At 33.4% G+C, this 144,179-nt stretch overlaps 1 protein-coding gene across 3 annotated transcripts; it reads left to right on the top strand.

The window, feature by feature from the left end:
• The first annotated feature begins 74,135 nt into the window (after nt 1-74,135).
• Nucleotides 74,136-131,582, top strand: LOC118203333 (solute carrier family 35 member H1). Of its 3 annotated transcripts, XM_085815568.1 has the most exons (11): nt 74,606-74,744; nt 75,003-75,140; nt 84,354-84,504; nt 93,962-94,025; nt 94,468-94,540; nt 103,424-103,592; nt 107,752-107,835; nt 108,188-108,363; nt 121,918-122,047; nt 125,624-125,706; nt 128,187-131,582. In XM_085815568.1, the coding sequence occupies exons 2-11, from the start codon at nt 75,138-75,140 to the stop codon at nt 128,220-128,222; spliced, it is 969 nt and encodes a 322-aa protein (XP_085671694.1). In that variant the 5' UTR covers nt 74,606-74,744; nt 75,003-75,137; the 3' UTR covers nt 128,223-131,582. The 3 variants fall into 3 exon arrangements, with proteins under 3 accessions (XP_085671692.1, XP_085671693.1, XP_085671694.1); XM_085815566.1 differs by lacking the exon at nt 75,003-75,140 and having other exon boundaries at nt 74,136-74,744; XM_085815567.1 differs by lacking the exons at nt 75,003-75,140; nt 125,624-125,706 and having other exon boundaries at nt 74,138-74,744.
• Nucleotides 131,583-144,179: the final 12,597 nt, after the last annotated feature.

Genomic DNA, 144,179 nt, shown 5'->3' with positions numbered 1-144,179 from the left:
GGCTCACTAGGACTATCCCTCCAAAGCATTCGTTGCCAATTTGTATCTTCTGGGTGGACACGAATTTGTCTGAACATCTTCTCTACATCGGCACATACTGCAATTTTGTGAGTTCTAAACCGTAGAAGAATTGGAAACAGCTCTTGCTGAACTCTTGGCCCAACCATCAAAATATCATTCAATGAAAGACCCGATGTCGTTTTAGCTGAAGCATCGAAAACAACTCTCAGTTTAGTCGTAGTACTTGATTCCTTTATTACGGCATGATGAGGCATGTAATACGTAGAGTCAATAAGAATCTCTCCCTCAGGCACTCCCTCCATATGTCTCAGCTCAAGGTATTCCCTCATGAAATCTTTATACTGTTCATATATCTGAGGCCTTTTTAGAAGTGAATTTTCTAAATATTGGAATCTACGCATAGCTAATTGTCTGGAATCTCTAAGCTGAGAAGGCGGAAAGTGAAACGGTAATTTCACAGTATATACCCCACTTTCCTCTCTCGTATATGTAGATTTGAAATAATCTTCACATGCTCTCTCCGATTTAGTAAGCATGTCAAACGTAGGTACAGCATCCAATTTCCAAAAGTCAGACAGCACCTGATCAGTTTCCACTTGTATATTATTAACATAGATAGTAGGATTAATTTCTGTTGAATTATTCACACTACCTGAAATAATCCATCCTAGTTCAGAACGAGAAGCTACCTGTTTACCTTCTTCGCTTTTAATTATTTCTCCCTTTAAAAGAGGTAAGGCAATATCTACGCCTAAAAGTATATCAACAGGCCCACTTTTGTAAAACGTTGGATCTGCTAACATTAAATCATTATATTCCTCAACGTACTTCTTATCCAATGTAAAATGCGGCAAAGTTCCAATAATTCTATTGATGATAAATATTGGTGTTTTAAATGACACTTTCGCCGGAAAATGCGGAACGAAGTTTATTTCCGTAATCCCATTAGTTTTCGTATCCAAAGACCCTAAACATGAAATAAAAACTTTGGCATTTCTTCTTGCTAACCCTAGCCTTTGTACACAATCTTCAGAAATCAGGCTTGCTTGACTGCCAGGGTCAAGGAGGGCTCTACACAATTGGTATTCACCCGATGAATCTAACACTTTAATAACAGCCGTACATAATAAAACTTCACTCTGAAAATTAAAGTCTGAAACACAAGATTTAATTACTGGACTAGAACTTGCGATATTCTTCCCTGACCCAGCCGATTGAGCGCGAGGTTCTGGCCCAGGGAAAAATGGCTTAGCCGTCACTGATAATTCATTCGAACTGTTCGTAACTCCTTTACGTGCCTTTGGTTCATTTTGAACTCTTTCGAAATGCAGTAGTGTGTGATGATTTTTAAAGCACTTTTTACATTTATGGGTACTTCTACACTCGAAAGCTTTATGGTTTGAAACCAAACAATTAAAACAAACATTATTTCTCTTGACAAAATTAACGCGTTCCTGAACATTCAGATTTAAAAACTTATTACATTTAAAAACTGAATGACCGGCTTTACAATACGTACACTGCGCGCGAATCTCTGAAGCCAATGAAGTTAATTTGTCTTTTGTAACTTGTTTTTTAACACCTTGCGTTTTACCTGCTTCCAAGGTTCTGGCATGAGATTTCAAGAACTCTAGAAGATTATTAAGTGTTGGTATTTCCTCACTCTTTAATGTTCTTTCCCACCATCCTCTCGTCGAAGAATCCAATTTAAACTGTACTATTAACATTAAAATAGTATCCGCGAATTGCTCCACTTTGAATCCTAGATTTTCAAACGAACATACACACTCTCTTACAGTGTCTACTAACGCTAATATCTGATTAGGAATTTCAGATTGTAAATTTGATAAATACAAGATTTTCTTTAATAACGATGAAAGTAATTCTCTCTTATGTGAAAATCTTTGACACAATAAATGCCACGCTATTTCGAAATTCCTGTCACAAATAGTTAAAGCTTGAACAATCCGCAAAGCATCTCCTTTTAAAGAACCCTTTAAATATTGTAGCTTTTGTGCACCTGATAAACGGTCATTATCCACTATCGCCGTTTTAAATAAATCAAAAAATGATAACCATTCTTCAGTACTACCACTAAATACAGGAAGAGTTAGCTTAAGTAAGCGTATACTCGCTATTTCACAAGATTTAGTTTCCACACTAATGTCTTTAACATTCTTAACTCTGGTTAGCATTAAAATTAACTCATCACCCGTATCTTGTATGACCTGTTGTTCCATAAATACATCAATATCCTTTTCTTCACACACTACAAATATGTTACTAAAAATATCCGAAAGTTCAGTCATTAAGTCATTTAATCTAGATTTAAAAAGTTCTAACTGATCAACATCAGCAGAATCGTAAGTCACGGTAATTTTCTCTTTCAGTTTACTTAACTTAGCTTTAGCTACACGCTTTTTAGTCTTAAGCGTTGTAAAATCCATTATCTAATAAGAAAGATAAAAAAAACACACTGACTCACCAAATTTTCTGCGACTCCGTAGCCGACGGACCATAAAACATGTACGTTCCGTTGTTTAAAAATAGTGGACTGTAAATTAACTTGATGTTACTTCAGTATAGAACTCAAAAAACCTCAGACTCCTAACGTTGACCGAAACTTCTTTATTGACTTTCAAATAGTAAGTTAGGCGAAGAGGAACGGCGCAGACCACACAAACTCCGACTTCAGTGGCGGCTTACCAACACAAACTCAGAAGAACCTCCGCTTAGTTGAAACTCCAGTAATTCACAGCAACCTCGAAGCTCTAACCACGAGCTTTAAAAACCTAACAAATTTGCGTCTGCGCCGCTCCTCGGTACAAAGAAAGAAATACAATTTGCATAACATCGAACATACACAGTGATCTGTATTAACATGAAATAACACCACAGAATTGCACAAACTCGACATTAAACATAGCACTGGCATTAAACACTGCACAGCTATTCATAATGCAATATAAACAGGCTACCGCCTTTGGCTGCTTTGCGCACATGAGGCCACCGACAGGCGCTTCGTTAACAGAAAAGCACCAAATCATCTTGATTGTAACATTCGAATATTGTCTTTTAAGTAGAATGTAGCTAGAACCGCCCAAATTAGTAATAAAACATTTATTACATTAAAGTTACCTTGCTTGAATACAAGAAAATACTGAATGCTGCTTGAAATTTTGCAGGTAGAAGGGAAAACGTGACATTTTTTAAATATTCACATGATAAATAATAAAAGAATCGATAGATATTATCAGTGGTGATATAGAGAAACATTTTATAGAATATATGATGAATACACATTTAGACTAACATGAGAACATTTTATATCTTCTGTATATTTCAGAAGAGGAAAAAATATGTAACGCTGTTTATTCTATAAAAAATATCCAGTGTTTTTAATTAGAAGGATATGAACACATGTCATGAATTAAATGCATTTTTGTTTAAATCAATCAGATTTTTTTTTTTTGGTTTTGTTTAAATAAAAAAAACAATATTCCTAATAACTTCATCTAATAGTTTTTAACGAGCTTAGTTTGTTAACCAATAACAAACAGATTAAATTACAAAGATAAATATCTTCCATTTTCCCCAATGACAACAGACTCGAAAGAACGTGAAACAATCCAAAATCGTACTTCCATACTTATAGCCTTTACAGACTAATAAAACGTACCCTGTACATCTACAAAGAATTTTCTCCTTCCAATGGAAGATCCAGAAATTTCTGGATCTTCCATTGATCGATGATTTTTCATATTTCCTACTCCGATAAAATGTCTAATCGCTCCACACATCAGTAGGTTAAGTAATTTAAAAGTTAACATACAACCCCTAATTTCGTTAGTTGTTTAACAAATGGTAAATTTCCACCTATTTAACAGTGGCGCGGTGACTTTAGCCGTATTTTGGAGCTTTTTGGCAAATTTTTATTCTTCGCCTCAACTTGGCACAGGAATTTTTTTTTTTTTTTCGCTTTCTACGGTATATTCCGTTTTTTAGCCCAAAGGAGTCTTAGCTCCTCCTTAGGTATTAGTCTCGAAAAACGACATTTTGCGTAGGTTCACTTTAAATGGCGTATCACTTTTTAAATTGTTGCCACCAAACATTATCACCCTGTATTTTATTTAAATAAATTAAATAGGGAAGAATCCTCACGAATGTATGTATGTTTCTTGCATTGGGAAAAAAAGACAGTACCTAGAGCCATTCGGTTTTGAATAACATAATCCTCCACCCGAAACATGATCACCTGGAAGCACGAATTTTAAATTCAAATTTGTTTATTTATGTTTTTTACAATTTGTAAAACTTTAAATCAATAAAATTTAGTAACGATTTAGTAAACGACTAAGTTTCGAATACAATCGTCGGAAGATGATTTTGGGTCTTACTATAAATAAATATGTTAACGAGAAAAATTTTACGACAAAAAGATTAAAATATACTTCATCATTTTTCATGCACATTTCATAAACCTAGTAAGGCAACGTAAACTGATCCATAACTGATGCGTTAACTAGTTAACGTAATGTAAACTATTCCTGACATATGTTGCTCAGAATACACGGAAAATAATTCATTCTTGTTTCAGAAACTGCATGCTCATATGGTAACAGTTTGTTGAAAATCTGATAGTTTCCATTCCTTATTGTATTTCAGTATTGCTGATCACTTATAGGGAAGAAATGTTTTGTGGATACTGTATGCACTTTCACTTTTCCTGTACATTTGGTACTATTCTAATAATTAAAGATACAAACTAGCCTCCGAAAAAATCTTAACTATAAGGGAATTCATTCTAATTGTTACATAAACTGATACCAAGGACACAAATTATCGTAAAGTTGTTAGAAGAATGCAGTGTTGTAGTCATTATATACACTGCTGGCCACCCAATTTGCAACACCAAGAAGGACAAGAGATACCACAACAAAATTTATTTAGTAGATAACATGTTGACCAAGTATCAAATGATTAAATTTATAGACTTCTGTGAAATGTGGTTCATTCCAGAATCAGTAGTCAGAGTAGCCGCCCATTGTTGGAGATCACCGCTGCCACACACCTCGGCATTGATTCAAAGAGACTTTGGATGTGTTCTTGGGGAACAGCAGACCAAGCAGCTTCCACACGTTGCCAAAGTTAATCTGGTGTGGCCGCTTGGGATGTAATCTGGGTCAATCGTTAAGCAACCATGGACCACATGTTTTCTATCGGCGAAAGATTCGGAGAGCGAGCCGGCCAGGGAAGCAATTCAATCGTGCCACGTGTGGTCGCGCATTATCCTGTTGAAATATGGCTGTGGGCAATCCCTGAAGGTAAGGAAGGACAACTGGCTCCAACAACTCGGAGATGTAGCGCTGTCTATTTAAAGTACCGCCAATGCATACTAGAGGAGTGCGAGAGTGATATCCAATACCGCCCCATACCATAAATACCCGGTGCAGGACCAGTGTGGCGATGCATAACGCAGCTATTCAACATCCTCTCTCCACGGTGTCTCCAGACTCGAATCCGACCATGGTGGTGTTGCAGACAGAAGCGTGACTCGTCAGTAAAGACAATTTCATTCCATTCTGCCGTCCAAATCCTTCTTTCATCGCACCATTGGCCGCGGAGAAGTCAATGGTTCTGCATCAAGGGTAGACTGAGCAATGCGCGTCTTACGGACAGACCACTCTGCTGTAAACGGCGTCGAAGGGTACGCGCATACACTGGATGATGCGTTACAGACTGAACGTGCTGTGCTATGGTTCGTGATGTGACCGAGAGATCCGTCACTGCCATGCGCACAATGTTCCTCTCATCACGTGAAGTGGTGCACTAAAGTGGATGCGATTGAACACGTCGGTCTGTCGTACCCTCCTGCAACCAACGGTCACATATCCGCATTACAGTTGTTTGGTTTCGTCCAATACGACTGCCGATTTCCCTAAAAGATAATCCACACAGAGGAAGGATAGTGGCCGACAGAGGAAGGCCACTATCCTTCCTCTGTCGAACTCGGATACTTGATCAAACGATGATCGCTGTTTACTACGAGGCATAATTGATCTTTATTTTTTTTAACCACAAGAAAAACAAAATTACCGAACTTGCAATCGTCGAAAGCTCCAAGCCTTAAATAGCGCTAGGCGCGCCGTGATGTGAAATTCTAATCATTTGCATATCTCACCTCCGCTAATGCATGTTGTAGATTTCATGTTATTTGCATGCTTCCTTGAGGGTGTTGCATTTATGGTGGCCAGCAGTGTATAACGAGAACAAAGTGAGTTCACCTTAAAAATTTATTCACGAATTCCACTTTGTTTATTTCTTGAAATGTTTTGCTGTAATTATCAATGGAATTCATTGCGTTTATATCTTTTTTTTTTTTTTTTTTTTTTTTTTTTTTTTCATTTGAGAGCATTCCTGTTGAATATCTGTATGTAAATTCATTTACCTGATTTTAAAATACATGTAAATCTTATATATTTATTAAAGTACATACAGCTGTATTTTTATGAGTATGAAAAATGGGGCATACCAAAACTGAGTGGTTGCAAGCAAACTATATCTTCCTCATCTTTTTAAGAGCTAAAATTCAGCTTGTTAAATGAGAAAAAGTGCTTCGTAGTTTGTAAAAAAAATCTTATTTTTTTTATTATATATATAATAATCGTGGTAACTTAAATGTCTTATATGTTGTAAGAATTGTATGGCTGTGGTTTATAATTAAATAATGCCAGTTTTGATGTCTCGTCCTTTAGAGTGGGTCACATTAAAATGTACTAAAAGGTTTAAACTAGGTGCTTTACTGTATCATTATATGGGATTCGTATCAGTATTGCCTATTACATGTGATTTCAAGCATGATTTTAAACGCTAAATATGATATTCATCATGCACAAAATGAATTAAATGTCAGATATGTTCAAAGAGTTGCAACAGTTCAATGTTAAATGAAGTATTTTCAATATGAAATGCTTATTTTTTAGTTAAAAATACTAGGATTTTGATGTAATAACTATTACAAAAGTTTAAAATGAAAAGTCGTAGTAATATTCATAAATTTGCATAACTAGTTTCGAAGGCATATAAAACCTTCTTTAGCTGCAGAAGTGCAAATGACAAAAGGCGTTATCTGTTATTGAAGATTGAAAGCAACTATGAAATAATTTCCTTAAAAGCTGAGGATTTCTTAAAAGCTGGTATGAATTAGCATTGACATCAACTAGGCCTGAAAGGTATTTTTTAACGAGAAATGCCTCCAGAAAATCTAAATAGTCAATGGAATTTTTTTTTATAATTTTGGTTGCAGAAAAATTGAACATCTTATTTTCTGACTAACAGTATTGAGCAATAGCAATTTATGTTTTTTTTTTTTTTTTTTTTCCTAACATATGCCGCATGCTCCTTGAAGCGAAATTTTAAGGCTGTCTCAGTTTGACTAGTAAAAATTAAACCGCATTGGCCAGGAATAGCAAGGAATCCTATATATACCCCAGAGGTTCATATACAAAATAGAGTCTTTAAGTAAGAAACTGCGAGTACTAAGTATATAAATTCAAAGTTTAATTATTGACAGAAGAGAAAACAACCCTAAATTGAATTTCTTTAAAATACATCAATTTTGATTGCTAGTTCTTTCTAATGTGTTGAGGTGAGAATATTTTAACCGCTTTGTCATTAAAGTTAGGTGAAAAGCCTGTCAATAGCAAGTGCTTTGAAGTAATTTAGTTCTTGATCAAGAGCCAATTTGGAGAAGCAAATGAAGTGCTCGGAAGAAGAAGATACGAGATAAAGCTAACTTCTGTTTAACCGAATGACATGATTTGAAGTGTGACGGAAAGCAAACAGATGAAGGTTTACGGTAAACAGTAGTACTGAAATTGGATATGTTGCATGTGGCTAAGATGTCGAGGAACGGAAAGGAATTGGATGTCTGAAGTTCAAAAGTAAACTGATAAGCAGGATCAATTGAACTCGTTACTGAAAGAACTTTATTCAAATCTTCTGCATTACCTACCGTAAAACAGGGTAAAGATATCGTCAACATAGCGAAACCACACGGGGAAGCTTAAAATTCCAAACAATTTGGATTCATAATAATGCATATAGATATCAGCAAGGACAGGACTAAGAGAGCTTCCCTTGGCTGATCCTTTAAGCTGGCCCTTGGCTGATCCTTGGCTGATTCCTGGTTGTAATACTTATTTTAAAACACAAAGTAGATTTACTTCAGGCAGAGTTGAAGTGCTGAATTACTGAGAGTAGTACTAAAGAAAGTTCTATGTTTAAACCTTCAAAACTAGTCATGAAACTATGCATATTACTCTTATTCTTGTTGCTTTAACTCCTCCAATAATCATTATTCGGCTTGCTATTTTAACTAAAATTTGATGTAATACAGTTACATTTAATTGTTCTGGAATTCTGAGTAGATGGTAAAGATGCAAGTGATGTTTTCACATGGCAAAAATCACGTGTTAGCACATATTTAGCGACTAAAGGTAAATAAAGTGAAAGAAAATGAAGATATTCTTGGTAAAGTGTTTCAAAGAGCGCTAAAAGAATTTGTGTTAGTAATATAAATTTGTCCTTCTGCTGGATAAAAACGTGTACCATTAGTACATTCGCTTAAATGTCAGCAGTATACAAAAGTAAGAAGTGCAAATTTTTTGTGCAAAATGGGTGGAATGCACGAGCATTGGTTTAAATGGACTTTATGTTATGAAACGTCATCATTCCTAAATTGAAAGATTTAATTAAAAGTTCGTATTTCGTAGAATAAAGAAATTAATGTGAGTCTACATTTATTTTGTGAAAGCGGAATTAGAAAAGTTAAATGAATATACTTTAAAAGCGAGAAAAAAAGTTCAATGTAAGCAAACGTGTGTAAACAAGAAGTGAAGAGTTAAAAATTGTTTATATATATAATCGCAAACTCAGTATTTTCTATACAAATAGTATTACATCAGGTTTTAAAGTTGTTTGTAAACATGTGTAGCTCAGCCCCAAGTCCACGAGATAAACCAATACTGGCTAGTGGATTCAGTGAGTTACACGTGTATAAATAAGGATGCAGTTATTCTAGCTTAGAGATAGTATCTAATTACAGTTAAGTGGAGTGAGTAGTATATTGCAAGTAAACTTAGTAGCTAATAATTGCTGTGCGTGGTTTTATTGGACAAAATATGATGAAATGGTTATGATATAATGATGATAAAATGATTATGACAAAATTTTGCACAGCGTTTTACAATTATCCAACCTAACTTCAGACAAACTTCTAGCTACTTATGTTATGAAGTATGAGATACTATAGGTGGCGCTGACGCGCCAAAAGAGTCAGTTAATTCTTGTAACTCAACGTGTTAAGACGTGCATCTTGAAGCGTCGAAAGGGCTAAAATCCCGTAGACCCACTCTTGAATATGTATCTATATAGCGTTGTGAATTGCGTATTATCATAGTAAAAGAGTTGTGTGCTAAATTGGCTTAATCCTTGGAATAAAGTACCGACTACATATAGTAACCACCCCTCTGAATTCTTGGAGCTAAGCCATAACCTCTCAGCTCATTTCTTCTTCGTAAGGCTCAAACATTTTCAACATTCCTATGCATATTCGATATTTTGAACTCTTATTAGGTGCCTGTCAATGGGGAAAAAATTTCATAATTCTCATTCTCATTACTTTTCAGACAGATAGCGGTTTTTCCTTCAGCAAATGTAGAAAGAAATGTAGCAAATGTATAAAATATAAAAAGCGCACATGTAGTATTAAGTTAGTGGAAGGAGCACTGGAGAACTCTTCAATTCCTTACTTATGATACGGCAGAATTAATGAAAAAGCTTAAGACTAAAAATGCTTGCTTTAAGAAATTTTATTAAATGATTTTATTAATCATTTAATTAAATGATTTTATTAAATGATTTATTATGTCTGTTTCGTTTATGAATAAATAATGAAAAGAATGACTATAATTATATACACTAACCCCGATTTTACACGATCATTTTTAATAAAACTGTAAGTAATTGATCCTTTCCAACCAACAAGCTCTATTGTCAGTTTTGCTTGATTTAAACATATTGACTAGTAACATTTCGGTTTCATTATAAAGCTGTCTCAGTTGTTTGAGTTTAAATTTTAAAAACAAATGGTTACGTATCATTTTTCAAGGCTATATATTATTTAGTTTTCAATTTAAGATTTTTTAAAATCATCTTATTTATTCAGTTGAAAACTGCAAAAAAAAAAAAAAACATCTAGTTTTCAATTTCCTATTTCACTTCTTTTTTCTTAAAGACAATGAATGAATTTGAGCTTTCTTCGGTTACGCAGTAGTTCATGCTTTCATCATTTCTGTTGTTAAAATGTACATAAATTATTGAAATGCATATGAATAAATATAAAACTGGGCATATTTCTCAAAATTCTGAAATATTATTTTAATAAAAGTATATAATTGATGAAAACGTAAAACCTCTATGGCCAGTATTTCTATAACTGACTACCAGATAAATACTGCTATAGCTTATATTAAGCATTGCTAATTTTAAAAATACAAAAAAAAGGGAAAAAAATATTATTTGCTTTTCCACAATATTTTTTTACAAAATTCATTTCAGATTATTCGAAGAGTATATTTGAATTTTATATTCCAAATCAGTGGCGGCTCGCGGCTAAAATTAGTTGGGGTGCTGTTAGTGGGCGTTTTGTTTTAAAATTGTGTAAAAGGAAACAAACATGTGTAAAAAGAAAAATTATTTTGAAACATCATGAAATCTTACAAGAAAAAAAAAATTAAACATTTCTTAATTACTTTAACCAAAATTGTTACAGTTCAATCTTTGTCTATTCATTTAAAAATGAAATCCATTCTTCTTTTTTTAATTTGACCGAAAAGATCAATAATTTTCTCCTTGATTTCTGGATGACAACTGAAGAAATTTTTCTTTATTGAAAGCAATGCAAGCGCATTTAGTCTTTCTGAGCTTCTTAGAAAAGTTTTCATTCTTTTCAATGCTGAAAAGCAGCGTTCTGCCTCTGATGTAATCATGGGAATTCTCAAGAGAATTTTTATCAGTTTCGTAATTTCACTAAGAACATTACCTGGATTATTTTCGAAGATAAATTTCAGTAGCTCAATTAATTTGCAGTATTCACACCTACAATAGAATACTTTTAGTTCAGTTTCAAGCTTTTCTTTGTCAATCATTTTATATGCTTCAGTGGTCAGTACTATTTCTTCTGTAGAATGTTCATTCCTAAAACTAAGCATTTCTTGTTAAACAAATTAGCAGCTGCCAAGTGTTTAGTGGAAGAACATCTGTGCATTATATCAATACATAGTATAAAATCACATATTTCCTTAGCTTCTGCCATGTGTCTTTGAAAAATTCTCACAGTACTTTGAGTTTCTTAATTCTAAAATAGCAGTTTCGAAATTTGTTATATATTCGTTAACTTTAAGCACACTAATTTCTCTGCATTGCATTTAGTTGTATATTATTTCAACATGAGGCATCTGATAAAAGATCTCTAACCAAAACTTGAAATTATCATCATTTAAATATTTTAAAACTCCTGTTGCTTTTGCAATAGTTTGATCTGCATTTGATGTTGATTGAATTTCAGTAACGCAATTTTTTAAAAGTTGCAAAAATACCACACGCGCGGAGTAAAAAGAAATCACTTTTCCAACAACATACCAGAATTTCGGCACTGCAAGGGCGACAGTACTCTTCTCTATACCCTGCTCGTGTGCTGCTTTCTGTGCGCGCATGCGCAGAACGGCCAAACACCACGTCGCTGGCAAAGACTTTAGTACATTTTTCACAATTTCACAAAGTGGGGAATGGCTGCTGACATTAAGCTTAAGGATTATGTATTGTAAAAGTATAAAGAAAGAATTAAAGACTAAAGGCCACATTATATTAAATATTAAAAATAATAGTAAGTGGAAGTAGGGGGTGCTGCAGTTCCACAGTGCTTATTACGAGCCGCCACTGTTCCAAATAGTCTTTCTTAGTTTCATTCTTGCAGATTTCTGTAATGCGTTCATTTAAAAATATCATTGTATGCAGCATGTGATACATACGGTTCGTAAATTGTTAGGTATGAGATTCTCTCAATAATCGCATTAATAATCTAGGAATTAATGACAGTCAGCACCCATCTTTCATCTGTGATATGTTAAAATTTGCTTTGCATTGAGCTTTCCATTTTTAGCTATTGTGTATTTAAGAAGACTGTACACCTGATACTATCTGTCACGTTTTAGAATGCTCGTATTTGATCACCTGAGTAAAATCACATTGTAAGAAACACTTACCTTTACTGAAGTTCTAAAATCAATGAAATCGTTCAACAAGAGTAACAGAAACTTCGTGGATACTCCTGTGAAAATAAATGACTGCAATTTGTACAAGTTTTATTCTATAAATAAAATTATTTAGAGCAAAAATCACTAAAAAGTGCATATGAAAAAATAGTTGGGATAGCTTCGATGCAATGTAAACGTTTTATGATAATTACCTTTTAAAACAGATAATAATTGTTTTCATTGTCTATAATGAACATATTACACATAATAGCACATTTAATTTTCGACAGAAGTTTGATTTATTCCCCCCAGAGTAGATATGAGCCATTTTTTAAATCACTCTTCACAGGAGATGAAATATGCATTCATAAAGAAAAAAAGCTGTTCGAAATAGGAATTAACTTTTCTCATATTATCTGTTACTTTCCAGCTGAAATTGAATTTAAGATATGTTAATTCATAACATGTAAGTCTGTTTTCCATTTTTATTTTATCTCAATAAATAATGCCTTATTTTGGATAAAAAGTCCTCTATATTTAAAGTACTATACAAATATTCAAGACGGTTTGATACTCTTATAAACACTGTAATTAATCTTAGTAACACGTTAATTAAATCATAAAACACTTTAATGTATGAAATTAGTGTTTAGCATTACACCTTAATATACTGAAATAACTAAAAACACATTTAAAGTGTAGACAATCTCAAAACCAAGCGTCTACGATTACAAATCTCTTTTGCGGAGGAAGCTAACAGTGATGGAGATTATCATTATGCATAACAGATTTAAAAATATGTTAAATTGGTTTATTAATCCCATTATGTGAATAAAATTACTATTTAGTTTTAAATAGTTTTAAACCTATGTCCCTGCTAGCTACGAGTGAATTAAGATGAAAATACTTAATTTAAACTTGTGTTGTTCGTAGATTTTCTCCAAAGAATTGTATTTCGTATAAGTCACCCGAAAGCCTAATTTTCGAGGAATGTTTCTTTCAACGTGCTAGTGCTTTCAATGTACTAGTAGATACTGATACCACTCGCACCTATTCGAAATCGATTCATGATAGAGCCGCGATCAAGTGGCTAGAGTCCCATGCGGCATGCCAGCCATTGGCAAATTAAAACCTTTCAAATTTTTTATTAAGTCTATGTGTCTAAGTCTTTGAATTACAAGTTATTTTAATGTCAGGTATAGTCTCTGACACCTTTACACAAACACATTGTCGCAAAAGGAGTTAAAACATGAGTATCTCGTTTTGATGTGTTTGGGTATTCTTCTGGCAAACTTATCTACAATTCTTTCTTGAAATTTTCGTTTTATGCCGCTAGAATCAGCTGTAAAATCATTTATTTTCTTTCTCGAAATTAGCTGCGCTCATTTCTGTAATTATATAAGGTATATCTCCCACCTTCTTAGCATGCCTTCGCGGTGTAATGGTCAGCACGCTCGGCGTGTATTCCAGAGCTCCGAGTCTCGACGAGAGCAATGTTAATTTTTCACGTCTCCCGTATCAAAAGTACCTAATGACCCTACAAATTTAGCTGTCGTAGTGAAAGGATTTCAGATCCAAGATACATCTGTATTAATAGTGACCAAGGTACAAAGTACTTTTAACTACACAAAATGTATTATGCTTATTAGAAAGTATTAGTGAAAATTTTATGTCTATATATCAATTGAAAAAAAAAACAAAAATAGATTTTTAAAAAATCCAAAGAAAATTAAGTCTTTTAAAGATATTGAAGTGATACTGAAACATTCTTTACTTCTAATCACAGAACAGAAACATTAGCAGAAAGGCATTCTGCGCGTATTTCGTTAGTAACGTTAGGTTATTCGTTCATAACATCTGGTAACGTGATATATTTCTAAATTTATTACGCATGCGACTTGAGTCACTTTGTTCTGTGATTTCTTTTAATTTAGATGTGTTTTAAATTATATTGAATGCATAAAAGAAGATAGCGTTTCATTGTTTTCTAACTTCAGTTTCATAATTTTTCATGCAATATTCTTTGTGAACACATTTTGGTAATATCTGGTTTAGATAACTGCTTTGAGAGGTCGAAGATATGTCCAAGATCCTAAAATCAAGGATTCTACACTTATGAGAATGCATATGTATTCCTTATGGTAAAACAATAGCTCTTCTCAAATAAGAAAATATTACTTACCGTCCCTTAAGATAAAAAAGAAATAAAATAAAATTTATGGGTACTAATCCCGAGACAAATTTCTGCAAAACAGAAGCTTTTTGCGCCATATTTCTCTCGTACTACAAACGCTTATAAAGTCACACAGATCGGAACATAGTAAAGCAAACTTTTTTTTTTTTTTTTTTTTTTTTTTTTTTCGATGGTGGGCACTTGCCTATAACGGTATTGGCCACCACTAAGGCCAGAAGTGGTGGCCTTTTATTGCGAAAGGCACCTAATAGGCGTCCACCGTTACCTCTATTGAAGGGGCAGACAATTTTACGTCCAAATGCCTTCTCCAGGTTTCGAACCCGGGTCCTTTGTTATCGCAATAAGGTTCCCCTAACCACTATACCGTTATGCCGTCTGTGCGGCTGTTAAAGCAATCGCATTCATGATAGATCCAAACTTATAAAAATTGATTGCATAATAATACATGAAACAAATTTTAACAATACGAGGTATAAGTTAACTGTGGAAAATTTCACAGTAATATGAAAAACTACAAAGCAAATATTTACTTTTATTTATAACAACATGTTTATTTACAACAGTATGCTTTCCAATAAGTACTAGTCTTTCCATCGGAGACGAAAAGGGTCGAAAATACGAGGGAGACCCAATCCGCCTAGTCCAACTGGACCAAATGATTTTAAAAGGGTCAACTTCCTCCCAGACGAAAAGGGTGCCGCATATTCAGCTTGAGCCCTAGCTAGCAATTATAATAAAGTTACTAATTTAAAACGAGTTCTCCTGGTCTACTCATGTTGACCTAGCAAGTATCTTAAATTAATTTTCTTTTTTAAAATGCGTTCTTTTTCCAAACATCTAACGCATATAATTTTACCAAACATATGAAGCTCGGGGGAAAATATTAAACGTTATTAACAACAAGCTTTCCTTTCTCCCATATGTGCATCCGAAAATATATTGTTATACCAAATATTTCAGAGACATTGTGTCACGCTTCGCTACGTATTAGATATGAGGATTCAGTCACGTTTCCATGCTGATCGTTTTCATGGAACAAAAAATCATGTGCACGTTTCGAGGCAATTGTTAAAGCTTAGCAACGATTTTCTTTCGCTACCTTGGTGATTGAAAAGTTTACTGTTCGTGCAGCTCTATTGGCAATCATCCATATGAAAGGAAACAAAGTTCTCTCATATTTGTAAAAGTAGATCTTAGAACTGCTAGAGATAATGAACCCTTTTGGCCAGAGTTCATATGTCATCCTTCTGATTCTTTTCACGGTAATAATTTTCAGCTTTCAAGAAATATGTGGCAACGACTGTTTTAACAATGATTCATGTTCTTTTAAAGGAATTAATGGATTTGGGATTTAAATAATCTAAAAATAACTGTAGATGATCATTTTTGAGTAAAAGTTATTAATCATGCATTAGTGTATTTTCTAAATTTTTGCAGCTTAGTTTGTTTTTTGTTGTTTTCGAGGGGGTGGGGACTTCTTGCTCTTCACGGGGAGATATTAGCTCTGATGCAGTTTAGAGGTATAGTATGGAGAAATTTTAATTTATTATAAAACATGTAAGAAGAATAAAAGTATGAATGTGTTATGGTAAATTTTTGCTCGAAAAATTTTATAATTTTTTTCCTAAAGTAGGAATTTTATTAATGATCTATTTTGCAATGTTTCAAGCGTTTTAATTTCTTCTTTTTCAAAGCTGAAATAATTTTTGTGTAATCAGTTTTATTAAGTGATATGAATACTTTTCGAGTTTCTCATGTGAATAAATTACACTTTCTAACAAAGTAAGTACTTCCGCTTTTAGGTGAATGGAATTTTTAATAAGAGAATATCGTATCGAAAATATAAGAAAGTATCACTTTTCATTCTACTGTCATTTTGAATTCTACGCAAAAAGTGTCATAAAAAAGTAAGCATATTTTTTAAGCTAGCTGATTAGGAATTCTTAAAAAATTATGCATTGATTTTTTTATCCTATCTGGGCGCTAGAGGTTCTCTAAAATCTGTATCTGCCATAAGTTTTCTTATCTAGAACCAACAATAATACCTTCCTTCAGTTTTTGAGTTGAGTTGAGAATTTCGAAGTATCTAAGTAAGATTAAGAAGAGTTTTCTCATTCCGCATTTACGTACTCATGTCCTACTTATTCCAAATAAATAATAATAACTCTACGAAATGTATAAATATTCATAATACGTAGCTACGTATGATTTTAACAATCTAGTTTTTCTTTTGTGAAGTTTATAAACGCGAAATATCGGAAAATGTTCGATCTCTGTATTTGTATCTATATCAACTTTCATTAAAACTGAAATTGATATATAGCTTCTGTTTTTTAAATCCCTTTGGCAGTCAGATTTAAATGAAAAATATTACTCTTCATGGAAGATTTGAAACTTCAGAATATCATGGACGAAAAGGGAAAAAATGTAGAAAATTGCTAAAAATTTTACATATAATTCATATAGACAAAAAAGCAAAGCAGTTCGATAACAGCCTTAACAGAGACTTAACGGAGTCATGGAAGCAGGACCATGAACCTTATAAAAAGTCTTGTCCATGGGTAGGACTCTAATATTGCAAGACGGTTCTGTCCTTGTCTTTGCTCTCATAGTACCTTTCTCCCTTAGAGGTAACCCTGGCTACCATTGATCTAGGGCTGAGTGGATATCAGATCAGTTAGATAGGAAACTGTAAAAATATGAGTATGAATAAAAGAACAAAGTAATTTCTGTTTTATAAGCACCTTTAAAATTCAAAATTTCGAACATCTTTGAGTTCAGAGGCGATTTAATATGTATTATTGTTCTTAGGGGCAGTGAGGACATGTTGAGCGGTAAGTGGGCAAAAAGAACGTTTTGATTGCATAATAGTTTCAAAACAAACATGATTATGCAATCATTGTAAACATTCATTTTTGCAAAAATCATATACTAAATCATGTCCATATCTGTTGATCCAAATGTTTGTAAGGTTCTTTTTTAATCCCAAAGAAACACAAAAATACAAGTTACAAGCTGTCAGTCTAAACTTCTAAAAACGTGGCCTGACAATTCTAATGTTGCAATGATATACAGAGAGTGAAAGTAGCTGGTCAGATTAATTATTAATACTTTTAAGAAGTCTTTAACCATTAGCGGTTCCTTCATGAAATGCATGATCAGCTTTCGTCAATAACTGGATGGCGTAAAAGTGCAACAAATATCTGAAAATTCTCACTGCGGAGGCACTCATGTTCAAAGAACATCTCATGTAACCCTTTTAAAAGACTAGGAGGCATTTACGAGATTCGAAAGATCAATTAAGCTGAAAAATCTTCTAAAAGGGGGCTATAATAATGAAGTGTTAGGAAATGACATTCTATAATTTTAGAAAGCTGTGATATACGAGGGCCATCCAGGAAGTAGATTACGTTTCCGTCTGTGTCCGCTAGGGGCGGGGCTAGCGCGGCCATCTTGGGGTCAGAGCGTTGCGCAGCTCAGTCTGCATCTAGCCGTGCTAGTGAGAGGTTCGTGCTGTGCTCCGTTCAGATACTGTGACGGTTTGAAATGTCTGCGTTAATTGAAAATCCCGCGAGCTGCGAGGTGCGCTCAGTAATAAGGTTTCTGACTGCAAAAAACTGTAAACCGATAGAAATCTATCGGCAGCTTCGTGAAGTGTATGGGGACAACATTATCACTGAAGGTGGAGTGCGTCAGTGGGTCATAAGATTTCAAAATGGCCGAACCAATGTTCACGACGAAGATCGAAGTGGGAGACCCAGCATAGTGACCGCCGAACTTCTCGAAAAAGTCGTTGCTAAAGTCCGTGAAAATCGAAATTTCACAATAACGGAACTTTCTTTGAGTTTTCCACAAATTTCGCGAAGTTTGTTGCACGAAATCATCAGCGAAAAGCTTGGTTACCACAAGTTTTGTGCAAGATGGATTCCAAAAATCTTGACAGAGGACCACAAAAATCAGCGAATGGCTGCAGCGTTGAACTTTTTGGACGCTTACCATAAGGATGGTGACTCTTTACTCGATCGCATCGTTACTGGTGACGAAACATGGGTGAAACATGTGAACTGTGAAACGAAATTGCAATCAATGCAGTGGGGGCACACAACTTCTCCCCAAAAACCCAAGAAATGCATGCAAACAATGTCGGCAAGGAAGATGATGGCGACTGTTTTTTGGGACAGAAAAGGTGTAATTTTGGTGGACTTCCTGGAAAGAGGCACTACAATAAACTCTCAAAGGTATTGCCAAACTCTCCAAAAACTCAGAAGAGCAATTCAAAACAAGCGCAGAGGAATGTTGAGCTCTAAGATCTTGTTGATTCACGACAACGCCCGGCCCCACACGGCAAATGTCACTCGTAAAGTTCTTGAATCTTTTAAGTGGGAGTTGTTTCCTCATCCGCCGTACAGTCCCGACCTGGCACCGAGCGACTTCCACCTATTCCCAGCAATGAAGAAGTGGCTGGCTATGCAGCGTTTTGATGACGACGCACAGCTGCAAGAAGAGGTAACGAAGTGGTTGAAGGCGCAGGCGGCCGAATTTTTCGACGAAGGAATTTCCAAGCTCGTACATCGCTACGATAAATGCCTTAATTTGTATGGTGACTATGTAGAAAAGTAGTATTTGAGTGTGGCTTTCATCTGTATATAATAAAATTTGTTTCCTATACTTTGTTTATTTTTTTATTCCAAAACGTAATCTACTTTCTGGATAGCCCTCGTATATTTTAGTTTCATTGGCCAACATTTTACCATTCCCATATCAAAATACAGTTGATTAAAATGATTGAAAAGCCTGCTTCATTACTTTTAGGGATGTTCTTTTATTTTTCAATTTTTATGCCGTGTTAATATTTTTTATCCATTTCACTGAAGTTTTCCACATTACTAATTGACAAGCAGGGAAATCTTTTGCAACTTTCTTTGTCTTCAATTCTGAGTGTTTCGTTTAATTACTGAGTGTAAGGATAAGCTAAAAAATTACAAATAGGCTAGAAAATTATAACCTGAAGGCTTTCTTGCGAATGCTTTAATTTGCATAACTGTCTGAATGAGTATACGCGACAGGAATCAAAGAGAAGAGAGAAAAGTGTTTACGTTAAGCTTAACTATTAGCAAAAGTTACTTATTATTATTTAAAAAATTAAAATAAGGATTTAAATTATTAAAAAACTCATTTTATTACTTTTACATTTCAATTTGTTAAGTAGTAACAGATTAAGAGAAACTGAAGTCCAGATTAAAAATCTGCCGCTTTCTCGAATGCTGACATTCTGAAAACCCGCTTTACAGGATGGCGAGCGGGGATAAATAAAATGTCTAATGTTTCTCAAGGGGCTTTATTTGCCAAAAGTTGCTTCTAGATTCTTTTGTTAATTCGCTAATTTTTCCAGTACATAATTTTATATAATAAGCCATACACTTCTTCTAATAGCGATGCACCCTTCTGTGTATGATGCACAAGGACTCGTGGTAGCATGAAACAATTATTTTTAGTCATTTAGTCATTTAGCAAGGTAATTTTTTTAATTTAGCTTGCAGGGAAAAATCGCTGTCTTTTGGATATGTTGCATAAAAAAACCCTTTCTTAGCTGAGAATTTAATTACATTGTTTGTGAAAATTGCAGCGCCATGAAGGAATTATGCAAATTCAACCAAACTTACAGAAAATGTAAAGTGAAGCAAGACATGCAAATGATTAGAATTACAGTTAGCGATTGTGTTTGCGTGGAATGAGAAGCGACCGCTTATTCCATGTATGGAAAGAACTGTAAAGTTGCGTTGAAATCTATTTATCATCCTCCGTCTGCGGTGAATGTTTAATTAGTGGTCAAAATGCCTCGACAACAGCTGAGGGTTCCATACTAACAGATTAACGGAGTTCGAACGAGGCCGCATTGTCGATATTCGAGAGGGTGGACTATGTGGGGAGTGCCCTGTGGCAACAAGTTGTTTTCTCCGATGAATCTCGCTACAGTCTGGAGTATAGTGATGAAGAGTATCCAGCGTCGTACCACACAAACACTTGACATCATGGTGTGGGGAGCTATTGGGCATAATTGTCGATCCCATCTAGTGTAGATTGCGGGCAACTTGAACAGTGATCACCACATAAGGGAAGTTGTGGAGCCAGAGGTCCTCTCTGTTCTTCGACGCATTCCGGGCGCTGTATTTCAGTAGGATAATGCCCGTGCACATGTTTCGCAGATTGCACAAGCCTTCCTTAAGGCACAGTGGGTTTTACTTCTTCCATGGCCTGATTATTTCCTGAACATGTCACCCATTGAGCATGTCTGGGATTTCATGAGTTGGCGACTCACTCGCACAGTTGGTGGGGCACAAACTAACACTGAACTTTGGCGTCAACTCGAAGCCATATGGAATTCATTTACTAAAATGGCAATAAGAACCTGCATGATTCAATGCCACGACGTGTACTGGTTATCATCGCTCAGCGTGGCGGGCACACAAAGTACTGATTTTCGACGTTCGTTTTGCTTGTTTGTCTTATAAATTTGATCGTTTATATGCACCACTATCAGTAATATGTGGAATACATTTCATTCATTTCCGACAATTCCTTCATGGTGTTACATGTTTCACAAGCATTAGTGTATGAATCGCTTATTATGCGGGAAAAAATTATTTTACGAAAATTATTTTACGAAAATTATTTTTGCTCAAAAAACTGCAACAAAATGTTTCTGATTCTCGAAAAGGAGGTATCACACATCAACTCCTTTGAATGCATATAGTTTTTCTCTAAAATCGTCCTCAATCTGAGATTAGGTTTTGCTTAATTGTTAACTTAAAATGCTTCTTTTTATATACCATTAAAAATAACTTATTTATTAGTTTTTTATATCGTATTTGAGTGCATCTTCATAAGGGTAGTCCATTGTTTATCTATTCTATTTTTTTCAGAAACTTTTGTGGAATTAATTCTGCAGCGGTCCCTATTTCTCTGGCTTCACCAACAGAAAAGCAGTAAAGTTACTGAACACTGATAGTTCGATTTGGTCTGGATTTCAGGTGAACCGGCTGACTTTATGGGCGTTTCCCCGTGTGTAGCATGGATACGAATCAGTTCCTCTTTGAAAGTCCCCCACAAAAACATCCTTTATCTTAGACAGATAATCTATTGCTATAATCAAATGAACCAAACCAAAAAAATTAATTTCTATCTGAAATTTTTATCTTACTTCGTCTATAGAATTGAATAAAAATTTGATGACGAATTTTATATCTTGTGCTTAGTCTTAATAAACCTCTTGCCAACTTAGTTTCTTATGAATACAGTTATTTATGAATTATACTGGAATGAAAATTACTGTAAAGTAAGAAAATAATTGAAATTTTTACATCAGCATACTGTCTGCTTTCCTTCGTGTAATACATAAACTGTAATTTAAAACTTGCAGTCAGATGTTATTGTTTCCTACACGTAACTTTGTGTCTCAGTAAAACAAAAATTAATTGTCGCTTCAGTTGCAAGAATTAGTTGCCGCAAGCATCGTGCGCAAACTATCTAACAAAAAGAAAAATTCACTAGTCATCCTCCTACAGTTTACCGTTGAGTGGTTTGTTTTAAATGTAGTATAATCATATCATGCTACAATTGTGGTTAATGCCGCAGTTACACGAACATGAGGATGCCGACTTCGTTTTTTAAATCCACCCTGTTTTCTGAAGGATGTGCGTGAGTACATTAACACACAATTACCTCGTCGTTGAATTGGCGAGTTTCCGAATATGACGTACTTCTTTTGCCATGCCCCCCCCCACTCACCGTATTTAACACCTTGTGACTTTTACTTGTGGAACTATGTAAAATATGTTGTGTTCTTATCCTCTTTTGCCACTTAATTTAGCAGAATTATTACGAGAAAGAATCATACGTGTTGTCAATACCGCTAATAGTACCATGCTGAAGAGACTGGTACGAAATGGACTATTTCATATATAGTTTCATATATAGAAAAACCTGTAAAAAAACTTGAAATGTTTCTTTATTTAGTGCTATGTTCGTTTTTTTTTTTTTTTATTTTATTTATTTATTTGTCTTAGTTTTTACTTCTGAAATCTCGGAAGGAATTATGAATAACCCGGTATTTAGCTCAAAATTATTTCAAATGTTATAATAAGAATCTTGAATATGTATTTCAGATTATGATATTTCTCTCTATCTTCAGTATGGAATTAGACATCTCTCGTATCTCATTATTGCTAAGATCATCGAACTGATTTCATTTATATTTTTTCCCTAAAACTGAAAACCTATTCCAGTGCTTTTCTAAGAATTTTTTTAAACATATTCAGATTTTAGTGGAATGTTTGTAATATCGTATGTTTCGATGCTAAAAATATAAGATTATATACTACTTTTTAGTTTATACAGTAGTCTGACACACATGTCTAGATTTATATCAGAATATTTTTAAATAATAATTTTTAATAAATTTTAACAAGCTATAGTTTTAAATAGTTTTAAATTACAGTTTATGTAACATCCATTTTCTCACAAAATTGAGCACTCTAAACTTTTCAATGGTTTGAAATTACTTAGAGTATTCTCTGTTTTTTTTTTTTTTTTTTTTTTTTTTTTTTTTTTTTTTTTTTTATCACTTAGAAATGGAAACTACCATAAAGCATGAGTGATTATATCTGGTTTATTTTCTAATACTTTTATCACTGGTAAATCCGATGTAAAATACTTGATGCATAATAAATTGAGAGTCAATGTGACGCTGTCTATCGCGTTTTCTTGCCTTGTGTAATCAATACATTGTGGAGCCCAAAGAGTTTAAATATTCTGATATAAATTTTAAAAAAAAAAATTTCATAACATCCATTTTCTCACAAAATTGAGCACTCTAAACTTTTCAATGGTTTGAAATTACTTAGAGTATTCTCTGTTTTTTTTTTTTTTTTTTTCCCCTAAGTCTTTTTTTTCTTCTGTTTCTTATTTGGCGTTGATTGACGCGATTGAATTTAGCGTATATTATATTAAATCGAAATCGGACTAACAAGGTCAGTAAATTAAATAAAGTTATTAAATTCATTCTGCAATATAAATAAAACTATGCGTATATCGTAATTTATATATTTTTGAATGCCTAAATTAGACATAATTTATGCTCAGAAAATAAGAAAAAAGAAGAATTTTGATTTTAAAAAGAAATATACTATATTAAATCCGTCTTTAAGTAGCGTGTAAATGATTATTCTGTATTATAAGTAGCGTGTAAATGATAATTCATCGGACTCAGCCCAAAATATATATGGTGTTAGAAAGGGATTTTTAATAATTGCTCAGATGCTATAAATATTTAACAAAATTATGAAATATAGTATAAACTATATTTGAAATGTATGTAATTGGAAAAAATAATATAAAGATAAAAAATTGTGATCGATTTAAAATTATTCAGGAGTACATACATTTTCAGAAATATTTCATTTCAGTACACTGTTATGTAACGCACTGTTATACCGCAAAAGGTAGATTACGTATCTTCTACTGAAAGATTAATAGCATCAATTAGAAATGGAAACTTCCATAAAGCATGAGTGATTAATCCCATACTAAAGAGCTTGATGTAACATGAAATTAAATGTAAGAACACTAAATTACAGATGCTTCTAAAGAAAATAAAACATTAAACAGGAGTATAAACTTTAATCTAAATAATTTTATTAGTAGTTTTTTTCTCTGCCAAAGCGTACATAAAAATGTACATTATTTCCATTTTTTAACCAACTAACCTCTTGCGTGGCCTGCCGTCTAAAATATTTATAAAAAAGAAAAATATGTATGGTGCTTTAAATGAATCTAGCTAATGAAATTTCGACGGCCCAGCTAGTAATTGATGATAACTGAAATGAATATACGTTTATTCTTAAATCGCTTAGCATTTGAATTAATAAAAGAATAAATTTGAAAGAAAAATTTATCATGCTTTTCTGAGAGACAACACACTGCCGCGAGGAAGATAAAAATATTTTAATTCGCGCTATAGCAACATATTTTTTAAATCACTGAGTCTGTTGATTAAATTTGAGAAACGATGCTTTTTGCCGAATCACAATACTCTTCTTTTGTGCCTCTAAGTTCTCTAATTAAATTTAATGCATAAATATCTTATGCTTTTCAGAAAGACAACAAAAAGACTTTTAAATTGCAGAGTTTTTAATCAAACTTTCACCAAACACGTACAAAATACAAAATAAATCAAAACAAATTGGAAACCCAAAATTCGGTCTTCAATGTTCAAATGTTCAGCTTCAAATGTACGGTTCAAATCTTCGGCTTAATTTGGCTTCATATTATTTCTTCATAACATATCCTCACGGAATATACTTTTATCATATACATTTGAACAGAATGATATGACGAATTAATTTCTTTACTTTTGGTATTATTTGAGACCTACGTACTTCACTAGATCCAGTTGAACTTGCGTTATTCCCTTTAACTCAGGAGTTCCATATTTATGATGTCACAATTGGTCACAAGTGCTCCTTTACATGTTCATTTGGGCATTTTCCTGTTTTTATTGAATCATACAATTGTAGAGTTTATTGTTTTATTCATTACATTGTGAAGGTAATCATTACTTCTGTATCTTTTACATAAATTCCTTTTGCTACATATGTTGGTTTTATACATTTCCATTTTTCTTGTTTTCTGGAACTCACGTGCATTTGTTGTTGGTCACAGTAAGCGTAAAACAGTTTGTAGTTATCACTTACAGATTTTGAGCAGTATAGTTCTTTGAGGAAACATTTTTTGTGTCTTGCTGTTTGTCTTGCATTACTCTGCCTGGCACACTTCTAGTTCGTAATGGTTCAGTTTTCCCATATTTATTTTGAGCTTCGACAGGACGTGTCACAGTGATGTTATTAGGCGCCTGACAGTGTTGGAAGGCGGGTTTTTTCTTTTTCTTTTTTTTCCAAATAGAATTTTTTGTGAGAGGACATTTAAAAAAGCAAGCAACTTAAACCAAAAAGAAGAAAAGTAACATGATTGCAAATCACAGAGATTAGGCTACTTAAATTAATTATGGTGAAGTACACGATGGCTATCTGATTTAATACGAATATCTCCATTAAAAAAAGTTTTTAAGAGAAATTTAAGCTGCATATAAACGAAAGGGTTTGGTTTATTTAATTACGGCAAAGTACACTAGGGCTATCTGCCTAAGGGGAGGGATGCTTTCGTGGAGGACTTTCTAAGGGAAACTGGCTCGTATACATGTTACACATGGAGAAAACCACGAAAACGCCCATGCAGCCAGCCCGTTCGCGAGATTCGAATCTCGGACCGAACTACCAGTGTTCAGCGACTTCCCTCGGCCGACCAGTGTTCAGCGAAACCCCTCGGCCGCTGGTGGGCTATAAAGGAAAGGGACCAAAATGGAACTTTAGCCATCCTGCTTGGCAAGAGTCAAACTCTGGAAGTCCAGTGCTCCGTATCTTTAACCACTTGGTTACTGATAAGCCTTCCTTTTACAGTAAAGATGAGCAAGGTGATGCATGCTGTCAATTCATTGATAAACAGATGTTTCAAATTTGCCCGAAAGTTTGCATGTTTTATCTCTAGCCCGAGTGACTTTGGCTGGAAAAAAATTCCATACTTCTGAATTTCTAAGCTTAACTAGAAGCAACCGACTATCTGAATTTAAAGTATGATTTTAGATGCGTTTATTGGCTGAATGTTAATTGTCTAAAAACAGATTTAAGTATCATAAATCCAAAATTGAGCCAAGATGGTTGCTATAATAGGTAAGTAGCCTCTAATGAATTGAATAAGCGAACTCATAAAACTCGCTGCAGTATGAATTGTAGCGGACTGAGAATGGGAGAATTGAAAAGTAGAGAATAAATCCAACATTAAAGTTGAATATATATTTTGAGACTTGGCGATATAATTAAAAAAATTAAATAATGAATGAATAATATCAAATGAAAATTAAATGAAGATGGATGTTTTATTTCACATTATAATACGAACTTCGCGCAACAATGAGCACTGAGGCTAACAAAATAAATCAGCTCATGAAATTAATCAAAAAATTCCTTGTGCATAATGCTTTAAGTAGAAACATTGTTAAACATTAATAAACGTATAAACGTTGTTCAGTTGAATGCGTCCACGTCACAAATATTTTTTTCTCTTCTCCTTTTCGAATATAAGACTTTTCAAGGATTAAATTTGCATCAGTTCTGTTTAACTTTAAATTACTGTGTGTTGATTGATAAAGTATATATATATTTCATTTGTTATTTCTTCATTCATTATTTTATAGTTTTGTTGCAAGACTCGATACCCTTGGCGACTTTATATACTTAATGTAATTAGCAGCTAATTCTTTTACTACTGGGTATTTCTAAATGAGCAGACTCATATTTTTTCCCACAAATTGAGAGTTCAAGGCTGGATTCGTTAGTTCAATGAATAAGCTTGTGATTTCTGTGAAAATTTAAACATCCGACAGTTAATTTCAACGAAAATAATCTTCTTTCAATCTGCCTGTTACTCGAAACTTTGTAATTTGCACTTTAAAATTTATTTCTCACATAAGGAGAATTTTTACCAGTAGCCTAAGAAATATAGGAGTTATTTTACTCTCTTTTCACTGATTAGGTATCGAATGTAATAGTTTGGATCTTCAGTAAAAGCATGCTATTGGAATGTTTGCTCAGGTGATCAATCAGAAATCCACAACGCAGAGTAAAATTCAAGTTAAATATTTATCCTAAAGTCTCTGGTGTTATCAAGCGAAAAACTATTACTGACTTCGGAATAACTGAACGATATTCCTCCCATCGTTCATTATTTACTTTTTTCTTCCCCCTCCCGTGAATATTTTCATATAAAACATTATTTAAAAAATTGATAGAAAGTTCGTAAAAAATCAAACTCATTGGAAAATGTTAACAATTATTTCTAATAATTTTATTTCGTAAGGGGGAAATATAAATTTCAGTTTATCGGAATTCGAATAATCAAAGCTGTATTGGAGTTGCAAACGTAGTAAAAACTTTTAACATTCTGATTTCTTTTGTCACTAATTATTGAAATTATATTTGATTTCAATACATTATCTTATCTCTAAACGATAAAAGTCTCTAGATATTTTTAGTAATTTGAAGCATTTTTATCAATCATATGTTTTTGCCCAGTGCTTATTAAAGTAGGAAAGATTCTTTTTGTAAAGAAAAAATGTAAGATTTTATTTATTTATTCATGAATTTTTTCGATTCAAATATAAAATAATTTCTGCCATGGTTTCTGAATTTCGCTACTTTTAATATTTAAAGAAGACTTTTAGCCAATGAAAAAGAATCTGAAAGATTTATGTTTAGAGAAACAAATTAAAAGCTATACGTAAATTGATGAATATAATTTCATTGTATTCCCCTGTATTAATACAGAACAGTTTATGAAATTTAAAAGCTTTGTATGAACACATTTTTATTAATACGAATAACATAAGATCCAACAGAATGACCTTCCCATTTTAATAATTTAACACGCAGGTATCTTGCTAGTGGCACCTAAGTGGTACATATACTGTATATTTGAGCAACATAAGGCATGCCATTTCAGTTGCATCAGAGTGTGACTTATTTTTAAAAAATAGAGGGTAGTTACTGTTAAGATGTCAATGGTATGAAGGATGTTTACGCAATCGAATAAAGCTAATGCACCATTGTGGTTCCCACAAGACGTAGCTGCAGCGCAAATGAATCACGAATAAATCCGCAAAAATTGTTTTCAGAGCATCTCGTTTCATAGCGTGGTACAAGTGCATGACTTGCCATCGAATTTTCGAAATAATGGTAAATAATTTTCTGTATGCAAAAACAAAATTATTATAAAGAGTTTCTTGAAGAAAATTAATTAAATCTAAATATAATAAATACAAATAAGCATATTAGAATGTAAGGTATTGCATTTAGAAATTGCAACATTTGGCAGCAGTTTGTTAAATGCTGTCAGATTAACTAAATTAAAACTTCATTTAATTAGCTTAAATCTCAAGTTGCTCTGTTACTGATTTAACAATACTGATTGAAGTCGATATTTGTCTTCGGTGGAACATTTCGAATATTTTTGGCCATTAGATTACTTCATTTTTGAGGCATTTATCAAATAGGTTAATATCTTTCATGAACTTTGCCAAAAACATTAGGAATATTTGATAATATTCCTAACGTTATGATATATTAATAATTCCTATAATTATCAAATGTTCAGAAACATTTTATACTCAATATTTGATAACATTTAAATAATATGATAATTATTAATATTTTATAACATTAAGAACATCTGAGCATCATTTGTGATTGATAAAAGCTACTTCTTACATGGACTTTATAAGAAATAGACTAACCCAAACGGGTTTTCTCTCTCGTCTGAGGCGTTGCCGGCTGTCACCTTGATCATATTTGGAGGAGTAAGGACGACTTGCAGAAAGTTAAGATTGGTTGCCTATTGCAGCGTGTATAATTGTCAAGAAAAAGCTGGTTGCAGCGCCTCATTTCACAAATTAGAATTTCTACATATTTTCATTTTTGAAATTGGGATTGATTTTTAAAAAATTAGCATATTTATCAAGCATAATTAACGTTACAAATAATTATAAAGCTATTCCATAGTTTCAGGGCTGGATATTTTTTTAGCTTTTCCTATGCTGTAAGGAAATTTGTAACTACTTCTTTTAGAAAATAATATTTTAAATCTGAACTAACAGAAAATTTCAAACAAGCAATTTTCTCTTGCAATTTTTATGCTTTTTATTGGTGTAGCTAAGTAAAAAGTACTAAAATATTTAAAAATGAATTTTTTTTTAATTTTGTTTAAAATTCTAAATCGTGCTGCTTTTTTAAAATTATAGATGAGTATTATGGCTCAATTTCTATAAAGGAATTTTATTTTAATTATATTTCATAATACATCATAGTGATAAACACTTTTGATTCCTTAAAAATTTTTATACATTTAATTCTAATATTAAAATTGTATTTAACCGTAATAATTAATTTTGCTTGTATTTTATAGTGATTATTTTTTTAATTTATTTTTAGTTCTGCATAAGATTTTTTTTATTTACTGTTAATTTAATTTATTATTCGAAGCGGCATTTTGCGCTGTTTCATTATAAGTGTCTGTTTTTCCTTGCAAATTGTTGTTACCAAATATTATCGGCCTGTATTATATTTAAAGAAATTAAATAATGAAGAATCTGCATGAATACATGTATGTTTCTCGCACTGTGACAAAAATGACGGTATCTAGAGCCATTAAATTCTGAATAATGTAATCATTCACCCGAACATCGGCATCTGGACGGCCGAATTTCGTATTTGTTTTAATCTATTTTATATTTTGTAAAACATTAACGAATTTTTGATTAACAAACTCAACGAGTTCAGAGCGAACACTTTATGAAAAATAACAGTTTTATCTCCAGTGCGGAAATTCTAAAGATATGCTGTTTTCAAATGTATGTGGTTTACGGGCGAAAAACATGATATTCAATAAATATAGGTAACACACAAAACTTTAAAAAAAAAAGGTTCCTTTTGGGCGTAATATAAAATCTGAGTGCTTCTAGATTTTATTCTATCTTTTTTTTTCCCGTCACTACGCTCAGAAAATTTTATGCTTCAAATTTTATGAATTATTAAAATAACTAATCCACTTTAATATTAATAATTTAATGATCATATAATCAAACAAATATGATCGTTTTGTAATGTTATTATAGTTTGGAAAATCACTGCCTGAAAATGTTCATTAAATTTAAAAATTTTTTTTTGTCAGATCTTGTTTAATCTTACCTTGTTTATTTCAAAGCATCACATACTATCAATCTTATTTAATTTTACTTTATTTTTACGCAAAATTAAGTTCATAAATTTTTTGCTTATAGTTGTTACCGTTTTACCAAAGTAAAGATGTTTCTACAAGAATTACGCGTGAAAAAAAATGCGTGAAATGCAGTAAAAAGTGCTTTAATGAGATATATTAAATCCTATTTGGAAAAAACTGTGGCTTTCATAATCTTATCATTATACAACGTATCACATTGAATAATTAAAAAGAGTTATGTGATACAAAAGCCATAGGTTTCAGTGTTAAAGTAAATCAGATATTCCCAACTCTTTCTTGCCGACATGTCGGTGACGCGCGCCCCCCACTGGGTTAGTCTATCTCTTATAAGGTCCATGACTTCTTACGATATACGTCATGTTCTTGGTGCAGAATAATCTCTCTCTCCCTATTAAATTTTCTGGACATTTTCTTCACTCAGCGACGTTGTATAAGGGATTGCAGTTGAATACAGATTACTCGAGATTCAAGGTTTTAATTGCGGGATACATTGGAACGATGGTCTAATCATCATTACTGTCGTAGTCCTAACAGATAAAAGTCATTAACTCCATTGACACCCCTGTGGAAGAAGGATTAAGCTGTTACCGGTCAGGAAATATGGAAAACAAATTGGCATGTCGTTTCAGAAAAAGTCCGATTTTGTGTCACAATACCTATATTAGTTCAATGCTATATATAAATCTAATACATGTAGAATTTGACATAATTCACAGCATGAGAGCACGAAGTAATATTTAAATGGTTTATTTAATAGAAAGAAGTAAAAGTAAATAAGAAAAAGTAAATAAAGATGAAGTTAACGGTATGCAGGATTAACATAATGATGTAGTCCTTTTACACCTAAAGTCATAACATCAAAAGCACAATCTAAGTTCATAAACTCTTGAAGACGTGTGAGCCGTCTGCTCACGTCTGCCCTCCGCTCTCGACCAGGTCTCAGCGCTGTCTGGGATGATTCTTACTGCGCTGGGCTGTGATGGTGACGTCATCTGGTATTCTAATTCAGAATTGGATGTTGATGACTCCCACAGCTTCGGCCAGCCTGATGAGGCATCGTCCTCGATGTCTGTTGAATGGACATCACTATCATGTACCTGCAAAGATAATAAAAAAAAAAAGGAAAAAAAGAGTATCAGGTCCTTAGGCTTTGAGCTGATACAAACATCAAATCAATTTGACCATGGCTTCATATGGTCAGCCGCAGTAGGTGTCAAATTTGGTCCTTCATGGCATCCTACTTTTTCGACTTCATATCTGTCATTTGGTCGAACAGCTATGATTTTATACGGTCCATGAAATTTAGGTCGTAGTTTCAAACCAGTCCCATATTGAGTTCTCTGAATGGCTACCAAGTCGCCAATCTTGTATAGTTTCGGTTTCTTACGTTTCTTGTTGAATTGTTTTTCGATTCTCTTCTTGTATCTTCAAAATGTTGTTTTTAGCATCTTCTCTCATCTCATCACGTTCTTGCATCAGTTGCTTTAAATATTCTTCATTCAATATTTCACTAATTCTCAAATCTTCTTTATTCTTCATTTTCGTGCCTATGAGAAGCTCAAACGGTGAATATTTCGTACTTCTCGTAGTTGTACTGTTGATTATTCTCTGAACATCTGGAACATACTTAAACCATTTCGTTGAATCTTCATGTGATAATTTTGACAAAACAGGAATCAAAATTCTATGAATTCGCTCAATTTGTCCGTTACCTCTTGGAATACCGGTAGTAATTTTGACATGTTCTATACCTTCTTCAGTACAATACGCTGAAAATTCTTTCGATGTAAAGGCACTACCTCGATCTGAAATGATTCTGGCTGGATTTCCAAATACAGTCTGTTGTTGCTTCAATTTTGAAATAACTTCTTGCGTAGTTGATGATTTCACTGGATAGAACCAAGTAAATTTCGTAAAAGCGTCGACAACAGTTAGAATGTGTTGGTATTTCTTGTTCGTCGATGGAAGAGGTCCAATAAAGTCGATATGATACGTACTCAAGGGAACGTTTTCTTTCGGTACAGAATGAAGAAATCCTTCAGCTTTTCCTTGCTTCTTCTTGTACAGTATACATTCTATACAGTTAGCAATTACTTTTCCAAATTTGCATTTCAGTCTGGGAATATAGAATTCTTGCTCTACAGCATTCACAGTTTTATCTACAGCAAAGTGACCTTTTTTATGTACCTTCTGTATGATTTCATTCTGTAGGGATTCTGGCACTACTAGAAGATCTTTACCATTTTCAAATTTGTACAAAATATCATTTCTCACGAAGAATCCATTTTCTTCTCCCTTCTCAACTAAATTCTTGATTAACTTCACATGTTCATCTTCATTCTGTTGTTGTACTAACCGAATCTTCTCAGTTACATCGGAGGTGTATGATGTTAAAATTAAAGCATTTCTACTTAAAGCATCAGCATGTTTCATTTGGCTTCCTGAACGATGTACAATTTCGTAATCGAATTCTTCAATAAACATTGCCCATCTTGCAATTTTAGGAGTTAAATCTTTCTTATCTAAAGTTTTCTGAAAAGCACTACAATCAGTTACAATTTTGAATTTAGTCCCTAACAAATAGTTTCGAAATTTCTTCAGAGCTTCTATTACTGCAAGGGCTTCTAATTCGTAACTACAGAGTTTCTCTTGCTGCGGTGAAGTCTTCTTACTCATATAATGGATTGGGTGATAATTACCATCATCAGACAATTGGAGTAATACCGCACCAAAGCCTTTACTACTAGCATCAGTATGAAGTTCTAATGGATATCCTTGCCTAAATATGCGTAGAACAGGTGCTTGAGAGAGAATTTCTTTTAATCTGCAAAAAGCTTCCTGTTGTTCGGAATCGAACTTAAAACCAATACCTTTTCTAAGCAAGTCGCTAAGAGGTTTAGCTATTTTAGCATACTGAGGAATGAATTTACGAAAATATCCCGTTAGTCCTAAAAGGCTTTGTAGTTGTTTACAGTTACGCGGTTGTGGAAAGTTTCGAACGGCAACAGTTTTGGAAGGTGATGGTCGAATAGTTCCGTTTTCAATTACATGTCCCAAAAATTCAATTTTACGTTTTAAGAATTGGCACTTTTTGAAATTTATTTGTAATCCATATTCCGAAGCAGTTTTGAATACTCTTTCTAATTTGTCTAAACATTCAGCTTCATCATTAGCCGGTATGACTATATCATCCATATAAATAATTAGTACACCTTCATTTAACAAGTCACGAAATACTGAATAAATATATCTTTGAAAAACATTTGGACTAATACATAAACCAAAAGAAGCTTTAAAGAAATTCGTAGATACCATTATGTGTTACAAATGCGGTATATTTGGTGCAATTTTCGTCTATGTCTACATGGAAAAAGCCATTTTTCAAATCTAGTGTCGTGAAAACTTTTGACTGTTCTAAGCGATCAAGTACTTCCGGAATTAAAGGCAGTGGAAATTTGTCTTTAATAATCTTCTTATTCAATTTCCGATAGTCCACGCATAAACGTTTCGAATTATCACGCTTGTTACACAAAACAATAGGCGCCGAATAATTAGAATTGCTAGGTTTTATTATGCCCTCTTTCAACCATTCCTTAATTTGATCGTCAACAACTTTTTGTTCCGCGAAAGACATGTATCTTCTATTTTGACAGACAGGAATATCATCGCATAAATTTATTTGCATCTTGAAGTCAGATTGCCTATTTTTCCGAGGCTGGTACGAATTAATTAAATTACACAGTCTTTCTTTATGTTCTGCATTTGAAATATGCGATAAATCAATCTCGTTGACAGAAATAGCATTCACCATATGTGAAAGGTAATTAAACGTCCAGCTACTTCCGCTTTCAGGACTTTTGTTTACATCAACAGAGACGCCAGACGACTGCGAAGGATCATAAACATTCTTCAATGTCATAGCAATATTCAAATTTCCCATAACGCAACGAACGTTAGAATTTCGATATGACTCAGCAGTTATCAAGTTTACATTACTTTTATTCCGATGAGAAATTATTTGAAGGCCATTCTCGGTAAAAGAGAAGTTAAACCGATTCAATACATCCAAACCTAATACAATTTGATACATAATGACTTAACAACATAAATTTGAGTACGCAGTGAAAAACTATCAATTGAAATATCAGAAATAAAATAGCCGATGGGGTACGTTAGCTTTGATTCAATTCCGTTTAATGTGATGTCGCTACAATTTAAATTAGGAGAACCAATCTGCTTGTGTAACTCTACGCTGCATATCGTTACATCTGAACCAGTGTCAACTAAACTATTAACTAAATGATTATTTATTTCTACAGTCTTCATAATTCTATCCTTATCGGAAATTCGTTGAATTAAAGCTGCTTGTTGTGTCTCGGGGTTCCTCTCTGGACAGTCCGTTGAATAATGCCCGAACTTCTCACATTTTATACATTTTACACCCTTCGGTTTGTTTACACAATGCTTTGAATAATGCTCAAATTCCTGGCAATTAAAACATTTCATCTTATTAACGTTAGATTGATTTCGGTTTGATGACGAAAGCTTACTTCTATCTTTAACTTGAGTGTCTACTTTCGGTTTCGGATTTTTAAACTTATCATTGTCCGATCTCATTTTATCATAAATTTTAAGCCTTTGTTTAAATTCAGTTATTGTTTCAAAACTATACAATATAGTTTTCCTCACTACAGAATCGGGAATACCATCAATAACATATTTAATTAATGAAGCATCTTCAATGTTACCTCGCGAACACATTTCTTTCATTTTCAAAAAATACTCATCTAAAGATTCATTAGGCATTAATTTACGTTTACATGACATTTCATGCAACTCAGCAGAATTAAAAGCTTTACCATATTCAGATTTCAAAAGCTTTTTTAACTTACACCAATCATTAACTTTAGGTTCACTCTGAATAAATAGTTTCGCTTTACCTTTTAATGATCTTTTAGCAAAAACTAATTTATGCAAATCACTCAATTTTAAAGAATTTATAACATCTTCAAATTCATCAATCCATTTATCAAAATTTTCATATGCATTACCAGAAAAAGAATTAACAATACTTTCAATATCAGAAAAACTAAGATGAGGTTTAAAATGATATTGAATTGGAAGCTGCATACTGTTGTTTACTTGAGACTCATTAAAACCAGGATTGTCTCTTTGATTATCATCAAGCATTACTTCAGAAATTTTATTAATAGTTTCATCTTCAATATCACTAATTTCTTCATGCAAGATTTTTTCAAATAATACAGATAAATCACATAGGAAAGAGACAATTCGGGTTACGACTTCCGTTTTTGAACCTTCTGAATTTATGCACAATACATTGCAAACTTTAATTAACTCATTCAAAGTAAAACTATTCTGCACTGTATCTATTTTCTTATTAAATTCTTCAGAATCTGGTTTAAATATAAAGCCAGAAAATTCACGTAATCTTTTCAGGTTATTTCGGTCTCCATCAGTATTAAAAATAAGCTTATGCAAACTTTTGATTTCAGAACTTTTACTGTTCTTTAAAGCTGCTTCCAATTCTGGAATTTCTACTAACTTCATATTGGAAAAAAAGTTTTGTACTCACCCGACAGATGATCGTCGTCAATCGGGTAATCCACACTTTATACGAGTAATCCAATAAATCGAATAACTTGTGACAACAGTTCACTCAGTTCACAGTTCAAAGCACAGTTCTACTACTCGCACATTTTGGAATTCGAGCCCCACGTTGGGCGCCATATTTTTTTGTAGAATTTGACTTAATTCACAGCATGAGAGCACGAAGTAGTATTTAAATGGTTTATTTAATAGAAAGAAGTAAAAGTAAATAAGAAAAAGTAAATAAAGATGAAGTTAACGGTATGCAGGATTAACATAATGATGTAGTCCTTTTACACCTAAAGGCATAACATCAAAAGCACAATCTAAGTTCATAAACTCTTGAAGACGTGTGAGCCGTCTGCTCACGTCTGCCCTCCGCTCTCGACCAGGTCTCAGCGCTGTCTGGGATGATTCTTACTGCGCTGGGCTGTGATGGTGACGTCATTTGGTATTCTAATTCAGCATTGGATGTTGATGACTCCCACATACATATCCTAAGTCGCGTTTTCGAGGCTTGAAACACAATTTGAATTTTGTCAATCGGCCCAGTAGAACGGGAAATATAAAGCTGTCCCTTTTTTTCCCCGCAGTGTACATGCATCCTCTTGATCTTGAGAACATCATCATACAAACTCTGATCTTTCCAAAATACCTGGAAAGAAGAAGGATTAGTATTTGGTACTGGAAAAAATTTTCCAAACTTCCCTTCAATTTACATTTTATTACATTTAATTTGCCCTCAAACAGATTTCATTCACTCACATTTTAACTCTTCCCCCCCCCTTACACACACGCTCTCCAAAAAAATTTTCTGTAACGAAATGAGCGTGCATGTGTTGTGTTAACACGAACAACACTACCAACTAACCATCTGGGCTAACAAAAATTAAATCTAGACACTTTAGATCTCAACTGACATCTTAATATCAATACTACACCTATTGTGTTACACGCGCGGAAGTGTTTTAAGCTTTAGCGTGGCTGGAGAGTCTAACTTGAACTCACATTCATTCTATACTTCTTCTCCAATCTTTCATAAACAGTTTTCACATCTTGCATTTAAACAAAGTTTAAATTTTAAAGCACTTTTACAATTTTCATGTAAAATTTACTTTCAGCACAAACATTTAACATACAAACTTTTAGATTCATTTTACATCACAGGGTGCACAGTTGCTATACATAGTTTACAATCTTTTCCTATAATTTAAGTTCTAATTTTAGAACAATTTTCATCGTAAATTCAAGTCTTTCCGTCTAAAAAATATTTACAATATACTTTCTCGCAAACTTGCGAACTCAAAAATCTTGCTTCCAGAAGCATTTAACAATTGTTCTCATTTAAGAAAAGCAACTTATATTATTATGATATAAATTGAACTTCAATTCTAAATGAGAAAACAAAGAAAATTTTCACTTATCAGTTTGCTTTTTGTAATCCTGCATTATTTTCTGCCAAAATTGTTCCCAGCGAAGGCAATTCAGGGTCTGCACTCTCATCTTACTCCTAAGACGACTTTCTCCCGAAAATCCTTTTCTTTTCGTCCCCTTAGAGCTGAATCTGGCTGCCTTTTCTGTGGGTTCAGAATTCTGATAATCAGCCCTCCGCTTGGTTTCCTGCGGGGTGCTCCTTTCCTCTGGGTCTTTTAAGGGCCATTCACACTGGGGTTTATCTGAGCTAATGGAGTCAGTACCATGTGTCGACTAGCTCCGCTCTGCCTGCAGTTAAGATTATTCAACTCGCTGCCCTATGGGGAGAAACTGGTTTTAGAGATGGCTCGGCTACGTCAGTTGTCTCTGTTAGCTCAAATAAACCTTTAATAAATAAATTACGCTCCTTTTGGACTTCCTTGTTTGCTGAAGCAACGTGGATACCGCCTCAGCTGACATTTTACCCCTGAGAATTCTTCGCACTGGATCTCTTCCGACTTTGGGGTGGTTGTCGATGAGTAACCGTGACTGTTTGCCAAGGTTTCCTTCGTTGCTTCCAGACCCTTCTGTGGTGCCACTCGTTTAACTGGCCTTTCATTCGTTGGTATTTTCCTCTTTTCTCTTGTCCCTAGCCTCCTTGCGATGGTACTTTCTTTGATGGTCTTTCATTCGTTCTTTCCGCCTGCTTCTTTTGTCTGTTGAGATAATCCGTTGCATGGTTTGGCCATCCGAAATTCTTGGCAGGCTTTCAGGATTCTGAAGAAGATCTTTTAAGACCTGAAAGTCAGTTTAACTATAATAGGATTTAACTTGGTCAGCGTTAGCCACTATTGTCTGGCCATTTGTAGCCTTTAAATAATAGTGAGATGAACTTTATTTTTTCAATGATAAAAGGACCTGGGAACTTTACTTTTCAATGATAAAAGGACCTGGGAACTTTACTTTTCAATGATAAAAGGACCTTGGAACCTGGGATCGAATTTTGCGACCCTATTTTCTGGCGCAGGTGATAAAAAGTGTTTCAGTTTTAGTTCTTTTTGGCCTACAGAATATTTTACCTGCCGTCGATTCTTATCGTAGTAAAGTTTCTGTTCTGCCTAGGTAAATCCGAGATTCTAACGGCTTCGTCAATAATTTTCTTACTGTAAATTCTTGTCTTTGTTACACAAAAAAAGTTTATCTAACGGAGTTAAAATTTCCTCCCTAAAAAGAGTTCTGCGGGGCTCTTTTGCTTACCCACATAGCACAAAAACATCCTTGGGATATCCCGAGGATGTTGCTCGCGGGATATGCGCACATCCTCAGGACATCCTGGAATATCCCGCGAACCTCCTAAACACCTCCTCCCGAGTGTTTAATGTCACATCCCGGGATATCCTCAGGACATCCTAACTAAGTCCCATTGACAGCGTGTGGGATGTTATTAGGATATGAACTCCTACTTACTACATCCTCAGGACATCTCGGGATATCCCACTAACCTCCTAAACACATCCCATTATATCCTAAAAACAGCCTATCTATGTCCCATCGACAGCGTATGGGATGTTATTAGGATTCAAAGTCCTACTTACTACATCCTCAGGACATCCCGTAATAACCCGGTTTCCTCCTAAACTCATCCTCCCGAGTGCTTAATGTCACATCCCAGTATATCCTTAGGACATCCTATCTATTAGGTCCCACCGACAGCGTATGGGATGTTATCAGGATTTGAAATACTAGTTACAATATCCCTTTAACCTCTTAAATACATACTCTCAACTGCTTAATGTTACATCCCAGTATATCCCCAGAAATCTTCTTTATATTCCAGTGAAAGTGTGTGAAGGTGTTGTGATAACCTGAAACTTGCTTATTTTCCACAGACGGTCTCAGGTCCTCCATCTGTGGTTACTATGGAAAAATAATAAATCTTAAGAATATTTATACAATTTATTTTCTAATTTGAATTTCAATTCAATTTATTAAATATATATAAAACTGAGCAAGAAACTTGAAATGAATTATTAATACAAGATATTATAAGAGAAAATTTTGCTTTAAAATATTAAAAATCTTTCGATCATTTTTAACCATTCAATAGCCCAAAACTGAATTCTTCGATATATTCATAATTAAATTATTCTACAAATTCAGTTCTGACTTCAGTTAATTTGTATTCAAAATTCAATAATAAAAGTAAGCATTTAATAACCTTTAAGTAGTGGACCAGATGTGTGTAAATTTTGAAATTCTGAACTTAAGTCGGTTACGTTGATTGAATCATTATTCATGGCTACAATATGATTAAACAGTTCATGAGTTCGTCTGTAATGGAGCGGAATATTTTCTAATCAATTTTTTATAGAAGATATATAGCTTTCTAATTTAAATGCACTGTAATTATCTAACGGCCCAAACATTTTTACATCTTCGCAAATATGCAGTAGGCCGTGAACATTATGAGCAATATACTGTTTTTCATAATAAAGCCCAAAATTTACTACGAAGAGTTTTAATAGAGACTGTGCGTATTCATCAATTGCCGTCTGATTCTGTATTTTGCATAAGAGTCTAATCGAAATATGAAGTAGTAAAAAATGATCATGTAGCTTTTTGTTAAATTTTAAAAAAAATAATAAATAAGTGGGCTAGTGTACAGTAAAAATTGACGGTATTCTGTAGCTTTCCAGTGTTTCAATTCTTTTAGAGTTGGTTCCTTGGTTTTCTTGCAAATTCAATTGGTACATAAGGCTTTAAAAACTGGTCATTTAAAAAGAAAAATTAGTTCAACATTTTTATGTGGTGATCGTGCTTGTAAGATGCCTCCGCCTATCCTAATAGTAATCATTTTTTGTACTACTCCTAAGTACACAAGGGACATAAAGTCTAACGGAATATTTATTAGTCCTATATTTGAAATATTCCTTAAAATGCGATAATCGTTTTGGTAATCGTCATCAGTCAGTTCTTCTTGAGACATAAAAGTTCATATTTCGAATCACAGTTTGAAATGGAACTTAAAGAATATTTTCTAGCGCGAAAATTTGACACAGTCCTTTTTCATAATTAAATACTACTTCATCTTCTGACGAATCCGATAATATACGTTGATTTATTCTGCTGTAAATCCGTCTTTTAGATATCTGAGATAATTTTTTTTTTAGTTCTGATCATTTTTGTAGAATAAAGGAAACATTTAGAAACTTACTTTTCACACTCTGTCAATGTAACGCTTGCAAGCGTCAGCAAGTCAGTTCGTAATTGCAAGAGAATTTGGAACGACGGCTATTAACGTTTAGCAGAATAGCTGAATTCTGGAAATCAGAAAGTAAGTACGTGTATTTTCCACTTTGCGGGGTTCTTCAAGGATATCACTATTACGAAGCAATTAAAACCGTTGGGGGCGTACTGCGTCCTTTGTTGTGAAGGGATGCTTCCCTTGTAGGGGGATACAAAAGAAGGGAAGGTCTGACACATAAATCTGCCACATTAACAAAAGAGAAATCTTCTTGGGGCATCGGCTACAGAAAAAGTGCTTAGAGGTGTTACATTCTGAGCGGAGCTCGGTTTCTCAAAAGCAAAGAAAATTTGAGAAGAAGTTTTACGGACAATGATAATGATGGAATCGAAACTTTAAGATTTTCAACTTCAATTGTTATTTATAGTATAAAATAAAGTAATAAAACTGCTGAGTTTAAAGAACGCGTTTAATTTAAAAATTAAATCATTTTAATTTATTAAAGTTTGAACATCTATTTAATCCGTTATCTAATTTTGAGTTATCATAACAACATTTAACTTTGTGTTATATACCTTGAAGAAACGTGTTTACTGCATTTTCTGGATGTTACAAATAAATTAATAAAGCTGCAATTATTGTTAAATTATGAGGAGTCATGTAGCATTGTCGGCATAACGTATAAGACTGCAGAGCGCTGGATATATTTTTTTCGCGCATTGTTTAGCAAAGACCGACTATTTGTATGGTTAAAGAGGTAGCAAAGTGAGGTTTGAGGAGAGTAAGAACTTAATGTTAGTTCTTCCCATTCTCAAACCTTATTTTCCTATTACAGAGAGGTAATGACTGGTATTTAATCCTGCGACCTTTAGTGGTATATGCAGGGCTTATTGAAACTACTAATTGATTAAAAATCAACCACCATACTGTACTCGTTACTGGCCGAAAGATCCATTAGCCTCGCCAACAAATTAAAATACTTTATTAATGAAACAACTTATTACAACAAAAGATATAATAATACATAATTTTTAATCAAATTAAAATTAACATATTCCTAATTTAGGAGATAGAACACTTTTCCATATAATAATACATATAATAATACAATATTTTCCATGTAATAATACATTTTTAAACATAATTGTAAATTTTATGTTTAAAAATGTTAAAACAAATTGAAAAAGTTATTCATTTTGTTATGAGGTCTCTGTGAATTATAAAACTTAGATTAGATTATATATTATTGTACAAATAACCTTATTACGACAAGAATGTCATTTGTTATATGTTGTATTACAGAGAGGTAAAAAATAAGTTACTTCTTACCTCAGTCGCTTTGAAAGACTAATTCTCATTATTAAAGAACTTACCAGAAAATGAACGAAGAAACTGCAATGAGTTTTTTAGCCCAATAAAATTATGCTTCTGTTTATAAATTCAAATTAAAGGAGGTTAAACCTTGTACAGACTAGTTTTTAACTGCGTCTGTAAACTAAAATTTCGTTTGTTAAAAAAAAAAAAATATTGTTACTTATTACTGCACAGCACTAAACATCATTCATTACTAATATAATAGTGTAAGAGATCAAAAAGTTTTTTTTTTCTTTTTTTCCGGTTTCAAAGTATAGTTATTTCTATGTTAAGAACTATCGATGAATTTAATAGAATACTTTTATAACTTGATATTTCTGATTAGTGCCTCAGAGACGGGTAAGTGGTTATAGTGACTGATTGCCGTACAGAAGGGCTCAAGTTCGAATGCCATATAAGGCATGGATGCACATCATGGCCATCTGTTCATAGGATAAATGTCTTCGTAAAAGATTTTCTGAGTTAACCTGTAACGTAAATAATATTTGTGTTCAAAGATATTAGAAAAGTATTTACAAAATATATTATGTAGCAATTAGAATTTAATCGTAAACACAGTTTCAATATGAAACTAAAAACGGATGAAAACACGTGCCTATAATTTGTAAGAAAGTACTCTGTACTGTGCAACAACAACAAAAATTTGAAAATATTATTACTTAATACTTACAGCCAACATATACAAGACGAAAACCAGTATAAGCATAACAATTAAATTTTCATATGCAGAATAGGTAATCCATTATAACATGACTTGCGTGTGGTACAAGGTTACTTTAATATTTTCAGATATGAGCTTCCATAAAAAGTAAGTACTGAAGATATCTAAGAAACAACATCCTCAGGAGATCTTCATATATCCCGGGACATTACGACTTGAACAGGACATCCTTAAGATGTTGATTTACGAAGTCCTCAGGATATCTGAAAATCAACATCCTGAGGAGATCTTCATATATCGCGGGACATTGAGACTTGAATAGGATATCCTCAGGATGTTGACTTAAGAAGTCCTCAGGATATCTGAGAATCAATATCCTCAGGATATCCTAACTGCTTCCCGGGACATTTCGACTTAAATAGGATATCCTGAGGATGTCTTGTGTTATGGGGGTAGTATCATGTTTCGCCGTTCTTAAAGCGAAGGCTAATTCATTGACACATCTATCCCAACAGTCATGATAATTTTTAACGTATCCTCGAATAATTTGAAGAATATTTTTGTTTACGTGTTCCGCTATATTCGATTGTGGTCTGTATGGTAACATTTTTAGATGGCTTATTATTAAGTCCTGTGCAAAAATTTTCAAATAAATGACTAACAAATTGTTCTCAGTTATCAGATATTACTTCTACTGGAGGCCTGAGTTTTAAAATATAGTTATTTAAGAAAGAATCTGACACTATTTTTGCTGATGCTTAAAGGGAATTATTTCCATCCATTTTGAAAAGGGATCAACAATAGTTAAGAGATATATGTTCCAATTTAACCTTGTTCTGGGATAAGATACGAGCAAATCGATGCCAACCAATTCATTGGGGAAAGTGGTCTTTATGACATATGCGGTTACTAACCTCTGTAACTGCGGAAAATAAACCGCTTCGCGGACCTTTTGCAATGTGTACTTAATACCTAGGTGACCCAAAATTGGTGAATCAAGCAGCTGTGCTAAAATATTTAATCGTGGACTCGCTGAGATTATTGGCCGGTACTCTTGAGTATCGTTAGTTATTTTTGCGTAAAATGATTTATCAATGATTTCCTAGCAGGCTGACATATTTCTTATTGCTGTATTGTCCACATGCTCGAAATGTTCGAGGTCTTCGAGATATGCATAAATATCTTTGAATTCAGAGTCCGTTTTCAGTTCTGCAATTGTCATTTCATACGACTCAATTATTTTCAAAGTTAACATCGTACATCTGACTGTATTGCCCTCTTTTTCAATCTTAATTCTTGATAAAGCATCCGCGACCACATTTTCCTTCCCAGGCGTGTGTTTTATTATTAAATTGAACTCTTGCAGCTTTAACGTCCAACGTATAAGCCGGAGTGAAAGATTTTTTTCCCGAATACAAGCGATCGACTTTCGCATGGTCTGAGGAGACTATCACCGGGGCGCTTCCAAAGTAAACTCAGAATTTCTGCACTGCTAATAAAAGAGCAAGAGTTCCTCTTTCTGTCGTGGTGTAGTTCCATTGAGTTTGATTCAGCATTTTACTGAAGTATGCAATTGACTGCCCTTTTTGGGAGAGGACGGAACTGGGGCGTTGCTTAATACGTGCTTTAATTCTTCGAACGCAGTGTTCGCCTCACGTGAATCTAGATTTTTTTTTTTTTTTCCATTTGAGAACCAGCAAGGCTTCAACTATCTTCAAAAAGTCCTTAATAAATTATCAATAGTATGAGCACATGCTCAAAATGAATGCTAATTTTTAGCTATATTAGGAGGTGGATAACTCTTTATCGTTAAGATTTTAGAAGTGTCAGTTTCAATACTTTTTTTTCCTAGATTTTGTACTTGAGATATCAAAGTTCTTTTGCCACAAATATACATTTCTCGGAATTCACCTTGGTGCCGGCTCCATTTAATAATGTAAAAACTTCTTTTAAATGGTCAATATGCTCATCTATCGTTTCGCTAGTGATTATGATATCGTCTAAATAAATAAATGTGCTTTTGCCTAAGAAATGTCTTAATACGATATTCATTACTTTCATGAATGTAGCCGGAGCTCCGCTTAAGCCAAACGACATTCTAGAAAAGGCATACACGTCCGATTTCGCTATGAAGGTGATTTTCTCAACATTCTCCAGTTTTACTGCATTTTGAAAATATCCTGACATCAGGTCTAGAATCTCGGAATAATTATTTTATTGACTACCATTTGCTTAATGTGCTGCTCCAAAACATTTTCCTTCACCTGGTCACACCTCTAAGGCTTAGACCGAGAGGGGGGGACATTTACCACGTTCATTTCGAGATGTACAACTCGGCAGAATCCGGGCTTCTCATTAAATACTTTATAAGAACTCTCTTACGAAACTTCCCATTTTCTTTTTCTCCTATTCCCTGTGGTTCAGGTCTATGTTTGGCGTGGCCCTCTCTTCTTCTTCTACGGTATCCATCTGAACCTTCAAAGTAAGAAGTCTTAAAATTTAAGTTTTCGCTTCCTGCGCGAAAAAGGCGACGCCAAAAATAACCGAAGATAGTATATTCTTTACTACAAGAAAATTTGCTTTCTGCTTTTCATTTTTCATTTGTACGTGCAGCCCTATTTTTCCAGTGCACACACACTGTTTTCCTTGGGCGGCAGTTATTTTTTGTCCCATGGATTTAAACAGTCTCTAAAGAAGAAAATTTTTCGCAAGACTTTCTTTGTCGCAAGACTTTCTTAAAAAGTCTTGCGACAAAAAAAAAAAAAAAAACTGCATTGCGCCCCAGTAACATGCATTAATGCTTTCATGAGCTTATGTAATTTTGTCTCGCCAAAGAGAATTAAACAAGTTGTTCACTAAACGCATATAGGCATTTAAATAATATAAAAATGACGGGAAGGTGTCACATCACAATCTGAACAGAATATTAAATCATTGTTATTTGAAGGCATGGATATTAGAAACAGAACAAACTATTTTTGACTCGAAACATGATTAAAATATTGAGTTACACAAAAATGTTATCCAGTCCTATTTTATAAGTGATTTCCATTGAAAAAATAATCTGGTTAATTAAGTGTCAACAAAAAATGCATTAGGCAAATGCGAAAGGTCTAGATTTTCATATGATTTATGCTTACCAAAGTACATGTATAAATTATTACTAGAACAGTACTTTTATACTAAAACATAAGTTTAAATTCTTGAAATTTCGGCGTTTAAGATTTACACTAACAATTTCACGAAAATTTTCGCGGTCGAGGATTTACTTTAACATTTTGTGGCAAAAGTTGCCAGAGACGAAGCAGTTATGAAGATAGCTACTACAAAACTAAGTAAATAGTATGTTATGCTTCTTTAACTGTAATTTACACTTGCAAACTAGTCATATTCTGCAAAAATATGCAACACCTTTATTCTATATCAATTCATTTTATGCATTGTATTGGAAGGTATTTCTGAACACTATATTATATATACACTTATTTCTGCTTCTAATACCATGTTTAAAAAAAAATTCATTCGACATTATTATTTTTTTATAGCCCAAACAAGCATTAGCCTAGAAGGGCTATTAGTCCCGACACGCATTTCACTTCGGTTCACTATAAAGGACGTATCCCTTTTTAAATTGTTGCCACCAATTATTATAGTCCTGCATTATATTTAAAGAAATTAAATTGTAGAAAATCTGCAGGAATGTATATATGTTTCTCGCATTGGGAAAACACAACGGTACCTAAAGCCATCTATTTTGAATAACGTAATCGTCCACCCAAACATGGGTACCTGGAACTCCAACTTTTGAATTTCAGATTTGCTTTTTTATCTAATTCATGTTTTGTAAAACTTTAACGAATTTTTTATTAACGAACTCAACGATTTCAGCCGATGACAACACTGTACAGAAAAACATTTATATCTCCAGCACACGAAACTGTCTTTCGGAAATTCTAAAGATATTTTGCATCGTTTGACAATAAACGGTGAATCACTTCTTAAATTGTTGCCACCAAATATTATCGCCCTGTATTATATTTAAAGAAAATAAATAATAAGGAATCTGCATGAATATATGTACGTTTCTCTTACTATGAAAAAACGGCGGTACCTCTAGAACCATAAAATTTTGAATAATGTAATCCTCCACCCGAACATAGGCAACTGGAAGCCCAAATTTTGAATTTCGAATTTGTTTTATATCTATTTCATATTTTGTAAAACTTTAATAAATTCTTGATTAACAAACATAGCGGTTTAGCATAGCAATGGCAACACTTTACGGAAAAAAATATTTTTATCTCCAGTGTCCAAGTCTGCTTATCAGAAATTCTAAAGATTTGATGTTTTTAAATATTTTGAGATACTGCTGTTGAACTGAGCTTTGTGTGGTTAAGTGCAAAGACCATGATATTTAATAAATAAAGGTAACACACAAAATGTTAAAGAAAGAGACCCCTTAGGGCGTAAGATAAAATCTGAAAGCTTTTAGACTTGCATTTTTATTTTTCAGCCCAAAGGTCGTTAGCCCAGAAGGGCTATTAATTTCCTTTTGGTATTTTGCGTTGAAAACTTTAAATGCCGGTTCACTTTTCAAATAGTTGCCACCAAATATTATCTCCCTGTGTAATATTTAATGAAATTAAATAATAAAGAATCTGCATACATGTATGTATGTTTCTCGCATTATGATAAAACAACGGTATCTAGAACCATCTAATTTTGAAAAATGTACGTTTCCACCCAAATATGGTTATCTGGAAGCCCAAATTTGGAATTTGTTTTATTATCTATTTCATATTTTGTAAAAATGTAACGAATTTTTGATTAACAAACGCAATGATTTCAAAGCGAGCAATAGCAACAGTGTAAGGGGGGAACTTTCTTTTATCTCCAGCGCGCGAGACTGTGTATCGGAAATTCTAAAGATATGCTCATTTTAAAATTATTTTGCGATATTGCCATCGAACTGAATTTTATGGTTTAAGTGCGAAGAACATGATATTTAATAACCCACAAAACCTTAAAAAAAAAAAAAAAAAAAAAAAAAAAACTGAAAGCCTTCAGATTTTTTTTTTTTTTTTAAATTTTATTTTTATTATTTTTCCTTTTTTGCAGTAGCAGGCAATTGAATTTGACTTTGTGTGATTGTGGAAGAACGACTTTATCTTGTATTGTAGAAGTCTTCAAAACTTAAGGTAATTCAGGACTGTAGTTTGGATTGTGGATTAGGGTTACTTTGTAGTATTAAAAATTATTAAGCTGCAAAAATAATCTAACAGATACAACAGAGGTAAACAATTAGCACGAATATCTGAAATTCACGGATTTATATCACATTCGATTCCCCCCCCCTGAAATACTAGAGTTCCCTAAAATTAGAGTAAATTATCAGGGAAATTCAAGTCCCGACTCATAACGTTACTGCCCGATTTATAATTTTTTCCATACTTGAAAAAAAAAGAAAGTTTTAATTCTATCTAACGTGCATTACAAGCATACAAATAAACGCTATGGGAACGTTTAATTTATTTACTCAGCCGGAAGAAAAGGTAAATTCGTAGAAGCTTTGCAATAAGAGTTTTAGTTTTTTCGCCTTTTGAAGAAACACTGTTGCGAAAGTCCCGCTTTTAAATGCACAGATATTTGAGGGGAAGGCTAAGCATATTGTTTTTGATGCTTAATGTATACACTAATATTCAGACTTACACTACGACGTGAGATTTTTAAATACAAATCAGAATAACTACATTATTATATTTTTCTGTGGTAAAAAAAGTAAAACCTAAACCTAAACTCAACTTATAAACCGTACCGCCAATACTTTCAAACCGGTAAAACAAAGAAACAACCAAAGAACATTTTATCTTAACAATTTTGTGAATCGAGATTTTCCATCTTTCTGAAACACTGAATCACTTATTCATTTAAATTAATCAATTTTACATAACTTTTAGCATAAGTTTAGGATTGTGAAACTCATTATTACTTATAGAGATATTAGGTATTTGTTTTAAGCAGACAAGATGAAAAATTAGCAACGCCTTCGCCGGGAATCGAACCACGGAACTCTGAAATACGTGCCCAGTGTGCAGCCCACCACACCACGAAGGCGTGCCAAGAACGCGGAGAAATACCTTATATACTTCCTCTTTCAAAGGGCGAATGGGGTTTTTAAAGGACCCAATCACCGAATCCTGCGTGAGGAGAATCATCATCCAACACCCCTTTAGTTTGGACGTGGCTGTAGAGACATGCCTTCGCCGGGAATCGAACCACGGACTTCTAGAAAACGCGCTCAGCGCGCAGATCACCATACCACGAAGGCATGCCAAGAACGCGGGAGAAATATCTTATAAACACAAAAGCTATACGTATACTATATATATAAATTATACTGTATAAAACATATGCATATACTTTCTAACATAAGTAAGCACAAATATATAATTAAACTTTGTTAGAATTTTAGAAATTTACAACATAATCAGTCTACTTCAAAATATTCATATCCAATTAGATTATAGATTATTTGCAATTCTTATATTTCCTAACCTGGATTTTTCTTTCATAAATAAATACTTTAAATTTTCTTTTGAAATATTTTTAAATATTCTTTTATAATAAGAGACTGTCTGTATGCATTTCCACAAACAGTGTGTAAAGTCTGCATTTTGTGCTTCACAAAAGCACTTATGTTTTACGTTCTTTCTGTTAAATCTCTTTAAATATTCTGCACTTTGTCCATAACCTGTCAGCGCTTTAATTATTCCTTTGTCAATAGAGAGTCTTGTTGTCTTAACTTTAGGAGAAATACGAAATAATTTTCCTCCAGTGTTATCACTATCCTATTGGTCTTGCCATTTTTCATTATTTCTTTTTGCAATAATGTTTGCAAGCATTCTGTTGAGATGGTGGAAAAAATATTAAAAAAAAAATGATGGTGGGAAAAAAGTAAAAGTAATTACTTAAATATTGTATTAAAACTTTTTTTTTAAGTACAAATAATTTACGTGCTATAAGACTGCTTCCCGTAGGTTTATACTCTGCAAAGCGACGCTTGCCAGCGCTGAAACCTGTTATGCGAAAAAGTAAGATTAAATAGATTTACTTCTTTTTAATTACAATATTTTTCATCTATTAAACCCTTATCTCTTTCTCTCTCTCTCTCTCTCTGTATATATATATATATACATATAATTTATTTCCTAAACAGTATTGATTAATTGATTATATTATCTCCTAAGTTTAATTACAGTAGAATTATTTTAAAAGTGTGCATCCATACTGGTAAGTTATATTTTGAAAGATGTTTTGAAGTAATTTGAAAGCAAAATGTTAATAATGTTTTAACGGGGACTGGAGTTAAATCATCACGAAAAATAATATTACAATTGTAAAAGGAAAAATTAAAACATGTAATTATTGTCATTGATCGGAAATTAGTTGACTTTTCAAGGGGAACAAACTATTAACTAACTTTGCAGCAATTGCGCAAGTAATAATAACTTGTATTCGCACTAAATGGATTTAAGTTCATACAACATTATATATATATATATATATATAACTGCTGGTCTTTAAACAACAGTCAACAGTTAAAAAACTGTTTTTTTTTTTTTTTTTTTCATATTTTCATTAATATTAAGAGGGAAAATGCACATGGTTTTAATTGATTTGTGAAAAATCATATATATATATAAACTTAAATTATCTCTGCAAACGCTTAGTATTTAATGGAAAATTGGGACGATTCATCTGAGTACTGGCTCAGATCAATAACATAGAAATAATTAAATGAAGCAATACGCTTTGAAAATCCTGTAAGGCTAATGCTACTCCTCCTCCTTCTACATCGAGTAAAACACAATCACTATGAAAGACTTACAATTGCATCTACCAAATAACCTGTAAAAAATGTTCTCTCAAGTATGTATGTCAAACAAAAAACCCTCTCAACCTCAGAATTAATAACCACAGATCTCATATCAAAAAATTTAAAAATAGCAACAATAATCGCACAAAAGATAGTCAGCATACTGCAATTCTTGAGCATTATCATTTACATAATTTTGATAACATAGAAATTAATGTGCTTGATATTGTGCCAAACACCAAACTTAGACTGTTTAAGGAATCAATTTACATACTTCAAAAAAAGTCACTGTATCCTTACGGACTAAATGCCTATCTAAGTAATACCACCAATAGACAGTCAGAAGTCTCTATATATGGACAATTCAGACATTTTAGCAATATTACTACCAGTGGATCGAGAGGAGGTGATTCCAAAAACAAAAGATTTTTTTCAACACAAGATCTGAAATTAATTATTAAAAATCTGAATTCCTACCTTGAACATAAAGAATTCGCTAAAAATGCCATAAAACTTCTTCATACATTTAAGAATACTACCTTATGGAATCTGATTAAAATAATAAATCAATAATTCTCAATGTTTAATTCACCAATTCACCAATATTCAATGTTCACCAATAATTCTCAATGTTTCTAAATAGTCAAAGATCTGATTATTGACTTTTGCAATTTTAAACTAAAGAATAGTAATTTTTTTCACAAAAAACTTTTTTGTACTATACAGTTCAAGCACCCTTCTTACGATCAGCTAAAAATACAAAGCATTTTTAAAAAATATCAACACTTGCTTCCTGACCAACTACTTCAAATTAAGCCCTGTTTTAAATTTGAAAAGACCTTAGGTCAACTAGTTATCAACCACCACGTTATACAAGAAAGTAGCATATGTAATTGCCTAATGCCTGTTTACAATAAATATGTCGATCCTTTCCACCAACATGTTATCACTGGAGATCTCAATATCATTGAAGACTTAGAATTGCGAACCCTTATGAAACTTGGCACCAAATTTCGTCCTACTTTCAGTATTAATAAGCACTTTTGCCTCAAACAATTTATCATATTAGCTAGTAATAGATCCAATTTACCTACTACAACTTTTCTTGAATGGAAAGCTGCACTAATTAAAGAATTTCAACATTTGCTTTTCAAGTCACCTTATTTCAACTCTTTGCATAGTAAAAAGCAACTAGAAAATATTATTCAAAAACTGCAAGATAACTTTATCATCACGAAGATTGACAAAGCCAGCAACAATTTTAGTGTTATTTGAAAACAGTTTTACTTCAACCTTCTGCATAATGAATTAAATAAAACTTGCACTTACCAAAAAATTACTAGCAGCACTAAGATTCTTCTCAATAAATTTAACGCACTACATAAAAGACTTAAACTACATCCCCAGAAATATAACAACAGATTTGCCAATCTCTATGCACTACCAAAATTTCATAAGTCTCCGATAAAATTCAGGTTCATAGCTAATAGTACCAAAAGTTAACTTAAAGAAATAGATTATCTTTTTGTACAAAAACTTCGCCTAATACGTGACCTAATTAATAACTATGATTTTAAGGATCTGCATTGCAGCTGGATGATTTCAGGAAACGAACTAGTTGTGAAAACTGTAAATTCACTTAAAATAGACCATATCCAATGCTACGGACTTTGAAAACCTCTATACTACTTTACCACTTGAAGAAATATTTACAAGCTTACTTGCTCTTCCAGATTTATTTCCGCAAATTTCTACAATAATAAGCAACGAAAAATGGCAACTCTTTCTCTCAAGCGTGCTTTTCAATAATTTTATTCAATTTAACAATAGCATATTTAAACAAATACAGGGAATTCCCATGGGAGGTAATTTTTCAAGTTCTGTCTATGAATTATTCCTTTTTACAAAAAAATTGACTTTGTTTGTTCACTCAGTAAAGAAGAACATAAATTTTACCAACACATCTATCGATATATTGATGATGTCATTGCATTTAACAACTACAATAAAATACAAGTTGCTAATATCTACCCTACATGCCTAAAACTAAATAATACAAATACAGTGCAACATAATGCAGTCTAAGTTGATTTACATATTATTGATTACAATTTTATAAAAGTGTACGACAAAAGAAGAGAATTTAATTTTTCAACACTAAAATTAACCAACTGGAATTCAAATATTTCCAAAAGAGTCATCCTTAACACAATTTATTCACAGCTACTCAGAATAAAAAGAATCTGCAATACTGCAAAACACCTACAAGAAGAAATACTATACTTCGTCACTATATTGAAAAGTAACCTAATTCCTCATAAAATAATTAAAAATACCTTAAAAAAAGCTGGCATTAAAGCCCAAGGGAAGGTATAAAGTGGATGGCTGATTCAGAGAACCTAATGTAAAAAATGTACAGATAATTTTTGTTCCTACATTTTCTTTCCTCCAAAAAATTTTGGCACAATACTTTTAATACTATTGCTTAAATACACTGGTGTGCAAAAATTAAGGACGAAGTCGAAAAATTAGTATATCAGCTGAACGAAGAGGCAGAGCGGACAGAAAGACCAATCAGGAGATTAAGTAAGGTGATGTACGGTAGCACATGCGCAGATATGCAGGTAGACGTAATGGGTGAGTGTCTGAGTAGTATAAAGCATGTTGTCGGTGTAAGATCAGTATTTCTGGCAAAGAGATTGCACGCTGTATAGCAGTTAAAATCACACCGAGTTGCTGCCTCAGCGAGAAATGGCGAATAATCAATCTGTTAGACGACATCTGGATGCTTTTACCCGAGGTGGAATCATTGGGAAGTTGGAGGAAGGCCACAGTGTGACAAGTGTGGCTGCAGAGTTCGGAATTGCTCACAGCATCGTTTCACGACTTTGGAGACAATTTAAAACTACAGGAACAGCTATCCGGGTGTTTAGTAGTGGTCGTCCACGAGGAACCACACCCGCAGATCCCCGGTATATTGCCTTACAGGCCAGAAGAAACAGGCGGCAGACAGCGGGAGAAATCGCTAGACACACGACGCAGGCGACTGGACGACCGATATCGCGTTTTACCGTGGCCAGAAGACTGCACGGTGGTGGTCTGTTTGCACGATGCCTTGTACAGTGTGTACCTCAACGCCTGCCCATCGGAGAAGGCGTTCTCTGTGGTGCCGGGAACACCGGAATTGGAGAGACAATGAATGGTGACGAGTATTCTTTACAGATGAGAGCAGATTCAGTCTGAGTAGCGATTCTCATCGCATACTCATCTGGAGAGAGCGGGGAAGCCGCAATCATCCCTCGAACATCATTGAAAGGGACAGGTAGGGAGGTGGCGGTGTTCTCATTTGGGGAGGCATCATGCTTGGTAGTCGTACAAACCTTCACATCTTCGACGCAGGTTCAGTCAACGGGACCCGTTATTGTAACGAGATTCTTCTTCCATATGTGCGTCTTTTTAGAGGCGCTATGGGTCCGCAGTTCCTTTTCATGGACGACAATGCACCATGTCATCGCACAGTAGCTGCCGAACAGCTCTTAGAGAGTGAGGATATTGAACGTATGGATTGGCCGGCACGATCTCCGGATCTCAATCAAATCGAGCATGTATGGGATTTTCTAGGCAGGCGCTTGGCAGCTCGTACCTTACCACCAGTAACGATTCTGGAGCTTCGATTGGCGCTGCAAGACGAATGGGCAGCAATGCCTCAACAACTCATTGACACCCTCATTCTCAGCATGGGCAGCCGCTGTGAATAATAATGCTTAGCAGTCAGGGGAGATCACATCCCCTATTAAAGACCGGATGTTTCTTGCTGAACACCCATCACAGGGATGTTTCGGCCTTCAGTCGCATTGCGCTCCATGCTACTTTTTCTATAAAGCTTCTTTTTATCCCTCTGATTTCTCTTTTAGAAAGTGTTGCTTACATTACTCATGTCCTTACGTATTGGGGATCTTACGGTATTAAATGTGTTGATTTGGAAAGCTTTTGTACAAAGTTATATTGAAAAAACCGTCTCGTCCTTAATTTTGGCACACCAGTGTAGTTTTAAATTACTTTGATGGTCAATTTTACTACTTTTATTAACAAATTGGGCCTTTTCGTTTTTTATTGCAGCTTGATCGCCCTCTAACTTGAAGAATTACGACTTTTATTAACAAATGACTGTTTTTTCCATTTTACTCTTACTTTTGTGGCCATGTTAAGTAATTTTAGCTGAATTAGCCATTTTCACTTTTAGAAACAGTTTTTTTCTTCTAACAACTTGACTGACGCCATTTTGAAATCTTTCCAAGTCTTTCCGAGACTTCCGACCCCCCCTCCCCTTTGAATACTAGGGACGAGTTATAGCCAACGGACAGTCTAATCACATTGGCTGTTGCCCAGTGACATTGTTCCCCCCTACTTACGTCACACTACGAGTGAGAGAGCGTTGAAGGACACAGAGGGGAATTACAACCCCTTTTCTACTTTGTTTCACGCTGGAGAACTCTGCACAGCCCCAGGTCTGTTTTTATGTTTCTTTTACTAAAAAATTTTTTCTTGGTCTTAGCAAGACCCACTATGTTTGTTTTCATTTAAATTTAATTTCAGATTTCTAAAATTTATAAAGGTATAATTCTTTAAGCTTGCAGGTCCAGCCCGTAAGTTATTGTATATTTTGACTAATAGCAGACTGCTATTTATTTTTATCTTAATTATTGCTGTACATCGGAATTGCATTTACATCTCTTAACACCTTAATGTGTCATTATGTGCGGATGCGTCGGGAAATTGGAACAGAGAATTGAGACTAAAAAAATTTTTAAGACAATTCATCTAATTAATTAAAAATTATGTAACGCAAAAGTTTCAATTGTCTGTTTCGGCGAAAGGCGTAATGGAGTTAGCTTGGTTCGACGTTTAATTAGAAATTTCCCTTGAAAAGCCAGGTTGGACTTCGAATTGAACTAATTTACCATTTTCCGCTTTATATTTTTATATGTTTTTGTTTGTTTTATGTTTTAACTTGTTCCATCGATTGGTTTTTATATGTTTTAACTTTTCAATTATCACATCGATAGATACTTTACTGTATTTTTTGCCATTAGTAGTTTCCTACGATTAGTATTTAACTGTGTTTAATATATTTTACATTCTATTTCGCATGTAGCATAATTTTTCACCCCTCAATGACATTGTTCTTTTAAAAAATCTGTTGAGCTTTTTCTTGGAGCCATAGTTGCTGGTAACTTTTTGGTGAGCTTTCTACAATTTCTGATTTCCTTAATTTTGCAGCATATTGCGCAAAACATTTTTTAGACCAAATTGGTCTTTCAATATTGTACTTACTACCTAGCTTGTTAATTTTATATATATATATGTAATAATAAAATTCCATAGTCAAGAAGTAAGAATATTTTTAGACAAGTCAATCTCACTGCACTTCAACCAAGAAGGACCATTCCACCACAATTGATGAGATAATAGTTCTGCAGGAAATAACCCACGTGAAGCACAATCAGCTGGATTTTCTTTTCCATCAACATGACTCCAGTTCTCAGGTGGTAAGATGGATTGTATTTCAGAAATTCTATTGGATGCGAATACTTGACATTTTTTAGGATCTGACCTTAACCATGACAACACGAATTGTGAATCACTCCAAGCTTGCACTAAATCAAAATTTATAACTAATGCAGCTTTTACAGACTGAATCAAGCGTGCCAATAACACTGCTGCACATAATTCCAGTCTTGGAATCGTAATAGATTTTAATGGTGCTACACGAGTTTTAGCTGTTACAAGTTTAACATTAATGTCAGAGTTATTGCAAGTTTTGATATAAATAACTACTGCATAATCCCTTTCAGACGCATCACAAAATCCGTGAAATTCACATCGAAAATAATCAGGTAGCAGAATTTTCCTAGGTATATTTATAGAATTCAAAAGTTTAATTTCTCTACATAGATTTCTCCAATTTCGATCAATCTTTTCTGTTACAGGATCATCCCATGATAATTGTAATTTCCACAATTGCTGAAGGATCATTTTAGCGAGAATTACCAAACAGAGCTATCCACCCCAATGGATCGAATAGCTTTGCTATTGAATGACAAAATAATCCTTTTAGTCAAAACTAGTTTGATACTCTATTACACTGACATTACTGACATTACATTTAAATTCATCATTGTCCGGATGCCATTCCAATCCCAGAACTTTCAATGTTTTATCTTCGATTACACGATGAATATTGTCACTATATGTGTTTGTTAAACCAGAGGTTTTTAACAATGACGGTTCACTTGTCGACAATTTGTGAAGCTCAAAGCCACCCCTTTTTAGCAGTTGTTGCAATTCGTCTATCAATGCAATACCTTCCGAACTATCTTTTACACCAGTTAACATATCATCAACATAAAAATCTCTTAAAACTATATTCTTTGCTTTTGGAAAGTTCAATCCTTCGTCAATCGCTAACTGACTCAAAACTTTGGTTGCAAGATATGGAGCAGCTGCAGTTCCATATGTAACTGTTTTCAAACGACAAACTTGTATCAAAAGATACATCATATAACGCTAATTTGTGTTGTTTGACTTCTGAATTAGTATTTATTCGGCGTGTTATTGTGTCTTAATTATGATCTTCTTTACAATAACCACAACCTAAAGTAGCAAGCAGAACATTATTCTTATTTTGAAACACAGATTTAGGTACCTTATTACTTGTTGATTTGCTATTTTGAAGTGTTCTTGTATAGTTTTTTAGGAATTCAATTAAAGTCGTAAGTTTTGGAATCTCATTACATTTTAACTGACGTTCCCACCATAATTTTGTAGAAGGATCTAATTTTTGCAAAATTAAATAAGTCATTAAAGTGTCACTAAAATTATCAATGGTTTGATTCAATACTTCTAAAGAACAAATTACTTCATTAATATTTTCAACTAAATTTAAAATAACAAATGCCGATTCATTTTGAATAGTTGGTAAGCTTAGAAAACGTTCAATATATGCAAAAATTTGTTCTCTCTTATTTGAATATCTTTCGTTTTACAGATTCCATGCTATTTCAAAATTACAATCCGAAATTTGAATGGTTTGAATAATGCGATATGCTTCACCTTTCAACGAAGCCTTCAAATACTGCAATTTTTGAACATTAGATAAATTTGTATTATTTCTTACACAAGCACTGAAAAGATCTTTAAAAGCTATCCATTCTGTAATATTATCACCAAAAGTCGGTAATGTTAACTTGGGTAATTTAATATTGTCAAGAACCTGTTCTGAAATTACACTATTAGAATTATTTTTACTATTTTGATTTTTTAATATTTTTTCACCTTTAAATTTCCACAAATAAATTTTATATGAATACTCCTGAACATTATCTATTTCGTTTTCTAATTCTTTAGTATCTGTAATTAAACTTTCGATTTCAGAATCAAGCTTCCTTAATTCAATTTTTTTTTTTTTTTTTTTTTTTTCAATAATTCGTCACATTCCTCTAGTTCTATCAAATTAATTTCATCTGCAGTTAAAATAGTTTCAATTTTCTTTACATAATTAGTAACATTCCTCCGTAAAACTGCTCTTTTGTTTTAAAAGTTATAAGTTCACTCATAATTGATCAATTCAAAAACAGAAATTGTTCTTAAATCACTTAACACTATTACTAAAATGAAATCGAAACACCTTTGTATGCTGTTTCACAACATTGTTCTTAAAATCAGTTATAAACGAATTTTTGTTCAAAATCCACTTACCTCACAAAGTGGAGTAATTTTTCACCAACCATATACATATTTGCGTTGTTACAATGCGCTTAGAACAGTCACTATCTTCACTAGCATTCCGGCTAGACTTTTGACCAACAATAAATGTACTTTACTCAATGTATTTCACAAACAAAAATCTTTTAACACATGGACTGTATTCCTTCACTTTTATTTCATTACACTAATTATAAATAATATGTCAGCGATGCGAAATAATTGATATAAAATAAGCGAGCCATTCTACATGGCTGTCACAAACACAATTCTATCAATCAATTATCTTGTTGCCACACATAAAGTTCAAAACTAAAGGAAGAAAAACAAAAGAAATTTACGCTGTGTGCAACAATAAAATGAAGCAAACGATACTCACATAAACACCAGACAAAAGCTGGTACACCACACACACACATATATATATATATATATATATTCAATAAACGATTGCACTTAAAGGAATCAGCAGCTACAATGATTTGATGACAAATTTATTATTGGGAAATAATTTGTATACATGTTTGTCTTTCCTCGAATTTCTATTTTCAAATGAATCGTACCAATTTTCCATTAAATACTAAGCGTTTGCAGAGAGCATTTAAGCTTATATATATAGTATATGATTTTTCACAAATCAATTAAAACCATGTGCGTTTTCCCTCTTAATAATAGTGAAAAAATGAAAAAAAGACCAACAGTTTTTTAGAATTTATTGTTTTTTTCACAATGTTACGCAATTATAATGGCTTCATTCTTACACAATAGTCTGTAGTTACATAATAGTCCGTAGGCTTCCTTTCAAATTTAAAACTAAATTTGTTAAACTATAGTGAGAAAAACTATCAAAACGTTTCATAGCACCGCTTTCATGAAACCTTTCCGGTGAATAACAGAAACGAATATAAAAATGTTAGAAGTAATATTTAAAGTACAATTTCCATTTCGTTCGCTCCTCTTTGAAATTACAAATTTATGATAGTTTTAGAGAAAGCTATTCTTAGATATTTACTGCTTAAAGCATTAAACAAATAAATAAATAAAAGTAATAAGGATTCGAAATTTAGCTTAGACCGAATATAATCAAAAAAAATTCAGAACCCAATGTGCAAAGATGATTGGTAATAGAATTAATAATAATAAGTAGATTTAAAATATTGTTACGAAATGTACAGGCGCGGTGAGATAGCTTCCCGGCAAAGCAGTTCTTAGGGTTGCGGCAAGGGAAGGCAATGTTGCCAGATTTGACGAGAAATCGCCCATTTGGCGACAAAATTGGCGATATGCCATGGTTGATGGAGACCTATCTGGAACGAATTCTTACCGGTTTAGCCCAGAATGTTCTCGAACACCAGCCAAAAGCTATATAAACCCTACTGCTACGCGGAGAGTTAGTTAGTATCAAGTTGGTGCCTCGTCTAGCGGAGTCGATCGAGTTGACAGCCGGCAGCGAGTGCCGAGTGGGTCGTCGAGTGCACCGAAAGAGTCTCGTAGTGTATCGCCGTTAGTGCATTGTCGAGAGAACGTGTTGAGCTCCGGGAACGACTGAACCGAAGAGTCGGGAGCTGTACTCTAGTGCTTTGCTGTGAAGCTGTCTCCACCGTGATAGCCTGATAACCTAGAAGCTGTGTCGCTGATCGTGTCAGCGTGTCATTATTCAGTCGTCGTTATTCACTCTAAATCTACGAACCCCGTGCGAACGTGAAAGAAGAAAATAACGTAACAATATAATAAAATTTTCATTTACTTTTTTTAACACTTGCCTATGCCGGCCTCGCGAGAATGGGTATGTCACTTTTAAAAGTGGGTTAGATTTCTTGGAAATTTGGAGGTTAATTATTGCCCTTTACTCGTTGTTTGGAAAGAGTTTCAGTTATGTGTTGGATTGGATAGATAAAATTTTATAATTAATTTGAGTCAATAGTGAATCTAGAGGCGTGCCGTAGTTCAGCGTTTCTAAGGTTTTAAAAGTTCTTGCACGAGAGGCCGCAGCAAATCTTTCGAGATTTTTGCAGATTTTTAGCAGATAAGAAATATAATAAAGAGAAAAACGGAGGTAATTCACCATCTCCCCGTGGCTTGCGAGCTGCGAGTTCTCAACATGATTTAGAATGGCGAGTAATCCCGCTTTTTCGCGGACAACCTGTTCCTCGAAGAAGTTTGTTTTTAACATCGCTGGTTCATTTTGTTGAAAAATAATTCAAGGTGCTTGTGCTGCGTCTCCACATTTCTGATGAAAATTTATAAGCGGGTGGGTCGTCATCTTCCGTTGTCTGTTTCTTGCAGTTATCTTTATTGCGAATATCGAATCGTAGATTTGTGGTGTAGTGATACAAGTTTTCGGACATTCATCAGGAAACTGGACTTTTAAATATGTCGTCTTCGGAGAAGGCATATTTTGTGAAAATTTCTATTCTACAAATTTACTATGCGGAATTCATGACAAAAAGCTGACTGATTGGAAGGAGTCATCAGACATTGCTAACAACGATGAAATATCCAACCGTGAATGCCTTAGGCAGTGATCAAACTTAGTTTTTAACAACTATGAAGATTTCCACCATATATATATTATTCGACGTATGTAAAGAAACCGTCAGGCAGCTCCTCAAGGCCCACAGACTTAGGGAGTGTATTTTTTCATATTTGTTTGTTGCTTGGTACTTAATTAATAAATGTGAAAGTGAATTTTTAAATTCATAACAGAAAATATCACTATATGTTCTTAAATTTATTGCACTTAAATGATTTAAGTATTTGTTGAAAAGGATCATTAGGGTAACTGTATTGTCGCTCACTTAAACTTAATATTTATATATATAAGAGTAATATTGTAATATTTATATATATAAGAGAGATAAGCAACTATAGTGAAGCTCCTTTTAGTACAAAAAGATAAATTGTTCATTGTTCCAAATGTGAATTATTTTGAATTAGCAAATTGAAATGCCTGTTGTTTAAGCAAGTAAGAAAAAAATGCTGTTAGGACTTGGATTCTGTTATCCCAGTTATCTAATGCTATTCTTAAACGTTATCTAATGCTATTCTTAAACATTAGCTAATGCTATCTAATGCTAGTTATGTTATTCTAGAAAAATTTAATAATGTTTGTAATTATTTAATATTGTATGTTTTATTTGAATTATTTTATATAGTGGTATATTTTATGTCACCCAAGTAATCCTTATGGAAAACAAGGACTCTATTCGAACCTGAGTATTAAAGTTATAGAGGATTGTGCATTTCAGGAGCTATATGATCGAATTAAGTATTTTAAATGAGATGGTGATTTGATTCTTATTTGTGTGAATCCTTTTGAATTGTGTTCTTATTTGTGTTTATTTAAATATAAACACAGATGTCCTGAGTTTATATTTAAATGAACAGTGTATGTGGTTATCTGAAGAGTTTAATAGTTGTTGTACTGAAATTTATGCGTTTTCAGAAAAGACTGTTGATATAGTTTTGTTTTAGAGAGAGATAGTATATGCAGAATTAGTTCGATAGTGAAGTGCTTTTTGCATATTTTATTGAAAATAATCAATTCGCTTTACACCAGAGAGGATATTATCCCTTCAGTAATGACTTAAAGATTTAAACTTTGAAATGATAAAATTTACTTTACTATGTTGATGATTTATGTGATTTTAACTTCAATCATGAGACGAGATTCAGATATTTTATGAGAGTTTTGTTTTTCCTCTTTTCTATTTTTGCCCTTCTTTTTTTTTTTTTGTGTGTGTACCCGGTACCAAAAGAGAGAAAGTTCAGTTAGTCAGGCTGTTAAAAATATTAATCTTAATAACTTTTTAATTTAACAAAATTCAAAACTATCTAGCCACTGGCTACATTAATGTGAAGTAGTCCAGCATTCTGAAAGCTTCGGGGGCTATTAGTCTCGGTGGGATTGTGCGTTGGTTCACTGTGTAAACGGCGTATCACTTTTCAAATTGTTGCCACTAAATATTATTGTCCTGAAGAACTTAAATAACCAAAAATATGTATGTATGTTCCTAGCGTTGTGAAATAAACGACGATATCTAAAGTATCAAATTTTAAATAACGTATCTTTCACCCGAACATGTGCAACTGAATGCCCGAATTTTTAATTTCGAGTTTGTTTTATTATTTATTTCATATTTTGTAGAACTTTAATGAATTTTTGATTAACAAACTCAACGATCTGAAAGCGAACAGTGACAATACTGGTCGAAATAAAACATTTTTATCTCCAGCACGCGAACTGTTGTCCTGCAAAATGTAGGCTATTTATCTTTCAATTTTAATTTAAAAAATTTTCTGTATGAAAGCAATGTGTCACTGCGGCCGTAAATAAAATACTTTTGTATTCTTTGCGCTAGTGTGCTGCCATTAAGTAAAACCTAAGATACTTTCAGATATAATCCGGAGGTTACTGAGTAATAAACTAAGCGATTTAAAAGCAATAAACGTTGCTCTTAAAAGTACTTTTTCTACTTTTTATTGTGATTGATTTAAATAAACATATATCAAATTCATGAGATATCTAATCAGATACATTAAATATTTATATGAAATTGCACTAGCAGGACTCATTAAAATCTTTATGTATTTTTCTTTTAACGATGACTATTTCAGGCGGTTGACCGCGCGAGCGGCCAGCTTTTCACGAAATAATATAGCGAATATGAATTTAAATATGGTAACCTCTAACACATCTGGCAATTTTAAAGGTACGCTGTTTTTAAAATTTTTATGATTTTGATGCTGAACTGAGTTTTATGCGGCGTAAGTGCGAAAATGATATTTTTTAAATAAAGTTAATTCATAAAAGTTAATAATAAAAAAATAGAAAATTTGTTATTAGCCATCTTACTAAGAAAGCTGAATTACTGAAATGAAGAAAAGACTGAAAAAGAAAAAAATTATGCCAACACTTAACACTGCAAAGAAAATTCTAAACATATGCTGCTATGCAGGTTTTAAAAATTTTATGATTTTATTGTTAAACTGCATGTGACGTAAATGCTAAGAAAAGATGCTCAATAATAAAACTACGAAGACATGGCTTTGTAGGAGGGAGTGCAGCAACAGAGCTCAGCAAGAGAGTAAAAAACCTCCAGAAAACTCTTTTAGGTAACAGTTAAAATCTGAAATTTTTCAGATGTTTTTTAGCTTGTTATATAAGCCAAGCCCAACTGGAACATATTAAAAATATATTCAATTTAAAAAGGAGGATTTGGGCTCTTTTTGGATACTGGTAATCCTAGTGCTAGAAGACAAACATATGTTGCTATGTGATGGTGTTGCTTGGCCATCTCGTACACCATTCACCAGTCCTCAACTTAAAAGAATTTTTTACCTTCGGATTCACCTTAAATCTAAAGTTTACGCACATCAACTATTCCATTAGGCATGATACGTTAGGTGATAACAGGCTTTTAGAAATCCTCTTCAAATATATTGCCAAACTCGCCGATTTCTCCTTAAAATTGTGTTTTTTACTTTTTAGAAATAATATTGCATGTTCATCACTGCAACTTTGTAATCAAACGAAAATTCTCAAAATGTTCTCGAATTATTGTTTAAAATAACTGCACCTCTACCATCTATTATCATCTACACCAATCAGATATTCTAAATTTTAAAATACATATTGAGCACGAGCGAAAATGCTCCGAATTCCACGCGCAAAAGAAATTCTCAATTTAAAATACATACTACGCATGCGCGAAAATGCTCTGAAATTCTCCTTCCAGAACGGCAAACTCGAGTCGGATACCACATTTGGCGCACTTATCAATCTCGTAAAAAGCGCCAAACACAACGCGCCAAATAATTTTGCGATTCTGCACTTTAGCCTGTAGCCAATCAGCAAGATCAAGGATCAAGGATCAAGGAAGTGCAAGTTACGGAGTTCATAGGCAATTACGCCTTTACCTCCACATCTTCAAAGGAAATTTAATCGTCCGAAAGAGGGTATTGTCAAATAAGGTAAAAATTTTGATAAGCCGAATGACTTGGAGTAAGTGCCTTCACACTGAGTCAAAAAAAGGCAAAAAACTCAGAAGGTCTTAATTTTGCGCCGAAAAAGGGCCAGAGTAATTTAGATAGGGGCAGCCAGAAAAATTTTGACTAGAAATATAAAAGGTGAAGTTTCCTTGAACCTTGATAATCATTTTCTTTGCATACGTCAGATGAAGGACACGCAGGGGAATTCCGATGCGCGCTCTTCGAGGTGGGGGGAGGGGGGAACCTGTTTACAGGTCGAAAAAGTGGTTCTGTCAGTGATCAGCTGGGAGGGAGAAGTTTCATTTTTTGACCGCTATTCATTGCGGTTTTTAAAAGCCAAAAAGGACGCTGTTAAGCGCCTAAGAAAGTTCCTTCTTAGAGGAAGAGAGAAGTTAAAGTTTAAAGAATCTTTATCAGTTTTAGAGAGAACTTTTTCCGTTTTATTTTAGTTGAAAGATTAGAGTAAGTTAAATCAGTCCTATCTGACTGTGGTGTTTCTTGTTAAAGAAACGCTAAGGAGGTTCCTCGAGTTAATGCCGTGTGCATTAAAGAACTTTAGAGGCGGGTGGGTTAAGGAACGAGAGGTAGTTATTCACGTGGTTATCAGTGTGCTCATATCTAGCCCGTTTAAATGGCAGAGCCGAATATTCCCTATTAAGTACCGCTCTGGGCCTTTTTCGGGAAGAAGCAACTGCAGGATCGTATACGGGTAGCATATGAAGCACAGGATTAGCGACACGTTGAATATTTTTGAAAAATTTTTTCGAAAGTCGCTGTATATAGCGATTAATGGGCATAATTTTGAGGTCGTTATGAATCTCTTCGTTCCGTACAAACCACGGAGCTTTTAGAATTTGCCGAAGCATTTTAGATTGAAAAATTTGGACATGTTTTCTGTTAGTCAGTGCGCATGGGCCCCATACGGGACACGCATACGTAAGAACCGGCCTAATCATTTATTTGTAGAGCAAGATTTTGTTATCAGTTGACAGGTCGCTATGACTAGCTAAGAGGGGGCGTAGGGCGGTTTTGACAGCTGTCGCACCCGCTATGATTTTGCGGATGTGAGGCTGCCAAGTTAATTTTGAGTCTAGTAAAACACCTAGATATTTGTAAGAAGAGACCCAGGGAATGGGTTCACCGAAGAGCATTAAGTTGGGTAAATTTGGGATATTTCTTCGGATGAACATGGTGGCAGCACATTTTGCGACATTAATTTTGATTTTATACAGACCGAGCCAGAGTTCTAAGAGTTCTAAGGCTGCCAAGTTAATTTTGAGTCTAGTAAAACACCTAGATATTTGTAAGAAGAGACCCAGGGAATGGGTTCACCGAAGAGCATTAAGTTGGGTAAATTTGGGATATTTCTTCGGATGAACATGGTGGCAGCACATTTTGCGACATTAATTTTGATTTTATACAGACCGAGCCAGAGTTCTAAGGTCGAAAGGTAACTCTGCAATTGTGAGATTACCTGGAGGGTGTTGGAGTGTTGAGAAATGATGGCTGTATCGTCTGCGTATAATGCAAGATCGATATTTGGGGCCTTAGGAATATCATTTACATAAAGGTTAAAGATTGCGGGGGCGAGGAGACTTCCTTGAGCCACCCCAGCATAGATTGGGCGGGGAGAGGAGAATTCGTGGTTAACTCGCACGCGGAAACTGCGTCCGGTCAAGTACAAGTTAATAATTTTAATGAGATGAGCCGAAAAACCAAGCCGCATGAGCTTGTAAATAATCCCGTCATGCCAAGTCCTATCAAAGGCTTTGGCAACGTCTAGATAGACAATTCCAGTTCTCTCTCGCTTACGAAAGCCTTCATGAATGAATTCCACTACACGGAGTAACTGGTGTACCGTGGAGTGTTTAGGTCGGAAGCCGAATTGTTCCGGGATTAGTAAATTTTGATCCCGACAGAATTCATTCAGGCGATTAAGTAAGACAAATTCATAAATCTTAGAGAGAGAAGATAACAGACTGATGGGTCTGTAATTGACGGGCAGGTTTAAATTTTGTCCCGGTTTTGGAATGGGAACGACTGCTGCAATTTTCCAGCAGTCGGGGAAATAGCTTCTCCTGAGCATTAAATTTATGAGGACCGTGATCCATACGATAAACATAGGGGGGAAGTTTTTGATCATGCGATTCGAAATAGAATCTATGCCAGGTGACTTGTCAGGTTTCAGTTTGTCAATGAAAACCATGACTTCAGAAGGGTCCGTCGGCCTGAGTTCAGATGTGGTAGGTTGTGTTAGAAAATCTTTAACCCGTGCTTGTATGCGCCCCTGTGTAACCGGACGGTTACAGTAGGAGTCGTGGTTTGTTGTGAATTGAGTTGCAAGGCTGTCAGCTATGACATTTGCCTTTTCTGAGTCGGTGTAGGCCATCTGCGCGCCATCGGCCGTTTGAAGGGGCGGAATGTGTGTTTTATGTTTGCGTAATCGGGCGGCTGCGCGCCAAATCGATTTGTCTTCAGTCGTTAGGGACTCAATGAATGTTTTCCACTCCGCTTGTTTTAATAAGCGGGTTTCGGTCCTTATCTCGTTCTGTATCTTGCGAAATTGGGCACGGATGTTGGGATCTCGTGACCTTTGCCAAATTCTTTGCAAGTAATTTCGCTGCTTAATTTTGAATTTAGTCTCAGGTGGGAGCCTAGCACCTGGATGTTTACGTGGCTTTGAAGCCGCAGCTCTCGCTTCTTTCAGTAAAGACTCCAAACTTTTGATATGCCTGTCAAAGTCCGAATTGCTGGAAATTTTGATGGGAGGGAGTGAAGTTTTTTCCAAAATAAATCTAAAGTCGTCCCAATTTGTTGAGACTTGCTCCTCTAATTTTGAGTATCGATTTTGAATATCTAGGGATATCAAAACGGGGTAGTGATCAGAGTCCAATTCCTGAATCACTTTTATCTCATGCCGAGAGAATATGTTATAACAGGCAGCCAGATCAAGAACTGCAGGGGACCCTCTATGAGGGTAAAAGGTCGGGAGGGTAGGAGCTATGATCTGCACATGGTTATTCTGGCACCATGAATTTAGACTAATACCATACCTGTTCCTGTTAGAACAAAACCATGCGGTATGGCGTGAATTTAGATCACCAGCAATTATTAGGTGATTTGAAATATTCAAAATTTTATCAAAATCACTGACAGGAAAAGCTGGCCTTCCACGTGCTGTAGACAGTGGAGGTAAATAAGCTGAGACTATTGTCAGCGGGGAGGAATTTTGAAGGAAAATTTTGATGATTGTCGCTTCCAAAAAATTTAAATCAGGGGTCGGTATCATGTGGTGCTTTAACGAACGCTTCACATAGATACAAGTGCCGCCACAGGGATTTCTGCCCTGTGACACCCTGTCAGTACAATAAATGTCATAATTCCCAATTTTGGGAGTATTCCCTGGGGTAAGGTGAGTCTCTTGGTCTAAAAACACGTCAATATCGTGCTCTACTACAAAATCACGATCTTCGTGAATTTTTGGAGTTAAACCACTGGCGTTCCATGTGCAAATGGTCAGTTCTCTGATGGTGTTTGAACTGTTATTTATACAATTGAATTTTATGCCGTTGTTAAAGGTTCATCACTGAAAAACAGAAGACATGGGTCTAAAAAAGCCGAATTAGGTTGAAAGCTCAACATAGCTTTCATAAATATAAAATGCCCTCATTAAAGCATCTGCTTGCCTGAGTTTAGGCATTGCTTTTTTGAAGGCAAGGAGCAGAATATGCTTGTCTACCGCTGGGTCGCGGGAGATTTCAATTAAGCATTTTAGTGTAGATGAGAAGACATCGTCTGAATCATTGCTACACTCTGCTGTGGCTGACACTGCTGGGGCTGCAGGGGCTTCTGCAACCGGCAGTCTTGGATTTGTGGATTTGAATCCGTGCTCAGTGGTGTTCTTCACCATCTGTGCATAAGATGGTGAACTGACGTTGCTCGGGGGAGCAGGCATGGGACGTCTTGTCTCAGCGTTTGCTGGGGGCTTAGAAGAACCCTGAGGGGGGGCTGTTTGAGCAGCTGCCCTAGTCCTAGGCGCGGAATTTTTACCGCGAGCCCGTTTGTTGCCTGGGTATCGGGGACAAGATTTGTACGAAGCTGGGTGATCTCCACCGCAGTTGCAGCAGGTGGCTGGTACATCTAATCCTTTGGTACACTCACGTGCCCAATGGGGTCCAGAGCATCTGACACAACGGATTGGAAGGGTGCAGAGTTCCGAAGAGTGGAAAAAGCCCTGGCACCGAAAGCACTGAGTAGGGCCCTTGCGGCCGCGGTAACGCTCAATGCTGATCTCTGTGCCCCACATGTCAGTGACGGCAAACAGATGATCGAGGAAGGGGTGAGGGATAACTTGTAAATATACAAGTGGCATTGGATGTCTGGAGCCAGGCTGAGTAAGCCGAACGATGCGATGAATCAGCAAGAGAAGCAACATCTGTCCTGTTACGTCACAACTTCTGTCTCGCCTCAAAGCCATTTTTTGGCCAGCGCTGTTGGAGCGTAAACTCGCTACGCAATGCTCCTGGTACGAGTCTTAAAATATAATTTTATATTGAATGCTGTTTCATTCAATTATGGAGTCAGATCAACTAATATATCACCTTCAATAGCAACCATCCCTCAATGGTGAACTGGACGTGATCAATGGTGACTTTCGGACGAAAAATCCTTTACAGTAACGAATACTTCTGGATTTGATTCTTCCCGCTAGCTCATGTTCGACTTGAAAAAAAATGGTGAAAAAGAGAAACTTCTGCTGTGGTGATTCCACCTTTTGTTCAAGTTGATCCATATCTTTGGTTTCACATGTTGGTATCTACTTTTGAACTAGCTGCTCCCAAACCGATAACGGAACAAAAGACAAAATTCAACTACTTCGTAGCTCACTTACCAGCTAATATTGCAACTGTTGTTTGTGATGTCATCATTCAGCCTGATAAAGTCAACCCATATGATGATCTGAAATCAAAAATTGTAAAAAGATGTTCGGAATCGAAGACTCAAGAGATTCCTCGGCTGCTAGCAGGCGGAAGCCTCAAGATAGAAAACCTAGCGAACTTCTACGCATCATGAAACGTCGCACAGAGAATCACAGCATACATGATTCATTTTTATTTTAACTCTTTAATCAAGCGATGCCTGTTACTGTAGCTTCCATCTCTCCTATTCCTTCGGATAAAGCTGCGGAGATAGCTGACCGAATTTTAGCTATCAACAACACCAATATATCCGTCATCATCTCTAACAACGAATCTTCTTCAGCTCAACGCCGTGAAGAAATCAAAGCTCTTCGAAAAGAGGTGTCCGAATTTCGTCGCTCCAGGAGTTCATCACGTACCAATTTTGCTGGCCGAAAACGTTTCAAATCGTGTGACAAAAATTTGTGCTGATATCATCGGAAATTCAAGGATAGTGCAAAAAAATGTGTTTCTCCGTGTTCCTACAAAAGAAACTTGAAAACGGAAGAGTAGAGGCGACCGACTGTTCCCATCCTCATACATCGCGTCACCTTTTCATTAGTAGGTAGGTCGTAGGTGTGTAGGTGTTTTTTAATAAATTCGCGGAGTGATGCCAGTTTAATTGTTGCGAATAAATATGAACTGAAGGCACCAGTTCTTCAAACTTTTTGTGCTGCTAATGGTTCATTCATTAATGTTTATGGCCGAAAAACAAAAACTGTTAATTTTGGTTTAAGACGCAATTTTACTTTCTCTTTTTATATTTGCAATGTTACATGCTTAATCATAAGTGCAGATTTTTTATATTACTTTAACTTATGTCCTGATTTACGTAACAAGCGTCTAATTGATTTAACAACAAATTTTAAAGTACCTGCCAAATTAAATACTTGTAATATTTTTACTGTAAAATCTTCTTGTGTTGATAATGTATTTGGTAAAATATTCTTACAATATCCTGATATTACTAAATTACCAGATCCCAATCAACCAGTGAAGCACAATACTGTGCATTATATAAATACTCAAGGTCCTCCAGTTGCTGCTAAACCTAGATGGTTAGCTCCTAACCGCCTCAAAATTGCAAAAGCTGAATTTCAGCGCATGATTCAATTGGGTCATATGAGACCTTCAAAAAGCCCCTATTCATCGCCCTTGCACATGGTGCCCAAGAAAGGGTCTTTTGAATGGAGACCTGTTGGAGACTATCGATCTCTTAATGCACAGACTGTTAAAGAAAAATATCCTATTCCTTGTGTAGCTGATTTTATCTCAGAATTATATGGTAAACAAATGTTTAGTCACATTGATCTCGTAAAAGCGTATCACCAAATTCCCATATATCCGGATGATGTACATAAAACAGCTACAGTCAGAAGTCGTTAATCGGGACCTCGGCGATTCCGGATTATAGATCAACACTTTAAATCTGGTAAGATGGCATGCAGAAATTTTAAAATTAAAAATATGAAACCGTAATTTAAGAAATAAAGAACAATTATGATCTAAAGGGTATCAAAATTTACAAACTTTATTAAACATTTCTTTCAATGCAAGTTGTTTAAGTTGCTTCGTTTTATGTGATAATACTTTCTCTTTAATTCTATAAAAAGACATCATTTCTTGTTCAGTTACAAACTTCCGCTGTTCAAGTCCTATAATTGCTGTGTCGAGAATACCGAGTTGTCAATCGAAATTTTTTCGTTTTCAATAACCTCTGTGTCACTTTCTTCACTATCGGAAGCGAATTATGACGACGAGGAATTTTATTTAAATCATATCAAAGACGGAGTACATCGAGGTGAATTACTACATTTAGTAAGGAATTATAAGCCGAATAAAATACAAACATCTGCCCTGAAGATACGGATAGTGCTGACAGATCAACTTCCAATTCATTGCGCGCCGCAGCGTTCCCCTCCCACCCGCCGCAGAGAAGCGTGAAATTGGTTAACAGATTTCGGAATGGTTAGAGAAACAAAGGATATGCCTTTATCCATTTTTTGCAGCAATTCCACTTTTTGTTTAATGGACTTCGAAACATACTTTCGCTTTGTAGATCCTTTACATATTAGTAAATATATATCGGAAATTCTATTTGACATAATCGAAAGTTCAAGCTTACTTCTATAAAATTGCTCTAACAGTCTGCAAAAAATAATAAACGGGATCCAATTCGAAGATTAAGGAACAACGCAATCTGCAACATTAACTAAATTAGATAATTTTAGCTTAGCTTATAACGTCCGTTATACATTAAACGCGCATGCGTAAACGTATTATGCGTATGCGCACACGCATATTCGCAGCCGTAAAGGTCTTACGCGCATGCGTCAACACGACGAATGCGCAGAAAGTTTGTAGCTTTGAGGTCCGGATTATAGATCATTCCGGATTATGGGTGTCCGAATTAACGACTTTTGACTGTATATGTAATCCTTTTGGTTTGTTTGAAATTTTGAGAATGCAGTTTGGTTTTTGTAATGCTTCCTCAACCTTTCGACGGTTTATCGATGAAGTCACTAGAGACTTGCATTTAGTCAAAGACTCCAAAGCATTTAGTCACAGACTACATTCCTTGAGTAGAAACCTGTACTATAACGTTTTGTATTATGCATATGTTTCTACTATGTCTATACCACGTACGGTATATTTTTATTACTTCATATTCTATATTGCACTATCATCATCATTTTCTGTAGATATTGTAAATGTTTATTGTAATTTGTAATCATGACTTCGTCACTGGGGGCATACTCTGTAGCCAATCAGCAAGAAGCGCAATATCTGTCCTGTTACGTCACAACTTCTGTCTCTCCTCACAGCCTTTCTTTTTGGCCGGCGCCGTTGGAGTGAAAAGATCGCTACGCAATGCTGTTGGTACGAGTGTTATTCTTGTGTGTATAATAAAATATATTTTTATATTGAATGCTGTTTCATTCAATTATGGAGTAGATCAACTAATATACCACCTTCGATAGCAACCATCCGTCAAGCGAAAAAGGCCTCTTTCCTAATGTTAAAAATCTTCTATTCCTGAACGGCTGGTAGGTGAAATATGCTACTTCGTTCAAAGCAAATTCTAGCGGTGTAAGCTGGACTAAAGACTTCTCTTTCTATTCTTAGAATCCCTTCTTTATGCAAATTTTTATACTTAGGAAATACATGGAATGAAATCTTATTTTCTTTACATTCTTCCTTGATATTGTTGTTTCATCAACCTCAACATACAAAAAGCAGTAAACACTGTCAGCACTAAGAACCTGGAAATGTAAATAGCAATTTACAAACCAAGTCAAAATAATGAAACTATAATAGGAAAATGAAGCTAATATTCCATAAGCGGTGTAAGTTGGAGCCAAACTATTTTGGCCTTCAAAATTTGGAGAATTTTTTTTGGCGGCAATAAAAGCACTCAGATGCGATTTTTAAACGTAAACAGAATAGTAACTTTTAAGTTTGCAGTAGTGAAACGCCGTTATTTTATGTAAACAGAATAGTAAAATGAGATGGTTTATGGTTTATTGTGATTACGGAAAAGCACACTATGGCTATCGCCTAAGGGGAGGAATGCCTTCGTGGAGGACTTCCTAAGGGAAACTGCCTCGTATACATGTTACACATGGGGAAAACCACGAAAACGCCCATGCAACCAGCTCGTTCGCGGGATTCGAAACCTCGGACCTAACTACCAGTGTTCAGCGACTTAACCGCTCGGCCACTGGTGGGTCCTAAAATGAGATGATAAAATATTAGATGAGTTAAAAAAAACGCTTTGCAAGTGAAAAACATAGTCCTATCTATGTAATTCATCGTAAAATAGTAGAATGAACAATTCTTGTAAATAATTATTGAGTAAATAAATATATACACTTATCAGATCAGAGCACTGCGAAGTGAGTTTGAAACGTAAACAGAGCAACAAATTTTGGTTTACAGTGGTGAACAGCGATTATTATGTGCAAACAGAATAGTAAATGAAATTGATTAAATGATAAAACAACGTCGTGAGATTCAACACACTATACAACTTTCGTTCAAAACTTTAAATATTCCCTATCATTCAATTGCCCCATACAAGGAACAAAACTTTAAAAAAAAAAAAAAAAAAAGCTAAATAAAATTAAATGAAAACATTCATAAATTATAAACTTCATAATATTAAACATATATATATAATATTGAACAGTAAAACTTTTAAAAACGAACACAGTATTTCAAAATTAATTTAGAAAAAAAAAATCGTCTGGTTACACTAAATTCGCACCGAAATAAAGCTCTAGGTTTGCCACAATAAAACATACAGCCAGAAACCATAACCAAATCGTGACAAATAAAAAAACTCTTGCCAGGTTTGGCGCTCACCCCGATTACGGAATATTAACCAGAAATGATAATAGACTTATCTGTCAGATCAAGATAAGAATTCGCACATAAATATTAACAATCAGAATTGGCAAAGCAGCGAACAACGTGTATCATAGAAATAATAAAATATAACAGTTATCAAAATAATACTAGCCAAATGAACCAACAGATGATATAAAAGATAAAATACAAAGTTCATAAATAATTGAAAATGTACTCAATTTTTGAATTTCCAATAATTCTAACGCAGGAGAGGAGATCACCGGAGTGTATTTTATTAATTAAAAGAATTAAGAAAAAAGTGCACATTAAAGTACATTAAAGTAGACAATTTTATCATAATTTGAAAAATACAGAATTTATTTCTCCCTTCCTGCTGCTCTATTTCAAGAGCATCTTTGAGAAATATGATTTTCCTGTGCATTTCCTCTATAGCTGTCTGGCAACAGTAATTTGATAGAAAGTGTTTCCTGTATTTCTATGTATTACTTAAATATGTTATCTTTAAATTGATAAATTCTGCACCATAATTTGTTCCCTTTTAACAGAAGTTACTACTATGGTAAAACGCTGATCAAATGTAACATAACGTTGTTTTCTCTCTCTTTCACTTTTTTTTTTTTTTTTTAATTTTCGATTGAAGATGTGGCAGCTCTTTAAATGTGTTCTATATAGCCGGCTTTGCGAATGTCATTTATAAAATGTACTTAATTTTTTCCACCACCTTTTTCAAGATTCTATTTCCTAAAAGTATTATTATTTTGTGTGTTTGAAGTTGGAAATGTTAAAGTTTAAAAGATGAAGAGACGTAGAGAATTAATACAGGCCAACAATTCCCCAAATCGTCAAGTATCTTCATTCCGGTCGTATATAGAACATTTTAATGTATGTTGTTATCCTTGTCCACAAGCATACAATCCCAAAATGAAAAGAATGGACAGCTTTTGTACCGTCAGACTAATTTTACTTTTTCTTAGGACCATTGGACTTGTATGTCTATATTATTGTTTTTCCATAGGTATCACATTTTATCAAAAGTGGTTCATAAAGGTTAGTATTTTTTTAATGTCTTTATAAAAATAACATTTTATTTACGTTTAAGCATAGAGTATAATTGATTATTTTTATCTGTATGATTATTTTACACTGTTCTTTTTATTTATTTATTTTATATTTACTCTATAAGAAAAGCTTTTATTTTTACTCTAGTTTGTTTGTTTTCTATATGTATTCAATTATTATTTGTATCGTAACTGTTAGATATCATAGGTATATTTTTTATATGTTAGATATCTTTCTGAATTGCAGGAATGGTGATATTTCCATTATAGAAGAACCTATGTGAAATTTTTCATATGCATACTCCCTCCCACTAAAATGTTAACTTAAACTATGTCTCTAAAACTGTGCAAGGAAAAATGTATTATAGAACTATGCTAAGAAATGGTAGGTTTAAATGGAAATTCTTACCAAATGTCATTTTAAGGTAAAATGCAGTTCACATGCTCTTATTATTCATATGCATGTTACTGGACTTTCATCTAACAGATTAAATCTTTCTTCATTGGCAAAGAATGTGTAATATTCTAATGGCAGTTATTAATGTAATTATTTCCAATTCATTCTATTTTTAAGGAATTTTCATTAATATTTTATTATTCACATCTGTGATTAAGCAATCTCTACTTTATTGAGATATTTATATATATATATATATTAAGCAGCAGAATTAATTGTTTATGGGATTTTTTCCAGCATTAAGTTCAAGATGAAGAAAACCCGTCTTATTTCATGCATTAATTACATTACTGGAATTTATCAGTTGAATTTGAGCTTCTATTTTAAACTTTATTTTAGGCATATTTAAATATCAGTTAGTGTTACGGATATTTTGGGCAAAAATATATTTACAGGTACAAAAATCACCGCTACACAAACCCAAAATAACAAGACAAAGAATTTCACAAACTCAGTATCCATGTACACATCGACCTATTTTCACTTTAAAAAAAAATCAGAGAATTGCACAAACTACTTGGCATTGCTTGACTTTGTCCATGTACACATCGAACTACATTCATTTAAAAAGTCAAAGGAGCAGCCAAAAATATATGGCAGATCTTTGGAATATGGTAACTGGTAGTTTGGCGACATTTTGGAGGCGATAAAGGTTACTACCTAGGACTTTGGTAATAATGTGAGAAGTACTCAGTTCCGATTACGCATTATTTTGTGTGAGGGAAATGAGAGATCATGAGATGTGTCATGTGACATTAATGGACAAATTATAGTTCTTTAATCGGAAAAAGGGGGTAATTTGGAAAACTGTAGTACTATATTATTTTCTATATTGTCTTTTATTATATTGTAGTACTATATTAAGCTTCATTATGTGTTGTATGAAATAGTGGAAGTGTGTGTGCCACGTAATGAAGATTTTGAAGATTAGGTAAGTTAATATTTTTAATCATTTGAGGATATTATTTTTATGCATTGTTCTAAATGTAAGGAGTAAATAAATTAATATGATATTATAGGAAAATTGTTATTAGCAATGATTTAGTTTAAAGTAATTAGGATTGTAATCTAATTTTTATTAATTTAATGTATGTGCTTATTTATATTTTAAGTAGTGTTTTTTAATTTAATTATATTTTAATTTAATGATCGGGATTTTGTGAGTTATATGTTTGTAGTATTTTGGAATACGTTTGAGTAGAATACGTTGAGTATTTTCATGCATTTTCGTGAAATTTTTCTAATTTATGAGAAAAAAGCAGTGTACATGGATATAGTGAAGAGTGTGCGCAATGCCATTTTTGTGCAATTCTGGGATTTTTTTTAAGTAAAAATAAGTCGACGTGTACATGGTTTAGTGATATTTTAATTAAGTGATAGTTATTTTGTGAATTTTATGTTTGCAGGAATTTGGTATACGTTTCAGTTGAAGTAAACGTGCATGGAAGTAATTTAAATATTTGACACTAAGTATTTGTTACCATTTGTAATGTTTGTGGTATGAATTCGTTGGTGACATTTATATAATATAATAGATAATTCAGAGGTAAAAGTTTTGGGATATTTTATTTATTTTATACGTTGAAATGTTCATCTTTGGAAAGGGTATATACTTTTTGCGATCAGTTAATTTCATATATTTTCTTTTTACCGGATTTAAAGATTCACAAAATTTTCATGCATTTTTGTAAAATTTTTCTAATTTATGAGAAAAAAGGGTTGATCTTTACATTACGGTAACTTGGCGATTTTTTGGCGAAAATTTGGCGACCAACTCCCCTACAGCAACCCTCTATTTTTTTCCCCGCCGCCATTTTGTCTTCACGAAGTAAAGACATGTTTCTTTTCTTCTTATCTACTGAACACTTCTTCCAACAATCTACTAGCCGAATTACACTTATGCTAGAAATTTTATCAAACAAAACTGCTTAATCATGACAAATATTCACTGCAAAATTTGGAAAAAGTGCACAATACCATACACCTTACGCGTTTTTCAAAATAACACATACACATAAACCATGTACACGCCGACTTATTTTTACTTAAAAAAACATCCCAAATTTGCACAAAAATGGCATTGCGCACACTCTTCACTATATCCATGTACACTGCTTTTTTCTCATAAATTCGAAAAATTTCACGAAAATACATGACAATTTTCTCAATCTTTAAACCCGGTAAAAAGAACATATATGAAATTACCTGATCGCGAAAAAGTATTTACCCTTTACAAATATGAACATTTCCACATATAAAATAAATAAAATATCCAAAAACTTTTACCTCTAAATCATCTATTACATTATACACATCACCAACGAATTCATACATGAAGCATTACAAATATTTATTATCAAATATTTAAATTATTTCCATGCACATTTATTTCAACTTAAACATACACCAAATTCCTACAAGTATAAAATTCACAAAATAACTATCATTTCATTAAAATATAATTAAATTCAAAAACACCACTTAAAATATACATGAGCACATACATTCAATTAAAAATTACCTTACAATCCTAATTACTTTAAACTAAATCATTGCTAATAACAATTTTCCCAATAATACCAAATTCCTTTCCACCTTACATTTCCAACAATGCATAAAAATAATTAAAAATACTAACTTACCTAATCTCCTTCAGAATCTTCATTACGTGGCGGATACACTTTTCTTCATTCTCTTTCAGAATCTTTAAAATCATACTTATCTTTCAAAGCAAGATACCAGGTAAAATAAATAACATAATAAAACATGTTTATTTCTCTCTCACACAACCTTAAAAAGCATTTCTTACTATCCTTTTCAATACCACTAAATACCCATTTCGAATTCACTTTACTTACGGCCATGGGATCCAAAAATTCACAAACACTATTTCACACAACACAGAATAAAGCCAAATACAAAATTTCCAGATTTTTTCCCGATTTCCCCCCTTTTCCGATTAAAGAACCGTAATTCGTCCATTAATATCACATGACATATCCCATGATCTCTCATTTCCCCCACACAAAATAATGCGTAATCGGAACTCAGTACTGCTCACATTATTACCAAAGTCCCAGGTAGTAACCTTTATCGCCTCCAAAATGTCGCCAAACTACCAGTTACCGTAATGTAAAGATCAACCAAAAAAAGCAGTGTACATGGATATAGTGAAGAGTGTGCACAATGCCATTTTTGTGCAATTCTGGGATGTTTTTTTCAGTAAAAATAAGTCGACGTGTACATGGTTTAGTGATATTTTGGCTGATCTTTAGAATATGGTAACAGGTAGCTTGGCGACATTTTGGTAAGGCGATAAAGGTTACTAGCTAGGACTTTAGCAGAGTACATGGATAAAGTCAAGAGTGTGCGCAATGCCATTTTTGTGCAATTCTGTCATCTTTTTTTAAGTGAAAATAGGTCGACGTGTACATGGATGATACCGTGCATGTGCAATTCTTAAAAACGCGGCAAGCAGTGGCCGATTCTGCACTTTGTCCCAATTTCGCACCTAATCTTCGTCATGATTAAGCACTTTTGTTCCATAAGAGTTCTAGAATAAGCGTAATTCGGCTAGCAGATTGTTGGAAAAAAATGTTGAGTAAAAAAAAAAAAAAAAAAAAATGCCTTTACTTCGTGAAAACAAAATGGCGTCCAAACAAAAACTAGCAGGTTGCTGTAGCAGGGTTGGTCGCCACATTTTCGCCAAAAAATCGCCAAGCTACCATAATCCAAAGATTAACCATAACCTCCTCTGTCATCCGACGTTCGACCATACGCATTTCCTTCCTATAAACAGGACACTTAATGATGTCTACTAAGTAAACGTTAATTTACACACCAGTCAAGTAATGCACTTTTCTCATTTCTTTCCAAATCGTACAGAAACTTCAAATTAATCTTGCCACATTCAGCTATTTCACTGTCTAAATCACAAAACAAGCAATATTCTTCCTAACCGACAACCTTATGAATTTACCGCAATCGTACAACCAATTACATCATAATAAGGTTTTCATAACATTGAACTACTCAGGCTACTATAAAGGAAACAACTTGGTGATAATACAAGGGATGCCCCTCTCTCTATTCTAACCATATTTTGTTCTAAAAGTTGTTTATGGATATTACAGTAATGAAAGATTTGTCTCCTTCTTTTAATATAAATTAAAAAAGAAATTATCTTGTATTGTCTTCTTCTTCAAAAAAATCCTTTTTCTAAGCTCATAATTTTATTATTTAATTTATATCGCATTACAAATGTGTATAATATATTGACAATCTTACAAGTATCTTGTATTCTTTTACAACTTCTTTTACAATCTTCCAGTTCATGTAGTTCAAAAAATCTTCCCATTGTAAACATCGAGCCAATAGTTAATATTTCTAATGTTAGTCTTTCAGAAGAACAAGAGAGAATTCTAAAATATAATTTTAACTTCTCACAAACCTGTAAACCCTCGATTCCAAAGATTTTGGCTCCTATCGAAAAAGCTTTCAAGTTCAGTAAAGTTTCAGATTCGCAGAAAGAAATGATTAGGCATCTTATTGCTCATAATGTGAAATTCAATAATAAACCTCTGAAACCAAATCTAACTGCGAGAGAAAGAGCTACATTGCGTGAAATTCATTCTAACCCGGATGTTATTATTTCAAAGGCCGACAAAGGTGGCCAGATAGTCGTCATGGATAGGAACACTTACATCGATGGTGTCATTAAACAAAGGATCATATAATCCGATCCCTAAAGATCCTTCACCTTCGGACTTGTCAAAAATAAAAACTGCGATCAAATCTTCGCAAATCATTTCAGGCAACTTAAAACATTCACTTATCCCATCTGTTGCGAATTGTGCCAGATTATATGCTCTTCCCAAAATTCATAAAAGTGGTATTCCTTTCCGCCCTATTGTATCAAATTTAGGTACTGCCTCGTATCCATTAGCTAAATATTTAGTTTCTAGATTTTCAACTCTATTAGAAAATAACATTTACACCATAAAAAATTCAATAGAGTTTGTAAAAAAAGTTAAAAAATTTCTCCTAGTAATTTACTCATGGTTTCTTTTGATGTAAAATCATTATTCACCAATGTCCCAGTGGAGGATGCATTAAGATGTCTAGAAACCAGACTTCGCGAATTTCATTTCTCTTGCATCGAAATTGATGAGCTAATTTCTCTCACTCAACTCTGTTTGAAACAAACACATTTTGTTTTCCAAAATAATAATTACAAGCAAACTGAGGGATTAGCCATGGGAAGCCCCCTCAGTCCCATCCTGGCTGATATCTACATGCATTATTATGAATCAAAATTGTTTGAAACTTTAAACATCCCGGCATGGTTCCGCTACGTAGACGATACTTTTACTCCGTTTGAAGGTAGTAAAGATGATTTAAATAAAGTTCTTTCAACAATGAATTCTATTGATCCTGCTATTCAGTTCACTTTTGAACTTGAGACTTGCAATTCTCTTCCGTTTCTCGACATTCTTGTCACGTAACACATCCAACTTCAGTACTACGGTTTACTATAAACCATCATCGGTTTGCCTTTCACCACACTTTAAATCATGTCATCCGACTAAACAAAAGTTAGCTTCATTTTATTCCTATGCTTTCTGTGCTCTTCAAGTTTGCTCCTCCAAACTAGCCCTTGATGAAGAACTAAATTATTTAAAAGCAGTAGCTATTGACAGGGGCTTTCCACCCAACATTATTTATCAAGCAGTTAAAAAATTCTCATCTCAACGCACTAAAAGGCACACTCTTGTTTTAGGAGATTATAAAAATTCTGTTGTCATTCCCTTCTTCCCATCAATTAGCTATAAAGTTGCACATATTTTGCAGAAATTTAACTTTCGGGTTGTTTATTCTCCCATCAATAAAATTCCGAGTTCCATACTCAAGGACCCCATTCCGGATATGAATTCCTGGTGTATTTATAGGATTCCTTGCCAGTGTGGTTTAATTTACATTGGCCAAACTAAGAGAGCCTTAAAATTCCGTGTCAAGGAACATGAGGCATATGTTAGAAAAAAGGAAACACAGAAGTCTTCTGTTGCTCAACATTGTTGGTCTGAAAACCACATTTTCAGTTTTTCTGCTGCCAAAATCATTCAAAAAACATCTTCCATTGGAGAACTGGATTTTCTAGAGGCATTTCACATTCATAAAAATCTTTCTGTTCTAGTTAACGATCCTAATTCCAATCCAAATTTGCCATCGGCCTTTAAAGAAATTATGTTTTAGTTCTGGTTTCACCAACAGATGGCGCCACTTGCTTATTCTTGTCCAGGCTTTCTTATCTTATCTAAACATTATTTCCTATCTTGTTCATTTGCGGTTTTGCAGCTGAAGATGGTGGTTCAGTAAAACCATCGAAACTAGTCCTGTGAAAATTTTGTAAATATAACGCTAATTTTTGTTGTTTGACTTCTGAATTGGTATTTATTCGGCATGTTATTGTGTCTTCTTACAAGTATTCATTACAGTAATCACTATGCAGTATATTTAAGATTGACATCTTGAGAGTATTACAAGTGTTATTTTATATTGTATTGCAAGTTAAGAGAGGACTATTTCCAGTATTTTATTAAATGCTGATTTTCTTTGAAATGATAAAAAGATGGATAAAATTTGCATATTTTAGATTGTTTATACTGATTTAGAAAGGAGAAAATAAAATGTTTTGTATTAATCGTTCAAAATAATTAATTATGTATTACATGTTAACTTGAAATATTGCAATGCAGTTTTTCTTTCTGCATTGCAATATTTCAAGACACTTACAGCTAATATTTTTGCATAATATTCAAGAAACACTTACAGCTAATATTATTGCATAATATTAGCTGTAAGTGTTTGGTTAGAGAATACTGAATGAGACTTAATTGGCATATAGTGTTTAAAAGTCACTATAAATAAATAAACTCATTCACATGTTATAACTGCATTATGATCTTCATAAATTATTTTATGAGTTCCATGCATTATGAGCTGTGTGCAGATGATCTGCCTATTTTGTCAATCCAAATTAATTTTTGTTGAAAAAGGGCAGACTATTTGTTTGTGAAATGTAAGTTATATTTTATTTCTGTTTGAGTTTCTATTTGTAATTGTAAATAATTAAACCATTTTTTGTCCAATATGAATTCAATGTTTTTATGAACTACTGTTTATTCACATTGCATTGTCATTTACACATGCATTGAAATGAATTTTTATGCTAGAAGTATTCATGACAATGTCTTCCAAATTGTGTGGTTTGCTTTATATTATTATGCTATCACGGATACTTTGTCATTTATGCACCATGGCAAATGCGTTCCTTGCACAAAACATTCCATTAACCCTCAGTAATGACCATCATTCCTCTGGTCACCATAGTCTTTTGTTTTGCATTTTATATTTTCTCAACTTTCTGAAGTGTCTCATACCAGTGATTGTCAGTCTGTAGATTACTGGTGGTCAATGGCCTTGAAGGTCACCTGCATCCTTTGGTTTACTTTTAATAATCTGTAAAATAATTCAAGTATCATGCCATAATGGTAATCATTAACCAACAGGTCTGTTGTTATGATGGTCATATTCAGTTTAATTTCATTTTAATAGCTTTACTTCCATATACTAATTATTCATTTTTTTAACATTCACAGCAGTATTTTAATTAATAAAAGATATTTCTAATGCTGTATATTAGGTACTGACTTGTACAGAATTTTTTGGATTTTAGATTATTGCAATGATCAGTTACATTGGTACTACTCTTATATACGCCCTCTGGTTGCCAAATGTGACTATATCTGTTCTGCGCTGGGTTTTTGGTGCGATTGCGTGTTCTGGGATGGCTTTGCTGGCAATGTTGGTTTCTATGGCAACCCATTTTATGTGGAAACTTGAATTTGACTGTAGTGGTTTTAGTTGCTCATTGATATTTGTGCAGTGGGTAGTTTGAAATGGTTTATGATGTAATGAAAGATGTGTTAGCAAAATTTTAGTCGCTTGTTTGGTACAACTATTTTTTCGGGTGGCTGGAAATTCTACAAGGATTTAGGAGAAGGTTTTGAACATTTATCTGTGAAAGATAGTATCAATTTTCTTAGTGAGTCTGGCTGTCATATAAATATGATATGATAGAAATTACGTGGCAGCATGTTAAAGCTACGTTGCCTACTTATAATCAGAAATGGGATTTTAAGTTTTAATTGGTGGTTTATATGTTTTTGCATCGTTGTTCTGAAACGGGAGAAGATGCCTTCAACAAATTTGGGGTGAAATTGTTTTGGTGATGTTTGGTAGTTCTGCTGTTTGGAGAAGCATTCATTCATGGTAAGTGCATTAAGTTTAAACAAAATGCTGTGAACATGGTATTCTTTCAAATTTATTCTTAGGTTAATTTATTTAAGCGAGGTGTGCGTGTTTCGTAGATTCCTTTGCTGCCTAGTTTGTGCAATTCGTAGATGTTTTTTTGTTTAAACAGAATGCTATGTACATGGTATTCTTTGAAACTTATTGCTGTTATGTTAATTTATTTAAGCCAGGTGTGCGTACTTCGTGGATTCCTTCGCTGCATAGATTGTGCAATTCTGTGATGTTAAGTTCAAACAGATCGCAGTGTACAGGCATTCTTGTCAAATATTTTTGGTTAGAAACTTTACGTTTTTGCTATCTTAATTTTTTTGTTTTGGATTTTTAGCTTAAATTGTGTGTTCAAAATGTGGTTTTTGGAGACATTTTAGGCTTAAAGTTCGAATTGTAGACACAAACTTTAGATATGATAGAAACTATAGTAATATGTTTCTCACCAAAAATGTTAGGCAAGAAATTTGTCGCCAATTGAAGGCATACACGAGAGTAGTTTGGTTACGTTTTAACCAAAGCTAAGAAATAATATTATTTTCAGTTTTTAATTTTAGATAATCTCATAAATTGAAAGATCAATGTTTATCTGTTAATTATTGTAAGAGATTGAGAAAGTTAGCAAATGTTTTGAGTTTTAATTGTTTACTAATTATTTATAATTTGTGTGAAGTAATTGTACCATAAAAATTATAAAATTAGGAAATATATTTCTCTGCATTTATATTTTTTAATGATTTTAAGTTGCATAATGGTCTAGGTAAAATGTTTTATTTTCAGGACTTCCATTTCCCTTTTACTGTTGTCATATGTCACTTAGTTGTCAAATTTATTTTATCTGGTTTAATGAGATGCTGTTATCAAGTCTATACTGGCAAGCAGAGGGTTATTCTAGATTTGCCAACATATTGCAAGCAGTTAGCACCAACAGGTAGTAAATATAAAATATTGCTATAGATTTATTAAAAGTTACATTTGTAGTTTTGTTTATACAGTCAAAAGTCATTAATCCGGACTCGTCGGGACTTCGGCGATTCCGGATTATAGATCATCAGTTTAAATCTGGTAAGATGGCATGCAGAAATTATAAAATTAAAAATATGAAACCGTAATTTATGAAATAAAGAACAATTATGATCTAAAGGGTATCAAAATTTACAAAAAAAAAAAAAAAAAAAAAAAAGCGCTTAATATTTATTTGTTTACTTTATTAAACATTTCTTTCAATGTAAGTTGTTTAAGTTGCTTCGTTTTTTATGTGATAATACATTCTCTTTAATTCTATAAACAGACATAATTTCTTGTTCAGTTACAAAGTTCTGCTGTTCAAGTCCTACAATTGCTGTGTCGAGAATACCGACTAATTTGTCAATCGAAATTTTTTCGTTTTCAATAACCTCTGTTACTTTCTTCGCTATCGAAAGCGAATTATAATGACGAGGAATTTGATTTAAATCCTATCAAAAATGGAGTACATCGAGATGAAATACTACATTTAGTAAGAAATTATAAGCCAAATAAAATAAAAACATCTGCCCTGAAGATACGGATAGTGCTGACAGATCAACTTCCAATTCATTGCGTGATGCAGCGTTAAAGATAAACAAAGTTTAGATAAACAAACGTTAAAGTTTAGATAAACAAAGGATATGCCTTTATCCATTTTTTGCAGCAATTCCACTTTTTGTTTAATGGACTTTGAAACATACTTTCGCTTTGTAGATCCTTTACATATTAGTAAATATATATCAGAAATTCTATTTGACATAATCGAAAGTTCAAGCTTACTTTTATAATATTGCTCTAACAGTTTGCAAAAAATAATAAGCCAAATCCAATTCGAAGATTAAGGAACAACGCAATCTGCAACATTAACTGAATTAGATAATTTTACCTTAGCTTATACCTTCCGTTATACATTAAACGCACATTCGTAAACGTATTTTGCGCACTCGCATATTCACAGCCGTAAAGGTCTTACACGCATGCATCAAAGCGACGCATGCGCAGAAAGTTTGTAGCTTTGAGGTCTGGATTATAGATCATTCCGCATTATGGGTGTCCGAATTAACGACTTTTGACTGTAGTACATAATTTTACTTCTATTCAAAATGACTGAATTCTTGTCATTTTTAGCTTTAAAAAAATTCATACTTGGTGAATTTTTTTTTATATGTCTTAAAATAGTTTATTATAATGTAAATAAATCATTAATAATTTTTTTAGTATTTCGAGAGTTTATTTCTGTTATGGTTATATCTGCCATTAATTGTTTTGTTACATCTTTGTTATAGCAGCCCCCAACCATATTTGGTGATTTAAATTTGCACCAAGATCTCGGCTATAATTTCATCAAGCTCATAAAGCAGGAATGTAAAAATAAATAACACAATATATAAAAATAACAATTATACTCGTATGTCATTTCCTAAGAATATTTTTAAGAATCCTTATTATTATTTTATATGGCATGCAATTTTTCCAATCAAGTGAAACACTTTCATCCATATTAAGCTGTTTATTACACCATTTCACTGACGTCAGCTCCTCTGCCCAAGAATGCATAAATCTAATAGCAGTGATGAGCGATATTCTGGAACTGCTGAACCAGTTTCCACATGGAGGCCCTTCTTTTTAAAATTTTTAACTTTACACCTCTAAATGTTTTTGTCGTTAACTTAAAGTTTCATGTTGTGGTCTTTTTCGCATATTCATTTGTCACATAAAAGACCTTTTTTGTTGAAAAAATGGGTAAAAGTATATTTATGGGTGCCCCTTGGCGAAAATTGGCAATTTTTGGTGGTACACGGACACCAAGTATGTGCAATTCTTTGATTTGTTATTTTGGCTTTGTGTAGCAATGATTTTTGCACCAAAAAATCGCCGTTGCACAAAGCCAAAATAACAAGTCAAAGACCCCTAGGTGAAAATTGACGATTTTTTGTGGTACATGTACACTGAGTATGTGCAATTCTTTGATTTGTTCAAAAATCACCACTACACAAAGCCAAACACTATTTTCACTTAAAAACACATCGACTTATTTTCACTTAAGAAACATCAGAGAATTGCACAAACTTGATATTATGCACTCATTTGGCTTTGTCCAAGTACACATCAATCTATTTTCATTTAAGAAGTCAAATGGACAGCCGTTTCTACACTAGAGCCAAATAAAAAATATGTAATCTCAATAAACTACATTATAGTTAAAGCAACGAAATAACATAAAGGAAATTCATCTTAGCACTTCACAAAGGAAATGTCCACTTACCTTATGTAGAAATTTCCAAACTTCCTAAAATTATCTGAACTAGAATCTGTATACTGACATTGCCACCTAAATTCACAAAAATAGGATTTGAAATTATTCTCAGACGTTTGACCATATGCATTTCTTGCATACAAACAAGACGCATATAATGGCTACTAGATAAACCTTCATTTACACACCAGTCAAATAATGCTTTTTTCTCTTTCATTCCAAATCATACAGAAATTCAAATTAATTTTACCACATTGAGCCATTTTATCGTGTAAACCACAAAATAACTAACGTATGTCCTAACCAACATCCAACACACAAGCCCTTACAAATCTTTTTCCATCATTCAGATTCACTGCAATCATGTCATAATAGGGCTTCCATAACATTGGTTTCATATACTCAGGTTACCTTAAATGAAACAACAATAATCCAGGGGGCACCCTTAAATATACTTATTCAGATGATGACAGAAATGAAGATCTTTCATTTTTGTAGCACTAATAAAGTAATTTTCAACTGTTAGTATTTCCCTTTAGGGCCATTATTGCAGTGAATGAAAACTGTGCACAAAACTTACAACACAGTACTAAGGAAAATGTGATGAATGCTAAAAGCATAGTGGAAACAAATTTAACCAAAACGTTATGGTGAAAGAAGATTCTAATATCATGAGCGAAGTGTGATTACGGAAGAAGGAAAGAAGGATGTAGGCACTACCATCCAGTTGAAAATAAATACATTCCACTTGTCTTGGGTACTAGATGTTAAAGCACAAAACAGTAGAAGCTTGCAGTCCTGGTAGATTTTTAAATATTCATTTTAATTTGACACATGCAGCTGTAAATAACTTAGCACATTAATCATGCTTATTCCAAAATATTTACATTATAAGGTAAGAGGAGAAGGAGCAGTCCAGCTAGGCTGAGAAACTGAAGCAAAGTGTGATGTGTTCCAGATAAAATCTTAATTCAGAATGCTATATGCTTACATCAGATGCTTGCTATGCTTTATGATTAATTCAGAAATCAAACAACAAAAATCAGCATTATATTTTCAAATATTCACAGGACTAGTTTCGATGGTTTTACCGAACCACCATCGTCAGCTGCAAAAGTGCAAATGAACGAGATAGGATATAATGATCAGATAAGATAAGAAAGCCTGGACAGAATGATGAAACCAGAACTAAAACATAATTTCTTTAACGGCCGAAGGCAAAGATGGATTGGAATTAGGATCGTTAACTAGAACAGAAAGATTTTTTTTTGACTGTGAAATGCCTCTAGAAAATCCAGTTCTCCAATGGAAGATGTTTTTTGAATAATTTTGGCAGCAGAAAAATTAAAAGTGTGATTTTCGGACCAACAATGTTGGGCAACAAAAGACTTCTGTGTTTCCTTTTTTCTAACATATGCCTCATGTTCCTTGACGCGAAAGTTTAAAGCTCTTAGTTTGGCCAATGTAAATTAAACCACACTGGCAAGGAATCCTATAAATACCCCAGGAATTCATATCCGGAATGGGGTCCTTGAGTATGGAACTCGGAATTTTATTGATGGGAGAGTAAACGACCCGAAAGTTAAATTTCTGCAAAATAGGTGCAACTTTATAGCTAATTGATAGAAAGAAGAGAATGTCAACAGAAATTTTATAATCTCCTAAAATAAGAGTGTGCCTTTTAGTGTGTTGAGATGAGAATTTTTTAATTGCTTGATTAATAAGGTTGGGTGAAAAGCCCCTGTCAACAGTTATTGCTTTTAAATAATTTAGTTCTTTATCAAGGGATAGTTTGGAGGAGCAAACTTGAAGAGCACGGAAAACATAGCAATAAAATGAAGCTAACTTTTGTATAGTCGGATGACATGATTTAAAGTGTGGTGGAAGGCAAACCAATGAGGGTTTACGGTAAATTGTAGTACTGAAGTTGAATGTGTTACGTGTGACCGAAATGTCGAGAAACGGAAAAGAATTGCAAGTCACAAGTTCAAAAGTGAACTGAATAGCAGGATCAAAAGAATTCATTGTTGAAAGAACTTTATTTAAATCATCTTTATTACCTTCAAACAGGGTAAATGTATCGTCTACGTAGTAGAACCATACCGGGAAGTTGAAAGTTTCAAACAATTTTGATTCATAATAATGCATGTAGATATCAGCCAGGATCGGACTGAGGGGGCTTCCTATGGCTAATTCCTCAATTTGCTTGTAATATTTATTTTGAAAAACAAAATGTGTTTGTTTCAAACAGAGTTGAGTGAGAGAAATTAGCTCATCAATTTCGATGCAAGAGAAATGAAATTCACGAAGTCTGGTTTCTAGACATCTTAAATCACCCTCCACTGGAATATTGGTGAATAATGATTTTACATCAAAAGATACGATGAGTAAATTTCTAGGAGAAATGTTTTTAACCTTGATTGATGACCCGAAATTGATGAGCTAATTTCTCTCACTCAACATTGTTGGTCTGAAAATCACACTTCTCGACAAATTCCAGTAGTTCTGCTGTCAAAATTATTCAAAATTTTTCTGCTGCCAAAATTATTCAAAAAACATCTTCCATTGGAGAACTGGATTTTCTAGAGGCATTTCACATTAAAAAAAAATTCTTTCTGTTCTAGTTAACGATCTTAATTCTGATCTATCTTTGCCTTCGGCCTTTAAAGAAAAAATGTTTTGTTCTGGTTTCATCAACAGATGGCATCACTAGCTTATTTTCTTTCCAGGCTTTCTTATTGTATCTGATCATTATATCCTATGTCGTTCATTTGTGCTTTTGCAGCTGACGATGGTGGTTCAGTAAAACCATCGAAACTAGTCCTGTGAAAATTGAAAATATAACGCTGATTTTTGTTGTTTGACTTCTGAATTAGTATTTGTTCGGCATGTTATTGTGTCTTAATGCTTTATGATGTTAGTAGCAAATTTGAAGGTTTTTCAAATATCACAAACAAAAAGCAAAATTTGCCAGCTACTGGAATTTGTGGAGAAGGGGTAATAAATGAAAATGATAAAACAGAGTTTTTCATTGCGATGACAGTGCCCAAGTTATCAGTGAACTAATAAATTGTGAAATCTAGTATGTTTGTAAATCCAGAAAATATGGTCACCAATAGTGAAGAAAGTGATTTACAGGTTGTTTAATATGAAAATATTTCGATTGACAATTTAGTGGGAATTCTCGACATTACAATAGCAGGACTTAAACAGTGCAACTTTGTAACTGAACAAGAAATTATGTCTATCTGTGGAATTAAAAAAAAGTATTAGGACAAAAAATGAAGCATTTTAAACAATTTACTGTTGAAATAAAAGTACTTTTCCATTAGCTAGACACAAATGTCACCAATTGTGAACCAAACGAAAGCCAAGTCGCCAAGCAAAGTGAATGACAAAACAGTCAATGGAATAAAAGCCGAAAACGCTCAACTATAAACAAATATTTATTAATAGTTATCAAAACAAGTTTAACTATAAACAAATGTTAATGAATTGTAAAGAAAACAGTTTTACCCATAAAGAATGCTTATAACTATTGGTTTTCCAGAATACGGTGATGTCCTTGAGAATTTGCTTAAATGGATCATTTACTCCATGTCTCCACATAAATTCAGCGATGTATGACTCTAAATGACGGCGAGAAGTTCCCCGATGTTTTTTATTTCTCCATTTGGCACTGCCTCAAAGTCGTTCGATTTTCTGAATTTTGTTGATCCTGACTAGTGTCAGGATCAACAAAATTGTACCTGTGATTAACTTTGAAATTCTGTAGACCAGCTTCTTCCATTTTAGTTGTGTAGTAGCCCTTCCAGGAATCAAAATAGACAATTGACCCTTCTTCAATGTGATTTGTTATCGCATCTAACAATACTGGAAAAGAATGGTTTGGAACTTTAGCCAGAAAGCATTCATCCGTTTCGCAGCAACCGCCACCAAATATCCACTGTTGTGGAAGAATTCGACCAGCATTGTTCTTTTGTTTTGTAAATAAGCTCTTGTCTATCTCAACTATTTTTTCAGGACTACTGATTTTTTTTTTTTTTTTTTTTTTCTGACGTTCTGCTAATACTTCTACACAAACTTCTCTTAAGTAGTTGTTCCAATCTACATCTGTATTATGATTCATATCCAGCTGTTTTTCACACCTTTGACTGATGTCATCTCTTTGCTTCAGTCGTAAATAAATCTCAAAGATGTTAGAAAACCTAATCTAGATGATTCAAACCACGTACCACTGCAAATGCTTTTCTTCATGCGGCATGTTGAAAATTTGCACCGTCAACGTACTCCATCACAAAAAGACAGTTTCATTTCATGATTCTGATCTCATGTTGCATTCTTTTCCAATATGCTTTTCTCTTGAAAAAAAGAGACTGCATCTTCTTCAGTTGTGGGTAAATTCCAAATTTTGATAATTTTTTAAACAAAAGTTAAGATGGAAGAAAAAAAGGAGAACGTGCTTTGTTTTGAATTAATTCAGAGAATAAAGCACATGGCCACAAACGAATTTTCTTTTTACAGTTGTAAGAAATTTGGCGAAATTCTACATTATTTGGCGATTTTTCGCTTGCACCCAGCTAACAGAAAAGTACCAAAATAAATATTTAATGAAGCAAATAAATAGCTTATTTTTTTATTTGATTCCCTGAAGGTCATAAATGCTTTGTTATTTCATAAAACACTATTTAATATTTTTAATTTTAAAATTTCTCAATGTCATTTTAAACTGATGATTTAATATTCAGAAAAATTCCAAAAACCGGAATTGCCAAAGTCCTGACAATTCCAGATCTCGGACTTTATACTGTATATAGTTTATGGTATGCAGATTACATTAACCCTCTAATGCCCACCACAAGAAATTTCCGAGCAAAAAATTATTTGTTAGTTAAAAGAGTGTGTTATTTTAGGTTAAATAAAACAAACATGGCAAAAAGTTTTGAAAAAAAAAATTTTTTTTTTTAATGGTAGCAAATATGCTACCATGGGCAGATTACAATACAAATCAAGTGTTTTTCAAAATTTTCACAAACACATTTTTTTTTAAGATTTTGTTTAGTTTATGTACAGTTATTTACAAATGATAAGCTCTAAAACAGTTTCTGTCCTATTTTTTAAATTTAACTTAAGTAAATATTCCACTAGGGCATATGTGGTATCTTTGCCGTGTGGAATTATTACACTGGCCTGTGATGCACACCACCAGTTCTTTGATCCTAAAAGTAATAAATAATTGAAAACCAAATATTTAATGTTACAATATTTATATTTACAGCTATGATATCTGCATTCTTTACAGATGCTACAGAATAATCAATGGATCCTCTGCCTTCTTTTTTCAATTCCTTCTCGTTCTTTAATTTATATTTCATTAGCCTGTTTTCTCTCAAAGCCCCAACAAATCCTCTATTTTTCTTGGAAAACTTGGACAATTCACATACTAATGGGATTCCAGAGAAAACGTTATTCGCAAAGATAGTACGTTTTGTTGGGTTATTTAGAGTGCTTCATAACTGCATCACAGCACCTGCTCCTAGAGCTAATGCGTAAGCAATTTGATCTCAATAGTAACCTTCAGATTTTCCAGTGTAAACATCAAAATCGTAACAAATGTCTGATTGTCCACACCAGGCCCACATTTTTAAACCCCGTTTGCTATGTGGTTTTTTTTAGGCATATATTGTTTGATATGGATTGTCCCACGAAATGGAATCATTCTTTCATCAATGGACTGCTTGGTCTCACCTGGAACGGATAGCATGTTTTCTCCAAGTCTGGACAACCATGGTCGCACTTTCTAGCATTTCTCACTTCTAACATCATCATCAATTTGTGAATTATCCAAATTATGCAAAAATCTTAAGATTTTTTCTAATCTTTCTAGACATAACTTTTGCAATTGGTTCGTACTTTATTCCCTCTTCTCAATATCCTCTAATATGAGGTATACGGACTAATCCCATTCTAATAATCATTCCTATTGCTCTATTTCATTTGCTGTCACCATAAGAGAAGTTCCTGTTTGTTGAACATCATACAGATTTGTTTGTTCAACTAATAATTTTATCATATCTCTTGATATGACAATCTGAAAATATGCAAGAGCAGATGGAAGAGGTTTTGTAGGATCAGGAAAGTTATCATTTGATGAAAGCATAAGATTAGTTTCTTTTTTCCTTAAGAGGATTTAAAATTTTTGTAGCTCTTGCATAGATGTACACTTTCTTCAATATTTAATGGATTTTGGTCATTTTCTACATCTTCATTATGATCTTGGTCTTCATCATCATCTGAGCTTTCTTCATAGAACAGATCAAACATTTGTGTAGGCATATATTCATCATCAGATGTCATTTTCTACATCTTCATTATGATCTTGGTCTTCATCATCTGAGTTTCCTTCCTTCATGGAAGATATCAGACGTTCGTGTAGGCATATATTCATCATCAGAGTAGTCATCAGATATATCAGATAAATCACTTTTCAAATCATTCATATATGTTCAACTTAAATCTCGAAATGAATTTTCCTAGAGACTTTTTTACAGGAAAAATATATCTACATGAATGCCCATGGTAGCAGATTTGCTACCGTGATTTTAAAAATACATTTTAGCATTAAAAACGATAAGTTTGTAAAAGATATTTTATACTGTGTGATACACTAACTCTTTTACTTTATATAAATAGTAATTATTAACTGTTTTATTAATAAAATGTTTGTAAAATAAACAAACAACTTAAGTCTGAAAAGGTGCTTGCTATGTTTGTTGCATCCATGCTTTTAATTTTTTTTCTTTAAGCTGGTGCTGCTGTCTGTGCCTAAAATTTGCTAATAATACATGAGAAAGGTTCAGTCTATATATTTATGACATAAAAATTACATTGCATGGCATTCCTGGTATAAAAACGTGGTGTTTAATATATGGTAGCAAATATGCTACCATGGCCATTAGAGGGTTAGTAGAATGTGTACTATACATCACAGCTATATATGTAATTTTTTATGTGCTTTGAGTTGTAAAATTTATTACTGATATTTAAATATATTTACTTAGTAGTTTACATGTACAATTTTAAAGTTTGACTTGAAATTCTGTAACTTCTCTTTCTACTCCAGGTGTAGCCAGTGCATTGGACATAGGATTATCTAACTGGAGTTTTGAATTCATCACAGTATCTTTGTAAGTGCCTCTTAGTTATTAACATAAACTACTCTTTAAAAGTAGATTGTGAATGTGGATTATGGTGTATTCTTAAATAAAATATTTTTGCATTTATAGCACCAAAAAAAAGTACTGATTGGATAAAATGCACTTATGATATTAGTTTTGAAATATTTTTTCACTGTCATTGCTTCATTATTACATACATGTGTGCTACTTGAGGCATTTATTATAAGGCAGTAAAAAATAAACCTAAATTTTGGTTTTGACTTTCATGTTTATAAATAGAAATAGTAAGTAAATATTAACTAAAAATTTGTTAATAAGCAATTTTAAGGTCAAAGTTATTTGTAGCTTGGCATTTGCTACCAAATTAATTGTACAGTTCTTAAATTATGTGTTTATTTGCTAAATTGTTTCATGCTGTTACTTAATTGTTCTTGTAAACTTACTATTTTAGATATACCATGACAAAATCTACCTGTATCATATTTATATTAGGATTTTCTCTTTTATTTGGACTTGAAAAAAAGGTAAGCTATAATCTTATAAACAAAACCTATATGTATAATTCAGCTAACAAAAAGCTTAATTTTTGTTTTTTATACAGAAATAAAATGTTCAGTTTTTATTATTCTGTTATGATTCAGTAATATTTTAAAAATTCAATTATTTATTAATTATTTTAAGCTGTGCTTAAAAAAATATCAGCTATTTATATCAGTTAATAGCTGAAATACTGGTACTTATCTTCTGTGGCGGCATTGGGGTGGGAGAAATGGCATTGGCACAATTTAGCCATAAGGGAAAAGTGCAATTTGTTGCTAAATGTTATAAGAATGCACAAAAACAAAAAATTCTGTAGTAAACAGTAATTCATTCAATATAATTAAAAACTTATATCACAATATAAGTTATCAAATACCAGCATATAGAAGGAGTTTAATATAAATTTGTATTTATTATAGTATTTAATAAATTTGTAATTTATTGTATATCAGATTATATACCAGAAAATTTATTTTCTGCAACCTCTTTCTGATAGCATTCAGTCATTGCTGCTGCTAACAATGCTTCAAAAGTATTATCACAACTGGTGCCTGAATACTGCATAATCAAATAATTTCTTTTCCAATACAGTACAAAGTCTGTAATCCGGATGTCCATAATCCGAAATTATCTATAATCTGGACCTCAAAGCTACAAACTTCATGCACATGAGCGTTTAATGTATAACAGATGGTATAAGCTAGGCTAAAATTATCTAAGTCATTTCAGTTAATGTTGCAGATTACGCTGTTCCTTAATCTTCTAATTGGATCCGGCTTATTATTTTTTGCAGACTGTTAGAGCAATTTTATAAAAAGTAAGCTTGAACTTTCGATTATGTCAAAAAGAGTTTCCAATTCTGAAGCTGCCAAAGGATCTACAAAGCGAAACCATGTTTCGATGTCCATCAAACAAAAAGTGGAATTGCTGCAAAAAATGGATAAAGGCATATCCGTCTCAAAATTATGCGAGGAGTCCGACATCGGAAAGTAAACTGTATATGACATAAGCAAAACGGAAAAGGAACTTTTTGTGGATTCCGACACCCCACTTGCAATGAATAACAGAAAAAGGACAAGACTATCATAGAGTCATTCCAGAAAAGTACTTTATTTACATTAAGTTTCAGAGCAGATATTACTCGAGTCATTAATTTCGCAAGCAATGCAGCTGCGCATAACCCTAATCTTGGTATGGTAACTTGCTTTATAGGAGAAACTCTTGATTTACTTGTTACAAGCCTTATTACTACTTACCATATTGGGAGACAGATTTACAATACACTACAGCTCCATAAGCTAACTCGGAGGCATCACGAAATCTGTGTAACTCAATAACAATTGCTTCTGCGACAAAAATGCATCTGTTAATTTCTAATTTACAAATATGTGGCAGTTCAGAGAAAAACCATTGCCATTCTTTGGCTTCTTTTTCAGGTAGAAGATCATCCCAATTGAGCTTGAAAAACCATAGTCTCTGAAGAAATAGTTTAGCTTTAGCTATCACGGGACCCAATAAACCAAGTGGGTCAAAGATTCTCGCTATTGTCGACAAAACTTGCCTTTTAGTAAGTCCATGCTCATTTTCTAGTTCCACTTTAAAATTAAAACAATCTTTATCTGCTTTCCAGGAAACACCAAAGGCTGAAACTTCATTCATGCAGTGAAATGTGTATTCATCATCAACATTAACTGCAAGCTCAGGATTGTTGCTACACCATTTGTGCAGAGTCAAAGTTGCACTTTTTAAAATCTCAATTAATTCATGCTGTAGCTCTTTTGCCGAACTCAATGAACTGGACCCTGTTAGCACTTCATCCATGTAAAAGTCACTCTGTAGAACTGCAGCTGCTAATGGAAAATTTGTGAACTGAGATATAGCAAGCTGACGTAATGTTCTCATGGCTAGAAAAAGTGCACTTACTGTGCCGTAGGTGACCGTGTTCAACTCAGAAATTTTAACCGGACCATTAATTGACTCTTTCCACAAAATTCTCTGTAGCTGCCGTTGAGTAGGATGAATCAATATCATTCGGTACATCTTTCTGATATCCGCTGTAAAAGCATAAATATGTTTTCGGAAACATACCATAATTGAAAACAAGTCCTCTTGAATTACACCATCATTATACTGAATTGAATTCAGCGAATTACCTTTTGACGTTGCAGTCGAAGCATTGAACACTACTCTCAAAGGTGTCAAACTTTTCTCAGGGCGATAAATCCTAAGGTGTGGAATATAATATGTTCCCTTTTGCTCATCTTCATCCTTCACTTCAGTCATGTGACCTAGTTCACTATATTCATGTAGAAAATCTGAGTACAATAAAAAGTAATTTTCATCTTTACTTAAAAGAGTCCACAACGAGTTCAACCTTTTAAGCACGATGTGTTTCGAACTCCCTAAACACATTGGATCTTTCCTAAACGGCATTTTAACTATGTATTTCCCATTCTCTTCACGGGTATAGTTGTTTTTAAATTGCTCTTCACAGAATTCCGATTCTTTATTTCTCGTTTTTGTAGCCTCAATGTTTTCGAGTTCCCAAAATTGCTTTAGTGTTGTATCTAAATTTGTCTCTTCTTTTGTCATGCCAGAATGAACCCCACTCTCTTTTTCTGTTACATAACTGCCAGACACAAAAAATCCAAACACACTGTTTTGCAGAATGATGTTAGAATTATCAAATCGAATCTGACCTGGTTGTAACAACTCTAAATATACCTCTGTGCCAAGCAAACAGTCAATATGTTCGGGAATATTAAGCTTGTCATTTGCTAACTTTGTATGTCCAAAATTCTCAAGAGAAATGTTTACTCTCTGTGAGGGTATAAAGTCTGTCGTTATTTTCGGAACTACCAAGAAATCTATATTTTTAACACAACTCTTATTTTCGTTATGAATATTTGCATTAACTCTTGTTTTTATTTTAAGAGATGAATCATTTAAACCGCAAACTACTATATCTACTTTTTCCTTTTTTAATTGCATGATATCTATGATTCATTTACCTAATAGACAGGATTCACTTCCCTCATCTAAAAGGCATCATAATTTATATTCATTTCCGTTTGCGTCTGTCAAAATACAAATTGCGGTACTTAGTAACACTTTATTTTTCTTTTTATTCGAATGATAACTCAAGAATGTTAAGCTTTGCACAAACTCTTGGGCTTCTGCATTAGGAAACTTACGATCTTCACACACTGAGGTTGTTAATGGCCTTGAATCTTGAGCAATATTTGCTGACTCACTTTTAATTGCCAGTTCGTTTTTTTCTACACGCGTTACAATTTTTTGAATTTGATCCATTTGAATTTCGGTTTGGAAAATGCAATGTTTTATGATGCCTCTTTTTGCAGAAACAAGACATTTTTGAAGAGCAGTTTAATACAGAGTGTTTATTAGACATGCAGTTAAAGCACATATTATTTTTAACTACTTACACCCTATCGTTCACTGATAATTTTAGATAATTTGGACATTTAGATAAATGGTGATATTCAGTTTTACATAACACACAATTAGAGGACATATCTGAAAGAAATACTTTCAAAACATTTTTCAAAGAACTCTTATAACTATTAGAACTGACAGCAAGTGATTTTCCTTTAGATGTGAAAAATAAATCCACCTTTTTACTGAGCTCACTGGGTTTAAACCACTTGTCTCCTTGTCTCTCACTAATATGAGTTGCTGTTTCTTTATCAAGAGTTTGATAAATTTTATCAGATATTATAAGTTGATTTAATGACTCAAAATCCTTTACATCTCACAATTTTAAATAATAGTTCCAACCTGTAGTTAAACTCGAAGCAAACTGAACATGAGTTTCATTTTTTAGTCTCGATGCTTTTTTAAATTGCTCCAAACATAAATATGGTGTTGGTTGAAATTCTCATAATACTATTTCTTTTACTTTTGTGTAATTAATTAAATCTTTCTCCTCTATATAAGTGATTATATTAGATGCCTTATCACCTAACAAATTCAACAAAATTTCCGTTTTGTATTTTTCCGGTATTTCCTTAGAAACAAATGCTCTCTCCAAAGAGGAAAAGAAAAAGCCCAACCTTCTGGTACTGTAGGTATTTTCATAGCTAAAGTACAAACGCGTTTTTTAAGTGTCCAATGATTCATTATTACTTTTGTTTTTAGAAAAATCTGATTTTATTTCTGCACGTATTTTAACCAACTCTAATTCTGCTTTAGAACGCTCTAACTTAATTTTCTCAAGCTCTAATTGTTTGGATTCCTCAGATTTTCTCCTCTCAATAATCATGTTTTTCAATTTCATTTACAGAATCGGGATCAGATTTATACGGATCACTGTTTTTGATGGCTGTGTTTAATTCTAAAACTGTCATTTTATCTGTTAGCTCAACTCCTATTTCAAAGGCTATAAGCCTTAAATCCTCTTTAATTGCACCTTTAAACATTTTAAATTCTGACACAACTCAAATTTCTAAGAAATACAACAAAGTTCACAACAGTACTTTTAGTTATTAGCTCAAATTAAATCTCAAATAATTCAAACAGTAAATTCAGTAAATTATCACCTACTTGACTGCTGAATATTCTTCTCTCAAATCTTGAAGTAGCCACACCCTTCAAATCCACATACACTTTGAAGACGATTCTCATTTATAATTATTTCTGGCTTAACTCTTTCGCATCGAAATCACCCGTAGCGCCCGTTCATTCAGGCAACGGCAAGCTGCCCCAACGCCTCGTTTATTTTCTACCTAGTTCTTTCCCCTCCATGTTAGTGTATGGCTCATTGGTTTCGCGAGTTGTTAAAAGACATGTCAATCATTCTTTTGAAGCAAATAAAGGAGAAATACGGAAAGCTATTGACGTTTGCAGGTGCAATCCGGCCTTAAGGTGAAACTGCACACAATGGATGAATGGATGAAACCACAGAAGGGGGAAAGGAAAACTATTCCAAGACAAATTTGTAAACATGGGCGTTTTCGATGTTTGTTGAAAACAGATTTGGTCGCCTCTCGATGCGAAAGAGTTAAGGACCAATATGTTGGCCGGTTCACTTTCTTAAAGGTAACATTGTTATAGACTCATTCTCTAAAATGGACTGTAAATAAAACTGGCACTCAATGTAAAGAAACTCATGTATTAAACCTACTCCATCTCGTACTCTTGTTGACTGACTCGCCAGTAAAAATTTTTTCTCACCGGGGGGGGGGGGGGGCGCTGCGCTCACAGTGGCAAAGTGAATTTTGGAAAACAGGAAATGACTGCAAAGTATGTATATTAACAGGTTCTATTTCTTCACTAGCCATATGTTATTTAATATATGGAGGTATTTTACTAAGATGTAAATATAGATATAATTAATTAAGGTATTGTATCTTTCAAAAGGGTATTAAATATTCCATGAAGATGAATAATTTCCCCCTTAAATCTGAAAATCCTTATGATTATGAACAATATAAATTGATTTTGTTTATTGATGAAAATCATAAGGATCTGGATGTATAATAAAGAAAAGGACAGTGCTATGAGGAGTTTAAATTGAACACTTTAAGTTGGCAAAAAGTGATAATAATTTTTTTTATATACAAATTGTGATGCTAAACCTAACTTTAGGGGAAAAAAAAATTAAAAAAGTCCTAATACCATAATTTTTGGTACTGTTTTGAATTATTACTTAAGTTGTGTTAAAATTAGCATTTAATAATGTTTTTCTCTTTACATGAAAATGTATAAAAAATTGCTTACTTTGAAAAATAATTTTTCAGAAACACTATTCAAATTGTTCCAGAGTGTTAATCAACAAAATGCTTTAATAAACTTTTAAAATTAATTAAAAAATACAAGAAAGACTATTTACAAGAAAAGGTAACAAAATCCATCACGGAAAGTGGAAGGCAGGCAGAAAACGAGCTTAGTCTCCAACATCAGAATCACTAGAAATATCGCTGCCTAACTCTTTAGAAAATGAATCATCACTCTCAGTCTTGTCACTAACTGGCTCATTTGCCATGTGAGTATATCCTTCCTCTGACAAATAATGCTTGCTTGCCATAATAAACTGAATTCAAGGTTTTCCAAAATAAAAAGAGAAGTATGTGAAATATAAGTAATAATAGCAATGCAATTTGTAATGAAACCCTACATAGTGGCTAAATAAAGGATTTGAAGATCTATTAGAAACATGAATGTTTATATCACGTGGCGAGTTAAAGAGCCGAGCTATGTTTCTTTGCATTACGCTTTCCTTCCTCCTCCACAACAGCTGACACAAACATTATGCACATTGTGATCAAACTGAAGGTCCGAATTCTAAAACTATATTCATTTCAAAAGTAATGAACACAGGTTGCCATCTAGTGGTCCTTAAAAAATGTTTCAGCCTAAAATGCACTCCATATGTTCTCTCTCCAGTGATGCACAGGTGGGATATCCAGTTGCGAGAAATGTAGTAGCGAATGTATATATGGGACGTCTGCCTGGAAAAAGTTAAGTGCAGTCTGTATGTGATTGTCAAAATAACAAAAGGTGGAATGGGGGTAAATTCTTTTGTGGAATGATTACTGCTGTTAGAACTCAGGAAATCCTAATAATGTGAACATAAAGGTTATATGGAAGCCATTAATACTTAAATTATACAGAACTGTTATCTGTGTAATATATTAATGCCATTAAGAACTTGTGCAGTAGCATCAGACAATGTAGAAATCTATTACATGTTGAAAGTTATCCATAAGCAAGCATCATTAGATATTGTTTGCTGCAACTGCTGTTTTTGTATTATACTTATTATTGACATTAGAATGTCAATTTTGAAGGTTTTCATGTTATTAAAAATGAACATTGATTAGCATCATATGGTTCTTTCAATATCACAACTAATTCTAGCTACATCCTTATAAAGATACATTGTTAGTGAATGGTATTTTGAAGAAATATTTTGTTGAGATCTTTGAGAGCAATAACAAATGTATAGGATGTTACTGAATTTAATTTATATGCCTTTATATGCAATACAGACAAAATTTTAATGTTTGTCTCTTTATATTTATGTCTTTTACCAGTAACAAAATACATGACCATTAGGATTCAGTACATGTTGTATTACTTCTTTTGTATCCAAATTCAGTACTAACTGTTATCATTGGAGGGTGAACAATCGATTGCTCTATCATAAAATGCATAAATTTGAGGAAGAGGTTAGATACTTCTGGCTGATTAACCATTGCCAAATAGTTCTACTAAAACAATTAAAAATAGTGATGTCTGATTCAGCATTTTAAAAGACTCATATTTTTTTAAAGCTTGATTTTGCTCTATGGAAACCTCATACAGGAACTAGATGAGGCCATTTACTGAAAAATATTTTCTCACAGAATCAATTGAAAATAATATCTAGAGTTCTGAGCATTACTAGAAGTGGAAATGTTGGACTTTAATGATTTTTTAGAAACTTATACATTTCTTTTTAGAGTTATGTTGTATACTAGTTTGATTCTTTTGAGAGAGTTGGTGTTTTGTAAGCCTTAAATTTTAAAACAGAACTTTTTATTATAAGTTTAATTTACTTTTAGTAGTTTTCTCACAAAGAGTAATGTGTTAATTTCAAGCCTACAAGCAAGATAAGTATAACACTGTACTAAATTCTGCTTCATTTAATTTTGTATGGTTGCTTTTCTTGCTGATAGCATTATTTAAAGGAAAGGTTTTTTCTATTTAATCACATATAACAGATAAATGTTATTCAATTAATTAGATTTAAAACTTGATAAGTAGGTATCATTTAGAACTCTTATTCTTACAGCAAGCAAGACTGATCAGGAAACTATTACAGAAACAGATAAACCCAAAGTGCTAAATAAAAACCCCAATGAAGAATTTAATTTAAACCCAAAGGGGAGCTAAAACTTATCTTGGTAACTAAAAGAAGTTACTGCTAGTAATCATTGTAAAATTAATCCACCTATAAAATCAATTCAACTAGGTTCAAAGATATTAAATCTTTGTGCAAATTGACAAAAATATGTTATAAATTGGTGAAGTTCACACAAGAAATTGGAGATTAATTTAGCATTGTCCTCTTATCTCAGTTAATTACTCATAAAATATTTAAAGAAATGTAAATGATATTATTGACAACATTTATAAATTCTTCAACATTATAGAAGATATTAGGGATTTGTGAAATGAAATACTCATTCAAGATCTAAGGAAAATTTATTTTTATATAGCTTTATCAATTAAGTTATCAAGAAAGAACTGTGTTTTCCTTTTCAAATTTAATGTATTAAGAAAGTATCTTTCTTTAAAATGTGATGACCTCAATTTTTACACCACTTTCAATTTGTTGGTACAATTAGAAAGTATATTTAATCTTTAGTTTTTTTTTTATTATTGCTCATCTATTAGTTTCTCCTAAAACTAACAGATTTGGTTCATCTATTAGTTTTAGAAGCCATTACTAAAATGAATCTCTTATTCTGTATTCCAATTAAAATAAACTGTAACAGACAATTGTATTAAAAATGTCAAATGTTTATCCCAAAATACTAATGAGAAAATTTAAATAGAAAACCATTTCCATAAAGTTCAAATGACATGTATATATAACATTTGATTTGTTTTGGAATATGTAGCAAATGTTTATTCACTCATTATAAAATTTCTCCATATTACATAGCTATTTAGGACATGCTGTCTTTTCTGGTTTATAAAATGTAACACCACAATATCTTAACTATACATATATGTGTAATTCTTTGCTATTGAATATATATCTTTTCTTTTTAAATAAATCATATGATCTTAATTTTTATACAAATATGTGCTTGTTATGTTTGGTAGAAGTTTGATTTTTTTCCCCCTGTTTTTTCCAGAGATACTCTTTAATTGTTGTGGTAGTTTTAATAGCTGCAGGATTATTTATGTTCACATACCAATCTACTCAGTTTAATTTGGAGGGCTTCCTGCTTGTACTCAGTGCCTCTTTCCTTGCTGGTTTGCGTTGGACTCTTGCCCAAATGGTTGTGCAGCGAAAAGAATTGGGTACAGTGTACATATTTCATCTATGTTATAAAACTGATTAGTATTTAATTTTTGCATATTCAATATGTATAAATGAAAGTTTAAAATTAAACCTTCCTGTATTTAAACTCTTGTCTTTCTATTTACTAGAATTTTTAGCTTCAAGAATATAGACAAGAGCTAATAACTTAACTAAAATGATGAATAAAATCTAACTTGTAATACAATTAAATTTTAACAAAATCTAGTCACTGTTATTAATGGGGTCTCAGAAATGATTCTCAGGTATTTAAGTATGAACTAGGTTTTTAAAATAAAGATCACTGCATGATTGTTCATGATAATGAATGAAGTGGGCGATCTTCTGTCATTACTGAAGATTTGGTGCCGAAAGTTGATAAACAAGTGAAACAGAACAGACATTTTATGATTTTATCATTATCTGATGACTTCCCTCAGGTTTCAGTCAGTGTTCTGTATGAAACTATGAGGATTATTGAAAATTGTATGCATGCTGGGTACTGAAAATTTTGACAGAGGTGCATTAAACCAAACATTTAAGTAGTGCTCTAATTTTCCTTCAGTGGTACACAGAGGAAGGTAATGATTTTTTAACCCAAATTGGGACAGGGGACAAAATCTGGATTGCTTACAGAATCGCAGAATCAAGGATTTTTTGCCTTGGGGTGACACAATAAATTCAATGACATATTGTGAGTTGTGAGTCTAAAATTGCACCACGTAATCCAAATCAAAAGTTGAGGCATGCTGAGTAGAGGGATCATTTTGCTTCTTGAAAATGCCTTTCCACATGCTGCTAAATGAACTTAAGATTGCATCATTTCGCAAACAACTTGATCGCTCTTCGTACAGTTCCAGTCTAGTGCCCAGTGGCTACTACCTGTTCCTGCGTTTGAAGAAGCATCTTGGCTGTCTTCATCATACTGACGATGATGAGGTCAAAACGACCATGTTGCAGGGAGTGTTAAATCAGGCAGCAAACTCCTATGAAGAGGGGATTCCAAAAGTGGTTGTATAATATGATAAGGGCCTTATTATTGGTGGAAATTATATAGGAAGATAGATTGAGCTACAGGCTTTTATATAAAAAAAAAACTGTTAAGAAAATTCTATTTGTTTCTTTTTTATTTCCAAATGGTATTGACTTTAAAAACATACCTCATATATATTACATACAACATAGAATATTATATTCAATATCTCATTTAGCTGACTGCTGTTACCTTAATTTATACGCTGTGCACTAATAAACACAAAATCAGACTCAAAATGAAGATCGGCACATAGATAAAGGATTAACTACTTTGTGGGGCTACAAATTCATTTACTATTTTATGTTCAATGTAATTTGCATTGTGGCAATGACAGAATAGTAGGTACAGGAAAGAATTAACATAAAAATAATATCTTAACTAAAATAAAACCTGAGATAAAGTAGTTCTTGCAAGCGTTTTTTAAAGTGTCAGCATTCTGCTTCATGAGTTTGAAAAGTTTATTGGTCATCGGTATTATTTTATAAATGCAAAATATAAAGCATTGCATTAATTTGAAAAAATAAGAATGAATATTTTTTACAATGAAGATTTTTCTTTTGTAATGAAGCTTTTTATTTAAAAATTCTTTTTTTTTTTTTTTTTCTTTCCTTTCCTTTAATTATGTTTAACCTGTGTTCAGTAATTCAATTTGCAAGTTTTATATATAAGAAGGAGTCGTATGAAAGTGATTTAGCACTGCTGAATCTCTGTGAAATTTTTGGAAAGGAGAGAATCTGTGTTGTGATAGAAAGTGTAATTTTGAAGATGTTTGAGGCAGCTTACTCAGTGGATGCAGATTTCCAATCTCCATAATAGAAGCTATTCCACATAATTGAGTCATTTTATGGCTGTCGAAAAAGTTCCATCAAAGGAGAAAGAGCATAGGGTGATTTATTTCGTAGCAAATGAAGAATATTCCACAGTAATTATCTCTCAGTATGTGCTAGATAAGTATAGCGAGTGCACATAGAAGTGGCGTGAAATATGTGCGAAAAGTGTTCAAGTCAGGCACATATTATTATTAATTACTGCAGAGGTGATTCAGGAAATGTAAGATTTTAGGTATGCTAATTTGTGAATGAAAGATGATAAGCCTGTTTGTATCAGCATTAGCAAATGGTAATGTTCTTCATGAGCATATTCTGTGCAAGAGAGCATGTATGGAGGTAACCCTAAAATTTTTGAGATACATGTAGATAATAAGTGTCAGAAAAAAATTAATGGTTAGATTTGAGAATAAAAAGTTTAGCCTACCAGATGATTTTTTATTGGCCAATTGCAATAGTTTAGCCCAGAAAAAAGTTTAAGCAGAAGGGAAAATGGAGATTTAACAGAGATTGCAATTCTCTTCGGGATGAAGAACACACTGGGAGGATATTTTCAACAGCAATCCCAGATAATATGTCTACCATATGAAAAATGTTAATCAATGATAATCGCTGCACCTACCGAATGATACTGAAGGAACTTAATATCAGATTCGCTGCCATACTTAAAAGTATTCATGAAAAATTGTATATGAAAACACTAGTTTTCTTTTGGGTTCCTCATAATTTAACTGAGCATAAAAAACAGAAGCATCTCAGAATCAGTAAAGAAACCTTTAAATTACTTAAAGATGGTGGCCACCACATTATTACTAAAATTGTAACTGGTGATGAAATGTACACTGTGCAAAAAAAGCCGCGCTTTTGAGACATCAAAAATGCAATTTGAATTTCGTCAATCGGCCCAGTAGAATGGAAGATGTAGAACTCTCCTTTTTTTTTCGAAGTGTGCATACTATTTTTTGATGCCCCAATAGATCAAGAAAGCAAAGTATGGATCTTTAAAGATGATCCCAAGCCTACAAGAATGAAAAGACAACATGACATGAAAAAAGTAACCTATGTCGTTTTCTTCGGAAGTGCTGGCTGGTCAAAGCCATTAAGCTGGAAGCGCAGAAGGTAACAGCTAACTGGTACACCACTAAATGTCTTTCAGAAATTCTTCAAGAAGTGAATGTTAGAGGACTCGTGCTCGACCATGACAATACATCTTCTCATTCAGCAAGATTGACAATTTTCTTGAACAACACATCAAAGTGATAGAACATCTACCTGATTTAGCTATGTGTTACTTTTAGCTATTCTTTAGTCTGAAAAAGAAGTTATGCGGAATCATTTTCATTCTTAAGATGAGATTTAAATACATTTTTTCGATTCCAAGAAATGAGTGACTTAAAGTATTTAATCTTTGGAAAATTTGCCTACAGCTTTAGCATTTCTAAAATTTCATAAGTATAACTTCGAAAGCCTATGTATATTTCAAAAATTTCAGAGTGACCCTCATACTTATTTAATCTTATAAACCTAGTAGCTGATCAGAAAGCTGAACATTTATATTTATGTATGTCTATCAGAAATATCAAAAAAGGATGGTTCATTGGTATACTGTTTTTATGAATACAGTCATTTGCTGCAATCATAATTATAAATCTCATGTAGAGGAACACACGATTCCTTTCTTCATCTCAGCCCACTTCTGCCTACCTTCTTTTTCAGTTACTGTTGATATTTTCTCTTGCATTCCTGCTGCATGGTGTCAGAATAAATGTGAATTTCCCCATATCTATAGACATGAATTTTGATACCAAAATTGAACCAAACTAATGTGGATTTTTGATTAGATTTTTCATTCTTATCAGCGTAACAAAACAAAATCTCAAGCGACCAAGATTGTGAAGTAGAATGTATTTGTGTGTGGCTTGAAATCTCTGCATCTATCTCCTTACCATCTTGACCTCTTGTATTTTCAGCTGATTTTTTTTTTAGTCACCCAGGTATTTGAGAAATTTTTTTTTATTATGGTGATTTTAGTGTTCAAGGTGTTACGTATGACAGCGGCTTAAAGACTTCTGAGGCTAAGTCTATTGACTATTGAAACAATGGCTAATATGTACTGCCATTTCTTATAAATAATCATGTCAGAGATAGCAGCTGAGAAGCATAAGAAGTCTATTTGTTTTGTATAAGTAGCAACTCCCTCCCCTTTTTTTCCTTCTTCCCCCCTTATGTATATCTTTATATTAACCATTATTGTTATCTCTGATAAAGTTCATATAAATACTATTATTTCCTCCAAAGGGCTTGGAAATCCTGTTGATATGATTTACCATGTTCAGCCATGGATGGTAATAGGACTCTTGCCTTTAGCTGTAATTTTTGAAGGTAAGCTTTTGCTTCTAATTTTTTATTTGTGTGTAATTTCTCTAATCATTTATATGGTAAAGTGCAAAATAATAATAGAGAAATAATAAATTTTGCATGCTATGTAGAAAAATGCTCTAAGTATAGTATCTTATGTGCTTCTTAAAGTTAACCCCCTTTGCTTACAATCATACAAGGCTAATGATAAAGAAATGGAAGTAAATAGTCCATGGTACATACACCATTGACTGTTTTCTTCATTTTCATCCATTTCTTCATCCACCATGTTGGATTTATTTCATGAGGCAAGAGGTTAATTGTTCTTTTTGTGTCCTTTTGAGCTGCTATGATTTTGAGAATATTTTGCTTCTAGGTATACCGATTGCAACATCAGAAAAAGTGTTCCGTTACAAGGAAGTCAGTGTTGTATTTACAACATTAGGTTATATACTAGCTGGATCAATACTTGCTTTCTTTATGGAGCTTAGTGAATATTTGCTACTTGTGTACACCTCTAGTCTAACTCTGTCCATTGCAGGTGTATTTAAGGTAAGCTTTTATATATTTTCAGTTAAAATAATATGATTTAATTTATTTTAATCTTTCTGATAATGACGAGATATTTGCTTAAAATGAAATTTATTATTTTGAATTTGAGGTAATTAAAAAATGTCAGGTATTAAATTTCTTTATAATAGCATTGTCCGACAGACATACAAGGTGTGATAAAAAATGTAATGAAAATAAATCTACACAACCTTCAGTCTTTGTCACTTTCAAAATATGGTCATTGTGCATTGTAGCAAAAATGCTATCATTTTCCTATCTGTATCACTCAAACAATTGAATCAGACAGAGCAGTACTGCATAGGATATCTGCATAAACATATAAACACTTTATCGGTACTATTCAGTTTTGAGGACCGTAAAAAAATCCCCAAACTATTGTTGATGCCAATGCTGCCAAAAATAATTGCAGCAACCCTAATGCAAGAAAGGAAGTAGTAAATAACTAAGATTGATGTTTTAATTTAGATAAAAAATTACTTTCATATAGTACTTTTTTATTATTATAATTTATATAAAAAAGGCTAAACATGACTGAATGGAAGCATAAGAGTAAATAACTGTTTCAGATTATTATTTTGATTTAGATCAAAGGTTAATTTCACATCATGCAATTTTTTATTATTATTTATATAAAAAGGGCTAAAATAACTGAATGGAAACATAATAGTAAATACCTATTTCAGATTTTTATTTTAATTTAGATGAGATGTTAATATATATAAATATAATACAATTTTGTATTACTTTATGAAAAAAAAAGGCTAAATATACTTGCAATTAAGCAGGTGGCATAAAATTTTTTATGTCTTCCAACATAGCAGAAAAAATTTCAGTTTTTTTGTGCAAATGTCTGTATATAAACTCGGACAAGTAAGAATCAAAATGCTGTCGAGCAATGCCCCGATGGCATTTATTACGCCATTTAGCACTGCCCCACAGCCGTCCTACTGTTTGTGTATGACACCCACTTTCCGGGTCCACAAAATTGTAGTTGTGGTTGACAGTAAAGTGTTCAAAACCGGCATCTTGCAGTTCATCTGACTTGTATGATTTCCAGCACTCAGTATAAATAACGCTTCCTTCTGCGATATTATCCTTTATTATGTTCAATAAGGTTTTCGCCGATCGATCTGGAACAGCGACTAAGAAACATTAATTTGAGTCTCTGCATAATCCGCCAAAAACCCATTGTGGCGGAAGAACACGTCCTTTACTGAACACTTCTTTTACTGAAAAGGCTTTCGTCTACTTCAATAATTTTGCCACATCCGCTAATTTTAGACTTGGGTCGAGCAATTAAAGCTGAGGCACACACCTCACGCATGTAACTGTTCCAGTCTACAACTGTACTGTGGTTCATCTTGATCTGGAGTTCACAAAATTCAACAGATGTCATTTCCTTACACCAAAAATAGATGAACCTAATGGCTGTAAGGAAGGGGAATTTCGATCCTTCAAACCAATTTTGACTTTTCAATCCTTTCTTCTCATTACAGGTTTCTTTCCTGCGCCGCCATTTTGTTACTGAGTTATCGATAAAGCATTTTTTTAGCTTTCCAGTGTCTTTCGTGAACATAACCTATCCCAGTTATTAAAATATATCCATATCTTTCATTTGAACCTATAAGATGGGCACCTGCTTTTTCTAACCTTGCTCCCAAAAGTAAATTTGTTCTTAGATTTGGATTATACAACACCTTTTCTAACTGAATCCAATTTATTCGGTTGACTACTTTTACTGCAAATTTTACGGTACCCTTTCCTAATACTTTACTTTCACAATTTCCTGCAGCTAGAGACATATCATCTATTTCCTCAAAGTTTATCATTAAATTTTTGTTATTACAGAAATTAGTTGTAGCTGCCATATCTATGACCCAATTAAACTTGTCTGCGTTAACCTCCTTTATCTGTAGTTGACACATCATTTTCTACTAACATTAATTCTTTATCTTTGAACTGCCAATTTTTATCATCCACTTTAAATTTGTGATTTATTATTGAAAACCTTTAAAAAAATCTGCTAAGCTGTGTCCAGCTTCGGCCAGCTTCTTCACAGTCATTTTTATCCTCGCAATGAATAGCCCAATTTCTTTATCATGTGCATATCTAGCGCTGAAAAATTAATCTAGAACCTGGATTATTGTGGCTCTTGTTTTTGGTTCAAATTGCTTCTGTAGAACCTCCCATGCTTATTTACCATTTGAACATTCTTGTATCAATTGCCTGAACTCAGTTTTAATTCCATAATACAACATAGTGAAGGCTCTGTTTCTCTCAAAGTGAAATCTAGCTTGTCACACCTTGTTAGCCTAAAGAGCATTAGCCCAGAAGGGCTATTAATTTTGTTTTGACATTTTGCATCAAAAACTTTAAATGTCTGTTTCATTTTTCAAATTGTTACCACCAAATATTATCACCCTGTGTTATATATATAAAGGAGTTAAATAATGAAGAAAATCTGCATAAATGTACCTAGAGCCATGAAATTATGAATAATATAATTCTCTGCCCAAATATGGGCATCTGGAAGTCCAAATTTTGAATTTGTTTTATTATCCATTTCATATTTTGTAAAGCATTTATGAGTTTTTGATTAAAAAACACAACTATTTCAAAATCAGCAATAGCAAAACTGTACGAAAAAACATTTTTATCTCCAGCACACAAGACTGTGTATCAGAAATTCTAAACGTGTGCTTTTTTAAATAGTTTGTGATATTGCTGTTGAATTGAATTTTATGGTTTAAGTGCAAAGAACATGATATTTAATAAATAAAGGTACCACACAGAATGGTTAATAAGCATCCCTGTAGGCATAATATAAGATCTGAAGGTTTTCAGATTTTTCTTTGTTGCACTTTTAGCCATCTTTTCTTCTTTACCTTCTGTGAAGCTCCAACAATTTCTGTCTAGCACAGCATCTTTATATCGACTTTCCATCGGTACTAGTTGGTCATGGTTCAATAATTTAAACCCTTCTGATAGTAATGACATCCTTAGTTACGCGTAAGCGCAACCACTTGAACAAATTTCTAAATAGGCCAGCTTCTTTTCGCAGATAACGGCACTCTTCGCTTACATTCCTTGAAAGCTAAGTTGAGCTGGGCCCATAACCTGTTAGCATTGGAGCAGTCTCAAAAGCATCCTTTGCCTTGCTTAAATAAGTGTCGGAACTAATATAAAAATAAAACTAATCTTAAATAAACTAGGCTGTAACAGTAGCCTTTACATTAAAAGCAACAAAAGAGAAAAGGAAACCAGCAAACTCCCTCGCATTTACAATCTCCACATATATATACACAACATCGGCCAGTCAGCGGCAAGCACGTTAATTTATCTCTGATTGAACTCTGAACTAATTTGCGTAAGGAAAACAACAGGACTCAAGAGACCACGTCTATTCATTTAACGTTCTTGGTACTACTGCCAAGTGATGTGGCCGTTACAATCTGTAGCTCCATACACGATCAGCTTGTCAACTAGTTCATCGTTTGAATACGTTACTCTGAAAAACTGAAATTGGAGAATGTTGGCATTCACCGGTGAATGTCATCATATACCAAATACATCAATGAAGGACCAGATATTTCATTATGTTCTTGTACATTTGGACCATCCCCGGTGTATGTCGACAATCAGAGTGGAAGCTGAAAAGAGAAGTCCTTTGTTCTGCTGCAATTGAAGTTATGTGGCATGTATTTGTTAGACTTTGGAACACTGCTTGTCAATCTTATGCAAGGTTTGATGGTATGCAATGTTTTCTTAAATTTTGTTTTTTTATCCGATACCCTAATTTATATTGAATAGATACTGCAGTGAATTGTGAACTTTTCTTTGAAAAGTCAAATTCATTAATTGTGAGTAAACCAGAAGACAATTGTTTTTGTTTTTGACAAGTAAAGTACTCTAAAATACTTTCTGAAGTGATTTCTGTAAAAACTAAATACAGCACACCATTGTTTTACAGACAATTAAGATGTTTTGACATTTTAAAAATTAATGATGATGAAAAATTCATTGTATCCTTAAAAGCAGGAGAAACGACTATACAGTATTATGTTGCTAATGATGAATTGTTCAGCGTACTATTTGAAACTCACACTAGACTAGGCTGTGGAGGAAGAATACTTATGCTTAAATATTTGCTAGGTAAATATAAAATATTACATAGAAGTTGTAATGTTATATTTAAATTTATGTAAACAATGTCAAATGCAGCATAGTGTACTTAAGAAAGGTACTGTTGTGAAACCAATGGTCAGTTCCAAGTTAAACTGAAGGTGTCAAGTTGATCTTATAGACCAGCTGTCACTCAGGGATGGTGAATATAAGTTCATAATGGTGTATCAAGCTAATTTAACTAAATTTGTCCAGCTGTGACCGTTGAAAACTAAGACAGCTGAAGAAGTATCATATCATCATCTTCAAATATTTTTAACATTTGGTGCTCCAGCTATATTGCATTCAGATAAGGGTGGGAAATTTAGTAATCAAATCATATCCGAACCATGCACTATGTGGAAAGATGTTAAGATAGTTCATGGAAAGCCTCGTCATTGTCAAACACAAGCCTCAGTTGAAAGGGATAATCAGAATATACAGAATATGTTAACTGCATGGATGAACAATAACAATACAATAAATGGTCAGATGGTTTGCCCTTTGTTCAATTTTCGAAGAACAATACATATCAGGAAGGAATATGCCAAAGTCCTTAAGAAACCATGTTTGGCATTAAACCAAGAAGAGGCATAGCAACATCTTTTTTGCCTGGTGAACAAAATTGCAAATATTGAAACCGACGAACAACTCAAACAAATTGCTAACACTTTTGAAAGTGAAGAACAGCTTGAAGAAACTGTTAATACTTTTGCAGAAAATTTGAGTAGTGGCCATACGGAAAATCGTATTCCAAAGAAAAATATTGGAAGAGGACCTGTATCTATCACGTCTTCATATCAAGCCCTGACTGAACGAGTTTATTTCTATAAAAAAAATCGGCTGCGAAAGAGGATCTTCTACCTCATGCAACAAAAATATTACAAGTCTCTAAAAAAATTCCTCCTGCTCAAATTGGTATTATACAAATACAAGTCCCTGATGTAGACTGTGGTTGTACAGATGGCCTAAATGTGTTGGCAATTGTTGTTGGAATAGAAGACTGACTTTTATAAACTAGCAAATAAAAATGGCACCTTCAAGCAGTTAATCAGTTTGTAATTTGTAAAGAAAGTTACTTTCCATGATGAGAATTCTTCTCAAGATTCATTTGATCCATTTGCTCTGATTAGGAAGTGTCTCTAATTTAACATTCAAAATCTTATGTACTAATCATTTTACCTTTTACTTATTTATCTACAAAGGGTCTTTGCACATTTTTAGAATGATTTTTTTTTGGGGGGGGGGGTTAATTAATCTTTAAAATGTTAAGAGTTTCTTTTAAGTGTTCGTTCTGATAGCCTTTTTCTGGATTCATCATAATTTCCATGATTGAAGGTTTTTTTTATGAAATTTCCTGGGATATTGATTTTTATTTCTCTTCCAGTATCAGAGACCAGCAATCACGGTGGGTTTGCACTTTGAAATATCTCTTTTCAGGAGACCATAGGCACAGTAGTCCTATCAGGGGCTTGCAGGAATGCAATGAAAAGGTATATTTGCAATAGCTGTATCAGTCTTCATTTTTTCAAGGAATGCAGTGCTACCTTTCGAAGTTTGACTTGTTGCTTTGTCTCAATGAAGTTTTACTCTTTGAAAGTCGTTGAGATAAAGAAATAGTTTCTTCTGTAAATATCGGACGTAAAACTTTATCTTTATAGTATGTTGAGTTGATTTTAACATTTTTTCTCCATTCTTTTTATTTTTGATTTCTCAATTGTTAGAAAATCCTGTAATAGTCATAAATCCCTTACTGAAACTTTCTTTTCATTGACGGAGTACATATTTTTCTCTTTGCTTTCAATAATATACTTTCTTTTGTTGTAATCATTTGAAGTAAATCATGCTCCATCAGGGATCACAATTTATCTCCTGCTAATTAATTTCCATGCATGGTTCTACAAATTGCTCTGCATTGAGTCACATGCCTGGTAAATATTATGTTTTTTATCTTTTTAAATCTTGGTTTATTAATTTATTTTTACTATAACAGTTAAGATAAAGTCTTTGCAGCTGATTCTTGCATCAGTGGATTTTCTCTTTTTACAGGGTTCATACGATCCTTAAAATACTCGAAAGTCCTTAGTTTTCAGGAAATGATTTTCGGTCTCTAAAAATTCTTAATTTCATTCCAAATCAACGAGAGGTCCTTAATTTTACTCATCTGGGATATCTTTTTTTTAAAACTGTCATTTTGAGTGCGAATTAACATTCTGGAGAAATATTTTTCTATTCATTGACAGAGAAATATTTTTCAATTCATTGGCAAATATGTATTTGATGGGTTATCATTTGAATTCTTTCCTACTTCTTAACAGGCACGAGGGGCAGAAAGGCTTGCCTTAACCCTTTCGTGGGCCATTTATTTCTCTTTTGAATTTCTTCCTTTTTTTTTTTTTTTTTTTTTTGTGTGTGTGTGTGTGTGTGTGTGTGTTTTATTATCAATTAAACAATAGCATTTAAGGAAATATATTTTATTTTGCCAAATTTTTTGTTTACATTTAAATTTTAGGGGTGGGAAGTATACTTCCCACAGGACCTTTTATGGTCATAGAGAAAATTCAATTTAAAGGCGATTATTTGCCGTGAAAAGATGAGAAACATGTTGCAATGCACAAGTGTACTTCAGATACTGCACACATATAGCGTGTCCTCTTTTCTTGTGCCTTTGTGCTACATTTCTTATATCGTTTATAGTTGGAAACCATCTTTGGCATATGATTTCCTACACTGACTAAGCGTACATCATTCGGAACTGAACACCTCTTTGCTTGGAAGCTAGCAGAACGGCCTACAGAATGTTAGCTGGTCTAAACTTCTGTTTCTCTTGTTTCCTTGCCACAGTATAAAACTATTTACAATGCCAAGATCAATAAGAAAATAAAAAATATGATTCTACAGATTCTACAGATCTATTCTACAGATCTTCTTCGTATTTGGTACCTTTCTTTTCTTTTGATCGAAACAATCAACCCCTACCATGATATCGTTATATACGGCAACAGCTTTAGGGAAAGGTACTTCTGTTTTAGTACCATCCTTTTTGTACGATTTACAGATGTAATAATCGCTGAATTATGTGCAGTAGTCAACAATGTAACAGCCTTTTTGTCCATCCACTTTATTGCAGCAACTTCTTCCTTAGTTAGGAACACTGATTCCCCTCTTTGTAGTTTGTTATTAGCCTTCCTTTGCAGCCTCACAGTCCCCACAGAAAATAGACCACTTATAAGTAGACTTTTTTGAAAGCCTAAAAGATGTCAAATAGTTATCATAGGCTATAAGATGGCCTGTCTGTTTCACATCTTCCATTTAGTTTAGTTATTACTGTTCCCCCTAAGCTCAATATTTTATCCTTATTATCAGAAGTTTCTTTTCCACAATAAATTTCAAATTTTTTAATATATCCAGTCTTAGAGTCTGCTAAACACCACACCTTGTAACCTCTTTTTATAGGCTTCATTGGCATATACTGCTTCAATGAAGTTCTCCCTTTGAAAGCTATCATACATTCATCTATTTATAATGTTGACGAAGGTTCGTAGACTTTAGGTATGGAATCATTGAGCTGTGAGAGGATGCCTGACTTTAGGAGTTTATCATACGCAAATTGTCCACATGGATTTGTGCTGTTATCGTTTACATGTAAAGTCTCAGTTATTTTTTGAACCTCTTTGCAATTATTATTCTTGCTACTGATTGAACATTGAGAATAGGATCTGTGCTCCAACAGTTTTTCAGTTCAGGCAATTGATGTATACCCATGAGTATATGCATACCTACCCATGCTTTCAATTTTTCTGATGTGATTTCTTTCCAGTTCAGGATAATGTCTTTTGTGGTATGACCCAATCTCTTCCTTTTCTTAGTCTGCTTTGCATATGAGTTTGTTTCGTCAACAATATTCTGTAAAATTTCCTCAGTAAAAATCATGCCAAAATAATCCTTTTTTTTTTTTTTTTCTCAGTAGAATTGAATGATATTTTCAAATGTATTTTCAAAAATATTCTAATTTTTCTAACATAACTATTGCACGTGGCTTTTATACATGATGCAATAGCATTTTCACTTTTTACCCATTATTTATTATTCAATATTAGATAGTTACTGCAGAAATATACAAAATAAGAAAACGTTATTATAATAAAAAGATGCTTTACTTACATTTGAAGCAGAATCATATAGCAATGCAAATGTCAATCAAAGCAGGTGTCTCAGTGGAACAGATCTCGCACAACGTGTTCGAACTTTCAAAATAAATGTGGTAATTCTGTTTTCAATCGATTGAACACAGATGGCAGTACAATACTGAAGTGAGAATTAGAGTTCCCAACATTATAATAGCAAAGCCAATATATTATAGTGGGTTTTGTACTTCCCACAGGTGTATTTCCCAGGAACATGTAGGTGGGAAGTAATCTTCCCACGGCCCACGAAAGGGTTAATCGAAACTTAAACACTTATTTCTTTTTAGAGAATGGAACTTATTTCTTTTTAGAGAATGAAGAGTTCATAAAATATTACATCAAATTCCCATTTTAAGATATGGTTTCCTTTATTATGGCATATTTATTGGCAAATATGTATGTGATGGGTTATCATTTGAATTCTTTCTTACTTCTTAACAGGCAGGAGGGGCAGAAAGACCTGCCTTAATCGAAACTTAAACACTTGAACTTATTTCTTTTTGAAGAATGAAGAGTTCATAAAATATTACATCAAAAATATCCTTTTCTATTTTAAGATATGGTTTCTTTTGATTTAAGATGTGGTACTAAATTTGGAAATTTATTATTATTTTGGCAATAATGCGATTTTTTTCAACTTTTTTTTTTAAACAAACGTAATAAAATTGATAAATATCATTCAAAATAATGATAACGCCCACCAGCGGCTGAGCGGTTAAGTTGCTGAACACTGGTAGTTCGGTCCGAGGTTCGAATCTCGCGAATGGACCGGCTGCATAGGCATTTTCGTTGTTTTCCTCATGTGTAACGTGTATACGAGCAAGTTTCCCTTAGAAAGTCCTCACCTTAGGCAGATAGCCCTCTAGGCTTTGCCATAATCACACACACACACACAAAATAATGATATATTAAAATTGTTATTAAGAAATAGCATTAAAGTAAGACATTTTTACTTAGGAATATTTTGATTTTGAAAAATTAATAATTGCTAAGAAACATAGTTTCCGAAGTGCTTCTTAGCAAAAGCTGCTGTAGTTATTTTAAAATTAATTTCATTTTTCTTTAGAGTTTTTTCCCATGTATTTATTTCAGAATATTCAAATGTGTATCAGTTTTCTCTTAGCAATATACTTTACACTTTTCTTTTTCTGAAACATTTTTATTCAAAAATATTGTCTTTTTGCTCATACAGAGTTTGCAGAGGTAATTTTTAGACCTTACATCTCATAAGGTTTAGAAGGAATTGAAAGCAAGATTTATAGACAGATTGTTTCAGAAAAATGTTGAAGTTAATTTCATTGTAGATGTAAAAAGTTTATTTGAAAAATAATTCAGTGCATTTTCTTTAGTCCTTATTGTTTGTCCCTTTCTCTTTGCTATATTCTGCCTTTGTACAGGGTGGTTATAATTTAAGTGCCCCTATTCAGACCCCTGTAGAGCCCGGTCTGCATATCAGATTTTTATGAAACTTGGTATATATGTTATGTGGACTATGGGGAAAAGATTTCTGCAGTACAAAAATATTTAAAATTTTGACCACCAGTTAGCACGAAGCTATAAAGAGACCTGCAGTCAGAGCCAGAAAATTATTTCTATGTGCCTTTGTCATTGTTAATCATGCCCTTACCGAAAAAAGATCAAGCTTTACTGGTAAACTGTTTTATCAGAATGTCTGCAATAGCTTAGTTGCATTGCCTAAATATTGTTGTTTAAAGGGGATTGCAAAAAGGGCCCATGTTGAAGAATGGTTTGAAGAAGATTATGAAATTTTTTTATTACAGAAATCATTTCCCATGGTCCATATAACATATATACCAAATTTCATCAAAATTCAGTAAGTAGAACAGGTTCTAGAGGGGTCTGAATAGAGTCACTTTAATTATAACCACCCTGTATATTTCCTCCTCTCCACTGATATATTATGAGTAAAAAGATAATCCCAGCTGCACACATTGGCAGTATGAATGAATGTGTACCTTATAAAAATAAAAAATAAAAGAGCTCTAAAACATAAAATAAATATTTTTAACAAAATTAAAAATATTTATGTTTTAGATTTTATGTTAATATTTATGTTTTAGAGCTCTTTTATTTTTGCTATTATTTTGTATTATTTTATCCATCAGTTTCTTGAAAAAAATGGGTAGTAAATGATTTAACACTGGAACTGCCAGTAAGTCAGGAAAAATAAAGCATATTATGCTCACAATTTTACTAAAAATACTATTTATTTTTACTACATTTTACTAAAAAAATGTAATAGTTTTGTTCTCATTCTTAAAATATGAGAAAGTTGTGGCAGCTATTTATATGTGTATAATTGCAAATTTATTACAAAATTTTTGCTCCCTTTCAGCATGTTGCTCCTTATTGATTCAAAAATTAACAAAATTTAGAAAACATGATTTGCAATCCACAAAACCTTTAGTGAAGGTTCTGTTTATGTATTTGAATGTAGGTATATTAAACAGGAGAGGTTGCAAAGGTCACTGAAAATTTGTGTTGAGATGTTGAACATTTAAGGAGGGAAGTTTTAAAAAATTGCCAATTATGATAAAGTATAAATCATTGTTTTCTTAACACTAAAATTTGTTTTAGATTTGGAAACTTTAAAAAAAAAAGTCTTGAATTTAGAACTTAGATTGCAATGAACTCAAATTATTGAGCTACTGAAATATTGCATTTGGATGTGGTATTTTGAGTCTAAGTAATTTCAGTGTACCAACTTTAATCAAAATAATGTAAAAATTTTAACACATTTCAAAGGTATTTTAAGTTATTTCAGTTTCATTTGTAAAACAATTTCTGAATAAACAAGCCAATGTATTGAAAGGAAGCAAAAATACTTATTTATCAAAATATTTATTCTGATATTTCTACTTCTTAACAAAAAACTGGGGTCAGCTGTTTCTCAAAATGCTTAAAGTATGCTTCTCTAAAATTAATACTTATCAAGTTTGGATTAAGTTTAAAAGTTTTATTGTCTTTTCAAAACATGCTGTTCGTCGAATGTTTTATCTGTCTTAAAATGCATGTAGCTTGTCAATTGTTCAGTGGATAAAAATCACTAAATATTGTTGACTTTATTTCCTTTTCAGGTAATATATTATATCATGATATATTATATTATGATATTTTTAAGCTTTCATCCATATGTAATATAGACAAATTCTTGCTATCAAAACGTATAAATTCCTTTTCAGAAGGTCTGTATAAAGATAGCCCTTCAAAGTATAACCAATGGTAAATTTATCAAAATTAGTTTCCTTTGCATCTAGATTAACCAGCCTATATTTGATTTCTTCCCCCTCTCCTACCTTAAATATTTTATTTGAAAAATTTGTTTAACCTATGAAATTTCAATGCAAATGATGTATTTTTATTTTGCTGTTTCAAAAAGTTTCTAAAATTAGATCATTGCTATGAATATGAACTTTTACTTGTTAGAAATGGTTAAGTCTGTGATACTTCTTTTAAACTTCTCCACCCCGTATAAAGTTTGATTAGAAGATTTTTACCCCTTCATGTTTGCTTCATTTAATTGTTCATCAGTTAACTGTTTTTATTCATTTAACCCCTTTGTGTCAACTATCATGCATACATGCCACCAAAAAATACACTCAGTTCCCGGCCGGCATGCTGCAATACCAGAGAGTTTTCTTGTTCACCCCCAGTTGTCACATACGTAGGTTGGGACCTTTAACATACGGTACCCACCACGAAGGGATTTTGCGTAGCTGTAGCTCATTACGCAATATCCTGTGGACGGTGTGTTTCTCGATGCCCCTTGCCATCTCTAACTCCAGTAACGTCCATCATCTGTCTTCAGACATGAGGTGCTCAATGACGGCATGTGCCAAGTCGATCCGCACACTCACCGGTCGTCCCAAACGTTGCTCATCACTGGTTGACACACGTCCTTTCTGAAACTTTCCTACCCACCGTGCTACTGTATGGTATGGTAGGGCATTATTCCCAAGGACTTCTACTAATTCACTGTGACATTCCATCGCATTTCTCCTTCAGAGAACGGCTATTTTGATGTAAGCACGCTGCTCAACACGGGTTACTTCCATCTCGCACGACACTCACCAACTGATGACTGATTTCAGAGCCCTCGCGACCACAGAGCCATCTGTTGTTCTGCATACACACTATGCCTGCAGAACTTCCACGCGAATCATATACGTTTTGTGATCCATTCATATATCTACAAGAAAAAAATAGTTGCCATGACTTTTGCCCCAACCCTCGTATTTGTGCCAGTGTCCTGGAATGTTTTACAGATCACCAGATGGCATCCTGTATCCATTAATTTGAACTGAATATAGTTTTAGGATTCCTGACCATCAGTTTTATCACATTCTGGTTAACGTTGATGTCAGCTGTTGTAGGGGAGGACAGAAAGCATACTGTAAACAAATTCGCCACATGATATAAACATTCGTATTTCTGATATTCCTCCAAATCCTTTTTTTATTGTTTTTTAATCTACTTTATAGCATCTTTTTTTTAAATTATTATGTGAAGTTCTGTTAAGCTTTATATTGCTTTCAGATATATTTTACGTTCTTCCCTTTTTTAGAAAGCTTTGGCTCTAGTTTATTATGGGAAGAAAGAGTTTTTATCAGAGGAAGGATATACTCCCATAGTAAATGAATCAATTAATGACTTGAATGAGAGTGATGATTAATTTTCTATAGTGATATTTCTAGTGATTCTGATTTGTCAGAGTTTGAGCTCTCTGAGTGCCTGCCTTCCACTTCCCGTGAAAGATTTTGTTACATTTCTTGTAAATAGTCATTTTTGTACTTTTCAAAATTAATTTTCAAGTTTATTAATGTGTTTAGTCAATTAAAATTTCAGAATAATTTGAATAGCCCATTCTAAAATTATTTTTAAAGCAGGTTTTTTTTTTAATATATTTTCTTGTAAAGTGGGAGGGAAGACCCTTAAATGCTAATTATAACGTATATGATAGCTTAAGTAATAATCTAAAATGGTACCAAAAATTATGACAACCTTTTTTTATGATTTTTTCCCCTAAAGTTGAGGTTATCAGCGCACTGTAAATTAAGTATAATTTTATCATGTAAAGGATTCAAAATATTGCATATCAATTTTATTGGTAGTTTAACTTCTTCAATTTTCATTGTATGTAATCTCCTAGTCTGCATATTTTTAGGAGGTGTGCACTCTTTACCTAGCTGTAAGGTATACTGGTGATCATATGACAACTGTGAACTTCATTGGATTGATTGTGTGCCTTATTGGAATTACACTTCATGTAGTATTGAAAGGTCTTCATTCCAATGGTAAAAAGATAATCTTTTCTTTAATAATTATCAAACAAATTTATGGAAATCTAAATTGTACTTTGTTTAAATATGATTTCTGAAACATATTTTAAAAGCATAATTTTTCCGTATATAAAAGTGAAAAAGCTGAATATTTTAAATATGTCTGAAGTTATTTAGTGCAGTTATTCAGTAGATGAATTAGGATGGTGGAAAATAAAAATGATTTCCCATGTGTGAAAATTAAATTATCTATCAAGAAGATATAATTTAGTTTGAAAGTAATATATGTAATAAAATTATCATGTAAATCTTATTGCATTTATAGAAAGAGTGTTTTGCATTATATAATACCATAAAAATAACTGTTGGGCTGTAAACTATTAACAAATTTTTGTTGAAAAGCAATTTTAAATGTTTTCCTTGTGTATGCTGCAGAACATGCTAAGATTAAAAGTAAATTTGAAATGAAATTCACTGATTTTAATGATGCAAGTAGCAAAATATACTATAATTTTACATGTTCTCTTTTGCTAGCATTAAGTGTGCCATCAAATGGCGTGGAATATTGTTTAGTAAACATCTGAATTAAAAACGCTATGCATGTTTATATTTTTTAATTTGTACAATTTCATTTTGGCTGTCCAGCAGAATAAAGTAACAAATGTAGTTTTGTTTAAAGTTCTTTCTACTTGAAATTCTTCATGTCGATTTTAGCATGATTTTTGCAAAAGGGATTTCATGCATAGTTTGTAAACCGCCATGCTTTTGTGTTTCTTGTCTTTTGAATATTAAAAATAGCATTGAATATTATTGGTAATGACAATTCTCTAACAGCACAGAAGATCAAAATATTCTGGAACTTAATGCTGTTCTTTAAATTAAGATACCATTCAAAAATCAAACTAAAATTACTTCTTCTAGTTTTTTAAGATTTCATATAATGTATGGTCATAATTCTTTCATGTAATACAAAACTAGTTAATAGTTAGCATTGAGCTTGTGTGGTGTGTGTTGAAGAAAACAAACATTGCATTTTACATCACTGACTTTTTTATATACCTATGGGATATTGTTGTGAGCTACAGGATCACTGATGTTCTTTAAATAATGAATGCAGATAAACAGGAAGAAATGAACAATTTATTAGGAAAATAACCTCAGTATGTAGTGCACACAGCATAGTGGTTGGTAATAATTCAAAGTGAATGTGGATATTTAACAATTCCTTCTCAGCACACAAAATTAATTGCAAAGTTCCTCAAATCATTCCTATGACATAGTTCAGCTAACTGCTGAATCACACAGCTGGTCTGCAACTGAACTCCTTTAGCTTTGCAACCCATATTTGTACCCTGTAGCATGGGAACTTCAGAAAAAATTGGTTGTAGTGCTTTGAAAATGTGTTTTTGTGGAACTTCCAGGAAGTTGCCAAGATAGCGAGAAATCACCAAATATCACCAATGCCCCTTAGGAATGAAACTACCTATATCTTGAGTTCTTTTTGTTGTTGTTTTGTTTTTAATAGTGAGCTTTATCCATTTTTAGGCTTTCTTCACAATTAAGGCCAGAAGTGGTGGTCATTTTATTATAGAGGCACCTAATAGGTGGCCACCCTTACCTCCTATGAGGAGACAGACAATTTCACATCCATGCCTTCTCTAGGATTTGAACTCGGTCTTTCTGTTTCTCCTAACCACTATGCCGTCTGGGTAGCATATCTTGAGTTCAAATTTAGCTCCATTTGCAATTCTAAAGCTGTTGCATTCACTATTAAAAAGAACTGCAATTCTATGCAAAAAATAAACACAATATGTGTCCACCAATTAGATTAAATACAAAAGAAACAATAAAATTACCATTCAAGGCAATAAATAAATAGATAAAATAATGCAAAATATTACAACACAGAAAAACAAAAACTACAATCAAAAAATAAAATATTTACAACACTAATCAAGAGTCTTGCTGTCTTCAGTATTTTCATTGTAAATAAGAAGCACATTGTATTTTTAAATAAAATTAATGTTTTCTGTGTATAAAAGTACATATATTTTAGGTATTTTGGGGTTCATAGGACTCGATCATACCATGAGCATTGAATTTTTACCATATCTGGAAAAGATACATTTCCAGTGACAAATTAAACATTTTTTTATTTTGAACACAAAAACTCGGAGTGAAATAATAATTAAGAATTTGGAGGAAGAGGACTGGAAATGTAATTAATAAAGTATTTCTCTGAATTTTATGTATTTAAAATTTTGAACTTTATTAAAACATGAAATTATAGGAACAATTTCATGCTGCGAATCTTCGTGGACTTTTATGTAAATGCAACTGCAGCTTTCTTTTACTTTCAGTTTAATCTACTTGTATCTTTTCAGTAAGTAATATTCAGATAGATAAAGACAAATATTAAATGCATTTTAATGAAAACAATATAACATAAAAATCTTGCTGATTTCTATAAATAAATGCAGATGGTATGTTAATGGACATAAAAAAACTTTTACTTTCAAATTTAATCAAATATCTTTTTCCTTAAACAATATTTTTAAAATTTTGAATATTGTTACAATTTTGTTAAAATTGTTAATCTGACATTTTTTTAAATTCAAATATTTTAAATATTGCATTAAAATGAATATCTATTTGATAAATTTCATTGAAAATAAATCCATGTGAAAGAAACTTAAACAGAACAAAACAGAATGATGCTCAGATATGGATCATTATCACTTTTAATCTTTGCCCAAATTAGAAATGATTACCAAACATTTTTAATGTTAAAATTTAAATATACCCCCTTGCAGTTTTTGAATAAAAGATTGTATTATTTAAAAAACATTAAAGTATGAGTCATTGAAGTATGAGATAATTAAATGAAGATGCACTAGAGTGGGAGGAAGAAATTCATTTTAGTAACATCTAGAAAACCAGCATACTTCCCCACTCACTTCCATCTTCTTTAGTTTTGAAGTACTATCCCTTCTCTTCTGTAATTTTGGAGTAGTATACTTTCTTGCAGAAAAGGGATAATTAAAAGGGGGGTTATGTGCCTAAATTGTTACTTTGAAAGTGTATTTATTTTATGCATAGAGAGACTACATTGTTACTTTCAAGTCAAGTATTTGCTATATGCCCATCTTTTGCACACAGCTAATTTTATTCATATATACTATTTAAAATGTCAGGCTTTGCAAGCCTTTATTTCCAGTTTGGCTTCTTAATCATCAATGTAACAGGGTTGCTAAATAAATATCCAGGAATGATAAATAACTGGAATGTTTTTATAATATTTTAATTGCTCTCTTTTAATATATTTAGATTTATTTTGTGTGTGTATAGTTAGATTTATATTCAGTTTGTATGTGCATGCAAACATACACACACTGTGGCTTTTTTTAACATGGAGCTCAAATATTTGAAATTAATTGCAAAATTGCTTCTGTTGGTTTATTTGGCAACCCTTATGCATAAGTATAAATTTTTGTGCATCATTTAAATTTTGGCTTGCGAATAAAGGCTTGCATGGCCAAAGATCAGTGCATGTATTATATAAATTCTGAGCTTTAACTAACCTGTCTTCAGGTAAAGACTCTTCTTCTGTGAGGGCCTTCCTGGTGTCCTGCTATCTTAACTTTCTTCATTATTTCTCTGCTACTGGATATAAGGTATTCCTATTTTCTGATCTTCTTTGGGGTTGCCAATTTTGCTTTTCTCTTGATTTTAATACGTGTTTCTTTCATGATTAACTATTTTTACTATATTGCTTGTCTATCAATTAAACCATGTATTTATTTACTCTGTGATCATCTCTCCCTATATAGATTTGTAGTTGCTTAACTTGTAAAATTAATATTTTCATGTTGTTTGTCATCATATACGTATGTAGGTATGTAAATGTAATACTGTAGGGAAGAAAATAATAATTGTTAGTCATTTGTTTAGGATAACTTTCTCATAAAAGACAGGAATTCAAACAATGAAAGTCCTGGCTGTTTATTATTATTTATTTATAAAATAAATCCAAACAGCCATTTTTGCAACACAATTCTTAAATTTTCTCAAATCTCTTGAATTTTTCATAAAAGAACTATGAAAATAATAAGAAGAAAACAGTATTTTAAAGTTTTTTAAGTAAAATTTAAATCTGAAATTTGCATTTAATGAAAGAAATTGGAATACAGTTTTTAAAAATTCTTGTAGCTGTGTTTGTTAAGAGTATATAAATGGAATGTAATCAGTGAATTTCTATATACAGTCAAAAATCTTTAATCCGGACGTCCATAATCTGGAATGATCTATAATCCGGACCTCAAAGCTACAAACTTTTCTGCGCATGCATAAATGCATTGTGCGTTTATGCATGCCCATAATACCTTTACGCATGCACATTTAATATATAACGAATGCTATAAGCTAAGCTAAAATTATCTAATTATCTGTTTCAGTTAATGCTGCAGATCAAAAAGTGGAATTGCTGCAAAAAATTTATAAAGGGCCTTTGTTTCTCTAACCATTCCAAAATCTGTTTATCAATTTCATGCTGCTCTGCAGGGGGGGGGGACGTCGCGGCGTGCAATGAACTGGAAGTTGATCTGTCAGCACTATCCTTATCTTCAGGGCAGATGTTTTTATTTTATTCGGCTTATAATTCCATATCAAATGTAGTATTTCATCTCGATGTACTCCGTCTTTGATATGATTTAAATTAAATTCCTCGTCATTATAAATATCACGAATACACATTAAATAGTTTTCTGGTTGCAATTTTCTAATTTCGACTATGCATAATGTATGCTTTACGCATGTGCGCATAGAAAGAAATGTTTAATAAAGTAAACAAATAAATATTAAGTTTTTTTTTTTTTTTTTTTTTTTTTTTTTTTTTTTTTTTTGTAAATTTTGATGCCCTTTAGATAAAGTGCTCTTTATTTCTTAAATTATGGTTTTATATTTTTAATTTTATAATTTCTGCATGCCATCTTACCAGATTTAAACTGATGTGTAATCCGGAAAAACCAATAATCCAGAATAGCAGTAGTTCCGACGAGTCTGGATTAAAGACTTTTGACTGTATTCAGAACTTTTGACTATTGAGGTTCATTTTCTCAATATAATTTGACAAAATAAATATATTTTAGTTTCCAGAATCTTTTAAAATCAAAGCAAATATAGAAAAGGATGGATTTGTGATGCAGATAAATGCTAAATGAATAATGTTAAATTATCTCTAGAAAATAAAGTGTATGGTACTCAAAGTCACCATGAAATAATTTTAGTGATCCAGGACAGCTGAAATTGTAACAGCACATTACTTTTTCAGCAATCAATTTATCAAAATGTCAGTAAAAATAACCTTTCCAAAGTTTTTAATTAGAATGTTTATCTTATAGACCCTTTTCTACGTGAAAAGAAATTAGTATTGTGTAAAAGCATATTGGATGTTGCCTTTAACAAAAAAAAAAAAAAAAAAAAAAAGGTGCTCTAAAGATTATAGAAGTTGTTGATAACGTTGCATTCTTGTTCACCCACTGCAATACACTTGCAAGTTTTATCAATATTGAGCCAATTTTGATTTAAAGAAACAAATCTTAATTTTCCTTTAATTTTTTATGTCAAAAAACTGACTGTATGTCTAAATTTACTCTTACATTATTGCTGTTATTGTAATCTGTTTAAACTTATATTAACAGGATTTAATTTGAATGGATAAAGAAATGTAAAAATTTTAAGTAAATTATGAAATTTTAAAAATGTGAACTATGTATTTTAGATTACAAATAATATAATTTTTTAAAGTCAGTTAACTTAAGTTTTATATAATAAGCATTTTACTTAATTCTAGCTCGGTTAAAAGTTGCATATTCCCTCCCCATCTAACTAAAATAAATCTAGTGCTCTAAAAATAGTATGTAACAGATTTACTTTCATATTGATTTATTTTCATATTATATATAAAGAATTAAATCAAAATGATAACTAAACATCTGCTATAAATTTCATAGCTTTTGTTACACATTTGGAGATAATATATAGGTTTCGGAAACCTAGTAAAAAATATAGGTATGTACGATTAGTTAATTTACATTTGACGCAGTAAATAGTATAACTTTCTTAAATATTTCTTTTCATTACTTGGATTTTAAAGATGAAAAAGAATATGAAGGATGGCAACGACTACTAGATAAGAGTGGTGTTGATCTTGAAGAAGAGGAGGAAGATGTCATATTTGAAACAAGTTCCACTACAAGTTTGTGATAACAACGAGAACTAAGTCTGAGGCACATGCTTTCTATTCTTCCTGCGGAAGACTTATTGCTCAACCATTATTTCTGTATATAAAAAGATAAATTATTCTGTAGAATGTAATGCAGCTATCATTTATTGTGAAATTTGCTTGAACCTGTTTGTTATTTCTCACTAGTTCTGCTAGAGAAAGAATCAGCACAGGATAAACAGTAATTCATCAGCTCATTATATGTAATTCTTATACATTGGATATGTTCCAGCAGTTTATTTAAATCCTTCTGTTTTTGTTATCTTCTCAGTATTTACAAAGAGCTTTAATTTTTTGATATCCATATTTTTTATTTTAATTCAAAATAATTGTAAATTTTAGTAGTACAGATTTTAGCACCAAATGGATTACATATTAATTTAGAAAAATGGACATATCATTTGGCACTGAGTTTTATGTTGTGTCAATTACCTATTAATTATATATAGTTTTATTTTAGTAAATGTTTGCACAGAAGAATACATTGAGTTTCGTTTTGTGAAAGCATTGGTTTATCACAAAGCATGTCAGGAAATATGTATTTATTAAACAGAACTATAAAAAATAATTTCCGTTTTTACATTAAATAATTTTTGAAGTAGTCAGGGAATGATTAGCATAAATAAAACATGTTGAAAAGGGATTTAAGAATTTTATGTACCTTAAATAGCTTTTCTGTAAAAAAAATATGTTGTTATGAATTATGCAGTGTATATATATTGGTATAATTTGTGTTATTGATTTTAAATAATCATAAAATTATTATATTTTACTGCTGTGATATAATTGAAATTGAAAAACACAATCATTTCTATATAGCATTATAAATGGCTTAATGAAGACAGTCTTCAGCTTATGGCATTCTTTCAAGTCTCCCCAATATTGACATTCATTTATTATTCAGAGGGGAAAATAAAACTCTTGAGAAATTTTCGAATGAATTTGGAGTTTCTTAAAATATGCAGACTAAGATTTCAGCCCTGTAATCTTTAGTGGCAGTGAGACCCTAAATTAGAACTGGGATGAAATCATTTAAAATGTATAAAATTTGAAATAAAAAATTAGTTTTTTTTAGAAGCTGAATACGTTGGGTATGAAGAAATTTTACTTATTGTGAAATAGCATTAAAAAAATAAAATAATTTTTGTTTTCTCTAATGTTCTTGCAAAAAAAATTTTTTTTAACTAAAATTGCTTGGAAATTTCTAACTTTTTTGTATTTAGAGAAGTATAATTTAAACATCTTTTGTTGTTGCATTCTGTGTCTACAGTATAGATCACAAACTAATTGGTCACAAAAAATGATTTATATATATATATATATAAAATTAATGTGCTTTCATGTAATCTAGTCATCAGATAAATATTTCGTTGTGCCATTTCTTGCTGAAAGTAATTAGCAAACTATTATCAGAAATATATTTAAGTTAAAAAAATAGTATAATCCAGTATGTGTATTTAATATATTAATAAAAGCTTTAATTTTCCCCCCAATTTTAGTACAGAAATTTTGATCTTGCATGTAAAATGATCTGAATGCATTTGGAATTATTGCATATATAATCTTCCTTAAAAAGTATTTATATGAAAAGTCATCACACAATGATTTAACATTTCATAAATCAATTTTTCTGATAATTATTAAAAATTTTACTTTAGTAAATTTAAATGCAATATCGATTTCAGATTTTTCTCTTCAGAGATTACTCTCTTTATTGCTATATTTTAAAATGCTTGTCTGATGTTTCAGAAATATTGTGTGTTCATAAATGCAGTTCACATTTCAAAAGGCTACATTGTTGGTCAAAAGAGTTCAAATTGTATATGAATGCTTTTAAGGCAGTGGGATTTTTGAAGGAATAAAGAAAGAAGATCAAAAGCATGCTGTGAGTGAGTAAAAGTAGTGCTTTCACGGTGTAGAGGGCTAAAAGATATGAAAACATTTACTACTTTTGCAAAAGATGTTCTCCCAGTTTTTCATCATTTAAACACTCTTTTATTGTCTCAAAACCAAAATTCTGGTGGTTCATGACCAGGAATTATCTCATTGGTTGAAAATTTACAGTTGATACTCTGTTTCCAAAAATGAGTTTGAAGCAACTGCTTTATTTCTATTGTTTTATGCAGAGGAGCTGTGCCACCTCTGAATTCAGTTACTGAGGCAGTTGAAATCTTGAAATTAGATTTTGCAATACTGTTATATATTGCTGAGCTCAATATAGGAGATAAAAAGACTTGTAGTCCAGTAATGAATACTATTATAAATCAGTACCATACATTAACTTTTGGGAAATTAAAAGTAATATCTTTGTGCACTTGTAAGTTTTCAGTGCCTAAATTATAAAATTTTGCATATTTACTGCACCTTGGAGAAGAAAACAGAGGAAGTCTGTTCAGAATATATGTTTAATTGTCTATTGGCAATTTCCATCCAAGCAAAATATTATTGTTTGAATGTTTCTCATAAATTTTTGTCAGAATAAAGCAACTACTAAATATAGATAATTTTACAAAGATTAACATTCTTAAAAGATGTAGATTGTGTTTATAGGTTTGCTTAAATACCATGCAGAAGAACAGTCATTATGATTCAAAATCCTGATTTCTGACCTACACAATGAGACATTCAACTTAAATGTTTATTTTGTAGTATTTTTTTAGCATTTTCTTACAGGTTAATTTTGCATGCTTGCAGATTTTGACAGCTGCATGGACCATGGTGGTATCAACCTTGAAACATCTGGGAATACATTTTATATTTTTGCTTAACAAAATTCTGTTGCCAGAATAATATTCATGCAAAACTTGAAATCATTTTGATCAAGAGTTCTTCCTATACATCCTTTTGAATTGGGAGCTTTCATAATGTGTATGTTTTTTCCTCTCATCCTTTTTACAAAATATAATAGTTTTTATAAAACGATGTGCATTTCAGTGATTAAAAAATAGTTTGGTGAAGTTACAAAGTGTTAAAATTCCAGTTCTTATGTTATTGTGATAAAAGCTTGCCATTTCATCTTGTGAACTGTATTTGGCAAATATGTGTTTTAAGATATTATTATTTAAAAACTTTTCATATTTATTATGGATTTTGTATATAACTGTCTATTTGGACCAATTATCAATTCAAAATGCAATTTTGATAAAACTTTTATTGCTCTAGTCCTGCATGCAGATGATGGATTTTTAATGTGGTTATATAAAAATTCTGTGAATAACTTTGTAAGAAAAATTTAAATAAAAAGTAGATGATTTCTTAATTTTTAAATTTTAATTGCTATTTCTTTATGTGATATTTACTGGTTTATGTGTATATCTAAAACTAAAACTAAACTCAGTGGCATAACAGCCCTAATGGGCCAAGGCCTGCTGTGCCCGAAAATCTGCTTTCTTGACCGTGGGCCCCGGGGTGCACAAGCATATGCCTTGAACAAATAGTTGGCTTGACACAGGACCCCCCAGTGTTAGGTCCCCAAGTGAACTTGGTACTCATTTTATCAACCTAAGTGATGGAAATCAAGGGATGAAAGGCTGAATCGACCTTGCCCAGCCCAGGAATCAAACCCCGGACCTGTGGTGCTGCTGCGTGATGCGCTAGCCACTGCACCACTGGGCCTTATGTATATATCTATTTATATATAAAGTAAGGGTTCCCAATCAGAGGGGAATTTCATAGTTTCAGAGGGATGTGGTTAGGCTTTTATTTGCGTGTTAAGTATTTAGTTTTAGTTTATGAATATTAAAAAAAACTACTTTCATTCAAATTTGGGTATTTATCAACTTTTTCTATTCTTTTTCTTGTTTAATTTTAAAAAATCTAAATTTAAATAAATGTAGGTGTATTTTTTCAAGATTTGAAAAGGAGGGGGGAATCATGTGTCTGGCTGCGGTGAAAGGGGTGCATGGGGCAGAAAAACCTTGAGAGCCTTTGGTATATAGAGTGTATGTCTGGGAGTATATATAGTACCAGTATTATAAACTTTTAATAAGAAACTTTAGAACAGTTAGCTGTAGGGTCTACATGTGCTCCCTTATATTTATAATATATGCAAATTATACATCTGTATACTTTGAATATTTCACTGCTTTAAATCGGGACTTTTATTGATAACATACAGCAGCAGTTCCGAAACTGTGCTCAGTTGAGTCCTAAGGGCTCCATGTGTTCTTTGTATGAGTTCTTCAGTCCATTCAGGAAAATAATAAAAACGAAATGAAATTAAAGAATAAGGAACAAGAAATAGAATTAAATAAAAAAATTCTTAGTTTTTGAGAGAAATTGTAATTTTAGCAGGACCTCAGTGAAACTTTAGGTAAAAGGGCTTTGGCAATGACATTTTTTATGCAACTGAATCATAATTTTAGCAAAAAATTGTTTTGATCTCAAAAATTTTATTTTCGTATTAAAATTAAATTAAAAATATATTGTAACTTCTGAATGCATGCCTGTGTTTTCCTAGGAAACAAACCCTTGAATGACCGTTGAATCTTTTACGGCAAGAAAGCCCCCACTCGTATATCAGATGCTTATTCTCCAGGAACTGTGATGAATTTATGACAGATGGTGAATTCTTCATTTCAATGCCAGTGTCTTCCCATGGAAAAAAAAAACCTGCAGATTTTTTGGAATGATATACAGATTGAGGACAAAATAATAGGAACACCTGTGGAATAATGACATTTTTTTATTAATAGGGGGTTGGGCCACCCTTTGACTGAAGTACAGATAGATGCATAAAGGTCACGGACAATATTTAAAGGAATATTAAGCCATTCCTCCTGCTGAGTGGTCTGTAATTCTGATTGTCTGGATGGCGGTGGAAATCGGGAACGAAGTTTGGACTCCAAACATGCCCATAAATGTTCAATAATATTCAAGTACGGATACAGGGGGGCAAGCAAGATGTTCAATTGCATCATCATGCCTCTTCGAACCATTCTTGAATATATCTAGCAGTGTCGATGGGGGGCGTTGTCGTCTTGAAAAAGCAGTCACTCCCCAGGGAATACAGTCTGGATAAAAGGATGCACATGATCCCCTAGAATGCTTAGATAGTGATTCTCCCATGCAGAATAACAAATGGCCCAAGACTGCGCCAGGATATCACATCCTATACCATAATGGCGCCATCCCCATGCTTCACAGTCGGCAAGAGGCAGTCGGGATGAAACGCTTCTTTGGGCGTTCTCCAGACATAAACGCGTCCGGTCGTCTGAAATAGGGTGAATGGCAATTCATCTGACCATATTACCTGTTGGCATTGCTTTGGGGACCAGCCTTTGTGATCTCTGCACAATTAGCGTCGCTTTGAAAGCATTAGTTGCTCTCACCAAGGGTTTACGAATTGCCACTCTGCCATAAATGTTCGCTGCATGAAGTTCCCTTTTGACAGTTTTTGTGGAAATAGGGTCCTGGAGATGACTATTCATTTCGAATGCTATCTTGGAGAACAATTGCTTGTGCTTTCGGGTTACTATGTGCTTCAAGACCCGTCTATCCCTATCAGCCAGCTTTGACTTTCGGACAATTTTGTCCTTTGAAGACGTTGTCCTACCCTCTTTCGTGTACGCTGTCGTAACAGCTGATAACCTACTCCTTGCACACCCCACAAAAGTTGCCATTTCCATAACCGATGCTCCACTTAAACGCGCTCCAACTATCATTCCTGTTTGGAACTCTGACAGGTCTGACATTTCAACTTCTCACAGACAGTTCGGTTGAAGCATGCAACGCAGGTTGACTGCTGTTGAGAGACTGATACCTTCCTCTTCACGCTGAACTAGGTGGCAGACTTCTGTTGCAGGTGTGAAATATGTCATACTTTTTCGCAGGTGTTTGCATTATTTTGTTCTCCATCTGTAGTTAAATAAGGAGCACGAACATTGTCATTTTGTTCTCAGCTAGCCCTTTTGATAGAAATTTCTTCTTCCATCACATTCTGTTTCCCCAGCTAGAATTATATAGGCAGAGGTCATGGGCAAAACAGGCTGGACTCTTTTCTCTCTCTCTCTTTTCAAACCTATCCATCCTCAGCTTTTCCTCTATACTCTGTTGGTGCTGCAACTCCTTTCACTCATATACTAGAAAAAAGAATGGTCTTTGTTTCTGTTCTTAAAATAATACAGTATGATATGCAGCCTCTAATACAGTATAATTACCGTATTAAGGGCTTAAATTTAGGTAGAACCTAGTTGAGCTATTTCTTAATTTTTGGGCAAAATTTTAATTACAGTCGGAGTCACAAATATGATGAGGACCAATATTTTATAACTTAAGTATTAGCATTTATTTAATAAGCTATTAAATTTTTCTCTACCTTTTTATGTTGGGTTTTTAATTATTCAATTATTTTGTTGTTTTAATTACTAATTATTGTACTATTTTATTTATTTATTTTTGTTGTTCTTTCATGACGGTCATCTATCAGGCTCTGACACTTCTAAGTTTAGAACTTAAGCCCTGGCTTGATTTCTTTATTGTAACTCGTAAGTGTTTCTTTAATCATAGAAATAATAAACTGTATAAAGGCGATGATTTAAAATGATGAACACTGAGTGAGTGAAATGCCATATTGGCCGAAATATTTAAGAAAAGTAACGAAATGAATTTATCCTTGTTAGGGTGAAAAAGCCTCAGTTTGTAATGGAAACTTGAGAGCAGTTTAAAAACCTGGAGAGTGTCTGGAATATAGAGTATATCTGGGAAGTCTGTGTACCAGTATCATAAAATTTTAATAAGAAACTTTAAAACAGTTACCTGTAGGGTCCACATGTGCTCCCTTACATTTATGATATATGCAAATTTATATACATGAATATTTCATTGCTTTGAAACAGCACTTTTATAGATAACATAGAGCAGCAGTTCTGAAACTGTGGTCAACTGAGTCCTAAAGGTTCCACATGTATCTTCTTTTAAGAAGAAATTATGCATTGATTACATCACATAGAAAAGGAAGATAATGATTGCCTTCTGTCTTACAAAAGCTTTCTTGGGTGAAAATAACATAAAGATTCAAGAAAAATGCAAAAATACTTAGGCATATCTCGAAGGTTTGGAAGATTAGTTTAAACAATATTTTTGATCAACTCAAGGTGCTTAAATGAGTTTGAATGGGTGTGGAATGTATGCATTGTCCAGGAAAACTATTCATCCTAATGCAATTCGAAATTGTTATAGGTTTGACATCTCACAGCAAACTAAAAATCGCCTTTCAAAACCGAAATTTCGGCAGTAAGTTCAAGATTTTGTCTGAGAAAGCAAAATTAGTGTCGCTATCTATCTCAATTACGGATCTCTGTAAAGTAGGAAACTATGTCAATACATACACCAAAAAGTAATATACAGAATTTGCGAAAAGAACAAGACATTCGCCAGCATTATGAACAGCTGAACATAAAAGAAAGTGCACAAAAATGCAACCACAGTGTATGTCATTAAACTTTTTTTTTTTTTATTTTTTAGTCCAAAGGGGCAATTTGCCCAAAAGTACTATTAACTTATTTTAAAATATTTGAATTCTAATAATATTTTAATTCTTTAAAGCGTTGATATGATGGTTTTTAATTCGATATTCAATTTAAGTAATATTTTAATGCAATTAAACGTTGGCGCAATGTTTTTATAGCGGTGTTTTTATTCTATTTCTTTGCTATATGGAAGTAATAATTTAATCTTACTTTAGTATTTTATACTTGTAGTAAATGTATTTATTTACATTTACCTGCCATCTTAAAAACAACGTTATCAACAAAAAATTAATCCCTTATTTTTAACGATATTTATTTATTTATTTTTTATTTATTTATTTATTTATTTATTTATTTATTTTTTTTTTTTTTTTTTTTTTTTTTTTTTTTTTTAAGTTTCGAATACGTTACTATGCGTAAAATGCGTAAAAACAGCGTTTAAGATGGCTGACGATTGTAAAAATTGCGCCAAAGAAAATCGCCAAAAATCCGTGCAACTGTCTACCAAAGTAACACCAAATTTTTAAATATAATTTCTTTTTCATGTACATTTCTTTTTTTATAAGACCTCTTTAAATAATTCCTTACTTATACGAAAGTTTTTCTAACTAAACTCAGTTTCCCTCTAAGTAAAACGTGTACATTAAAGCACTTGTTATAGCGTTTTGCCAACTTATCGGTCTCCTCCGCATAAACTCGGCCTCCTCCGACTTCAACCAACTCATCACAGAAGTTTGAAGTTTCTCATCGTCAACGAAGTGCTGTGTCCCAAGCCACATCTTCATTGCAGGGAACAGATGGTAATCAGAAGGAGCCATGTCCAGTTTATAGGGTGATGTTGTCGTTCCATTTAAATTGGCGCAGATCTTGTTTTTGCTGAGCACTGTGAGCACGAGCGTTATCTTGCAGAAACACAGCCCCAAATATCTTTTCTCTAAGTGTTATAGTATACTTCAGAATTGATTGTTGTACTACGTTTCATGAATTCGACAAGCAAGATGCCATTAGCATCCCAAAACACGGTGACTGTAACCTCTCTTGCTGACCAAGTTCGACGGGCTGGAGAACTGGTATGCTCCCATGCCATTGACTGTTGTCTAGTGACGGCGTTCACATGTGTTACCGAAGTCTCGTCGCCAGTCATTATTTTGTTCAAAAACTCCTTCCCTTCCGGGTGATACCAGGTGCAGCGCCATACGATATGTTTTGTGGATCTCCGTGAGAATTTTCGGTGCCCATCGTACACAGAACTTCTGGTAGCCTAATTTTCCGATGACAGTCCCAGAAATGTTCGGAAATTGTTGTGAAAGTTCGAGATTGTAAATGGAAGGATCTGACGGATTTTGACATCAATTTGTTTGTCGAGATCATCACTCATTACAGACGGCCTCCCACTCCTTGATTCGTTATGAATATTTGTTCTTCCTTCTCTGAAAAGTCTCACCCACTGATGCATTACACCTTCCCTCGACGTTTCGGCCGTATACGACACACAATTCACGATGAATGTGTTGCCGCTGACAGTAAAAAAAAATCATTAGTTCCCTTACCTCGCATTTGGCGGGATTTTCAATTGCAGCGCACATCTTGTGACCTTGTAACCAGCACACGCGCAGCAGTACGATACTGTCACTAGGATAGCAGAAATATTACTAAATCACAGATTGTCTTATGTACCAATGGTTGCACTCCGCCCAATACTACTAGCGCCACGCCACAGCGAAGCGTAGTTTCCGAATTACCGTCGTATGTATATATATATTGACACATGCACACCTTTTCTATACCTCTGTGATGCTATTCTTAAGCATCATTAACTTGTAAGTCATAAAGGGGCTCCGCCGAGAAAGTTGATTCTTTAAAGGGTTCCGCTAGTCAAAATGTTTGGGAACCGCTGACATAGGAGTGTAGAGATTTCTTCTTTAAACTGTCAACTGTCTGTTAGCAATATGCTGTGAAATTCTGCGAGTTGAATGACATTTAAGTCATTAATGCTATAAATAATGAACGAAAAGCTAATTTATCCAACATGAAGAATAAGAATTTATCTCATTCATGCGTAATTAAACATTTCTAACGAAATAACGAGTTCAAAGTTTTTCCTAATAAAAATATAAATTAAATTTTAACCAAATTTGTTTCCGTAGTGGCATAATCAAATTAGTATTTTTCGTCCGATGCAGTCTGTAAGTTTACGTCCTCATCGCTTCGAACTAATACATATACAGATATAAATTAAAATGCGTTTATTTACACTCGTGTCCATAAATTAAGGATAATGCAAAATCAGGCAAAGGAAGAGTTAGAAGCAAAACAAATTTGACTTATTTGTAAAGCTTATTTATTAAACAAAAGGTAAAGAGCAAAAAAAAGATGCTATATGTTTGATATTATTAAAAAAATTAGCGATTTTTTCTCCCTGGAGCAAATGACAAAAAAAAACTGTTTACAAAAAACCAATATTACATGGTTGGTATGATTGCTAATACATCGTATGTCTCCCAGACGATGCAATACAGTCCGTACAACGCTTAGGCATGCTGAGTATGAAATTATAGGGGGATATTACACCACTCAAAAAGCAATGCTCTCCGAAGTTCCAATGGACATGTAGGAGGAGGTTGACGGGCTCCAACTCGTCGGACGAGCATGTCCCATACCTGCTCTACTGGATTCTAGTCCGGTGAGAATGCTGGCCAGTCCATACGGGTGATATCCTCCGATTGAAGGCATTCGCTTACGATGTTTGCACGGTGAGGACGGGCGTTGTCATCCATAAACACAAATTGTGCGCCCGTGGTGCCCCGAAACAAACGTACATGTTGTTCCAGATTCCAGAATGTCGTCCCGATAGATTTGGCTTGTCATGGTTCCAATTTGAACATGCAGGTCAGTTCCGGAACCCACAATAATTCCACCCCAAACGAGCATCCTGCACCACTGTAACGGTGTCGTTCAATGATGTTTTCTTGGTGGTAACGGGTACCTGGAGCTCTCCATATGAAAGTCCGGCGAGAATCTGACTGCAAGCTAAACCTAGACTCGTCGGAAAACATCACACACAGTGTCCACAATGCATGCTCTCTACTCCATGCTAACCGCAGGCGACAGTGAGTTGCAGTAAGTGGAACGCATCTGATAGGTCTACGAGCATATAGACCAATCTGCCCTAAGCGTCTGTATACGGTCTGCCTTGAAATTGTCTTACCAGTGGCTGAAGAGAGCTGACGAGACAGGTCTGAGGCACTGCTCCGCCTGTTTCTTTTGGCAGTAACTGCCAAATACCGGTCCTCATTCAGCGTTGTAACTCTGGGGCGACCTGCTGTAACGTCTACTCACATTACCATCATCTTGGAATCGTTGCCAAAGCCTGGAGATGACACTCTGGGCAATTCCAAGTTCGTCTGATACTTCCAGTTGGGTACGCCCACATTCCAGATGGCCGATAATTCCACCACGTGAAAAATCATCCAAATGCGTCTTTTGTGTCATAACTATTCGGTTATTGCACTGAAGTGCTTATAAAGCGCCTGCGAAAAATTTTACTTCTTTGCCTGTATTCCTTACATATCACTCTCGTCATTGTGACGTACCATCGGTGTCATCTGGTTACTTCCTGAAATTTGTATATGATTCTTGAAGATGTGTAGTGATTTTACAGGTGATATATTTATTTTAGAGTTCGATTTCCGCGTGACTCCGAATTATCCTTAATTTATGGACATGAGTGTATTTTAAAAGTAAAACTTGAATTGCATTATGTTAAAATGTTTTTCTTGCTCTACTGTTGGCAAAATCGTCACTGACGTTATTGAAATAAATTTTTATGGGACTATTGCTTAAGAATGCCCCAAAATAAAGGTGCTGGCATCCGACTGATGGTCAGCCACTGTTCGCGAAGACAGCAACCTTCAGAAAAGAACTTCTAATTAAAAGTTACCACATCCTGATGAAAATCAGATTTTAACTAAAAAAAAAAGATAATCTCAAAATTGCCGGCATTTTTCACTAAGAATCGCAGTGTAAGTATGTTTTTGTCTTATTAATGAGAAGAACAAATTGAAGCACTACTGACGCAGCATTATCCTGGTATAAACATTGTAGCATCTTTTGTTAAGGTTGCTCTTTACACGTTAAAAATTGATACTGATGAGAGTGCGGGTATCTTTATTGGTGCAACGAAGGCTGCTGTCTTTACAAGCATTCGCCGATTATACAAAGGTGCCAAGGTCTTTATCACTATTATGAAATTGTCTGTATTTCAGTATTCAGTAATTGTTTTTCTCACAATATAATAAAATTTCATAAAGTATTCATATATATATATTATATAATTTTGAATCAGTTTTAACGTATAAAAAAAGTCCGGATTGGTTTGAAAAAAAAAAAGGAAAGTTATCATTTTAAATAGTTGCTAAATTCCTATAAGCCAGAGGCTGGCCAGTGGCCAACCAGTAAAGTCGCTGAGCACTGGTAGTTTGGTCCGAGGTTCGAATCCTGCGAACGGGCTGGTTGCAACGGCGTTTTTCTGGTTTTCCCCGTGTGCAACATGTATACGAGCTACTTTACCTTAGAGAATCCTCCACGAAGGCATTTCTTTCGTTAGGCAGATAGCTCTCGAGGGCTTTTCCAGAATCGAACAAACTTAAACCCACAAGACAGACTTGCCAAATCTCCTGATTTAGGGGCTGTACAGAGCTGAATTAGACAAGCACTGAAAAGATTTTAGTGTCCCCACATACATTTACAATGGTTTTCGCCCCTAATTCATCTCTCTTTCAGTTTAGTTTAGCTGCCCCATACATTCCATGATAAAATTGGCTATGAGAAATTTTGTATGGTGCCCCTTTTCTTGATTTCCTTTACTAAGCACGTGCTTAATGTTATTCCAGGCTTTGGCTCTAGGTTCTCGATTTTCCTTCGCCTTTTCTCTAATTCTTAATTTTCTCGTGATTTTTATTAGATCGGCTTAAAATTTCATTACTTTTAACTATATATTTTTCGCGATTCGGCGTCTGAAATCATTTGATTTTTCTTCTGATTACGCATTTTTTTTAAAAAGAAAAAGTTTTGTTCAATGCTGCTGTTATGCGAGTTGATTGCGTCTGAAAACTTCATGATCAGTTTTTCTAATGAGCGTTAAGTGTAGCTGTACGTCAGCTAGTGAGCCCAAATTAAAATCGAATCAGTTCTGTACATTGCTAGAGTCGCTCAATGGTATGAATTTCGCGTGCTTGTTGAAATCAAAGATTGCGATGTTTTGTACAAGTTATATCAACGGTAAAATATTTGTTTACTTTTGAAAAAATGTATACGGATGGCTTCCTTTTTATTATTTCATCAAGAAAATAATAATACCTTTACGATGTCTATCCGTTTGTAACTGCGATTTTTTCGATTCGCATGAGAACACGTACACAAAACCTTGAGAGCAATATACATTGTATTGAGGGGGGGGGGGGACATTTTTCTGTAGAATAAAAATCCAAAAGGTTATTAATGCAGAATTATGCATTTTAATACAGAAAAGGTTATTAATGCCTATTTTCTATCCCCCCCCGAGTATTAACTGCCAATGAATGCCCTCTATCACGCTGCGCTTTTGTTTAGAAAAATGTATCCTAATAGCAAAATGACCATTTGTGCTCTTCTTTTATGCGTGTATCATTTGCGCACAACTTTTCTTCCAAAAATATTTTATATACTTCATGTGCACCAAATCATCGGGTTTTAACGAAAGTTTCCCGCCACCTCAAATACCCGCTGTGCGAACAGTTCGCGTTGGCCTGTTTATCACATTTTGACAAACGTTATTCAAGTTCAAGAGTTAAATATTTCCTCAGGAATATGAAACCAATGCTATTAAAAAGCTGTCAAGTTCGCCTGCGTTCGTTAGGCTCAGTGTTCCGCTAGCATAAACGGACCTTCAGGAACTCCAGCCCCATACAACGAAGATTTATTCCTTCCTAAAAGCTACGAAGACCGTGCAGATTATTTGAAATTCCAAGCCTCCCACAACAACTCAGGAGTCACAATAAATATTAAACCAATGGAAAATAAATAATAGCTTCTCTGCAACCATATCAGACTTTAATATCTTCAATGACGGATCGAAGACAGATGTCCATGTAGGAAGTGTTTATGTAGCAATCAGCCGCTAGCGTAAAGTATATCAGTTGAAAGGAAAACTTCGAAATGAAAATAGTGTTTTCAAGGCAGAAACCATAGCTTTTACAGAGGCAAAATACGTAATACAGATCCATCACTACCACCCTACCATAAAATCAGACAACCTTTCAACAATTCATGAAATAGCTAATTCCAAACAACCCTCTCCTAGAATAATAACAATCCAAAACTATATCAGAAGAAATTTACACCGAAAGATAAATATTGAATGGATCAGAGCTCACGCCGTTAACTATGGCAATGAACTTGCAGACAAACTAGCGAATGGATCTCTGGAAAAACAAACATCCAATGACCGAAATCTCACCTCAAAAGGAACCTCAGGTTGAAAGCACTCGCAAAATGGCAAGAACTATTGGATACAGAAGAACAAGGTCGTTGAGCACATTATCATATATCGTAAATCAACAAAGATTAACAATTAACCCACGTTTAATCTCCTGTATATCAGATCACAGCCCGTTTCCAGTATATTTCGAGAGATTTGGGAGCAGTAATATGGATTAGTATTGCTACAGTGACAGAGGATATACCGGAGCATTATCTTATTCAATGCTCACTAATTCAAGACCACGTCTGCGAATGCCAACGATAAATGTGCAAGCATTCTACAAATACATGGTCGGGCAGAGTTATCCACAGTACGCTCCAAAAGTTAAGGAACAGCATGTTTTTAGTGTCTAATTTGAAAATGAAGCAACGTAGAAACCAGAAATTTAGAGGACATGTTCAGTAAACAGATCTTCAATGAATGCGACATAGAATGTTTCTAAAGTTCAACACAAACATGAATTACAACAAAAAATTGCACTCTTGGAAGAGAAATCCAGTCTTGCAGAAAGTTTTTTGAGCAAAATGGGGTGGTAGCATTACAAAAGTGGGTTCTAATAAGGAATGTGTCCACCCCTAAGCTCATCCAATGACCATGGAGGAAACCTTAATGCAGCAACCTGTCTTCCAAGTTAGTCCCAAAGATGACCTATCGGATTCAGATCTGGGCATTGAGCTGACCATTCCATCCGCTCCATACCGTGACCTCAAGATATTCTTCAGCAACCCGAGTTCAAAGCGGTCTCCAGGTCTCCAGGACCGCGTCGTATGGACGGGCATATTGATCAAGGATCTCGTTTCGATATCTCACATCGGTCAAAGTTCCTCCATGGAACACATGCACGTCAGTGTGAGCACCGAGATAGATCCCTGTCCAAGCCATTATTCCACCACCTCTGTAACTGTATCTTTTCACAGTGCGGGATTGGTTGTATCTGGTGTTGTTGTTCCCTCCAGATCAGCTGACGACCTGAATCACCCTCCAATGTGAACCTGGACTCGTCTGTGAAGAGAACAGACCCCCATTGTTGACTGGTCCAGGAAACGTGGTTTCTTGCCCAACATAAACGCGCGCCTCTGTGTCCTCAGGTCAAGGGGACACAAACAACTGGTCGCCTTGCATACAGATCTGTATTGTGTAGATGTCTGCGCACTGTAGTAGCTGGGATTCTTGTTCCTGTTGCCACTAAATGATTTGCCATGAGCTGAGTCACAGTAATGTTACTTCTTCTTCGGGCTGAAAGAGCTAAATAACGGTCTCCCGCAGGTGTTGTAACTCTAGGTCTGCCTGGAACTTGCCTTCTAGACACAGAATCCTCGGATTCAAACTGATTCAATAGTCGGTGGACCACACTACGAGAGACATTGAGACGTCTAGCAGCATCCCCATTTGACTTGTGACATCCCCATTTCCATCCATCCGATCGCCCACCACCTCGACGAATCGGGCAAACGACTTCTCCTGGATATTAATAGACTCTCCTGGATATTTTCAACGAAATTGTTGATAACCATAAACACTCGTAAACACAACTTACAATTTACAAAATAAGAGTGGTAGCTATTGTTTTTGCGTATATTTTCTTAAACTTCATTACTATCATGCATATAAACTGTGAATTTAAATGTTACTGACATTTTTTAATGGTGAACTTTGAAAAACATGTTGTTCCTTAACTTTTGGAGGGCGGTGTAATAAGCAAGATTACAAAGATCATGACAAAACTTGTCGAACTCGGGACAGACCTCTGCCTTACAAGTTAAATACCTCCAGCAGATTACAAAGTTCAACTCAATATTTTGCACTGATTGCAATCAGTACCAGTGTTTGTTACATTGAGATACTGTACAGAACGGTGGACGTGGCGCTATACCA

This window comes from Stegodyphus dumicola, chromosome 4 (genome assembly GCF_044657685.1).
Source record: "Stegodyphus dumicola isolate Sdum_Otavi_A_Nest chromosome 4, ASM4465768v1".
Classification (NCBI taxonomy): domain Eukaryota; kingdom Metazoa; phylum Arthropoda; class Arachnida; order Araneae; family Eresidae; genus Stegodyphus; species Stegodyphus dumicola.
Note: the sequence above shows the minus strand (reverse complement) of the source record. Positions and strands in the feature narration are given on the sequence as shown.

Coding starts and splice junctions, on each gene's coding strand:
- LOC118203333 (XM_085815566.1), top strand. CDS start 74,493: ATGAAGAGACGTAGAGAATTAATACAGGCCAACAATTCCCCAAATCGT. Junction 74,745..84,353: donor ATCAAAAGTGGTTCATAAAG/GTTAGTATTTTT, acceptor TTTTATTTTCAG/GACTTCCATTTCCCTTTTAC. Junction 94,541..103,423: donor TATTTGGACTTGAAAAAAAG/GTAAGCTATAAT, acceptor TGTTTTTTCCAG/AGATACTCTTTAATTGTTGT.